This window comes from Canis lupus, chromosome 15, assembly GCF_048164855.1.
Source record: "Canis lupus baileyi chromosome 15, mCanLup2.hap1, whole genome shotgun sequence".
Taxonomy (NCBI): domain Eukaryota; kingdom Metazoa; phylum Chordata; class Mammalia; order Carnivora; family Canidae; genus Canis; species Canis lupus.
The window spans coordinates 8,768,529-8,912,707 of NC_132852.1; the positions used below are offsets into that span (position 1 = coordinate 8,768,529).

Here is a 144,179-nt window from a genome sequence, read left to right on the forward strand (position 1 = left end):
CTTTTGACCTTCTGACCCAAAGTCAGGAGGATCATCTGCTTCCGGACCGTGGTTGGCCGCAGGCAACTGAAAGCATAGGAAGCAGGAGCGTGGACGTGGGGCGGGGGGGGGGGGGGGGTGGGGAGGGACCCTTGTCATCTCTGACCTCCGGTTTGCCTCCTGCTAGGAATTTCTGATGCCTTGCTCTTGACTGAATGATTTGTGAACAAACAGTGGAAGAGGTTTGGGGTTTTTTTTTTGTTGTTGTTGTTGTTGTTTTTTTGAAAACCAGGAGATTGCTCCTGACAGTTCAACCTTTCAGGTTCATGTCTACTCATTTTAACATTCTGGAGGCATCTTTCTGGAATGAGCATTAGCAGGAGAAGTTGGTTTGTAATAGCAGTAAAACAAAGCACACAGAGAGTAATGGGGGTCGCAATCCTTGAGTCCCATGACAATGCCTTTCACTGGCATCTCTGTGCTTTTAATAATATCTATTTGTGTCTATCAAGGCCCTCATTATTTTAACTCTTTTTAAAAAAAAATCTCCCATTTGCTAGTTTTTCTGGAGTTTGAGTGAGAAACATCAAAATCCACACTTACAAGTTGTGTGACCTGGGCAAGCCCCTCAATTTTAAACCTGTTGAGTATCCTTAGATGTGCATGTCTTCACACGAAAACCTCAGCAGACCGTGTGAGGATCCAGTTGGATAATCCATGCAGGCGTTCAACTCGTGCCTGGTGTGCGACGATCGCACCATCCCCGCCCTTACCCCCGTATGGCTCCATCTTAGTTATTACCATGGGCTCCCTTACTCTGCCATTGCCTGAAACAAACCATGGGCATCTAACTTTCTACTCCAAACCAATCCTTTTTAAGCACCCTAAACTCTTTTTTATTCAAACACCAGTGACAGATTAACCAAATCTATGACTACAAATTATCCTCCAGGCTCCACGAGGGGGAAAGTCCATATCTGTTTTATTAACATAGTGCCTCATGCCTGGTGTGGACGTATGCGGTTCACAAAATATTGGTCTTTAGAGCTATTAAATCGTTATGATATTATGTGCAGTTACATAGCTACTTGAGTGAAAATACTTGTGAAGCTGTGAATTTGATTTCTGCTGTGGTTGGTAAGTGAAGAAGACAAACTTGTCCTGATATTATTTTATTTTAACAGCTTTTGCGTGGATCTGTTATTAAAACTAGTTTTGGGACACCCGGGTGGCTCAGTCGGTTAAGAGTCTGCCTTCGGCTTAGGTCATGACCCAGGGTCCTAGGATCGAGTCCCGTGTTGGGCTCACTGCTCAGCAGGGATCCTGCTTCTCCCTCTCCCCCTGTGTGCTCTCTCTCTTTCACAAATAAATACAAAAAAATAAATCTTAAAAAAAAAAAGCCCTAGTATTAACTCACACTTTCAACAAAAGATTTTAAGCTAACACCAGGAGACTTGTTGCTGTCAAGGTGCACTAAACAAGCTGCCGAGACACAGTGAATGGCAGGGAACCAAAAACCTGCAGAAATCCTGAGACAAGGAAGAGCTCAGTATGCCTCTACACCCCCTTGCCATGGCCTGAAAATATTAATTGCATTTAATGCCTCTCATGCACTTGTTCCCACCACTCTTAATTTACCCTTGCAGAATTTCCAGCACTTGAGGAAGCATCTCTTACCCAACTCCATTTATTTATTTTTTTTAAAGATTTTATCTATTCATTCAGATACAGAGAGACACACACACAGAGACAGAAGCAGAGACACAGGCAGAGGAAGAAGCAGGCTCCATGCAGAGAGCCTGATGTGGGACTCGATCCCAGGACTCGATCCCAGGACTCCAGGATCATGCCCTGAGCCAAAGGCAGGCGCCAAACCACGGAGCCACCCAGGGAATCCCCCTCCCACCCCAACTCCATTTAAAAGAATAATTGCATCTGTGCACAGTTAAAAAGAACAGGTAGCCAGCTGATAATATTTCCCACTTATCTTTTGACTATTATGTATTTTGGGGTCACCTTAAAATATGAATGAACAATGTCCTGTGTAATTTGATCAGAGCCCAGGGATAATTTGGCTCCATCAAAAATGTATCAATGGTAAATGAACCAACAAACAGGACAGCCTTTCGCCATAACAAATAGGATCACTAGCACATATCCTAGGCTGTGCTCGTGGGGTGCTTGTCATTTGCATCCTCAAATCTGGCAGGTGGCAGAGGCAATAATACCGCCTTTTATTTATTTTTTATTTATTTTATCTATTTTTTTAATACTGCCTTTTAAAAGCTGGCATGCATGTTTGGTTTGCTTTGTTTTTTTTTTCCCACCATCTAAATATCTTTGCATGGCCCCATAGGGAAGACATTCCAATCTTTGAAGGATTTCCCTGACTTAGGGGGAGGGAATTCCCAGGTGCCACCCTCCTTTACCGATGGGAGCATTCTCAGCGCTTGGAAGCTGCGGGAATCGTTAAGGGAGTCTGCCTCGTGCCATTGCTCTTGCTGTCTAGCCGGTCGCCCCAATAGTCTTTGCAGCTCATCCCCAGGATGATGACCCGGGGGACCTCTGGCTCCTGCGGCCGGAGGGGCTGCTATCTGAGCGCCGGCCTCCAGGGGGCGCTGCCGGACCGCGAGCCCGGCCGGGATGCTCCGCCGGGAGGAGCCGCGGCGCCTGCTCTACCGGGCGTTGCAGGCCCTGGTTTTTACTCCCGAAAAAGGCAACTTGTTTATGTGAATGAGACGCCAGCGCTGAGCAACCCCAAGCTGAGCAACCCCAAGGCTGCTGTGTGCTCTTTCGCGGCGGCGGGGCTTTGCCCAGAGCATGCATCATCGCGGCCACCCTGCTTAGCGGTTCTTCTCCTGCAGGTCAGTGTATTCTTTGTAATGAATGCCACCGAAATGCTGGCATTTTTGCCTTTTCATTCATTATATTTAACGTCTTTTTTATTATTTTTTTTATTCTCGAGAGACACACAGAGAGAGAAAGAGAGAGAGGCAGAGACACAGGCAGAGGGAGAAGCAGGCTCCCTGCATGCAGGGAGCTCGGTGCAGGACTCGATCCCAGGACCCTGGGGTCACGACCTGAGCCCAAGGCAGGTGCTCAACCGCTGGACCGCCCAGGAGGCCCTAAGTCATTATATTTAAAATATGGCTGAGATAGTAGACCTGAACCCTTTTAATTCTGCATCAATAATAATAATAGCTTACATTTTGTCTATCTCCACATCCTGACTCCTTATAGCAGACATTGTCTAAATATCTAAGTATGCTAATGTCATTTAGCATTTAGCCTGCGTATAACCCCCGAGGAGCATTGGATGGCTTTGGAAAAATTACCAAAGAGGACTTTTATCAATGATACAGTGAAGCCGTGAACAGTATCTCTGCCACACGATCTTCTCCTTTATTTACATATAATAACATGTAAAGAGCTCGTAAATTTGCTTTTTATGCCTACTGTATTTATTTATGTCAAAATATGTCTTAATTCCAGGATAGCTGTCAATAGGTTTCTGCGTTCAGAAGCGTTTTCCACGTGGCATCTGTGATACAAGTGAAAACTAGCTGCAATAATGAAGAAAACATCTGTTCAAAGGAATAAATAATCCGGTCAAAAAGTGTGCTATTGATCACCGTGGCTGATTATTGCTGTAAAAGTGTAACAAGCAGAATGCACTGTGATTTGTGTAAACCATGGATGGGACCACGTCACATCATTGCTGGACCCATGGACGTCCTGGTGCAATAAAAGTGGTAGCAAATGTTCGCATAGGCTACAAGACCCAACGGGTTGTGGCATCTCCCTCTCCCACCTCCTACTGGAAGGGCCTACCCTCCTTTTCCCTGCCCTGCTCCCAGCTCCCAAGAGCACACAGCACAATGCCTTTTGTGTTCCCCAACAGCTGTGCCAATTACCGGCTTTGCTGCCTTCATTTTCTCATATGTAAACATGTAGAAGACTCAATAAGATATGTGTGTGCATATATCACTTATCAAAAGCTCATAGTAAGTACCATATTAAGTGTTACATGGTATTTTCTTTGTTAGTGTGTATCCAATGGCTACCGTATATAAGCCCTCAAAAAATACTCACAGTTTGGGTGCCTGGGTGGCTCAGTCGGTTAAGCGTCCATCTCTTGGTTTTGACTCGGGTCATGATCTCAGGGTCATGAGATGGAGCCCAGTGTGGGGCTCTGTGCTCAGCAGGGAGTCTGCTTGAGATTCTCTCTCTCTCCCTCTGCCCCTCCTCCCACTTGTGCCTACACGCACACACACATGCACATTCTCTCTCTCTCAAGTAAATAAATCAATCTTTAAACAAATATTCACTATCTAAATTAGTGAACGAAAATCTTCTCCTTGCCCTCCTAAGGAACTGTTCTAGTTGGGTGGAACATGGGCCTTAATTTTCCTGAATGTTGTGGAATAACAATGAGGATGAGAAGTAACAGGGACAGGGGATGCGTGTGACACACGTTTGATATCCCTTCCCATTCTACTTGGCAATCTCCTCCACACTCCAGAGTTTGGAACAAATCTGTACATAGTAAAGTTAGGATCTGTGGTAGCTATTGAATTCATTTATTCATCGTCTTTTGGGTACCTGCCATGTTCTAGGCATTATGCTAACGCTTGGGGTAAACACGGACAAACCTTCCTGCCTTTATGGAACGTGCTCACAGTCAGAGTGGGAAATCTGAGGACTTATCCTGAATTCTTTATGGATTTCTAGAGTAAATGTGATGAGCTATCTTGAACCTTCCACTTTACCCTGGAAAGTTCCAGACCCATTTGGTCAAGGCTCCCTAAGCAACACTGCAACCTCAGAACCTATGTGGGGTCTGCAGGGACAGCATAGACAGCCTCCCTAAGTCAAATGAATCATTTCCCAAAGTGTACTCCGTAGTAATGGGTGTTACTCATAAGGCACATTCCATGGACAACTGTATATAAAGAACCATGGTTTAAGAACTTTTAAAATTATTGCTGCTAAGGTTTTTCTTGCTTTGTTTCATCTTGCATGGACTCTGGGACCTTCTCATCGATATATCTGTCTAAACACCAGCTCACGTGTCCCCTACTGTGCACAACTGGGAAAATTACGAGGCCTTTCTATGCTTTAGTTTCCACATCTGTAACATGGTGATAATAATAGGTATTGTGCTGTAAAATTGTTAAAGATTAAATGATGTAATTTGTATAATTGAGAGCTTGATGCATGGCGAGTACTCAACTAATTTTAATTTTGTTCTTGTTCTTGTCATATACCTCCTTGTGAACCAAGAAAGTCTTTATTCCAAGAGTTGGTTTCTGTAGAAAACACTTGGGAGATACTGAACTTCGTCAGGACATTAAGCAAGCTGAAAATGCCAATTATGTTCTTTCTGGCAACTTTGAGAAATACCCTGGGTCAACAGGCACAGTCAAATCAGCTTTTGTAAGACAGACAAGTAAATGAGAATCAGCCATCCATGCTGCAGGGAGTGTTGAGGGCCATTGCAGTGACAAGGAAATCTTGTTCCAACCCAGGTGACCTCAGTGACATTACAATGGCATGTAATCACGCATGTTCTCTGTGGCACATGGTGGCGCAGACTAGCTATATTCAAAGTTAAAAACTCTAATATTACCAATAAGATCTCTTAGGTTTTCTAAAAAAAAAAAAAGAAAGAAAGAAAGAAAGAAAGAAAGAAAGAAAGAAAGAAAGAAAAGAAAAGAGGAATAGAAATATCAGTAATGCAGATAGAAACTTGCCACCATGAATGCCATGTGACCAAAAGCTCTTCTCCACGTATGATTGATAGATTTACAATGAATGGCCTACATCTAAATATCATATAAAGCAATTATGCTCTTGCCTCCATCTCAAATAAGTCATTTTATATTCTTTATCCCCAAATTCCCATCTATCAGCTTAAACAATGTATCACCAAACATGTTGATTAAAAAAAAAAAAAAAAAGCTTGCAGACAGAAAAGATGTAGTTTTATGTCTGTAATCTTCTTATTTTCTCTTCCAAATCATTACACTAGGACAAGAGCCAAGAGGAGAAAAGGGTCAGGGGAATAAAGGATTTTGAGAATAAAAGTCAGATGAGGATAAAAGTCAGGAATCCAGAAACACAGATATATTTCAAATCAAGACAACAAAAGTAAACATTCAAAATTAGTAGTGCTGGGGGCTTGGTTATGTGTGTTCGTAGGGTTTGCAAAGCAGGCTCAGGTTGATAGTTGCATCTGGCTGACCCGATTATCCAACCTACCTTGCTGGTATGATGCGGGGCTTTCAACGTCCTCTGGTAAACTGGAGCTTGGACTCCCCGGACACCAAGATACCTCGTATGTATCTAGGTGCTTTGTATCCACAGATGAGGTTCATCTTCTGTGGCTGAGGAAGGACATTGATGGACTGGGCCTGGAGATGTGTGAACTTCATTATGATCCGTGATTGCCTGTGGATTTCTTTCTCCTGCTCTTCCACACCCTTTCTGTCTAGTAAAGCCTTGTGGGAGTGTATCCTCTGGAGACTTGTCCTCCTTTCAAATATGCAACCCCACAGAGTCTTTGCACTCACTTATCAGAAGCATTGCTTTTCACTGCTGATTTCGAGAGTCAAATATCATGTTTCATTCTCTTGATCCTGTAGCTCGATCACAGGAGAAGCACAATGCATAGTTATGTGCTCTGTAGATGCACAGTCCAGTGCAGTGAAAGTCAGATCCCTCTTCTGCTTTGCTACAGTGATAGTTTTGCGTGTGTCCTATTCTGTGTCTCTATAGTTGGGTCATAGTCTGATTGTGGTGACATCACCACAACTACGTATTTTCAATTAGAAAAGTACCATGTGAATTAATGTCTAAAGTTTTGTGCTATGTATCTCTTAAGGTTATCCCTTCCAGAGATTCATCTGCATCACCCAGAGAAACGTGGAGAATGGAGGGAATCTTCTAGATTTACTTGATCAGAAGAGAAGATGTCTGGGTCCCCATGACACCAATGGTACTCACAGCCCCAACACGGCTGACTGCCCCAGAGAGGATTTTGCCTCGGAAAGATGTTCTCAAGTGTCAGCTTCTCCTACACGAAAGGCCAGGTGATAATTGAAAACTTGACTCTAACATGTCACCTTATTACCTTATTTTCTTTATTCCCTGATGGAGAGGATTCTTCTCGTATCAAAGCTCGGAGGATAAATACGCTTTGTCCAGAATTACAAAGGTTAATATATTAACTAATATAAGTTTGCAAGCATAAATTAAAAGGCAAAATACAGCAAAATAATGTACCACAAAATGGAAACCCTCAAACAAGCGCTCAAATAAAAGGAAAGATACTTTTAAAAAAGTTCTTTCCTCTTCTCTTTGTCTCTTTTTCCCCCTCTCACTGAGTATTTTTTTTAAGATTTTATTTATTTATTCATGAGAGACACAGAGAGAGAGGCAGAGACACAGGCGGAGGGAGAAGCAGGCTCCCCATGAGGAGCCTGACGTGGGACTCGATCCCAGGACCCCGGGATCATGCCCTGGGCTGAAGGCAGCTGCTCCACCACTGAGCCACCCAGGCGCCCCTGAGTTCTTTTTTCAAGTCATGAGTAAGTCCTTGCCTAGAAGAGATAAACAAGTATAAATAAAACAAAGACAGTGAAAGTTGGTTTATGTAAATGCACCTCTGAATCTGATTGCGTTGCAAGCCAGTTGAGCTTTCTCCTGTGGTTTCCGTGGTCGATACTTTTCATGCTGTGGATGAGCATTTGCCTTTCAGTGGAATCTTCCACAATAAAATGAATCCCCCAAAGCTTCAAAGCCAATTAGCCTACAGTTACAGTCTTCATTTTTTTTCCCTATGATTTTCTACCTCCGTTAAAAAAATACAGTCCCGGTTAACAACAACAACAACAATGTAAAAGGTATGCTTACAATTTTATCAACAAATACAGTTAATTAGCCATTCCTTTAGTTAGCAGCTGAGACTGTGACATGGGGTCAGCACACGCAGTTTGGCCCAATCACCTCGGTGAGAAGGTAAGACTCTCCCATCCTCTGGGGTGGACTGGATCTGACTTGCCATTTTGTTAAAAAATCAGCTGTTTTTGCGATGCCCAAGCTGCAAATATGTTAATGAGTCATATGCAATTACTGTGTAATTGACTTGACTACATCAAGGCTTTATTAGAAAAGAAAAATGCATCACCATTAAGTATAAGACTAAATATCAAAATCACTTCAGTTGTCAGCTAGGTGCCATTTATTTTCATGATTTAAGAATATTAAACAAAAGGGGGAGATAAGTGTCATAGACTTCAGTCTAAGGAAGTTCGAATCATCCATGTTATGAGTTTTGTATGATTCAGAAGTACGCAGTGTGAGATTGGAGTCAAGTATTTACTGCTTACAACTCTCATTAAAAATAGATAAATGGGTTTGATTGCACCTGAGTCTAAGTGTGGCAGCTCTCACTGGTGAGCCACGCTGAACATCGCGTCGCCTCGTTCCAAGTAGATTTCACCCCAATTCTTATTGAGATTTGGAAAAGCTGAAAGCAGCATTTACCCACTGCAGCTCACGTTCTGGATGCAGAATAGGTTCCTCGGATTAAATGCTCTTGAGTGAGGGACCTCTGGGTGTTTTAGTGGTTGAGCATCTGCCTTTGGCTCAGGTCATGATCCCAGGGTCTTAGGATCGAGTTCCACATCAGGATCCCTGCAGGGAGAGGGAGCCTGCTTCTCCTTCTGCCTGTGTCTGTCTGTCTCTGTGTCTCTTATGAATAAATAAATGAATTATTTAAAAAAAATGATTCTTGAGTGAGATTTATTAAGTGATAACGCTGAAACCATTTTCTTGTTCCTTTTGATGTCTTCCTGGCTAATGAGGTCATGGAAATTTGAAGATTTTCTGCCTTGTTAATTGTCCTTCTTGTTTGTTTTGTTTGGATAGGGAGTCGTATGAGAGGCAGCAGTGATATTCACCCCTTGATACTGGACCTCTGATTCCTGTCTTCATGATCGCACCCTATGGATCTGTTCCTGATCATAGACCTCATTTGTGGTGGTTCGTCTAGACAGTAACCTTCCAGTTTTCCTTAACGTAAGCCTGTGATTCTCTGTGTTTCATCTTTTCCACTTCTAAAAAAATTAGACTAAATCCTGTTTTTATACTGAGTCCCCAGTGACACAGAGTCTAGTACTAGAAGTAGCGAGACCTATCTGGGAATGAAACAGGGATAGTTCCCCAAACCACGAGGAACTAGAAACCGCCTGCCCATAGCACAGTGACTTCTATGATCACAGTTAGCCTCTTGCAATCAAGCGCCTACGAAGGGAGGGTGTGGGCACACCAAGTGATCGCTGTGATGGCTGATGGTGGAGGAAAGCAAGAATACAGACCTCTAGCTATTTCTCATGACACTGGAGAGTGTAAAGAACAGAAAAAAAGAAAAGACCTCTGGGTTTTAAATTCTCAGCTCGAGACATGGTTAGAAAATTAAGGAACATCTATCATGATCTCTTGCAGCCACGACACTGACATGTCAAGCCAGAAATCAGACAGAGTCAGTTCCTTTAATTTTCTAAATCAAACATAAATTGAATGCAAAGCTTCATTGTGCCTCTTAAGTCAAAGCCTGAGCGTTTATTAAGAGTAAAATTCTGACTGAAGACATTTTAGTGAATTCAGATGAACCCGACTACTCTGTATCCCTAAAGACCAGAGAAAATCTCTTTGGCAGCAGAAACAGTTCTTCCTCCCCTCTGATGACACAAACTGGAGTTGCTTGGAGACCCTGTGATACCTTCCCCTTTGAAAGGATGACAATACCCTTCCCCCAACCCTGCCCCTGCTGCCCCTCATAGACACTACCCATATGACAAGAGTTGGCTCTCAGCTTGTCCCAGGGAGAAAAACACAGAAGCTAACATGGAAGGCATTACATTACATATCAAAATAGATCCAGGATTTGGCTAATATGTAGTATCAGAAAGCTAAGGAATATGTATGAGGATGGGTTCTAAGAGACCTAAACAAGGGAAATAGAAATATAACTATAGATTGGGCCAAGTATATCAATACAGGCATACCTTCCAGAGATGCACTCTAATGCCAACTCAAGCTTTCCAGTTTGGCTTGAAATGCTGGCTTGCTTAATTTCTGGACCTGGACTCAGTAGGTGGACTGTACTGAATGAAGGTGAGGTACCTAAAATCACTCTTGCATTATGCAAGAAAGATTTTGAAAACTGAGAAAGACAAGAATGGAATGGATTTATTTGCTGTGCCCCTAAATCACTCTATCTATAAGAACTTCTCCTGAGGAGGCTTAGAAGATCCTCCCTTTATCTAACCATTTAAAATACAAATTGGTAAACAAAATAATTAAAGACAGAAATATGTTATAAACCACTGGGGGAAAAGATGGGAAGCTATGGGGCACCTGGGTGGCACAGCCTGCTAAGTGTCTGACTCTTGAGTTCAGCTCAGGTCATGATCTCAGGGTCTTGAGATTGAGCCTACAAGGGGCTCCACACTGAGTGTGGAACCTGTGTAAGATTCTCTGTCTCCCTCTCCCTCTGCCCCACTTGTGTGTGCTCCCTCTCTCTCTCTCTCTCTCTCTAAAATAAATAAATAAATAAATAAATAAATAAATAAATAAATGTGGAAAACTATGAGCCTATACCAAAATACATAAATATAAATAAGTATTAATATAACATATATAAGTACATGCATATTACACTTCTAAAATATTCCCTATTTTAGTATGGACTCACACAAAATACATATACTTACAACATACATACTTTTATGCACAAAATATATAAATAAAGAAATAAGAAGACAGGGGCTCTTTGCTATAGAAGAATGACACATATGGACTGGTCAACGCAAGGGGAATGCTGCAGTTGGAAAAAATAACTTTTTGCAATTGTACTTACAAATATTGGTACAGGCAAAATCATCAATTGATGCTAAAACTAGAGGAATAGATTCTGATAAGGAGCAAAGTATTAGTATCATCTTTAATTATCCTTCGACCGATCATTTCTTAATTGCAAGGCAAAGAGTAGTAATTCAGTGGAGAAATGAGGTAACACCTTGACCTGGGTGAAAAAGATGTAGACAGACATTGTGTGCCTCTTTATTTGATACCCTGAGAGGGACATCTCAGCCACAATATCCTCTGTGTCATACTCTGGCTGGGAATAAATAACCTAAATCTAATTATGAGGAAACATCAAATGTACTCAAAAAGAGGAATATTGTGTTCATTTTTTTTAAATGGTGGGGGAGGGTTGAATTTTGCCTAAATGCTAATGTAATAAAACGCAAAGAAAAGCCTTAGAAATGTTCCAAATTAAATGAGTCTAAAAGGACACGACCACTGAGTGCAATACCAGATCCTAGAGTATTTATACTGAGGACAGACAAATTGAATAAAGAGTGTTACTGGGTCGGTGTGACAAAACTGGAATAAGGATGAAACTAAAGTATTGAATTACTGTTAGATTTACCAAAGAGAGGAACTGTCCAGTTGTGACATGAGAGTATATCTTTCTTCTTAGGAAATAAGTTATTTAGTGGTAAAGGACCAAGGGGTATGCAAGGTACTCCCAAATATTTAAGAGAAAGCAAATCCAAATGATAAAGCAAAGGGGGGAAACTGTTAACAACAAAGATACCCAAGGAAGGAAATATTGTTGTATATGCTTATTTTTGCACCTTTTTTGGAAGTTGGAAATAATTTCTAAATGAAACATCTTTAAATATGCATTTTTATCAAAGGTATTCCCAGTACCTTGCAAGATGGTATAATGGCTGTTTCTAGTAGGAAGCCAGAGAAGGTAGAGAATCCTGCCATGGAAGTAGGCTCTCTGGTTTCAGTGTGGATGGTTGGGTCCCACAGTGGGAAGACTGCTGGAAACAAAGTGCTCATGATTACAAAACAGGCAGTGGGAACAGAAAGGTCATTAGAACAATCTGCCCCATAGGTATTTTTAGTAGTTGTTAATTAACCATGGTATCTCCTGGTCGACTACTACAGTCCAACTTGATCTGAGCAAACACACACACGCTGGTGTTGCCAGCAAAAGCCTGATTGTGACATCATCAAGCCAGTAGAAGGCCACTCCATCCAACTCTTTGACATACATCACTTCTCAAGACCAAGAGTCCCTCAGATAAAGAGTAAGATTCCCTGAAAGAAGGACTTTGGGATTGCTCAGTCTTTCCCCAAAAGGTATAGGGCCACTTCCCATGGGATTGGAAAAGGACATTCACAGACCTCTCAGGTCTGAGCATGGACCCATTCCTGAGCTTGTATTGATACATGGGGTTGCAAGGTCCCCAGTGCAGTGTACCTCTATCTTCCCTGCCTGCATTGAGAATCATTGGAGATTTAGACAATCACAGGAAATTAAATATGTTTGTAATACTAGTAAACATATTGGAGAATTTTTGTCAGATTTGGTCAAGTAGATCAGGTAATATGTCAATCACCAGATCTCTAACCATGGATGTAGTCAGGTCCCTATTTTGGAGCACGACATAACCTCTGCTCTAACATACACCTTATGACGTCAGGGTGGCCTAATCAACACCCTCTTTGGAGACTCTTACCTTAAAGTTTGAGACTAAACCGAACTATTTTATGGCCTGCCTGATATCTTGACCATTCATCTGTGAGTCCCTGGAAGGATATATTGTCCAGATTTGACAATTTAACCATTTGAATGTTCACTGAATTAAAAAACAAGCTATAGGATCGATATTAAGACAAATACACAATGTTTACCTATGGAAGGTTTCAAATTCTATTTCATTTTCAGACCAGGGAATATGTGAGAAGCTATGAATCATGTCAAAGATATAAAGGGATTACTGATAATGCAAATTTTGTTTCAACCTAACAGCTGTGCAGAAAATTTTTCATAATAATGATTGCATTTAATTACATAAAGAGCAGTAAAGTCTCCTCCATTTTATCTCAATAATGAAGCCGCAATTCTAAGATAATCCTGGCCTTTCTCTGCCAAGGCCAGCATGTGAGTAATAGTGAATTCAGTTCCCGGTCTTAGCTATCCTCAAAGGATAAAAAATAAAAAGAATTTTTCACATATATTATGAAGATGAAAAATATTACCTTAGGGCATATTTTTTAATGCACTCTAAAGCATATATATTTAGAGACCAGTGTACAAAAAGAATTAGCCCCTGAGTCATTTCTAGAGTTAACTGTAACACCTGCAACAAAAATTAAATAATATGGACAAGTCTTTTAAAAAAAAACCCAGTAATTTGTTATATTTCCTAGTCCCCATGCCGGTCTATGAGATTTAGCAACATCTCTAACACTTTATATCTTCTCTCTCCCTTCATTTCTGGGCAGATCACTAGTTTCGTGAAAATAATTAGGGAGCCCAGCTTTGCCACGTAAACTAGAGTCTTGAGGTTAATTAAAATGGAATGAACACTGCACATATGTGGACCACCAGTAAAGCCTGGGGTCAGGTAAACAGAATTCTGACATATGGTGAAAATATAAGCCAACGAAGATAGCAACATAAATTCACTGGGGAACTTCATGTTTAGACTTTCTGTTATAATCTTCAACTGATGTTGGCATTTGACATATTATACCAATAGAATTTGTAGTTGTATGTACTACACTGATTTTATGCACAGTATTCAAACATTTCCAGACTATTTCTGTGCATTTCTAATATGTGGTGAACTACTTTTTCTGTAGGTTTATAAAAAAAGAAATTGATGGACATATTTTTAAATAGGCTCACCGAGTTCAGTGGAAATGTCAGGTGTCAGCCAGCCTAATTAATTGGCAAACTTTGACAAAATTTCTATTTCAAAATTAATTACTTCCAAAAGTCATTCAAAAAGCTGGTGGTGATACCAAAACTGAACAAACAAACAAACAAAAAATGGTTCAAATGGCCCACTTCTGGGAGACAGTAGAATTAGGAGTTCCGCGTGGAGAGTCAGAATGTGTTTCTTTGCAGGACAGTGACTTGAGCAAATCTTTTAAATTTTATGAGCCTCTGTTTTAAAAATATGAAATGGACACAAAAAGCAGTACTTTGTGACTTTATGGAGTTTTTATGAGGATAATGTAAGAAATATGAATGCACTTTATACCATAAAGTACTAGGTACATGTTAGGATTTCATTATGGGAAATGTACCCCTTTCTTCCTTTAGATAAATAAGTGTTCCATTCTTAATTTGTTTTATGAAAGCAGCTTAGTGGGGACCAGGGAGCTGTCTCTTTACAAATTCAGGAACTCTGGACCCCTACCAGGTAGTTAGAATTTTGCAACAATGGACAGAAATAGAAGAATGCATGAAATTTTATAGGTTCTCCAATTAATACTAGGAGGTAATTCAAGTCAGAGATGGGTGGGCATATGGAATGTCCATCCAAAGTGTTATTCATAGATACATAGAGATATATACATAGAAGGATAAGATATGCACAAAACTGAGAAAAATATCATCTCAATGATGAGTTACTTGAAAAGTTTGAAAAAACATGCAAACTAAATGAATGTTAGTTTGTAGCAGGATTGCCATAGTTAACAAAGCTAATGTAGAGTCACTAGAAGTCTGAAAAGTGTTATTCTGTGCTTGTGAGCCCTGCAAAGTTTCCTATGTGGGTGCGAAATACAGTTACCAAGTTGGGATGTCAAAATAAAGAAATAGGGTAAGATAATATCACGGTAATGCTGCATTTTTATCCATTCTGAAACAAGCGTTAGGGGAGAACTTGCGGGTTCTTAATGAAATTCAAGAACATTAAATCTGGAGCGTGGATTTGTAACATCTTTAGTGAGAGGTCAGTGGCTTTTCCCCTCTGAATTCCTAGTCTGTTGTACTCTGACCAACAGCTGATAGAGTTGGTGCGTGCATCCTATGTTCACACAGAACGAGCACATAAACACATAAACACACACGCTTCTTTACACACAGTTACTTCCTTTTTTTAAAAAGAAGATTTTATTTATTTATTTGAGAGACAGAACACATGCAGGGGGAGAAGCAGGCAGAGGGAGAGGGAGGCGCAGGCTCCCCACTGAGCAAAGGGTCCGATGCAGGCCTTGGTCCCAGGACCCTGGGACCATGACCTGAGGCGAAGGCAGATGCTTCACCGACTGAGCCACTCAGGTGCCCCACACCGTTGCTTCTTAATCAGATGGGAAAATTAAATTAATTCTCCATGGTGAAATCCACTCTGCTCTCCAAGTGGCTACCTTTCTCATACAAACCTAAGACCAAGTGGTTACTTCCAAGATTATGCAATACTGGGTATCAGCAGTCCTTGTCTGGATAATATTGAAATTTCATTTGTGACTCCAAATCATTTGAAAAAGCTCCTCATTCCAAACAAACTTAATAATTTAATCTAGTTCATTATTAGACTGAAAACCTGAAGGAATCAGTTAGGATATTTGGCAGCAAGTATCAGAGCACACAGTTAACAAAGGCTAAACCATAAAGCTGTGAAGCGTCACCACGTGGGAAGCCTGGAGGTACGTGGTTTGGAGGTGAGTCCAGCAACCCATCAGTGATCAAATTTTAGGTCAGCAGAACTATCAGTTGTTTGGTTTTTCCTTCATGGTCAGAAGATGACTGTCAAAGATCCAAAACACATCTACACATAACCAGGTTCCCAAGGAACAAAGTGGGAGCAGACATGTATATTCCTTCCTATATGTTTTCTTTTAAAGGAGGAGGAAAATCTCCCCCAGATGTCTCTCTGGACGTTCCCCCCTTCAGTTTCATCTTCTGGGACTCAGTCACATATTTACCCAGACAAATCACTAGTAAAGCGAGATGGAATGGCTGAGACAGGATTTGACCTACCACATTTCATCCCTAGAGGTAGGTACAACATAAGCCAAACAAAATAAGAGTTCTGTTAACAGGAGTGAGGGAGAATGACTTTGAATAGGCAGTTTCCAGGGTCTACCTTCCTGGATAGCCTTGCTCTACAAATTCGTCTGAGTTCTGACTAAAGAATATGCCAAAAAAGAAAAAAAAAAAAAAAAAAAAAAAAGATCTATACTTAAGAGTAGAGATGGGTCTGCAAGCATTTTTCTGTAAAGGGACAGATAGTAAATATTTTAGGCTTTGTGGGTCTTATAGTCTCTGCCACATATGTTCCATCATTATTTTTATAAGCCTTTAAAAATGTAAAAAAAGCATTCTTGGCTTGCAGGGCATATAAGAACAGGCCATGGACCAGATTTGACTTTAGTGTGCTGACCCCGGGATGGACATGTGATGTGTATGGTTTAATTGCCTTTCATTCAGTTATTTGACAAAACTTTACTGAGTGTTTAATATGGTCAGGCATCAATGAAGTTCTGAGGAGACAGCCATGAATGATAGAGAATAGCTATTAATAAAGTTCCTAATCTAGTAAGATGCCCAAAATAAACAAACCTCAAATTTAAACCCATCTTAATTTTCCCAAAGTGAAGATCCTTTAGAATATAAATTTTACATCGATAAACATCATCACAAAGTTAGTTGTGAACTGATTAATTAAACTGGGAAAATCACACTTCCTAAGCAATTACCCATATTTGAAGCATTTATGTCCAACCTACAAGGAATATATGAAAGATGCAAAGTAGGCGATGAGTGGCGTAATACACCACCCCAAAATATGCCACTATGGCATACTGATTATTTTGAACTGAAAGCACTCGAGAAGCAGCAAATGCAGGGAGAGGCTCTCTCTGAACTCCTTTATCTGCCTTAATACAGATCCTCCAAAAGGAACCAATTGTCATAAATCCCCCTCCTCGACGCATCATCAACCAGCAAAGACTTATTCTTGTCACAGGAGAGTGGCCTAGAAGTCACTTTGTCACAAACTATCACACCTCCCATCTGTTCTCCAAGGGCCCGTTTATCTTTCCCAAAAACCACTTCTCCCCCAAGAGACCTGCCTCCCCTTCCCTTTCTCTCTTAGAATGATATTGAAGCCTGAATTCTAGACCATCTCAGAGGGTTCCTCATCATCCCTGGGCACCTCTCATGCATACCTGAGGTATACCTGTTAATCAGGTATTTGTTCTACTCTTGTTAATCTGCCTTTTATCACAGGGCTCTCAGCTAAGAACTCCGAAGGGTAGAGGGAAAATTATTTTTCCTCCCCTCCACAGCCCAAACAGTTTGGACAAATGTCCAAAAATACTCATTCAGTTGCTGGTCCTGGTGCTAAATTCCTATGAATTTCCTCTCTAAAAAAATACACACACACACACACACACACACACACACATTTTCCTCTCTAAAAATACACACACACACACACATATATATAGTGTGTGTATACACACACACACACACTAAGGGCTGATAGCTCAGATTTAGAAAGCATGGAATAGGTAATTTTAATTAATAGGTAATTTTAAGAACAGTGGTCATCAAAAGAAAAAAAATTCATATGCTGAATGTAATAGAACCCAAGATTGGCCACTGTAAGTAAATGTAATCCAATTCTTAATGTAAGATATTAACATCTTATTACTGAGATTTCAGTACTTTCAGAGGGATTTCTTAAAGACACTATGGAAAATAAACATCTTCTAGAAAAAAGAAAAAAAAAGAAAACACTTAATCTGAGTCAGACTGACGGGGTCAGTGTTTGAAGAGCATTTCAGCCTGATTGGAGAAGTCTTTGCCAGTGTCACCCTAGAGTACCTGTTTGTATTTAAGAGACTTCCTCAATCCACTGCCTTGAGGCCATCAGAGGATCATTCCATTGCTTCTTGTTCTTTTCTTTCTTTTTCGTGTTGACTAAAGAGGAAAGAGGCACACTAAGCAGTGCTTCTAAGCAAAACAAAACAAAACAACAACAACAAAAAAATCACCAAGGCATTTCTGAAAAGAATAAAACTGTCCTTTGGAAAACGGCAATTGCATCTGGGAACTGCGTGTTCTATCTTTAAATGCAGTCAACAAAATTGTTGCTCTCTTCGAAATGGTTTGTTTGGGATGAGTGAGCTTGCTTTCTACCAGACAAAGCCCCCAGAGAAAGTTTCCATCACCATTTCCTTTCCTTGGACCTTAGAAATTCGAGCCTGTAGATAACACACTTGCCTAAGCAGCACAGAAATGTTCCTAACTTCATGGAACTTCTGAACAGTTGTGGGAAATCGGATCCTGCCAAAACTCCCTGGTGGTGGTGGGGGGGGTGCCCCAGAATGTTTACAGGCGCCCTAATCCTCTACAGACACACATTAAAAGTTTGTGGCAAGTTTCTCAATTGGCCTTCCTGGTGCTTTTGTGCTGAGGAGGTTCATGGCAGTTTTGTGAGTCTCAACATCATAAAACTGCTAGAGACAGTGTATGAAGTATTCCTAATACAATCTTCTGCAAGTCCCGTGACTTGGTAGGTCAGCTCTAAAACCCTGCCCAGCTTTAATGATTCCCAGGTAGAAGCAGCCTACAGGGATTGAAAAGATCATGGCTCTTCAGCCCAAGGAGAGGATCTCAGTCTCAGCACTGCTACTTTATCATCCCCATGACCTTGTCGAATATTCCTTAATTAACCTGTCTGATCCTTCCTTTCCCCATCTGTCTAATGGGGATAATGCCATGAGCATCAGACGTGATACTGCTTTCATCCATGCTCTCATGTGGTGCATATTTGTTGGAGTCACGCGTTATGTGTCAGGCTCTGAGCTAGGGGCTGGGAACACTGCAGGAAGGAGCCAGGGAGCCATGGTCCTGCCTTGGGAAAGCAGAAACGCCTGGAAACCTAAAGCATGCTCCTTACTGTCGTAAGAAGAAGGATGTGTGCTGTCGCAGGTGTATAGCAATGACCGATTCTGTTTCCAGTAATAAATATCAAAAACCAGTACTCAACATTGAGCTGATGAAGAGAAAAGCGCATATACACACCGGATGAGAGTTTTTCTTTAATATCTGAGGTCCCTCGGATAAAGCACATCTCTAGGAGGTGGGAGAGAAGTTAGCTTGGCTCCTCCCGCCAGGTCTGATGAGTCCTTTTCGGTTTGGGCTGCTGACAGCAGTGGAAAGCCACAGCTAAGACACTGGTCTTATTGGCAGTGATGTTTGAATATGATTTAAAAAGCCAGATGAAGAATTTCAGCTATACATCAAGGGAGACCGCTGTTGGGTATATTAAAAAAAAAAAAAATACCTCAGGGAGATTTAACAAAATGTAATAATCATATACCATATATGTTTTTTTCTAAGTATTTCTACTAAAAATAAAAGGGTGCTATTCAACTCCTAAGGCAGTGTGGAGTCGAGACATTTTTAAGTCCTCATTTAAATCTCAGAAATTTAAAAAAAAAAATAAGTGTATAATACAGAATCTAAAATCAACGCTAAACTTTAGGTTGTAAAAACTGCTATAGAATTTCAGAATTAAATTTGATCTTTTCTTCATTTTAAAGATATTATTTATTTATTCATGAGAGATACAGAGAGAGGCAGAGACACAGGCAGAGGGAGAAGCAGGCTCCACGCAGGGAGCCTGATGTGGGACTCGATCCCAGGCCCCCGAGGATCACGGCCTGAGCTGAAGGCAGGCGCTCAACCCCTGAGGCACCTGAGCATCCCAGAATCAAATTTGACCTTAAAGATAGCTCCTAGATCAGGAAAGAACAGAGAAGTGAAATTTTTGTGTAAGTTCACACAGCTTTTGCATGACGAATTTGGGATCTGAACATGAACACGTGTTAATCTATGTGCTCTTTCTCCAAAGGATTGTCCTTTAGTTTATAAATAAGTATCACAATATAGAAAAGAATATAATGATAGCAAACACAATGAAAGAAATGACTGAAGAGTGTTGTCGTTCATGAGGAATAACAATGAAACACTATTTTGTTTTCATAACAATCTTCCTTCGTTCATTTGCTGAGTGATTCAGCACTTTTTTCCAAAGAACTACTCAGTAGTCATCTCTATATGTACAGAGATAAAGAAGGCACACCTCTACCTTTTTAGGATCATCCAGTGTGGAAGGAGACAGGCCCACAATCAGGCCATATATAAGGACTTTCAATACCGTTAAAGGCAGATTTGAAGTCTGAAAAGAAGCAAAACCCATGAATCATGCTCTGCTTTCTTCTGGAAAAAGGCAGAATGGGATGAGCTGGGGAACCACACAGAACTGGTGAAGCTGGATTTGTTGGGCATGTCTAGGTAGGACAGCAAAGTCCCTCAGCAACTTGAATGCGGATGAAAGGTGGTGAGTGATTGGTACATATCCTCCCCGGGGGGCTGACCCGAGTTCATCTCATTAGCTTTACCAAGACAAGAGCTACTCCATTCCTTGCCCCTCACTCTGTCCCCCTCATTTTACATGGTTGAATTTTTTAAAATCTATTTGCAGCATTATGGTGGGTTTTTATTTTACTATCGAAAACTATTAATTGTGTTTATATTATCCCATGCGCTCCCTTCATTGAATCCTTTCAACTCTATGAAGTGGAGAATTTTTCTCCTCTCCTAGAGGCTTTAGAGACATTAAATAATTAGCCTGAAGTCACGAGGCTCCTTGGTGAGTATGGCCAGATTTCAAACCTAGGGAGTCGGACTCCAGAGGGTCTATCGGTATAATTCAGAGGTTGCGAACCAAGGCCCAGAGACCAAATCCCATCAACTGCCTGTTTCTGTACAGCCCACAAGCTGAGAATGGCTTTTATATTTTCAAGTGGTTGGAAGTACTACCCTTAACTGCTCTCAAACGCTAGTTGGAAATTAGCTTTTAGTGCCGACTTAATAACGTTTCTTAATGAATTCAACACAAAATTACAAGGTAAAAGAGGGCTTATGTGCAAAACTTATACTACGGTAAAGGCATTTCTATGACAACTAATGTTGTTTGAAACACAGTAGTGTAAAGTTCCTTTATACATGTCATGTACTATTTAAAGTTAAAACAAAAAAACAAGATCTCCATTCCCACACAAATTTGCAGTAGCTCTATTTTCCAAGTTCGAACCATGTTATTTCCAGCAGCGCTTTTCAGACCTTAATCAAAATGCAAGGGGCAAAAAAAACTCTTCATATTTCAAAATTCAATTAACTGTGCAGTTGAGGAGCTTCCACCTCATCTTCCCTTGGAAGTTACTAATATGCCATATAATGACATGCTAAAATCAAATATCAAGAGGAAAATATAATAGAATTCTATATGCCTCCCAGCTGATAAATATGCTCAATTAAAATCATATGCTCCTAAATTGACATTGGTGTTTGGCAATACCTATCTGTGTGAAAAGAGAAAAGATAGCTTCGAAGATGAAATACTTCAAGTTTAATTATGGATCAAGTTTAAGGATGAATCTGCAATTGATTTTGATGATAGCAAAAACTAAGTTTGAACCTCAATTAAACAAAATGTTATCTCCCCCAAAAGAGGATTCCATTCTTCTCATTAGTAGACCTATGTTTTTAAAAAAAAACAAACTTAATTATCATTATTACATTTTGAATTTTATCAATACAAGAATTGGTGGACATTTGTTTTCTCTCGTCATATAAATATACCTACGTACTGTCCTCAATTTTGCTTCATGTCCTGCAAAATCTAAAATATTTACTATCTGAACCTTTACAGAGAAAGATCGCTAACACCCATTTGAATGTCAATAAATGTTTATTTCGTACAATTTCTCTTCCAAGGTTGTGTGCTAAATATTTTTACCTTAGATGGTAATTTCCAGTCTCATTTCAATTGTCTCCAAAAGCTTTAGGTAAAAATTGCAGGGTATAAAATTTTTTTTCTTTATGAACTGTCTTTCTAAGACCCTTTTGTTGTTGTTGACCAAGATGTTCGCATCCTCTGCCATGCATCACCTCTAGAGATTCTCGGTACGTTCACATTAGCCACTCATTGTTCATTGTCCTCATCGCCACCAGAGCCTTTCTTGGACTCTCACATTTCCCTTCTCTTTTCCTGACTCCATGACACAACCTACTTTTGGGTGCCTAATCCTCAAGTCTGTACCATTCTGTGTGGGCAGGGTTTGGGATCCCCAGAGAGGTAGAGTCCTGGCTTTCCCTAACTGCTATGCTGTCCAAAGGAAGCTCTCAGGCTGTGTGAGTGAACCCATCAGTGTCCTACCATATTTTCTTCCAGACCTGAGAAATAGCTCTTCATGAGTGGGCGAGCTGTGAACAACTAGCTGGGAGGCTTTATTTTTTTAGGAGATATTAAAAGGAGGCTCAAAGAATCAAAATGTGAAGGGAAAGGGAAATGTAATTGACGTTAAGTGTTTAAAGGTAGTAGAATGAAAGGAAGTAAATGTGTTTATATTGATGGAAAAATAATGCAAAAACAAATAAGCTTAAATCACAAAAGAAATTGATGTAAAATAGAAAAATAAACCTTCCCAATGTCAGTGCAAGAATTTCCAAAATTGTGAAGTAATGGATTGTCTTTACTTGCCTGTTGTTTTTTTTTAAGATTTATTTATTTATTTATTTATTTATTTATTTATTTATTTATGAAAGAGAGTGCACATGCATGAGTGTGCACATGTCACAGTGGGTAGTGGGAAGGGGCAGAGGGAGAAGGAGAGGCTCTCAAGCAGACTCCCCACTGAGTGTGGAGCCTGACACTGGGCTTGATCTCACATTGAGATCACAATCTGAGCCAAAATCAAGAATTGCTGCTTAAATTGACTGAGCCACCCAGGCACCCCGGCTTTTCCTGCCTCTTTTGTTTCATAGACTATCTTCTCTGCACCCCCCCACCAGTATATGAATTACATATGTGTTGAGTGATAATAAAGCATGTGATATAATGTAATTTCCAATGATATGCTTTATTAATTGCATTCCCGCGACCAGAATCCATGGTAAATGGAACAGTCCTGCTTTACCACAAAATATCTTAAAAACCCATGGTCATCAGACATATATATATATACCCAACTTAAGTCCCTTCTTTCTTGTCCTTTTTTGATATCAACAGGTTTCTTCACCCAACCTGGGTCTCCAGCACTGCCTCCTGCATCCAAGTCAGGTGTGCTCTTCTGGATCCTTCTCTGACCTATCATTTTGACATGGGTGAGTTGCAACATCTCAGGCTACCTTGTTCAGGATATACTCAGTTCTTCTTGTGGATAATTCTAATGCTTGCTGGTTTTCTTTCAAATGGGTAAAAATTGTTTCATGATCATATGATTTTAAAATATGCAAAGAACATGAAGTTTAATTTCCATGTATATCACAGACAGCTGTTGCTACTTTACTTTTCCTTTACATTTACTCTTGTTTTCTTTTTTCTTTTTTCTTTTTCTCTCATGCAAGACTCTTTTCCTCCACATGGTCCATTTATTTCAAAAGTACAGTTAGATCTGCTTTTAGATTTTATTTTAGTCTCTGTTCGGTTATATTGCATAGCTGATCATTTTTTTCCTACTAAACGTGTAATTGTAGGAAAGGATGGATGGCAAAATAGTGCACTATTAAATAACTGTCCTTGTCATCAGTGCCTGAATATCAAGACAGTAGGAGACTGTTGGAAAATGCTTTGCAAAACTATGAACATGTTGTGTATCTCAAGTTGCCAGGTGGGAAATGTGGGTTAAAAGCCAGAGTGTGTCAGATAAGAAACTGGAAAGGAGTAATCTTTAGTGTTTAATAGAAGTCCTTTCCATTGCTAAGAACAGTTAGAAGGAAGAGCACCCCTAGAACTAAATTCTGTAAAGGACACATACAGAAAAGATCTTCAAGATGCCTTGAAGTTACAATGAAGTTTAAAATCATTACAGATTATTAGAAGTAAAGAAAGCCATGGCACCTGTGAACCAGAAGGCACAATTAGACTCAGTAGCGGTCACAATCTGCAAACGTTCAGGTTCTTACGGAATCATTATTGAGTCGAGCTGGAGCATCAAGCTTGAACAAGTATAGACTTTGAGAAAAACAAACACGCTACAGAAAAGCCATCTGCAATCATGAAATACCGAGGGGAGATGAAGGATTCTGAAACATACTTGGGAAATAAATGGACAGCCCGTGGTCCTCCAGAAATAATGCCAGACGATGAGGCTGATGTGAAGGAGTATGGAAATCTCAAAAGCCCTTGAACAACAGGAAAAAAAGCACACGTCAAATAGCGCGTCACAGTGGAAATTGCTACTAGAAAAAAAAGAAGCATTATGAGCAAGGATAGACCATTAGAAGATCTATTGTTATGATGGAGAACTTGCTTGTAGAGGAAGCGAGCAGAATACAGATGTAAATATGTATGAGGAAATAAACCACATTAAACCGGAATACAGTGCAATTTTAGTTCCACTAAAGAACATAGTATACGATACACCTGGAAGGAAATAATATACCTTCATCCCGAATCCTGATGCTTTTCTTTTTCTTTTTTTTTTCTTTTTTTCTTTATTTTTTTCTTTTTCTTTTTTTAAGATTTTATTTATCTTTTCATGAGAGACACAGAGAGAGAGGCAAAGACACAAGCAGGCTCCATGCAGGGAGCCCGATGCGGGATTCGATCCTAGGACCCCGGGATCGCGCCCTGAGCCAAGGCAGACGCTCAACCGCTGAGCCACCAAGTGCCCACATCCTGATGCTTTATAAGTAGCTTCTCTGGCCTTGGGAAAGCATCTGTTCTTGCTCGTGCACGGCAGCCACGCATGTCACTGACAGGTGCGGTCCTTTAGGTTAAACTGAAGTCACCAATGCGCGTTGGGTTTTGTGACCTCTCAGTGAAGTGTCATGACACTTCTCAAAGGACAATAGACCGTAGTTGAAAGATAGCTAAGTATGAACCCCCCATCGATGTTCAGTTTTGCTCTTTCACCAGCATATAGGACTTTGGACAACTAAATCTAAACTTTTTCACCATCTCCGCTTCCCATATGACATCTATGCACTCATCATTCCTTCAGCGGGCTGCCCTAGGAAGGCACTAGACCGCCCCTCCTGCCGTCCCCAGAACTGTTAAGTCTTAGCCCTGTCTTTTTCCTGCAAGTCCTGAAGTTTCCGGCAAACCTTGAACTCAGCGATGTCCTCATGGGGTTCCATGATCAAGGAAATGGGACCCCACCAATGAGCATGTGAAGCAAATCGGTTCATGATGCAGCAACGGAGCTCAGGAGTGGTGGGGTCCCTTTACCATCAGGTGCCTTCGGGGAACATGCACAGCTCAGAAAGCTCTAGCTCTGGGGGGCTGATGGCAGTGGCCGCTACCGCTGGTCATCAGACAGAAGCTGAGTGGGAGCGAAGCCCCCAGCACACATTAAGCACTGGCCAGTGCCAGGCCCCCCGGGGACACTCAGAAATACATGATGGTGATCATGACCTTGACAAAGGGGACTGGGCCCCGCAATCCGTGCCCGGAGCCCTTGGCCAAGAGCCGTGGCCCTAGACCCGGGAGCCTGCTGCCCCCAGGGCACGCACCAGGTCACAGGGCACTGATGGCTGAAGGCTGGGGCTTCGGGAGGACAGGAAGGGCCTGCTTTGTGACCCAAATAAAATGCCCACGGTCTGTCACGAGACCTCATTTTCAATTTCTGCCCTCAAAACTTATTTGCATTTTTTTTCTTTCTCGTAAATGTTCTTTCTTAGGGATACTAAGTGTCCCCAAGGAGGGGGGGCATGGTTTTGGGGGTTATTTGCCTCAGGAAGCCCCAGAGTTCAGGAATATAGCTTAGAAGTTGCTTTACCTAACTACCGAGGTAAGGCCAAGAGCCTCTTTAATTTCAAATAAGGTATCGATCAGGAGAAAGAGGGAGGAGGGCTAGGTAAGTCTTGGATGAGCAGAATGGAGAAATGCTTCTCTGTGTCTCGTCAAATTTCTGTACAACAGGCAGAAGCTGCTCAGCATTCGCCACTACCTAGTCTCCCCTTCCCCCAACCAGAAATGGGACTCCAGCTTGGTTGGAGCTGATGATCAAGGTTCTCCGTTTACTTTATAAATATCTTCCCTTCTCCAAGGAATGTGCAGCTGGGGAAAGCTGTGTTACCCAGTTCTGGCCGGTAAGATACTGGAGGCAGATTTACCTGGAGAAAGCACACTCCTTCTCAACAGAGGACAAAGCTTTATGGGAAAGGCTTCTGGATCTTTCCCTTTCTTCTTGTGTGGAGTACAGGTGTGACGCCTGGAGGAGCAGCATCTTGCAAACATGAACGCAAAGGCCACACACTGAAGAAGGCGGAGAAGAAAAAACCGAGTCCTTGATGACCTTGCAGAGCTCCGGCTTTTGCAGCCCTGGGACTACCTGTCTCTGTACCATCGGGTACATCCGGCAAAGGAGCCCTTTCTGTGTGTCAGCCACTCGTTTCCAGGTTTTCAGCAGCTCAGAGCCAAACAAGGTATCATGCAGAGCATGCCCGATTGCTGGAATTGGTTTAAAGTCTAAAACACACAAGGCTTGGAGCCTAATTGTCGTGGATAAGCTCTAATGGGGGCTTTTTGTCGCGACTCTGGTAACAGCAGACTTCCTAGGTGGAAAAAGATGAAGCTCAAGGACTCCAGGAATCAGCCCTTATTCCTCCCACAGGTGACGCTCTCAGAGACCCAAATCTGCCTAAAGCATTAGGGGTTGCTCTCTCGTGCAGTTTGCCTTGGCTTTTAAAGCCGAAAGGAGTTTGCCTGGTGATCTGAGACACCAGGGGTGGCAAATGAAGAGGCATTTGTCTCAGGGGCTGGGCAGTGCTGAGACTCAGTTCCTCCCTAGGGTACTAAGTCCCTAGGGTTACTGAGACCCAAGCCTTCCAAGAGACTACATTTTCTGCAATTCCAACCCTATTTGACCAAGCCTGAATCCTGCCTCATCTACTCATCTTGCCTGGACTTAGTTTCTAGAAGAGTCTGCGTTGACTGCCTGCATTTCCAACTAGTTTCAATTCTGTCAGTTTCGTGCCCCACTTGGCTGCTTGGTCTCCTCACCGTCCTGTGTCATGATGGTTTATCTTTCTGTTCGCTTCCTCATTAAGTAGGTCCACTGTCCTTGTACCCGTATCCTTAATTTCCCTCTGTCTTATTCAGCTGGATGAGAAGCTCAGTTGGGCCAAGGCAACACACATCTCCTAGCTGGAAAATATGATAAAAGGGCAAATTAAGAGCTTTGTGTTTTGTTTTTCTTTTTCTTTCTTTCTTTCTTTCTTTCTTTCTTTCTTTCTTTCTTTCTTTCTTTCTTTCTTTCTTTCTTTCTTCTTTCTTTCTTTCTTTCTTTCTTTCTTTCTTTCCTTCTTCTTCTTCTTCTTCTTCTTCTTCTTCTTCTTCTTCTTCTTCTTCTTAATTAGGCAGACTTTCTGCAAACTATAAAATAATCACAAGGCTTAATGCTGAAGAATCCAAAATAGCATTTCCAAAGTGTGTTTCTTAGAACACTTTTCAGCGGTCAGATCGATTTGGGAATCAGCATTCCATGGCGAGTAATTGAGACTCTTGGAAGTCCTCACAAAAAAAACTACTTTTACCTTTCTTTGTTTAACCTAAGGTTTCCAAAACCTTCGTTTTTCTAGGTATACTTTTTTCAAATAACATCATGTGGGACAGAGTTTGAGAACTGCTAACCTAACAAGTGAAGTTAAACTTTTAAAATAACTAAGGGGGAGAATGTCCATTGATTGCATGCAAGAGTCAAGATGACTTGACAGTACAGTTGACCTTTGCACAACTTGGGGGTTAGGAGCACCCACACCCCCTACGCAGTTGAAAATCTGTGCACATCTTCTGACTCCCCCACAACTTAACTACTGATAGTCTACTGTTGAGCAAAAACCTTACCAATACCATAAATAGTTGATTAACACATATTTTATACATTCTATGTATTATATGCCATATTCCTAAGGTAGGTTAAAGAAACTATTATAAAGAAAATCATAAGGAAGAGAAAATACCTTTCTAGTACTTTTATCAAAAAAAATAATCTGCGTATAAGTAAGACCTGCACGTTCAAACCCGTATTGTTCAAGGGTCAAGAGATATTTTTAAATGGATGTAAAAAGAATATGATGAGCAGCACAGATTTGAAACCTTGAGTAGAAATGTTAGGAAGTTAGAGATCCCTCAGTAATGCAGGAATCATAGCGTGGGGGCATTGATGTTTTCAGGCCAGAAGTGGACGAAAGGAGTTTACTACGGCTTTAAGTTTGTGCTCTTAATTCTATTACAGAAAATATTTTAAGGCTCCATTTTTCAACCTTCCTTAATTCGCGGACACAATCAGTTATAGTTATCGAGTTGGAAGGGTCCTGAGAAATCTCCTCGTCCCAATGCTCTGATTGTGTAGATGGTGAAGCCAGGATCCCAAAGCACGGTGATTTGTCCCGTACTAGGAATACACTGATAGCTGAGCTAAAACCAAAACCATTTTTCCTCATTTTATGTCAAGGCCTGGTCACCAGACAGACAACCAGTCAGTAGATTCTCCAAGCTCAGAATCCCTCCTCTGCAAATGCAGTTCACTGCGTGTCCGGGCTTCCACTTGGGCCCCTCGTGTCACCTCTGGGGGCCTCAAGAAAAGGGACAGACACAGACAGAATGATGCTCATGCTGCTTGCTGTCTGTAATAAAGTCATTTGTCTCTGATCCAGGAGTCTCACATCTTCTGCCAGAGTCTATGAAATAGTAATAGGTTAATTTATTAGCTTGTAAGTAGGGGAAAAATTAAATGCCAGGCCTGCTATCAGCCCTCTAGTCAATGCTGGGAATTATTACCTCCTCTTCTATTCTAAGTGAAACCATCTGTAGGATTTGCATTCTTTCTTCCTTTCTTTCTTAAATGTGTGCTAAAATTCACCATGAGCGCCCTCTGACACCCAAGTTTTAGTTGTGGGGAGATTTTGATGATAAATTCAACTCCATTATTATGAGGCTACTCAGATTTTCTATCATGTCAGTTTTGAAACGTGATTTTCAAGGAATTTGTCCATTTCAGCTAAATTGTCATACACATTGTCATAAAATTGTCCCAAATTTTCCCTTCTTATTCCTCTAATATCTATGGTTAAAAAACAAACAAACAAACACCTCTCGTTTATTCCTGAGAATAGCAGATTTGGTTTTCTTTTAACTTTTTTTTTTTTTTGTCCTTATCAATCTAGCTAGAAGGATGGATTGATGGATTTTATTCATCTTTTCAGATGCTTTTGGTTTTGATAATTTTCTACATTGTTCATTTTTTATTTCTTGATTTATACTCATATTTATTATTTTTGTCCTTTTGCATACTTGGGCTTAAATTGCTTGTCTTTTTTTAGCTTCTTAAAGTGGGAAGTTAGACCTTAAATCTTTTTTTTTTTAATCTTCAAAAACTTGTTCCTTTTCTAATTTAAGAATCTTCTTGTAAGTACTACTTTAGCAGCATCCTACAAATGCTCAGAGGCTATATTTTCATTATAACTTTAGTCAAATTAAGTTTTCATTTCCTTTGTGATTTTTTAAATCTTTGATCTCTTTGACATTTAGGAGGGAGCTCTTTAATTTTCAAATGTTGGGCTTATCGAGATATTTTATGCTATTGATGTCTAATTTAAAGTCTATCATTATCCATTAATACACTTTTAAAATCAAGCCTTTAAATTTATTTAATAAGTTTCATTTCCCAGGGGCAGCTGGGTGGCTCAGTCAAACATCTGTTTTCAGCTCAGGTCATGATCCTGGGGTCCTGAGATTGAGCTCTGAGTCAGGCTCCCTGCTCAGCGGGGAGCCTGCTTCTCCCTCTCCCTCTGCCTATTGCTCCCCCTGCTTTTGCTCTTTTTCTCTCTGTGTCAAATAAATAAATAAAATCTTTTAAAAAATGTTTCATTTCCCAACATATGGTTTATTTTGGCGATTTTACTATCTGCTCTTGATAAGGGATGATAAAATCTCCATTGGGCTTGTCTACTTAATCCTGTTAGTTCTATCAGTGTTTGCTTTGGGTTTTTAGTACCAACATAACTTATCCTTCAGGTTTCAACTCTCAGGGCCACTATATGAAGAATGATGATGGCTTTGCTTTTGACTTTATGTCCAGTATTGCCAACCTAGCACACCTCCCTAGCCTTTCTGCGTGTATGAGTAATTGGGTGGTTGGTGGTGTTGTTTTGGAGTACTGTGGGGGAATGAACTTGAGCAACAAGCTCTCAGGATGTCATTAGTCTTTGAGAACATCAGTTCCATGTACTAAAGCTATATTGAACAAAATCCACTTCTAATCAAGCCAAATAAGGATGGGAAGGCATGGCATACAAAATAACAATCAGAATGTCATAGGCATCACGAAACCAGAATGGATACTGGTAAATATCTTGAAGGAACATGTGCCAGAACATGCTGCTTGCCTACCCAATATCCATCCTCTCCTTCATTTTTACCAAAAGGGCCCTCATTTACTTTTTATTGGCAATATAGCCAAAAAAAAAGAGAAGAGAAGGGAAGGGAAGGGAAGGGAAGGGAAGGGAAGGGAAGGGAAGGGAAGGGAAGGGGAAGAGAGTAAAGTATAAAAAAAAAAAAAAGAAAAGAAAAAGTATCCACAGCATTTTTCAGACTGTATTATGGCAAAGACTGATCATGTGACATGGTTTAGTCAATGAAATAAGCTGAAACCTACCAGGAATTTCTATGTAGTTTTGCTTTCCTGCCATACAAGTCAGCCCTTCCTCCTCATAGCTTTCTTATTCTTCCTGCCTGGAGTACAGAGGGAGATTCTATAGAGAATGCCATCTTGGAACTATGAGGTAACCAGGAGTTTGAAGGAGCAGAAAGACAAAAGCCAGGATGTTAATAATATGATGCCACAACACCAACCTCACCTACCTATGTCCAGACTTAATATATGAGAAAAAGAAACCCCTATTTAATGAAGCTACCATTATTGTGTTTCCCTTTTCTAATACCAAAAGAGAAAGTCTTAAGAAATCCATGCATCTATCAGAGGCCAAATTCACACTTCTGCTGGAGAGTTATACTTTTACATTTTTTACTCTTCTAGAAAAATTTCTATAAAGAAAAATCCTAAAACTTTCTATAGTATCATGCAAGAACTCTGTACAGGCTTTCCCCCATTATGCATCCTTTTCATAATCAGAAATCCTCCAAGTAGTGTTTCTCTCTCTTTGAAATATCACTCTTTTTTTTCTAAAATGAAGCAGTAAGTCCAAGCAACACTGAGGAAGATTATTGAATACCCTTCTATAAAACAATTCAACTTCATACACAGTTTGAAAGAACACTCTAAGGTGAAATTTGTACAAAGGTATTTTCTTATCTGGAATTCTTACAAATATTTCTGTACCTTGCTTGGTCTTTTCTGAGTTGATGTCATGCTTACTCCTTCCCTTCTGGGGACTTTTGAATTCCTGACGTGCAGTGCTAATCCATCCCTTTCACGTTAGCACTCAAACTCTGAAGCAAGTCCTGACATGCGTGTGCTGAGGAATTAATCACACCATTGATAATCAAGCTGTCACATAAATGTCTGCTGAAGCAAACCTCCACATCGAAAGTAGACCATAATTCCAGTCGGCATTTAGGAGATGGCTCTGGATGCCTTAGTTAACGCATGAAGAGAATGCAGAGTTTCTCAACTTGGCTAATCTAAAATAGAATATTTTGTAAAGGTGGATACTTATCCCTAAAAGATTATGAAACATGTACATGTGCATGCACATGCAAATGTGTGAGTGCACGGGCAGGTGTATACACACACACACACACACACACACACACACACACACACCTACCTACCTTAGCATTTTCCAGTTGCTTCATAAGTGAAAACAGAGGGACAGAAAAATCTCAGGTGTCAGTATTTAGCAAGTAAGCAAATTCCAGAATTTTAAATGTCTAATTGCTTTGAGTCTGATAAACCTTTCAAGTCCAAGAGATTAATAATGGAAAATAGAGCCTGTTGTGACTTAATCACTAGCTCAGATTGGGTCTAAGCCAACAATAATTAGATGAGAAATGCCGAAGAATCCTTCTTCAGGCTTAACAGATAAACTCTGAACCCCATCTGCGCAAAGTGAACAATATCAAAATATTGTACTTGGTTTTTCTTAACGGGTTTTGAGACATCTACAAATAAGCCGAGTTTTTCTGTTGACTTTGGTAGCTGATTAAAATTATGTGCTAAAAGTTAGGGCAAGAAGTGGTCCTGTATTTGGCTGCTGAAATGGGCCCCTCTGTTCTGTTAGGAATATGAATCCATTTTACTGTATTCTAACTACTGTGTTCTCATTAAGACACCAAATACAGTGGATTGGACTCAGGCACCTCCTGAGATTTCTACTTGTTTTATCACATAGGTGGAGATGGATATGCACACGGCTGACAAGTTATCTCCCAGGTATAGAAATAAATGTGATTGAGGAGGATAGAGCATACCCAACTGTCTTTAGCAGCGCCCTATATTTATATCTGACCTTTAGCTAATGATATAACCTGCTTCTATATGGTCTGTCAAGCTCAGGATTGCAGGATTGAGAATTTTTGCTCAGACTTTGCACATCTTTGATTGCTTCATGCTAGCGAGGTCCATCTATTGCTGTCATTCTACAGCTCTCAATTTCAGCATTGCCCAAACTTCACATCATGCCTCGACACAACCCAGGCAAGTTTGGGACATCCGCAGAGTAGATGACAAGGCGTAATGGCATAATGGCAGCATTTCTGTTTTAAACTCCAGGTTCATTCTCAGGCTTAAGGCTGTCCCATTTGTCTCTCTGTAGTGGCCAGAAGGATTTAGCTTCATATCTGCTCTTCTTGTCAGCTGCCATCTCCTACTCTGGCCTTTGCTTCCACTTCTCCAAATGTCTTGCTGGCTGTACAAACACGGCCACAGGTCATTAATGTCTTCAGAGTTTCCAGTTCCTCATTATGTAAAACGAGCAACCATTAAAAATAATAATGAATCTGCAAATAAAAAAGATTTCAAGCCTCTTATATAATCTTGGTCCTTGGTCTACAATGACTGAAACCATGCCCAACCCTAAAAGCTAGTAAGATTTGGGGGTACCTGGGGGTGGCTCAGTCAGTCAAGTGTCTGCCTCCAGTTTAAGTCATAATCCTGGAGTCCTGGGATTGAGACCTCTGTCAGTCTCCCTGCTCTGAGGAGAGTCTACTTCTCCCTCTGCCCTTCCCCCTGCTCATGTTCTCTTGCTCTCTCTTTCCCAAATAAATAAATAAATTTAATTGAAAAAAATATTTAAAAGCCAGTAAGATTTCTGTTTGTCAGCTCTTGTTTCTTAAGGGGAGCTCCTCACAAACCTCATCCCCCACATTCTGACCCAGTCAAGGCAGATAATAATCGCCCCTTTACCTTCCCTTTAGTGGGAATCCTGCATGTTTAAAGGATTACCTTGATGCATCTTCTCACTGGAACAAAAATGGTTCCCACCAGAATTCTAATGTTTATAGTAACTGCCTTCTGGGACCTGAACCCTTTTTGTCTTTCAGTTTGACGAATAAAACAGTTTATGTTGACATAGTTATTTCAATTCTTTGCATGAATAATCTGACAGGAATTGTGAGGGAAATGATCTTCAAGGAATGGTTGGTGGCCAAAATGACAATGCCACATGAAACAAATATACATCAGTGTTAATGTTCCTAATTCTTTCCAAAACTGCCAAATACTACGAATTTCAAAATTCTTCTGTGAAGCTTTAAAGCTCACTTATCGTGATGAATTGCAGAAAATATTTAACCAAGTAAATTAGCTTCCTCAGGAAAATGGCCATAACACAGCTTTGGTATCCCTCCTTTCTTTCCTTGCTAACTAAACATCTCAGAGTTATTTGAAATAGGGTCTTTTAAAGATTGGTAAGTAGAAGTTTAAAAGGCAGATGATTTTATCTTATGAAAGCTCTTCCAGAAAAAACAAAGATGGCATGAGTCACATCATAAGCTTAATATCTTGGCATAAAAATTGGTAAGGGTAATAATATAAAGGAGAAAGGGGAGTAAATAGTTTTAGTTCACTTCTGAACCCAGATGAGAAAAATATGAAATAAAACAGTAGCTAAATAAATTCATAATCGGTTAAGAATGACACAGCATGAATTGGTAGGGATTATCTTAGGGATGGTACAATGGTTTACTGATCAAAATTCTATCAATGTAGTTCATCATAATAATGGACTAAATGAGAAAAATGAATGATCTCAGTAGATACAGAAAGCATTTAATAAGTTTCACAGCTATGTACTGATAAAACAGAAGAAAGGCTAAGAAAACTGAGAACAAATATGATGTCTTTAACTTGATAAAAGTATTTACTTAAAAGGCTCAGCTAGATAGTACTTACTGAAGAAATTTGGAACTCACCAAAGCAAAGATATCTCTTATCACTACTAGTATTCAATATAACACTGAAGGCTCCAGCCAACATAATAAGACAAGGAAAATAATTAGGAATGATAAGAATTGGAAAGGAAGAGATAAAACTGTCATTATTTGGAAATGATAAGATTATCTACATAGAAAACCCAACAGAATGGGCAAATTAGGATATCTAATAAGAGAGTTAGGTGAATTGCCACATACAAAACCAACTTCAAAGATTAATAGCATTTTTCTACTTGTCTCAAAATATTGGTTCCCCTGAAAGTTGATGAATAAAACTTAACAAAAAATAATTTAATCTTTAAAAAGCAAGCCAACTCATCCTAATGAGCCTAGCATGACCCCAATATTTATTTATGAATCATGATTATGTAGTTTATATACAAAGTAGTGTATATACCATGAGCAAGATTACCTTGGATTCAAATCTTGGTTCTGTTACTGCTTGTGTGAACTTAGGCAAGTTACATAACCTCTCTGCCTCACTCTTCTTGTCTGTAAAACGAGAATAGTAAAAATAATAGCAATAGCAACACTTACCACTTAGGATGTTATGAGGATTAAGTAAACCCATACTTGGAAAGAATTTATAGTACCTAGCATAAAGTTAGTGCCTCCTAAAAATTAGCTATTCTTTTAATCATAGAACTAATGTATTAATACATTAGATATGATCTGCCTAAACATAAACATGTTAAAGTAAAATTTTAAAAATAAGCATACAGAGAAGTGCTAACATTTTCCAATTGGATATATACATTTCACATTGGAGTCTAGTACCTTACGTAGAAAACCAACAACTAAAACTATAAAATGAAAGAATATGCCGCTTAAAATATCAACCCAAACAATGAAACAACTAGGAATTAAACCGAGGAAGAAAACACAATATCTTTACATAGAAACTTATACAATTTCTGAAGTTAAATAAGACGTTAATAAAAGTAGACGTGTTAACATTGTAAAACTATGAATGGTTTCCCAAGTTTATCTACATATTTAATACATTTGTAATCAATATTTCAGTGGAATTTTGGGGAGAACAGGAAACATTGTCTAAATATAACTCAAAAGCTTAAACATTCATACAAAGCTAGTATAATTATGGGAAAGAAGACTGAAAAGTAGGAGCTCATAAGACATTAAGACAGTATAATATCACAATCATAAAAAATAGTATAGAATTGGTACAGGAACAGATAGATCAATGAAACACAATAGAGAGACCAAATATATTTATATATTAAGGATGACTTTGCATATGACAATGATGGCATCATAGCTAAAAGACTTGAATATACAGAAGTGTTTTAATCAGATTTCCCTAGGTTGTGCTGCATAATGAACCATCCCAAAGTCTCAGTGGATTCCAACAAGAAACATTTTATTTCTCATTCACAAGTTTATGACCAGGTAAGAGAACTCACACTCCATTGAGCAAAGGTAGTTAAATGGCTGGTCCTGACAATGGTGCCACGTCTATTCCTCCATTAGGAACCCAAGGCAAGAGTAGGGTTAATGATGCTGCTTTGAAGAAGTGAGTGGATAATTGGGAACGATAATTAATTGATCACAAGAAAACTATAAATAAAGTTAATAGAAAAAATAGAGATATTTTATGACACTGAGGTGACCTTGGATGGGGGAGGAGCATGAATCATAATGTGAAATACTGACAAATTTAAATATATCAAAAATAAAACTTTCCATTCAAAATAGAAGTTAGCTGGTCTATCATGGAATGGAAAGGGAAATTAGCATTACACAAGGGATTATATTCTGGAGTATAATAAAAACTCACATAAATCACTAATTTATAAACTTCAAGAGAGCAGGAATTTTGTTCATGTCCTGCCTTGATCAGTATTGTATCCTCAGTGCTCAGATAAGTGCCTGGCAATACTGACCTCTCCCTACTGTTTATTTTGCCTCAGGATTTGCTGCCCATCTATCCCGTCCTCCAAAACAGATATATTAAATTTCTATTGCCGCTAAAACAAATTACAAGTTAAGTGGCTTAGCATGACACAAATTTATTCTCTAATTACTCTGGAAGTCACAAGTCCCAAATCAGCCTTACTGGCCTGACATCACGGTGGTAGCTGGGCTGGCTGGCTCCTTTTGGAGGCTTCAGGGAGACCCTGCCCTTGCCCCTTCTGGCTGCTAGAGGCCACCCACGTTCCTCGGCTCCTGGCTCCTTCCTCCACCTTCAAAGGCATCACGTGGTGTCATCACGTCTCCTTCATTGACAAGTTCTGTGCTCACATTACCTTCTCTGTCCTTCACTCTCCTGCTTCCCTCTTCTCAGCGCATGTGATTACACTGAGCCCACCTGGAGAATCCAGGCTAGTCACCTCATCCCACAATCCTTAGTCACATCTGCAGGGGCCCTTTGGCCCTGTGAGGAAACAGAGTCCCAAGTTCCAAGGATTAGCATGTGAACGTGGGGAGCGGGCATGAATTGGCACACCACACCAGGGCTTCTCAATGTTGGCACTATGGACATTTGGGGACTGCTACTTCTTTATTTTGGTGGCATGTCATGTGCCTTGCAGGCTATTTTGCAGCATCCCTGCCCTCTGCCCATGAGATGCCAATAGCACTCCCTTTCCGCTGGGTGTGACCAACTGTCCCCAAGTGGGCAAAATCACCCCGGTTGAGGATCACTGCTTCACACTGTCCTGGTGACCATTAAGTAAAGCTTATGTCGTCATGTCACTCTCCTGCATAGGATTCTTTATTGGCTCCCATTACTCTCAAAATAATATCCATACTTCTCTGCGTATCATCTTAGAACTTCCATAGTCTTGGTTTGTTGACTTCTCTGGACGCCCTCAGCCCTCGCTTCCTGATCTCTTTGTCCTATGGGTATTCTTACAGTTCCCCTAATATGAAGTTCCCTCACATCCCCTGGCTTCAGGCATGGTTTCTTCCCCATCTGCCTGAAAATCCCCTTCTCCGGCTCTTCATGAGATGCACTTCTACCTATTATTCCCCCTCAAAATGTAGCGGAGATGTCTGGAATCCCAGGTCTCCTCACCACATCTGCTTGTGGCACTCAGAGCTCACCTGTCAGAGAACCTGCATTCGCTTCCTCTTCCCTGCACTAGTCTGGGAGCTACCTTGATCTCTGACTTTTCTCTGTGTCCTTGGATCTAGCACCCTTCCTGCGACAACCGAGGTGCCGATGAATGAGTCAATGGTGCATTTCATGCCTCAACCTGATTACCTTCTCGGTGGGCCCAGACTGATGAAGATATTCACAAAGATATTAACAAAACCCAACAAACTCACCATTATTAACAAAGATACTAACAAAAAAGTAACTCACTATTCTATTTCAAAATGGGAAGGGAATCAATCCTCCTATCCTCTCTCATGGAGGGAAACCCTCACAAAAGGATTATTTTTGGCTCTTCTGTGAGTGCCTAATAACGATTTAGAGATTAATTTCCCCCAAATCAAGTTCATGCTCGGAAGCTACCTTTACTTACTTAACATGCTTAAATTACAAAATAAATGAGAAAAATCCCTTCTATGCAGAACTGTGCAAAACAAAGCTGGAATTACAGCACCACCATCCCGGGTTCCTCGGCTCTCTGAAGAGACAGGGATGTCGGGGTGGTTTTGAGCATCACCTAGGAGGCCACGGCTGGTTCTGCAATTTAGATTGTGACTCTGCCGGCGGAAAACTGCCCCCGCGCTTCCAGCTTTCTCAGCAGAACAAAAGCCAGGGCCCTGCAAGGTCTCAACATTCAGTATATGCTTCAAACGATAAAACCGTCCAAATGGTTTCTGTTGCTGTGCGTGTTATTATTCTTCTGGCAGTCTAATGTTAAAAGTTTCTCTTAATGGGCAGAAACTGGAGACTCTTTGGTAAATACCACCAAAAACACCTGCACGTAATGTTCGCTAATGACTCCTTCCTCTAGTCAGAGCTCAAATTAAGAGGATGTTGAGAGAGGATGGATGGGATCCCTCTACTTGTTAAATATATTCAGGTAATTTATGTAAAACACAGAAGTTAAAGAAATTTCCCCCTTGCTACATCTTTATCATTCCGCCGAAAACTCTGCCCACAGACATTGTCAAGAGAGGGCTGAAAACAAAGTTGCATGATCCAAAATATGTCAAAACTTCATACACTGGGGCAAGGTTTTCAAATTGCCTTCACTTCCTCCGTAAGGCTGAGTAAAGGGTTGCCTTGCCTCGACACCACCATCTCTTAAGTCATTGCTAAATATATTTGATTGAAGGTGAGTGTAGTATAATCGATGCTGCTGAAAACATTTGGCTAAGGCCATGGCTTGCCCGGTTGAATCCCAACTTTGTGGCCTTGAGCAAATGAGCTCAGGTCTCTGGGTCAATTCTTTCGTTTGTGAAAATGAAGATAAGAACAGTGCTGACCTCAGAGGATTATTGTGAGGTTCAAGAGTCTGTGTTCGCAGGATACTTCGAACGTCGCCTGGCACCCGGACTGCATGGGTATCTGGGATTCTTTTTTTTTTTTTTTTTTTTTTTTTAGTATCTGGGATTCTTGTTCGTGAAAACCGAGGAATTTTGAACTAAGGCCTCCCTGAAGTGTGATGAGCTCAGCATTATGTAAGCAACTGTGCCCACCTACTATGAGCCATTGGGACCCATGTAGGTCTTTTTCTTTTTAAAAGATTTTTATTTATTCATGAGAGACAGAGAGAGAGAGGCAGAGACACAGGCAAAGGGAGAGGCAGGCTCCATGCAGGGAGCCCGACATGGGACTCGACCCTGGGACTCCAGGATCACGCCCTGGGCTGAAGGTGGCACTAAACCGCTGAGCCTCCCAGGCTGCCCCCATGTAGTTCTTAATGAAGAAATAAAATTTATTTGCTTAAATTTATCTTAAGCAAATAAAAGACCCAAATTGCAGAGCGGGTCTCCCTCCATAGTTTGAATGGAGCTCTGGATTTCACTCTTAGTAAATGGTTCTTGTGATGTTGTGGGCTTGGGGTCCCTACATCTGCTCAAATGCTTCATGACTGTCCCTACCCCCAGGAAAAGGCATTTTGATCTTCCTTATCCTGGGCCCTGCACACAGCTGTCCCTAGGAGTTCTTCCAGTGTTTTCTACCACTACTGCCCTGCCTGACAACTTCTGCTTTAATCACTGTGTCTTGAGTACATCACACACTTGTCTGTATTCCTCTTCGATTTCTCCTAGTTGCCTTTCCACTTGCCTACGGCCCTCCGTCTTAAAGGACTGGCCCTGACTCCATCTCTTCTCTGAGCATCTCCCAGACATATGGTTTCTGAGGGATGTGTCCCTTCAACGAATTCTCTTAGTCTCTCAATCCTGTTTTGTATGTAACATGAGCTCTCTTTTCCTTTTATATCTTCTAATGTCAGCGTCTCTAACTACACTGTAATTGTGTGTGTGTAAAGGCTTCCTTACAGCCCTTCGTACCCTACAGCCTGATTCGGGGCCTCACACGGAGCAAGCATTAAGTACATTTTTATTAATGAAAATCTTTGGAAGTAAAATTCATGTTTATTTTTTAACTCCCATCCAACTCCGTTGAGTGATTTTGTACCCTTTCCAACCTGTTTTCCGCTAGTGCCACGACGTACCTAGGTGCCATATATTAGGGACCTGAGGTCCTGGAGAAAACTATCTTTTCCAATGTTTTAGACATTGTTATTTCATCTACACTTACCTGTGGTGTTAGTGAAAAGAATACTGGTCTCAGAGTTGGAAAATTTGGGTTTCATATCTGTAGCTTTCTTGGTCCCTACATGTGATCGTGGAAAATAACCACTGGTTTGAAACTCAATTTTTCTATCTATAAGCCCCTAATATTATCTATCCTGACTATCACACAGGGTTATTGTGAAGAAAATACATATCCGTGAATGTACACAAATGACTGTACGTGTGGTTGATCTGATTTCCTCAAGGATACATCAAGATTCTTGGCTTGTTGACCTAATAAAGAAAGTATACCATAGGGTAACTTAATGTATTACCTGTTTTTGTTAATGTTTATTTTAGCAAGGACTTCTGAGAACATAAAATCTCAATTCATAAGAATGACACTAAAGATAAAAGAAAAGGTTTTGGGGGTCAGAATGTTCCAGTATTTTCATTTGTAAGTTAGTAATCACAGATGAATTCAACAAATATTCGTTGAATGTTTGTTATGTGCAAAAGAGCATCCTGGGTGCTATGGGAATTATAAACAGGACACTCACTCGAATGTGTTCAAGGAATGAATCTAGTAGGAGACTGGTCTGCACCCAATTAAGTCGAACACAAGGTAGGTTTTGTAAAACCAACTTCAGAAGAAAAGAGATTCCTTCTGACTGTACCTGGGAGGCTTTTTTATTTTATTTTATTTATTTATTTTTATTCGAGGCTATGCATTCAACGAGAATTTAAAGGTGGGAGAATTTCAGTAAGCTCATTTGAAGAGGAATTAAGAAGAAAAAAGGTAAGGATGACAGCCTGAGCCAAGAAACAAATACAGAAGATATTCTAAGTGCAGCAAACAGAATTTAGCTTGATTTCTTGAATTCGTAGGACATTTTATAATTCTCAACGGGCTTTCACATGTGTTATCTGGGAATTAGAATAATCATGTAGAGGTTTGCAGGAAAAATATGTTTTATTTTACATACGAAGAAAGGGAGTTTTAGAGAAAACAAGCGACTTGTCTAAAGTCATCAGTGAATCCATCATGCTTGAGAAGATGACTCTGATGAGTGTGAAAGCCAGAGTGAGGGCCGAAAGCAGTTCAGAGGTTTCCGAAATAGTCTGAGAGAAGAGCTCCAAGAGTCTGCACCCAGGCAGGCTTGCCCACAATGGTGAGGCGACTCTTTAAAGGCACTGCAGACGCTCGGTGCATGCAATTTGACTCTTGATTGGGTGCAAGGAAGGGTAACAACGAGAAGTATCAAGACTCAAAGGCAATCCCATATGGACAAACTCCGGCTTAGCTCTCCCGGGCACGCCAGGGAAGTATCTTAGTATCTTCACGTCACTCCCCACTCACTCGTCCTGAGCTCTGTGGGCAACGCTAAGCCCGATTCTAATTAAAGAGTATATTTGATCCTAATGTGCACACAGGGCAACCTGCAGAGAAAGGAGGAGTCCGTGCTGAATCATTCAGATTCATGAAGATTGTGAAGGCTTTAAAATAGGTTCACACATTATTTCATACTCTAACTTTCAAGAGATAAAGCTTCAATTTCCCACCTCCTAACCCATCCCCCATGGGCTCTACTGATAGACTGGATTCTAACAATGGAAGTAGCGACGGTGTGGATGTGTCACCTCAGAGACTAGGGAATGAAGATCGGTATAGCTCTATCCTTGCTTCGCTTTTAGATCACACCTCTGGAGAACTCAGCTGCCCCGTCAGGGGAGCAGGCAAGTGACCCTGACCCTGCAGAGAGATCCAAAGGATGGGAAACCAAGACCTCCTGTCAACAGCTGTGCAAGTGAGCTGCCTCAGAAGTGGATCTTCCAGCTAAAATCTAGCCTTTGCATCGCTGCAGCTCTGGCCAACATCCTCGCTGCAACTGCTTGAGAAATGCTGACGCACCCAGGCCAGACAGCTGTCAAATTTCTGACCTGCAAAAACTCCGAAATAATAAGTGGGATAACTGACTAGGTGGCAATAAGTAATTAATAACAAAGGTAGAAGCAAATCAGGTGGATAGCACTTCCCTCCATCAAAGGGCCGAGATGGTGACGGAATTTGGGCTGCAACGAACAGGATTCTTCATTGCATAGTTAGTAATTTGGCTGAGAAGGGTGAACAACAATTAAATAAGGCGGTAAAGTACAAAGAACCCTGAACATGATCCAGCTCACCTGATCACTAATCGCTCCCCACAAAGAAAGATTTAATGCTCCTTAAACGTTTGAATCCAAGGCTCTCGCATGTATATTCTTCTGGTTTAACGACAGCACCGTGACAGGCTGATTAAATCACAGAGAAATGAACATTCTGTTTTCATGTGCTATATTTTAATCTTCCAAAAAGATTAGATTTTTTGTATTATCTACACAATTGTATGGAGTCATTAGCTTCATGTATTTATATGTATGCAGCTCTGTGTAAGTTTGAAAAGCTATGCATCGCCTCCCTATTTGTGTGGAGCCCTGTCTTTTACAGAGCAGGTTCAAATAGCCTCCATCTGGGGCATCCCAAGAGAGAAGGCCTGACCAATTCGGGGAGAGCTCACTGAGCTCAGCTATCTGAAAAATGGAAGCGTTTTTAATATAGACACAAGGGTGTCTGGCATATAAAGCCACATTTTCGAAAATATGCTAACTCTGTAGGAGCAAATATATAAGCTGCTCGTTCTGAAAACCCCCTCTGAGCCCCTCTCCTCCTGACCCACACCTGAACGGTGCAGACAGAACCCGAAGCCTGCAAGACAGCTACTGCGACCTTCAATTTTAGGGCCCAGTAAGAGGAAAAGATCGCAAAATGGACGTTTACTGAGTAGTTCAAGGGCAAGAGCGAACCCTCCAAACAGAAAGGTTGGAGTTTCTGAGGTCCCAGTTGCTTGGGCTCTTACGGTTTACCCAAACCCGGGCTGGGTGGGCTCCACGCACTCTGGGTGGGGCGGGCGGGGCGGGCGGGGCGGGGCCTGGGCGGGGCGGGGCCAGGCCGACCGAGTGGGCGGGGCCTGGGCGGGGCCACACGGGACCTGCGATGGGGCGGGGCCAGGCCGACCTCAGTGGGCGGGGTCGGGCCGGGGCCCGACGGACCTCATTGGGCGGGGCCCGACGGGCCTGAACTGGGAAGGGCCAGGCGGACCTCAGTGGGCGGGGCCTGGGCGGGGCGGGGGCGGGGGCGGGGCCTGGGCGGGGCGGGGGCGGGGCCTGGGCGGGGCGGGGGCGGGGCCTGGGCGGGGGCGGGGCGGGGCCAGGCAGCCGAGGCGGGGCCGGATGCGCGGGAGATTTGAACGTCCTCTCGGCGCCCAGTACCTGCGCGGGGATTCGGTTGCGGAGCTGCCTCCTCCTGCGCCTAGCGGCCCGCAGTGGGGGTCGGGAGATGGTGGAAGGACCAGGTTGTGCTCTAAATGGAGAGAAAATTCGGGCGAAGGTGCGCCCGGGCCAGGCGGTGCTGGACGTGCGGGGAAGCGCCCTGCAGAGCCTGGGAGGCCCGGCCTTGCCTCGCGCAGCCTCGCTGGCTGTGGTCTCTTCCCAGGTGAGCGGTTAATATAATTTGCTACGGGGCCGACAGGGGACGATGGACTAAAGACCCCGCGAGGTTTCCAGGGCCCACCCAAAGTGTCATCTCTTTGCTCTGCACCAGGCTCTCTGGGGCTCCGCGTTTCCCTAACTTGGCTCTGCAGCAGGGAGAAGCCGGTGCTCGCGCGCCTGCGGGACTGGCTGAGCCCGGGCTGCAGCGGGAGCTGCCCAGGCGGGGATCCATCCAAGGTGTTTTACTACCAACCACCCTGCTTAACTTCCTGCAACCCAGCCATAGATGGTCTCCTTGCGTGTCTAGGTGCATTTTCTGCTGTTAATGTTATCAGATCTCTCCACGTTTTTTCCTTCACATTTTTAGCATGAAGTTCCAGCCTCTCGCCTGCCTACTATTCTGCAGGAGCACAGCTAACCTGTAATTCCAAAACTGCACATAGAAAAGTTAGCACTGACCTTCCCACTCAACTTAATATTAGCCATCTAATGAAGGGGCTGTGGAACCAGCTCTGGTTCCCTTAAGTCAATTTGTTTCTTCTTAAAATAAATGGTAGCACAGCTTCTGGCCACTCAAGGCATTCACTGCAGATGGTGTGATATTCATTTGTTAAGAATTTAGAACTTGTACTAAAAATATTCTGATTAAGCCATCATGCCTTAAAAGCCCTTTAGATGTGTGGATGATTGTATTTCATGGACGCATGCGATGTTGTGCCGTCCTTCAATTTCTCCTGCAAAGCTCCCTCCTAGCCTTTGGTCCAGGAAGAGAAAGTGGCTTAGGATGAAATTAGCATATGCTTACAACTGGAAAGAAATGAGGCTCTAAGTCTGGGAGAAAATATTTTTCAAACTTGGAAGAAGAATAAATTTTGCATCTTCTTCCAGCTGTCCTCGTTATTTATTTTGACTTTATACGTCATTAAGTGCTCTGCGCCTATTCTTCGAGGGTGGTGTTTCTCCAAATCAGGTCGGGGCACCACAGGGCTGGACCTTGAGCGTTCTCTTGGAATTTTAATGTTTCCAAAAATCACACACGCCACAAAATTTTGAATACTCAAGTCACCTGGGGAGCGAAAACAAAGGCTTCCCCTTGCGGGGCCTACAGTGTAGTTGGGAAGATGCACGGGCAGTCATCAAGCACATAACTATAAATTGATAAATTCTCTGAAGGCTCTCCTGCATGGTTCTGTAAGGACGCAGGAAGGTCAGGAGAGGCTTGGCTGACAATTAAAGTGAGGTACGAAGGGTGAGAGAATAAGCAGCACCGGGGCAGAAGGTTGGCAGACAGAACACGTCAGGCAGAGCGATGGCAAAGGGAGAGAGCTTCCGATATTTGAAGGATTGAAAGAAAAGCAGTGTGACTGGCAGACGGAGAATGAGCTAGAAGGTAGGCCCTTTGAAATAAAACAGCGTTGGGGTTGCTGGGCAGGAGCCAGACCGTGGAGATCTTTGTAGACCTGGTTAGGGACTTTGTGGTTAGGGAGGTCTTCAAGGTATGGTGAGGTCCAGTCATACTTGGGAAGGATCACTCTACCTGGAAAAAGAAAAATAAGACTGGAGAAAAGCCAACCTAGATACTGCACCCTCACTTAGGAGAGGGCTGCAGGAATCCAGGGGAGAGGGCCTGTGGTGGAGATGAAGAGGGGACAGGGTTGCTACTTCCGAAGAAAAGGCAGTAAGGCTCAGAAATGGCTATGACATGAACGTGGTTGTGGGTCCCGTGATCCACGTCATCAGCAGTCGTGTATGTCGTGTTAGGTTTTATGCTGGCTCCGGGGGATGCAAAGATGAGTAAGATAAATTTCCTGCGGTGAGAATCCAACTTAATGTTTTAAATAGATATCACCATACAAGTATTTAGGCCCAAATCGCAGGAACGTTTCCTTTAGGTTTGCTGTGAGTATCTCTAGTGGCAAGGCACAAAGTGCCTTTGAAGGAGGTTTACATTTCATGCAGTCAGGAGAAATAATAACCCTCTGATTCTACAGTTGAGGAATGGGAGGTTCAGAGGGAGTTTAATTAAGCCCCCCAAGATCACATGATTGTATGGGGTTGAAGCAGGAGTGAAGGGAGAGAGGGGGGCTTCCCTCTTTTGGAATCCAAAGTCTATTCTCTTAAACGTAGCTTTTCTCAGTTATAAAAGATTCAGTGGGAAAGTGGCTAATTCAGAGGCCGAAACACCATATTGCTTAATAGGTAGTAGTGATTATTAACTAGGGAAGTGAGACCTTGAGTTTTTGGTTGTATCCACCCATCGTTTTTAGTTTTGTTCAATTATCAATTTCCCTGCACAGGTAATTCTCTTCCAAGGACTTCCAGTCCTATGTTTAGATTGCACAAGAGTGCAACCTGGTAACATGAGGGGAATGCTTGCTAACTGTTGGGCAATTGTTAACATCTCTCAGCAGCGATACTAAATAGCTATACCCCTTAAATAAAAAGGCCTGCCCTGAAAGCTGTTATGTTTAATACCTTGACGTAAAGGAGTATTAAAAACTGGAATACGGGGATCCCTGGGTGGCGCAGCGGTTTGGCGCCTGCCTTTGGCCCAGGGCGCGATCCTGGAGACCCGGGATCAAATCCCACGTCGGGCTCCCGGTGCATGGAGCCTGCTTCTCCCTCTGCCTGTGTCTCTGCCTCATTCTCTCTCTCTCTCTGTGACTATCACAAATAAATAAAAATTAAAAAAAAAAAAACAAAACTGGAATACGTCTGATTGGGATCAGGAATCTGGTTTTATGGAAACTGGATTTGAAAATCAATATGTATTTAATAATAGTCTCTTTGTGGTTATTGGGGAAGTTGTGAATATTTTGCCATGGTTTCACTCACTGGGCCTTTGATCAAATAATAATCATCTTTATAAACAGAAGGGGTCTCTTGCATTTTAGAGGGTTGGTGGATCCATAGCAAATATAATCAAAACGTAGATTGTCACCGATCTCCGGCATGGTGATGACTGTAACAGATGATTCCGCATTTCCCAGACGTATGGCAGGGAGTCAAAGCTGTTTAAATGTTTTTGCTATCGGCTTGAACTCACTAGTTTTCACAGGGTGGAGTTTAAAAATAAGTCAGCAACTGCATACTTGCACTGAACATGAAAAAATACAAAAGAGAGTTAAAGAAATATTATTAACTGGGCGTTTAAAATAACTCAGAGAATCAACATACTGAAAACCGAACCCCAAGCACCCCCGACCTATGTAGCTACTCCCATCATGAACCAGTTAGTGTGCCACAGAGCGTTCCCTCCTTTTGGCCTCAGTTTGGAGTTCATAGAGAACACTCTTCAGTGTGTGTCTCCTTGTGACAACTGATCCTTGTTTTGAAGAAGAGAGCCTAGCCATACCAGATCCCAGCATCTGCTAGTGGTGTATGCATTATATTATTTCTCTGAATTTTGATCCACTGTCCTGTCAGCATAAAATTATGCAACTGTGTAAGCACATTGCATAAAACTCTGCTGGAGCTTGTGGAGCCTTATGGTAAGAAACAATATCGGAATATCAATGAACATCTCTGGTTGATGAGCTGTGAAGAGTCAATCCTCCGATTTTAATTGTTGGGTGGATACAATATTTTAGTGAAATCGGTGTGTAATCTGCATATGTTTTCAATCTCCCTTCACCAAACTAGATATAAAACAGAGTTTATTTATAAGCATTCCTTTCATTGGAAATACAATCCCCTGGCCATTCTGTCACTCCTTAAGATTTGATGCATGTATTCGGTATGATAGCTACTCTTATTCATCTTTTTATGTCCGCCACAGTGTCATGAATGGGTAGGCATTCGATGAACATTTTAAATGGATGGAGAACAAAGGTTTTGAATAGTCCAAAATGATTGAGGATTTAAAACTAAAATCAGTCCGGAATCTTTCGTTGTGAGTATGTGTATTTTATTATGTATGTTCTGTGGAAATTCCTGCCACAAGAAAATAATGAAGCCACAAAGTAAGATTTCCTCCTTCCTTCCTCTTGTTCCTAGTGGGGAAAAAAAAGAAATCATAGCTCATTTCAGTGCCATTGTATGAAGGGATGAGCTAATCCCCAGAGATTCATTTTCTAGCTGGAGGAAGCTTATTCCTTTCAATCCAAAGGGGTTTTAAGTTTTTTCTAGAACATGCAGTATGATACTTACCTGGCAGGAGAGATACGGTGATGAAAAACATGCATTATATAATTCCTTACCTGTTTAGATGGATACTGGTAATGGTTTTACCTTAATGACTGAGGATCATTATTATCAGCATTCAGCATTACATGGAATTCTGGAACAAAGGGTAACGATCTTACAGATGAGGAGACTAAGGGAGGGGATCTTCATGGCCACTGTAGCTTTTAATCTAACAGTGAAGTATTTGGTTTGATACAGGGAAAAGAACATCTGACCATCTTGATTTTGAATTCTAGCTCTTTTGTTACTTCCTCCTGGAGAGATGCCTACACTCACATCTTTGCTTATTTGGTCAGGATTCCATTAGAGGATGCGTGAAACTCTTAGCCTAGTGTCTAGCAAAGTAAACGTCCTGCTAATTGTTTGCTCCTTTTTCTCTCAGATCAGGGCTTTCTTGCCAGACCCATATATTGGAGGAACGTTCTGTTCCCTAATGAAGGGTTTGCGATCATTTGGTGCCCTCAAATTACAGACAAAGCATTTAGCCTCTGGGTAAATGCTTGAAGGCTCTGCTCTTAAAAAAAAAAACTGTAGTATATGTTTTGATGTATGAACCTAAAGACCTCTCTTCTGGTGCTTAAAGACCATTTTAAAATTAGGTTCTTTGATGGTTTAAATTGGTAGGTGAGTGACCTCTGATTAAGAAAAGTGTTGTTGTATTAGGGGAGAAAAAGGCATGTGGTGAGAAAAAAAAAAAAAAGGAGAGACTATGAAAGTAAATATGGTATTTTCTCTTCTCTGTGGGGAAAATAAATAGTTGCACTAGGGCTGAAACATTTATCTATGGAAAAGTCTTGCTCTGTTCTGAAAAGTTCATCTTCCTGTTCAGCCATGGATAGACAGGATAAATGGTAATCAGCTCAATAAATCATGTGCTGTCTCTGAAGATATATGTTGTTTTGACAATTTCATATTATTAAGCCACTTGAAAATGGAAAGGTGAACCCTTCTCAATCATACTTAAAATTGTGGCATGGGAGATTTTCGTCTCTATTTCAGGGGGAAAAAAGGATGAAATGTTCAAATAACACAGTAACAGGATTATAAGGGTCAGTGTGAGAAAGTCAAGCATACGTTGGGCATTTGTGTATAGTTATAGCAGAGCTAATAGGCTTGTGGAAATTAATTCTTGAATTTGTCTGGGCAGCTGGAGCTTACACAAAGAGGTGATAACCCCAGATTCTGCAGAAGGACAAGTGAATATCTTGCAGATCTTAGGTTTATTGCAAAAGCCTTGGCCAGTTCGCACACAATAGCTCTCAAAAAAAGGGGAGCAAATCATCACTAGTATACCAGAATTTCCTCCTAAAATGAAATTAAATAAAAAAACCAAAAAAACCCCCAGCAACTTAAAAATATATGCAGGTGCTTGAGATGGTCAGTCAGTATTGAGATTTTTATTGTGTTCCGAGTGTATTATCCAAAGATGATGATGATGATGATTTTTAAAGATTCTATTTATTTATCCATGAGAGAGACACAGAGAGGGAGAGAGAGAGGCAGAGACACAGGCAGAGGGAGAAGCAGGCCCCATGCAGGGAGCCCGATGTGGGACTCGATCCCAGGTCTCCAGGATCACGCCCTGAGCCGAAGGCAGGCTCTAAACCGCTGAGCCACCCAGGGATCATCCCCAAAGCTGATTATTTTATAAATGATAGTGTGCCGGGAATCAGGTAACTTGGGTCTAGTGCCCACATGATAGACAACTGGATTAAAAGATCTTCGTGTATCATTACCCTCAAAACCCAAATGAAGCGTTTAGAATCGAGGTTTTAAAGCAACCGTTTCAGTGCTGAGTAAACATCTCAAACAGAAACCAGGGCACGCTAGCACTGCTTGCTGGAAACACATCAGTCCCCTCCTAAATCCCTCCCGGTGAAGAATTCATCAACGGAATTCCTAAACTTTCTGACAAAGCTTGCTTTATGGGACATTCTGGTAAATAGAGTATTTTAGTCCCATCTAGCTTTTGGTCCTCATGAGAATATGGTCCTCTAATATGTAAACCTTACCCCACTGCAGATAATTAGAAAACAAGAGACTGGGGGGCACCCAGGTGGCTCCGTCAGTTGAGCATCTTGACTCCTGATTTCAGCTCAGGTCACGGTCTTGAGGGTCATGAGGTCAAACCCCACATCAGGCTCCACGTTGGGCTCCCAGAGTCTGCTTAGGATTCTCTCTCCTTCTGCCCCTCTCCCTGCTATGGGTGTGCACTTGCATTCTCTCTCTCTCAAATAAATAAATCTTAAAAAAAGAGGACAAGAGACTGGAGTGTTAATAATTTTCAAAGGAGATGAAGCAGATGGCGGAGTAGAAGTTTTTGCCTAGAAACCTTGGGAAAGGTTAAGCAAGGACTAAAATGGCAGGTGGGGAGACGGTGAGCCTGGATTTTTTTTTTTTTAATCCTTGAAGTATAGTTGATACACAGGGTCACATTAGTTGTAGGTGTACAACGTGGTGATGGGACACGTCTATACGTTCTGCTGTGAGTGAGCCTGTATTTTAAAGCTGCATATAACCTTCGGAGGGGAAGGAAGAGGGATCTGATTAATCCCACGCATGTTTACTTAACTCCAGGTATTGCGTGAAGCTCTCAAGAATATTAGTTAAACACCATCATCGCCATCCCCGAGGAGCTTCGAGGCAATCAGAGGAGAAACCCAGGTCACAGTTAAATACTTGCTCGGGGTGGTAAGGACCTGAGAGTGGTTGCTGGGTTTGGTAGGTAGAAAGCCTCAGATTATTCTGCCCCCCAGGTGGGGAAACTCTAGTGCCAGAGCGGAAGGCGATCTATATATGTGAGCAAGGAAGAGGTTATGCTAACATTTCATTTTAATTCCCAAACACCTCATCAAGTATTAAAAAACTAATTCTGAAATGTATTCAAGCCAAGGTCACGCAGCATCTGTAGCTGGAGCAGTGTCTGCTGCAAGGAAGTCACTTGACAGTTGCCGAGTCCGTTTCCACAGCGACCGCCTCCCTACCTGCGAGCCTTCCTCCACTTGCCCTTCTGCTGACATCTGGGTTGTAATGTGCACCGTCATCAGGCCATAAACATCTTTTTTTTTTCTTTTTTTTTTTTTTTTTTTCAGTATTTGTAGAACTGTAAGTTTCATGACTTTTTCAACATTTCCTTTTTTTCTTTCTGGATGTCATATTGTGTGTTATTTTTAATCATGGAGAAGAGGGTAAAGCAGTAAAAGAAGACATAGATTACACCTTCCAGGATTTGGTGTGGGGTTCTCTTTGAGGCCCTCTCAGCCAGGACGACGTATTTTACTTTTCATTGACAGCTGTGCAAAGAGATTTAATGGTCTCATGCATTTTAAGTATATCGACCTTTATATTCTGGGATTCATCCTCCAGTGCGCAACAGAATTTATTTACAAGGGCATGTGCTCCCCTTTGTCTTTTAAGTTAAGTGGTCTGGTGCCTATACAGTTTTGGAGGGCCATCCACTGACACTCCCGTTTTGCAAAATAGCCAAATTTCCCATGGCCGGACCTCTTAGACTTCCTAAAATCTCTGAGAGTTGACAATAATTTGGGGAGCATACAGATGTCTGCACCAGGACAGCCTCTGATGCCTTGAGGAATTAATCCTGGATATGAAAACTTTTTTTTTTTTTTAACCTACTGCTTAGCCTTGTTATAAAGGATGCTTCAGCTGTGCTGTCCATCAGCTGCCTGCGGAGCCAGGTTTCCCACAGTGGGGGTCCTGACAGACCCCGTTAGCACATTGTGGGATATTCCCCGAGAGGGAAATCGCAACAAAACCCAATGATGTATTACCGCTGAATTAAATCCCGATGTTTAGATAATGGGGCAGTCTCGTCCCCGAACAGTGAGCAGTAGGCCTTCTGGAGTAGAAAGCTTCTCAGAAAATAATCTGGGTTTTTAGAAGGCACAGAATAAAATAAAATTAAAAAAAAAAATCAGGGAAAATGATGATCCTAAGAAGCCCAAGATTGCGTAGACAAATACAAATGGGTACTTCCTTTTAATAAGATCAACACTGTCAACAGAGCATGAGGTGGATGGGAGTATGAAGGGTCCCCGGTGTGGACCTCAATAGGGGAGTTTAACGGCAGCTTCTCATGGATGTGTGTAGGATGGAACAAGGGACACCATGTGTGTGAAGCCGTTGGCCTCCACCTGTGGATGATGATTCAGAATCGGGTCAGAATCTGGCAAGATTGACTCGTCTTACTAGGGGTCCCCCTCCTGCACGATGGTTTTCCTCTCTTCTGAGCCCTGGCGACTCATCACCTCCGCGTTGCTAAACCCAGCCGTCGGGTGCTGGCCTTCCCCTTACTTGGTGCGTCGGCGGTGCTGGACACGGCCGTGCTTGCAGCCTCCCTTCTTTGGCTGGGGGACAGCAGCCCCCCTTGCTTGGGCTTCCTACCCCCCCGTGGCTGCCTTCTCTCCTGTGCTGCCCCCCCTTCCCCTGACGGATCGCGTGTCCTCCCATCCCCCCACCATGACACAGGAGTGCCCTGGCCCTCCCTTCCTGGGCCTCTTCTCTTCTTGATCCGACCTCAAAGCTTTGGAGGCCTTTTGAATGCCGACGACTAGGTAAATTCTGCAGCCTGGGGGATCCCTGGGTGGCGCAGCGGTTTGGCGCCTGCCTTTGGCCCAGGGCGCGATCCTGGAGACCCGGGATCGAATCCCACATCAGGCTCCCGGTGCATGGAGCCTGCTTCTCCCTCTGCCTGTGTCTCTGCCTCTCTGTCTCTCTCTGTGACTATCATAAATAAAAAAAAAAAAAAAATTCTGCAGCCTGGACCTCTTTGCCGACCCCCAGACTCATACCCAGCTGCCTGTGAGACGTCCCCCCCTTAACTTACCTGGAGCCTCGCCTGACCTTTCTCTACCACCTTGTTCTACCCAGATCTTCATCGCTGCTGCTGGCACTGTCTTTCCAGGGGCTCAGCCCCAAGATCTCCCATATAGATGTGCCAGCGGATCCTCTGGGCTTCACCTCGAAATCCATCCGACAGCCTGGCCCCCTCTCACCCCTCTGCCACTACGAGCTGGCCCAGCTCTCCTCCCCTCTCGCCTGGGTGGTGGTTCTTTGCCTGCTCGTGCCAGGAACCCCGGAGCTGGAATCCTACCCAGGCAGGGAGAGCATTTTAGGAAGTGATGTAGATCAGGGCAGCCCGGGGGGCCCAGCGATCCTGGGATCCAGTCCTGCATCAGGCTCCCTGCGTGGCCTGCTCCTCCCTCTGCCTGTGTCTCTACCTCTCTCTCTGTGTCTCTCATGAATAAATAAATAAAATCTTAAAAAAAAGAAAATAAGAGGAAGTGATGTAGATCATATTAGGCTGCTTCTTCCTCCATGTCAGAGAAGCAGCCAGTCCACAGAGTGGCCCCTGGGGGCCACTTGGTGTGACACCCCCCACCCGTGGCAGGACTGCTATGTCCACACCTGCCCCTGCTCTCTCCCCGGCCGGCGCGGTGTGCCTGCTGTGTCAGCGTGTCGCCTCACCATTCCTCCACCTGGATCATGGCCCACCCGAACCCCCTTAGACACCTGCTCAGGTGCCAGTTTCTTCCTGAGCTAGGGCTGCTTCACGCAGAATTATACCTGCTACCCCCCCCCCCCCCCCGTCTTGATCTGTCTTTCTCATCTTGATGTCTTCTCCAAATGTTTTAAGACCCTGTTGGTATATTTATTGCTTACTCCCCGCTGCCTGGAAGACGATGAGCTCTGTGAAGGCAGGAGGTTTTTGTTTGAAGATTTTTAAACATCTTTTATTTATTCATGAGAGACTCACAGAGAGAGGCAGAGACACAGGCAGAGGGAGAAGCAGGCTCCATGCAGGGAGCCCGATGTGGGACTCGATCCCAGGGCCCCAGGATCACACCCTGGGCTGAAGGCAGATGCTCAACCGCTGAGCCACCCAAGTGTCCCAGGCAGGAGGTTTCTAGTTATTTTTAGTTGTTAATTTTTTGTTCTCACTGACGCATCCCCGGCATTAGAACAAGGCCTGACCCACAGGGGAAAGTGAGTAAACTTTTTTCAAAATGAACCAATCCGAAAAAAAAAAAAAAAAAAAAAAAAAAAAAAAAGAACCAATCCAGTTAATAGTCACAAATGGTGCACTTTGAATGGTGACGGACGGCTTCACAGGTGTCCCTGCCCACGTTTGTCATCAGAGGGTGTCAGGCCACAGACGCAGCCGGGCGAGTGCCTGAACCGTGGGGGCCGCTGGCTGGGACTGTCGCCCCAAGTCCTGTAAGTTCTTGCCAAAGCTGCCAGTTTTGCAGTGTGAGCCGACTCCCCGTGAGGCAGCTGGGGCGCGTTTACTGCTTAGCGGGTGTTGTGCCAACCTGTCTGCTTCAGGGATGCCTGGTCTGCCTCTGCCAGGGGCCGTGATGACACACGGGGAGGTGCGACTTACAGGGGTCAGGAGGCCTGCGTGGGGAGCAGCCCCATGGGGCGCGGGAAGGGAGAGGCGAGGTCCCTGGCCCTGGCCAGCCGGGGGTCACCGGCCCCAGGGGTCAGGCCGTGGACGGCCAGCCTCCCAGGAGTGTGGCCGGGTCTGAGGCCGCTGAGGGCCACCGGGAGAAACTGGAGCCTGGTTCCAGGCTGCGGACAAAGGGCAACGTACCCAGCAGGTGGACGGTCCCCACCAGTGGGCCCTGAACGCAGGCCCGGGCCTCCGGGGGCCTCCCTCTCCCTTCCACGTCCCAGCCTCTCGTGTGCCAAGGTGGAGGGACATGCCCCCCCGCCCCGGGGTGACACCTGAGCACCACTGGCCCCCTGGGGGTGTACAGGGAGCTATGGGAAGTCTGGCGGGGAGTGATCGCCCACCCAGGCCATGGACTGTGACGGCTTTATCTCCAGACAGCAGGTGTTCGGGCCCAACGGCCCCCCCGGGACAGCCACGAGGTGGAGGTGGGCGCGAGTGTGCGTGTGCCTTCCCAACGGGCAGGACAGAGGTCGAGCTCTAGTTATTTGTTTATTTTTTAATATTTGATTTACTCATCATGAGAGACCCAGAGAGAGAGGTGGGCCCGGCCGAAGCCGCCTGCCAGGAGGCCATGTGGGGAGAGGCCAAGGCTGCTGAGCCGGGGGTGCTGGAGAAGACCCTGCACTCAGGAAGGGGGGTCTTTGAAATGTCACTGGGACCTTCAGTCCAAAATCCCAGAGTCTGTGAACCGCCCCCCGCGTGAGGTGGAGGCTGCGCCCAGCGCATCTCCGTGTCTCGGAGGCCAGCTGCTGTCTCAGAACACTTCAGCTACTAATTGGTTGTCCTGGAAACCTGCCGTGTAGTCTACACTGGGCTCCGGGTGGATTTACGTGGCAAGGTTACGTGGCAAGTGTGCCTCTGCGTCCCTGGGCCCTCGGGCCTGCCGGGGCCGCACCTGACGGTGGCTGAGGGGCCCCGGGTTCAACCCACACGGAGGTGGGATCCGGGCCCACCCTTCTGGGCACATGGTGACACGTGTGTGCATTGTGCCTTCTGCTGGGACCTGTCACGGGCTCTTTTGGTGGCATGGGCACACCTGCAAGGCCGCGGGGCCCCAGGCGGCCCTGTTGGAGAAGCTGTGCCTTGGGCTCAGGTCACCATCTCAGGGTGGGGGGCTCCCTTGCTTGCGCGCCCTCTCTCTCTCTCTCCCTCCCTCTCTCTCTCTTACCCCTCTCTCTCAAGTAAATAAATGAAATCTTTCAAAAAAATAAAAAGAACTGGAAGGCAGCCTCTTGTAAGTCCTCCCGTGCCTTGGTTCGTTGGTCACCCTAAGCTCACGACTGACTCCCACTTCCCATTATGGGAGGAAGGGTTGAGAGCCGGTTCCCCTGAACTTCGAGCAGTTGGCAGATTGTCGCAGATTGTCGCAGCGGCTGTGGTCGTGAGGACCATCCGTGGACTTGGGGGAAGAAGGGTCGGCTGGGGCTGCGGTGACAAACGCCGTGGCCTGGAGCATACAGAGATGTCTTTCCCCAGGGTTCTGGAGGCCAGAAGCCCAAGCTCAAGGTCGAGGCCCCTGTGGCTTCCTGGCTTGCAGACCCCACTCCCTGGCCGAGTGAGGCCTGCCCAGAGCTCGCAGGCCGCAGGGCGAGCTCTCCACGGGGTCTGCTCCTGCGGGATCAGGGCCCCTCCCAGGACCTCATTAAGCCTCCTTACCTCATAAAGGCCCTATTTTCAGACACAGTCGCCTTGGAGGTCAGAGCTTCAACGTATGAATGTTGGAGGTGCAAAATCCAGTCCCTCGCGTTTTCAATCTTTTGTTTTTTTTTTGTTTTGTTTTTTTGTTTTTGTTTTTGTTTTTTTTTAGATCTCTTATTTCCCTCTGTTCCTTTGAACTAAATACTATAACGTGTCTTTTTAATCAAGGGCCAATTTAGGAAACGGGAGAATAGAGTGGACATATCACCTTGCGTATTTAGAATGACAGGTGTCTGTAAACCAGAAGTTTTGAGCATCCCTAGCAATGTCATTCCACCATAAGTGTGTGTGGGGGGTTGGGATGTGCTCCCAGACTCTGTCGGAAGCTGTCTTATAATTATCTCCCTGTGACCCCCATCATCACTACCTTACCCCCCTCTGCAGGCGAGATTTTATTCTGGATCTTCTGAGAATGCTTAGGTTGAGTCCAGAATAAGAAAAGAAAGGTTAGAAGTAGGTGAGGATATTAGACTAAGAGTTAATGTGTAAATGTAATTATAGATGCCTATCGTATCTTAGAGACCAGCTAGGCATTAATGGTGGTATTGTGGTTTTTTTTTTTGTTTTGTTTTGTTTTTACTATATTTTGATTGCAAATTTAATAATGTTTGGAAACATTTCTCAAGAATGAAAAATGATGTTACAAAGGTCACTGGTTCACCTGCTGTCCGTGGAGCAAAGGAGCCTTAGCAGGATCTAAACCCACTCTCATTCCTTTCCCCGGCCCACAGAAGGGCCCATCAAGGTCCTTGATCTTTACAGTGCTCAGTGCACATATTGTGATCCTCACAGTGTATTGTTTGGTTTTGCACAGTGAGGGGAGGAAGAAGTCGTGGGTTTCTTCTTCCTTTATTCCTGACATCATGGCTGATGAGGGAGAGAAGAGCAGGTCTTGCATTAGACGCTGGAACGCCGGGGAGCCTGGTCTTCACCACTGATGCCCTTACACCCCCCAAGACCGTGAGCACTGACACTCTTCTTTCCTTTCTGACATAAGCCTGCTTCAGAGACCTGCTTATCTTTGGGGTGCTCTCCCCCGTTTACCTGGATTTCCATCTCGTAGTGTTCCTTCCTGGCTTTTGAGTTCTTCGTTACAGTTATAAACACTTTGTTTTCATGTTCTATCCACTTTTTTTTTTTTTTTTTTTTTTTTTTTTAGCTGTTTCGGTCTGAATGCTCTTTCAGGGACCTTGGCTGTGCTTCTGGAAACAGAAGACCATGCTACTTTTTTTTAATTTTAAAAGCTCCACATCATTTTTCTCTGCTTTCTTTTCATATGTGCACAGCTATATGGTCCTGGAAGAAACTCATTTTGATTGTGAGCCAATTACTTCCTTTTCCACTTAATTTTTTTGGCCTCTCTCTTGAAATGACTACACAGTAATTTGACAAAATGTATGTAAACAGCTGATTACATTACTTGACTTGCTGGGGAGTATTCTTCTCACTGGGATGCACCTGGGCACGAAGAAATAGAAATACATTTAAGAATGAAATTATAATTTTGTTTAGAGTTTGCGTGTTTACGTGTGTATGTGTGTGTTTTCTCCTAGGCTGCTGCACTGAATGATAATAAAGATTCCAGCCAGAATTTCTCGAGACTGTTGAATGGCTGCGTTTACTGCGGTGTACAGACTTTGGGGAAGGAGCTCCTTATGTACTTTGGGCCAAAAGCTTTACGGTAAGATAAACCTGCACAATGCGGCTTATCTCTCTGTGTAAAGATGCGGAGAAGGCTTTTCTTGGGGTTCACTGGGTGTCACATTTAATCATGTAGAAAGTACTCCGTTTTTAAGAGAGCTCTAATACAAGAGGTTGAGATTCTATCGTGGAAAGCAATAAGCAGAAGATGATTGAGTTGTGATGTCATCGTTACTTGGAGGACTAGTCAATTTATTTCTTTTAAGAAAAACCCACCGGCAAGACGGGCTTCCAGGAGATGTTAGAGCAGCACAGCTCAGCTTGGCTCTTCCCCACTTGGCTCTTCCCTTGCGTCTTCCCCCGAGTGTTGACTGTATTCGCGACATTAGTTTCTTTATAACTGCTCCTAGTTTGGTTTCAACGTAGCTCTAGATTTTTGTACTTTTGGGTCTTCCTTCTTTTCCTGAAGCCTTGTACAGGATTGGAAACTTACAGGATTCCAGGACTCTTCACCGGAGGCCCCAATTCTTCATTCTTCCACAGAGCTTATGGAAAGTCATCGCTAATGTGTTGGTGATGAAGGCCAACCAATCTCCTACGTTGGCTGACTTAATGATAAGAGTGTTGAGGTGTGGGTCCTTGCCAGAGCATGGTCACCTATTCGATTTTTTGCAGCAAAATGAATAAATTTTGAAAAAATTAATATGTCTACCAAACCTCTGTCTTCCCTGACTTTAGCCTAAGGTACGGCAAACCGTGGAGCATGGCAGTGCTGCCTTGAATCTCTCCTAATGTTTCTTGAAAGTATTGAACAATTTCACCTTAAAAGAAAAGCCCTGTTAGTGGGCCCTGTGCTTCTCACCGAAGGTGACTAATGGTCACAGAGATAATAGGACTGCTTGATGGTGACTTGCTGCCCCTCATCTACCGCACGTTTAGAGAGCTTCAGAGTTTATTATCATTGCTTTTCCTTTGACATGATCTCTCTTTGTTGTCAGCAGCTGCTGTCTTTGGCCAACAGTGTCACTTGGTGGGTTTTTTTTTGTTTTGTTTTGTTTTGTTTTCTCAGTCAGGAGACGATAACGTCACACACGCTTCCTGGTTCGGGCAGGAATGATCTACTTACTGCAGGTTGCACTGCTGTGGTGGGAGATGGATGTGATTGAGAACTCTCCCCTCTGAACTGAGTCAGACACAACAGGATCCACGTGAAGGCAGTTGAAAACACTGATATGTTATTGATTTTCTGGAGTTGCAGATTTATTCCTGAAGGATGAGAGGGAGGTTTTTATCAAGCGTTCTCCACCAGACGGATAAAGGGGGTGTCATTTCTCAGTGCAGTTCTCGGAGCTGTCAGGAAGTGTTTCCTGAAGTTCTAAACGAGGCCAATCACTTCTTTAAACTAACTAAACTAGTGCCATCCCCGGGGAGTACACCTCTGTGTATGGATGGGGAAAAGTGCGGTGGCTTGCTTCCTTTCTATTTCCTACGGCCTGAACGACTATTTGATATAATAATTCAAGGTCGGCAGCAGATGAGCTGTTTGAATACAAACTGAGCAACCTAAAAATCAACTGCATTCCCTTACACAATTTAATAGAAGTTAAAAAAAAAAAAAAAAAAAAAATATATATATATATATATATATATATTTATATTCCCAACCTACGATTCTTAAGAGAATGGATGACTCTGTCAAAGAAATGTGATCATTGTGTGAGGTTGCAAGTGTGTGAGCAGGAGATAGAAATGTTGTCTTCATTCCTGACCTCTTTTTGCTACCCACCAGGCTGCTCTGCATTTTAGAGAGCACGTACATAGCAGGAACCACACTTAATGCTCGCTTATATCTATCCCTTAATGCCCAGCTTTTTATAGGTAAAATTGCCCCCGGATCGTAATGCATCTTACAGGGCAAGCCATGAATCTTCCTGGGATTCATTTGTAATGGAAATAATACAGACCTAACCCTCTGCAAGAGAATCTGCCATGCAAAAACCCACACTTCAGAGAGGTACAGATTAGAGTAACTATTTCTGTCACTAAAAGATTTATCAGAGTGCTCAAGTGCTCCTAACAGTGCCATTGAATACGAAAAATTATTGGATACGCATTTATTTTTGGAGCACAGTTGCGATGTCACGTGTGATTAATACCTGTACTCCTTCTAAACGCTTTAGAAGAAGCTCGTCATCTGTAATAAAATGGAAATCATCTTTAATTTTTTGGTGGTGTATGGAACAAATACTCATTGGAGACAACTGAGACATAAGGAACAAGCAACAATAAATCTGTCCATTCACAATCTCACTCCCAAACATAACCTCTGTTAACTGCGGAGGTATATATGCCAGGGCTGTGCGGGCACGTGTCTACAAGTCTGTTCACCCAGACACACCCACCCGGTAAGTGGCTGGTTTTCCATCAAAATGAAGCCAGCCGTTATGTCTTGGACTAACATTTAAAAGATATATTTTTTTTAATGAATCTCCCTTTCCAAGACACTTTGCTATGTCCAGTTTGTGATTTATATGACTCCGATGGTTTGCAATGATCCTATTCCGAAAGTGTATCTGCAATATTTTAGAGAAGATTTAGACGTTAACAATTTTGTAATTTATTGACGTTCAAGGGATGCGATCCTCTAAACAGATATGCATGAGACACTGTGATGGTTCTTTGTAGTTTGCTAAACAGTCTGTAAGGAATCTCTCCTCGGCTCCTCAAAAGATGGTTTTACAGCTTAGATGTAGTTTTTCTGATCTGTCACATTAATGTGTTAGAAAAACTGAAGTGTGATAAAGGTTCTATATGAAATCATATACTGTAAGAGTGGCCAGTCCTGCCATCTGTCCGCCCAACGTGATCACTTGTCTTTTAGGGACAGCGTTCCTTCTGGAAGCTGACCATCTGGCCACAATGACCACAGACGTCAAGTTGACTCTAGCACAATCTTGCTGAACCTTGTCTCTCATACGGAGTCGATTGGGTCAGTGTGGATATTTCCATGAGACTGTCTCATCTGGAGCAGAAGAGGGTCAGGCTCTGTCACATAGAGAAGCTAGGGAGTAAGGCCTTCACACTTGTAGGTGGCCGCGTCACTCAGCTTGGAAGGTGGTGGAAGATAAAACCAGCTGCACAAAGCAGAGACTCCAAAAGGCCTTTTAGCGCTTCCTTCTGTCCTTTCCTGAGATCCAGCTCTCTCCTACCTGTCCTGCAGCTTGATTCTTCAACCTTCCTTCAGATTCTGTGAGCTCCTAGGTATTCCTTAGAGCCTAAACCTTTTTGGGTTGGGTTTTTATCACCTGCAGTTAAAGAAAACTGACCATTATCAAAAGGCACACACTTCCAGTTAGGAAATAAATGAGTCCTGTGGATGTAACGTATAGCACGGGGACCACGGTCTTTCACAGTGCTCTACCGCAGGGTTGCCAGTTGCAAAGAGAGTAGGTCTTAAAAGTTCTCACCACAAGAAAAAAACTAAAAAACAAACAACAACAACAAAAAAAAAAACTTAAAAAAAAAAAAACTAAAAATAATAAAAAAAAGAAAAACAAGAAAAAAATTTTGGTAAGTATATTTGGTGACACATGTAAACTAGAGTTACTGTGGTGATCATTTCTCAATATATACAAATATTGAATCGTTATGTTGTACAGGTGACACTGATTTAATGTTATGTGTCAATGATACCTCGATTTGAGTGAAAGAAGGAAAGAAGGAAGGAGGAGAGAAAGAGAAAAGACTAACTACTAAAAGTAATCTATGGGCAGAAAAGTAAACATGTTTCGTTTTTGAAATGGTAGAGTTTGAAATTTTTATTTTCCATTTCAGTAACCATGATGCTTTCACATGTAACTGGATAAATTTGGGAAATCTTTATGTCTTGCATTGGCTTTCCCTTCTGCACCTGAGGGCTTACATGATTTGGTTTGGTTTTATAGTTTGGTTTTCCTTTTCTTCTTTTATTTAATAATACACATCATTTAGTTGCAATTTTTTCCTTATTTTATTTTTTAAAGATTTTATTTATTTATTCATGAGAGACAGAGAGAGAGAGAGAGAGGCAGAGGGAGAATCAGGCTCCTTGTGGGGAGCCTTGCGGGACTCGATCCCGAGGCCCAGTATCACGCCCTGAGCTGAAGGCAGGTGCTCGACCGCTGAGCTACCTGACATCCCTTTTTCCCTTGTTTTAAAAGTAAAATATAATTCAACTATAAAACATTAAGATAGTTCCAAAAAGTCTAATGGCAAAAGTAAATACCACTTATAGTTACTACCACCAGAAGAAGGCACACTTAACAGTTTTTATAAATATCATAGATGGAAAATATCAATTGGGTATATAACATATATTCATACACAATTTATATTGTATATGCATGAATCATAAACTGACATTGTATATTATAATTTTTATATAAATGGGAATTTTAATTATGTTAGACTTTTTTTACATAGTATGCATATTGTATCGGTCAGTGTCAAAACATGTACATTATTATTTTGAATAGTATTCCACTATATCCTCATTTTTTAATCAATACTGTTTAGTATTTTCTGCCACTTTTCGCTCTAAAAAATAACTCTGAAGTTAAACATTCTTGAGCATGTATCCTTTACCATTTCTATATTTTCTTAGGATAAATTCCTAGATGTGTATTTGCCGGATCTTAGTTGGTGCTTTTTTATATCCTTTTTGAAGGTGTATAGAAATCGATCATGAGTGGAAAGCCCAGGAGTCTGCACCTGGTCGCCTAGTAGAGCGTGGTCTGTGCGTGGCCTGCCTTGGCTCTGATTGTGTGGCATTTATCCACACCTCTGAGCAAGGTTATAAAAGCCTGGAAACATGTTAGCATAAAATCCATGTGCAGCACTATTGTAGTTGTGGAAGGTTAGAGACCTTATCATAGCAGATTGACCTGGTGTGGTGTTCTCAGCTGATAACTGTGATTTTAATTGTTAAATTGATTTTAAATTATCTTCCTCATAGTTCCAACATCCGGCACATCTCTGGGCCTGGCTCTGTTGTCTGCTTTATCTCTTGAGTCCCTTTGTTGTTGTTGTTTTGAATTTTATTATTTTTTTATGTCATAATTTTTTGAACCCCAGATAGTCATGTTTAAAGGAACAGTAGAGGCTGAATTAAATAGTGTTTAACCTCAAAAACAGTAATGCCTCTATCAGGTCATTAGTGGGGGGATTTAGTCGAGCTTGGTTCGGATTTTGTTTTGCTGTAGTTGACTTCAGGGCACCCGTGACATCAAAAACTTCAGCCGGTCCTCCTGCCTTATGCCTCAGGTGTGGCCTGGTGTGGCTGGGCTGGTCCTCTCAGCTGTTATTCAGGGAGCAGGTTGACAATGGGGAAATGGTTCTTCTAGGCCAGCCTTCCTCTTAGGCCCTGTGCACATGGGCCTGAGGGCTGCGCTTTTCTCAGAGCTACTGACCCTCTCTTTCTCAAGACAGTCAAACTTCCTTCCATGGTTGGGTGGTCTCCCCTTTTTAGGGGGAGCATTCCCTTCCCCTTCCTCAGGGGGACAGCTGTCTCCATGTGTCACTGCACGATTCTGTGACAAAGCTGATTCGCTGCTTCCCCGCTAACTACAGATGGACCTTGCTCTGCTCAACCTCAGCAGCAGCGCATCTGGCCTGAGCCAGGGGCAAAGACTTCCTGCCCTCCCCGGTGGCAGCCTGTGCCTGTCGCTGCACGGTGCAAGACTTCCTGTGTGTGCAGGAGGTTTCCTCTTATTCCTTCGGGCACAGAGGGCTTTTTGTTTGTACCTCTCCCTCGGCTACAGACAGGTGCCATGCCACCAAGGGTGGCTCTTTCGGTCCCCTACCAGGACGCAGCTGATGTACACTCATGGAAAAGAGCTTTTACCCGTGGGCCCATGCTCTACTCGAGTCTGGGACTCTGGGAAGTGTAGACCATTACACCAACCACGCTTGGTATTTAGAAGTTTGTGGAAAATTGTAGCTGCTTCCTTCCTACCTGTTTCCCTGGTAGCCATCTCTTCTGCCTTTATTGTGCCACAGGCCAAATAATTTGTGTGTCTGTCTGTCTGTCCACACGGAGGGGCTGGTTACTCTTTGGAATTTAGCTCACCCAGCTTCCTGCAACCTCAGGTCTCTCATGGGCTCGAGAGAATTTATGATTTTTGTAAATAATAAGACTTTTCTCTCCATGTTAGGACAGGAGCTCTAGCTTTTGCTTTTAGCTTTTGTACCCTAAGTAGATGCAGAACTCACTGTTTCTTTTTTAACATGATTAAGTCCGTATTGTTTTATAACTTTTTTCTTTGAATTCCTAGTATAAGCTTTACAATAATTCCTTCCATTCAGCTATTTTACACTCATTATTAACCTTAGGTCACTTTGGTCCACTTGATAATTCTCATAAGCAATTGCCTTGTTAGCAGTGTATAGGTAGTTGTCACTAAGTTGAACCTGTGACCACACCGTGGTTTTATGCCATTGATGTTTGCTTACGACGTTCCAATCATTGTGATAGTGATGACCCGGAAGCATGTGGCTGATGTTTAGTATCAGGTCTTATTTATTGTTTGTTTTAGGAAGTTCTTTCTAACTAGGGGAATTTTCTTAATATCACTTCAATTGTTAGTTTGAACATCATTTTTATATTAGAATTTTGGTTGCAAGTGACAGAAGCCCAACTCAAGTGAGATCGAGTAATTATTTCTTAGAAAAATATGAGTATCTTACCTGAAGATAATGTAGCTGGTGTCCAGCAGAATTGGAAGCAAAGACTAAATGCTTTGAGGACTCTGCATTCTTTCTCTCCCTGAAATCCGCTGCACTCTTCCCTTCTGCAGACAGGCCTCCCTTGGCTTCTCTGCTGCCCATGCTGGCTGACATTCCCATGGACAGTTCCCATGTTAGATCTCCTAGTACCATTGGGAAAGTGATTTCTCTGCATCCCAGATCCATAAACTCATCAGGACTCATCAGGAGAATGCTGATGAATCCAGGTACTGGATACTGATGGATCTGGCTTGACTCAGGTGTCCATTTCTGACTCAACCATGTCAAGGCATGGCCTAAGGCCCTCTGTTGGCAGGCTGTCATGGTCTACAGAGTAAATGATCTTAGGTAACCAGTTGGGTTGGGGGCTGAAGGGGCCTGTGAGGGTCAAGAGTTAGAAATAAGGATCTAATAAAATTTTCTTAAACTAGGTTGATTATAATGAGGACTCTTGGAAAGTAAATCTAACTCTAGAATGTAAATGTGATATGAGCCTGTGTCCTGAGCTGTAAAGATCCGGATGGCAGTTGTTATAACGGTACAGTTGTTATGGTGCCTAAAAGTGTTCATGACACTGGTGGGCACTTAATATTTTCTTAGCTTAATATAAAGGGTACTTAACAATAAACACAACATTTCTTGGGGCTCAGTGATCACCACATTTTGCTACTTAATAAAAATAAATAAGAATAAACTAAAAATGGTTATTTTTATGCATATTGTTTTCTAAATTGAATAGATTTAATAAGACCCCCCCAAAAAGCATACTTAATTTGATTCAGGGTTCTCATTGGGGCTACTCCTGCATTTCGTTTGGGTCTTAACCTTTGAGATTTTTTATGTGGTTGCAGTTTCATTATAGAAAGTGATTTAGAATCCACTTTATGAGCCATGCAGCTGAAAAGATTTTAGATATGATGGCTTCTGGGCATGACAGTTGTACACCTTTCACTGGGGTTGAACCTCCCTAAGCTAAATTATGGAGTACTTACAGGCACACATTTTTCCTGTCAAGAACTATGGGGCATGGAAAATGCATTTATGATTGATAGTAGGGCATACAGAGTTTAAAACCCACATTTTTAAAGTTAGACTGGTTAACCTTGTACAATACTATAACATGGTGCTTTGGAATTAGAAGCACAGTGCAGTAACATTTGCTGCCAAAAGAGCCATATTTATTAACTCAACAAAGCTAGAAGGAGATGGATTTGAAAAGCGGAACACAGTATTTCATCTTGAGAATCATTTTTGATCTTCATCATCAGAGGTCTCACAAAATCACTTTCTCTCTCTCTCTTTTTTTTTTTTTTTTGTTTTTACTGGACATGCTAATCAATCCTATAAAAACTGAAAGGTTATAAATTTTTCATCACTGCTTTGTGGCTTTCAAGCTAACCGTAAATATTTATAAATCCCCTCTTCCCAATACATATAAAGGTAAAAAAAAAAAAAAAAAAAAACTAAACTAAAAGAATTGAAAACAATAGCATTTTGACTTTTTCTCTTCTCTTTTGATACATGAGATTTTGAAAAAAAAATTGTTTCATTGTGTATCGCAGAGCAAAGGGGAAGAAGAGACTGTCTTAAACTGTAGAGATCATTTTGGAGTAGGTAAACACTTCCCATCCATTGTGGCTAGAGATACAGAATTTGAATGTTAGTGGCTTTGTAGAATTTATATATATAAAAAAAGAACAAAAAACAAAACTGTAGGCAATTTAAATTTAGACTCATCCCATCCAAAGCCTTTGAATCTGAGAGAAAGCTGAAACACTAGACTGTTCCATGAATAAAAGTACTTCATCTGACAAGAAAAGAAGAACAGGGTATGTTCTTGAGCTTATTGTCGGGCCCTATTATTTCTCTGGGAATTTATTTTATTTGTGGTTTGAAAAACTTATTGTCACATCTTCTAGTTTTATAAGGATACAAAACCATAACAGAAAAAGATACCATGTTGGCTACATTTTCTGCCCTCTGAAAGTGCCTATCTTGACTAACATTTGCTTGCTTATAATCCAAAAAGTGAAATGAAGGAACGAAAATTAGATGCACTATATACTTTCTGCCACTCAAAACTGGGTTTGATGTTGTTTCAGGATTCATTTTGGGATGAAAGGCTCCATCATGATTAATCCACTTGAAAACAAAAATAAAAATGGAGTTTCTCCTGTTTTGGAAATACAGCTCACCAAAGATCTGATTTGTTTCTTTGACTCATCGGTAGAATTCAGGTAAAAAATAAGATGATAAGATAAGATAAGATAAGATAAGATAAGATAAGATAATAAAATAAAAAAATAAAATAAAATAAAATAAAATAAAATAAAATAAAATAAAATAAAATAAAATAAAATAAAATAGTTCTGCAGCTGAAAAGCTATAGAGGTGGATCTGCAGTTTGGTTTGAAATGTGGAGAGAGAGAGAGAGATGTTTTAAAAATGATTTCTAACTGATAAAACCTCATTTGGAGGGAGCCTTCAGATAATCTAGTTTGTTAGGGTCTTCATTGTTAAGCTATATAATTCATACCCTGATTAACAGAAAGTGTTTCTATCAAATCTCATTTTAAATGACACTTTGTGAAATTATAACTAGACTGATGATTAATGTGTTTTATATTCCTTGCTACAGAAACTCAGCAGAAAGCCAACAGAGAGTAAGAATGATGGAAGAATTAGATGTATGTTCACCTAAATTTAGTTTCTCCAGAGCCGAAAGTGAAGTGAAAAAGCAGAAAGGACGGATGTTGTGTGATGTGTTAATGGACCAGAGGGTGTTGCCTGGGGTAGGGAACATCATCAAAAACGAAGCTCTCTTCGACAGTGGTCTCCACCCAGCTGTTAAAGTAGGTTATAAGTGTTTTTTTTTTAAATGACCTATTTTTAGATACCTTTGAGGGACCAACGGGGAAAACTTAGGTCTGTGTTGGAAACATTCTCCCCAAATGGAGATTTCCAGGGTCTTTGTGTTAACTTCTCAACGGGGCCAACACTGACCTCTGCATTTAAAATCTCCTCCTCTCACGTCATGTCCTCCATCTCCCATGACTGGCTTTGCTGTATATTTTCCCTATACCGAGGATCACCTTCCAACATGACCTAATCTTTACTGGTTATATTCATTATTTAAAATCTATCTCCTCCTGCTCCAATGCAGTCTCTTAGGAGCACGGTGTTTGTTTTGTTCACCGAAGTTTCCAAGCATCCAGAGTGTGGTATTAACCCATGGAAGGCATAAAAGAAATATTTTTTTGATGTACAGATGGAAGTAAGCTCAGAAATTGCTTTTTGTACCTGGCATATTAACTTCACACTCAATACACACTCACGTATTCCTATTTATAGCTCCTTGGACAGCAAATGCTGTTTTGGGGGAATAAGCATGGAAGTTGGATGGCAGGGACTGGGAAATAAGTGACTAGTAGGGAACTGGAAACAATGTGGAATACTTGTAAAACAGCTTTACTGGAATAAAGGGAAAACAGAGGCTATTGGGGGGTGTCAGGATAAGGACTCAGTATTGTTTTTTCCCTTGTCCCTCAACTGGAGAGACATAAACTTACTTATATAAGAAAAAAAATAATAGAGAGAGAGGTTAAAATTGTAGGAAAGAGGATGGTGATTAATAGGGCAAAGTTGTAAGAATGTCTGAGAGGTTAGGACCCAAAGCCAGGTAGAAGGCCACGTGTATTTCAGTTCCTAAGGAAGGAATCTACTGTAAGGCTTTTAGCTATATCCTACTAGTCTCTTTAAACTAAATCATTTTTTACATGAGTCCAAAGATACCTTTTGATTTTGTGTAATTATTTCCTAGATAGTTTTTGTTAATCCCAATCAGTAAGAAATAAGTTTTAAAAGAGACCCATTCATGATTTTCCTGGATGAGGTTCTGCTTTTTTGACCCTTGGAACAAGATGGTTACATTTCTGTAACGGAGTGATGACACAGAATTTTAATAAGAACAAACTTTTTAAAACCACCTAGACCTCTATGGGAAATGTGTTGGGGAATAAAGAACCCAGAGTATTGTTACTCTCTGTGATAAACTGCGAATTTATTTTCTATCTGTATATCCAGCAGGCCTTTCATCTAGAAGATCATTTGCCCTAATGTCTGGGAGTTTAGAAATTAAGGACAGTTCTCAAGTTTAGCTATTAGCTCCTTAGAAGTCCATGCACAATTATTGAAAAAGTATAGTTTAACATCTCAGGGTATGACTGAATAGAGTATATAAGATATGGTAAGTAACTCCATTTCAAAAGTGCTTATGTTTTAAATTTTAAATAAAAATATGTGTAATCTTTTCATAATGATTATGGTGATTAGATGACTTCAGGTTTCATAGTCCCTCATAACTTAGTTTCTGCTGTATGTAGATGCCTGTGTACATTCATGTACATAAATAAGGCTAAGTCATCAGACAGGAGTTTTTCTGGCATCACCATTGGAACCACTTGCCAAATGATAATTAATTCTACAAGGGTGACACTGAGATTTATGCCAGGCTCTGCCACAAAAAAAATTCTTCAGTAAGGGCTATGTCTGAGTTCTTCCAGGTGTTAACAAGTACTCTGATATTAATGTGTGTATATAAATTTATATCTTTTTAAAGCTCGATGGTGACCTTGAAAGTCATCCATTCTGTGCCGATTTTTCCCTCTCTTCCTTTTTTTTTTTTTTTTTGCTTTTTCCTTTTTTCTTTTTTTTCTTTTTTTTTTTTTTCTCAAATCCAGCAAGACTTTTCAAGGTGGTCGATCCCACAATGCTGGAACTTTGAAGATGTCTGATACAGAAGAGATACTCATTTAGAATTACTCGTATTTAGAATTAAAATTTATAAACAAGAATGGTATATATATATATATTTTTATCTGTAGTGATGTCACTTAAAACCACTGCTAATGACATTAAATAGATGTGTGAGAAATTGAGTTCTAGAAGATATGCATATATTTTCAATCAGTGTAGTTTTAGAGCGGGCAACTGGCATTTTCTTTTTGCAGTAACAAATTATGAAACTGTCCTCGTTTTTCTGTTTTCAGGTTTGTCAGTTGACAGATGAACAGACTCATTACCTTGTGAAGATGATACGTGACTTCAGCATTCTTTTTTACAGGGTAAGAGCAAAAATGTTTCTACTATGTCATATGTCAACTGTCTCCCTTTGGATGGGGCCAACAATGTCAAGGCTCTTTGTACCATCTAGTGGTCAGTGTGTAGAGATGCAGTAAGGGAGGAGGACATGTGGGTGTAATTCACGGCTAGAGATTTAGTCACCGGTCCGTCCAAACTTATGACAGTAATTATATTAAATTATCCTTATACTAAGTTGGGTATAACAGTTGCATTAGCATGGTATTTAGATTCTTGTTCTATTTTTGGGCATAGGAAAGTAAAATGTAGGAACTCCATAGAGAGACTCAACCCTTTGGAAAAAACGGGCCTCAACTCAGATTTTGCTGCTTGTTATCTGTGTGGTTTAGATTATTTAGATAATTCAGGCTCAGTTTCTTCATCTGTAAAATGAGATAATGAGATTTATCTACCACAAAGACTTTTGAGAATGAAGTGTAAGTACTTACCTACCTGTAAATTTTGCAAGTTGTATATATGCATAGACATCAGCATACAGAGTTCCAAAAATACGTTTTCTCTTTTAAACAAAGTATCATAAATAATGCCTGTTTTTTTTCTACACAGTCTGTTTTCTGTATTCAACATTTTTATTTTTACTGTGTTCAGAAAGGCAGGTATGATAGGAGTCTTCATTTATTGGCCTAGAGTGTTAACGAACCTCTTGCTTTACGTGTCTGCCTTGAATATTATGGCTATTTTAATATTCTATATGTTTACTCACTCTTCTAGGGAAAGGTGATTATAAACCACTACTCATTTTTGGCCCAGATTAAGTGTTGGGTATTTTAATACTTTGCTTAAATCAATAGAAGTTGTTTGTGTAATTTTCAACTTATATATGGCAAGTCATATTTCTGGGCCTTGAGATTTTTACAGTACTGACATAAACCCAAAACATTGTCCTTTTAGAAGCTTTAAATATATATGAGTAGAATAAAACTGTGACAGAGAATATCAAAATGTCCTTTGAATTAGAATGTATACCAAATAGAGTATGTTCTTTGCTAGGAAGCCATTTGAATTTTTATTTTCTTTGTTAGCAAATTTGTGAGATTAAAAATGGAAAAAGCATCTTTTGTCAGGTCAACAAAAAAGAGGATCTCAAGTTTTTCACTCTAGAAATAATTTTTTTGGTTTTGGCTGTTGAAAGAAAGTGAGCAGCTTTCATGTTCTAAAAATAACCAGATTTCAAGCTAATCTAGTCTTTTTCTTATAACCACATAATTATATTTAATTTTAAAAAAACCTTAAAAGCATGAAGGACATTTTATATTGTAGAACATCTCATTTAGATAAAAAAATAATGCTATGCAAAGAACAAGTTTGAATACTAGTAAGTTATAAAATAATGACTTAATTGTTCCACATAAATCTTGTGTGACACATATTGCTGAATCTAGTCAATACCTTTTTCTCAGATGAAAAGATTATATGGACATATGTCATATGTCCAAACATGTAAATTTCAACAAATTATTTTCAGAAATGACTTTCAGGAATGTATCTTTGGCTCCAAAGCAACACTGTCTGATAGATAATATTATAATGTTTGTTTATTTTTAGTGCCGTAAAACGGGATCTGTTATCTCGAAACACTATAAGGTTTATAAGCGTCCTAACTGTTGTCAGTGCTGTTGCAAAATAACTGTGTGTCGCCTAGGAGAGAATAACAGGATGACATATTTCTGTCCTCAATGTCAAAAAGAAAATCCTCAACAAGTTGACATTTGGTGAGTTATCTAATTTAAATGGAAACGATTTGCCCTAGTTCGCTAACTCAAAGGCTATTAATAAAAACATAATTCAAAGGTAGTTAAGCCCTTGGAAGGAAATAGTAAATAACCTCATCCAAAAACCAGGATAAACTGAAGATGACAGATGGACCACTTCTGGATTCAGTAGAAAATCTCCAGCTCAGATGTTAATATCCAGCATTTCATTTTAATCTCATTTGTAAAGTGATTCGTGAGAGGTGCACGTACGTCAGTAGTTGGAAAATGCAATTATCTTCAGAAGTTTTTGCTTCATTTAGAAATAATCTTATAAAACATAAGCAAGATCTCTTTACAGAATTCATGTCTTTTGGGGGGAAATAGTTGACTGCTTACTACACATGTCTATGGTGATTCTTCCAGCTGCTGAGTAAGTCTGTTCCAATTACATCTTCCAGAACTAGGGAAATAACCACAGGAAAGGTCCAGGGACCTCCTAAGATGGATCTGAGCTGTAACTCCATTGATCACCTGACCTCCATAAGGCCCTGCTCTGAATGGTGGAACACTGATGTTTTGAGTTTCTTGGAATTAGTATCTGTTTAGAGCCAGTGTCTAACAGGTCTTATTACTTCCTTTTCCCCGACGCAGTTACCCTGATAAAAGGCCTTACATCCCTTTGGGAAAGGCCAGGACAAATATGAATAATATAAAGGAATATGTGATTATAAGGCAAAATAACCAGTGCAGACAGTGAAGCCTATTAATCCCTGCTACAGGAGTTCAGGGATGTTAGAAGATTATATATACATACAAAGCTGGAAAGATCTAGAAAAAGTGTGATTTGAAGTTTACTTTAAAAAAGATAGTTAGAGGGATCCCTGGGTGGCGCAGCGGTTTGGCGCCTGCCTTTGGCCCAGGGCGCGATCCTGGAGATCCGGGATCGAATCCCACATCAGGCTCCCAGTGCATGGAGCCTGCTTCTCCCTCTGCCTGTGTCTCTGCCTCTCTCTCTCTCACTGTGTGCCTATCATGAATAAATAAAAAAAAAATTAAAAAAAAAAAAAAAAAAAAAAAAAAAAAAAAAAAGATAGTTAGAATTTTGGCTAAATAAATGAGAAAACAAATATTATTGAATTGGAAAGACAGAGCATGGCCACAAACCCTAACCATTCATAAGCATGGCATGTTGGAGAGATGTTGGTAACACCGGCCAAGCCACAGAAAGGCTTCGAGTTGTTGGATCGTAAAAGCTAGTTTTATAGGTAGAATGGAATCAAATAGTAAGAATCATTAGTCATTCTGGGAATGGTTGATGTCCTGCCGAAATCAGTAGGACTTTTCAGTGGGTGGGACATGGTGAGATTAAACCTCCTAGTGAGGTTTACTGGGCGTGAGGTCAAGACCCTGGAAATGGAAAACAAAATAGGGACTTCAGTTAAAAACTTTAAAAAGTCAACAACAATTGTGACAGATGTGGTATGTAGAATAATGCAGAAAGTTTCAGACTAAATAATAGAAATTTTCACCATATGGGTCTGGGAAAGTTGAGGTCGAGTGGAACGGATGAACTTCATATATGTGAAGCAACAGTGGACTGCCTGAAGAGATGCCACATTACAGGTGGCAGGTGAAGGCTTGATGGTTGTTGAAGTGACATATTGAAAAGAGGTCAGTTCACAGGGAAAGTGGAGACGGAGGAACCAAGGTCTGAGCTTCGGGGAATACCCGGAGTAGGAGGGAAAGAGTGAGCCAAGAAAACACAGTGATGTGGTTGGGAACAGGTGGCCAAGCAGGGCAGGATGGTGCCATGGATCCTGGGGTAGAGGCTGGGGGTGATGGATTGGAGGTGGTCTGCGGAGAGGCCCCCACCCCACCTTCCCCAATGTGTCTGTGGCTTTCTTTCTGTGCTCCTGGCCCTTGTGATTTCCTTTTCATCTCTCCTCTTGCTCTTAGCTCCTTTTCTCTGAATCTCTTTCAGCCTCTTCTTTACCTCACTGTACTGCCATGGGGATCTGAGATATATTTACATAATATATTTATGGCACAGATTTGTGGCTTTCTGATTTTTAAGATTATAAGTGTACATTTCTCTGACCAAATGGGTATAACACGTTACCTGGCAGACAGAGGACATTCGATAAATCTTTGTCTAGTGAATAAATTATTAATATCCTATACTTTTTTCTATGAATTGATAGCTTTTGAGGTTTAAAAAAAAAGTATTTTTCCAAGTCATCAAAGAAATATGTTATTTACCATATAATTAAGGTAATTGTCAATTCCAAAGGTTTTTTGAAACTAGGCTTTAAAAGCTCAGGGGTTCCCTGCAAGCGGTGTGGGACACCTGTGAGCTAGAGGAGTCCTTACTGCACTGGGAATATTCTGAGCCCTTCAATCCCTCCTCCCTCCTGAGCTACTCCTGATTTATTTATTTATTTATTTATTTATTTATTTATTTATTTATTTATTAATTTATTTATTTATTTGTTTGTTTATTTATTTTATTTATTTATTTTTTATTTTTTTTATTTTTTTTTTAAAGATTTTATTTATTGATTCATGAGAGACACAGAAGGAGAAGAGGCAGAGACACAGGCAGAGGGAGAAGCAGGCTCCATCCATGCAGGGAGCCCGACGTGGGACTCGATCCCAGGTCTCCAGGATCACACCCTGGCTGAAGGTGGCACTAAGCCACTGAGCCACCAGGGCTCCCCTTTATTTATTTTTTAAAGATTTATTTATTTATTCATGATAGACACATAGAGAGAGAGGTGGAGACACAGGCAGAGGGAGAAGCAGGCTCCATGCAGGGAGCCCAATGTGGGATTCGATCCCGGGACTCCAGGATCGCGCCCTGGGCCAAAGGCAGGCGCTAAACTGCTGAGCCACCCGGGGATCCCCTACTCCTGATTTATATATTGGAATTCGGTTCAGCCTACGATGCCATTTGGAAAAGCAACTATACGTTGGAAAATAAACGTGTACAGAAAATATTTGAATACCGATAGTATTTACCCTATTCTTAGAGATTTCCACAATGAAGTAGATTCCGTTCACTTTCTCTGTGAGTTTTTGAACATTTTTTATATTGACTACATTTTCTTATTGGAAGTTACAGTCTTTTCAAATTAAATCGAAGCAGTACGAAAAGCCCAGCAGCATTGATTGATCTAAATCCCCATGTTCCTTCAATTGTGCAAAGTTTACTGAGCTTCTTCATGAAGTCCTCCCCAAATTTTGCAGTCTTTACTGATCACACCACACTTCCGATAATGTACCCTCGTTGGCTCTATATACGAACCAGCATAATTTATACAGGTGCGTATTTTTCCCTCGAGGGGAAGCTGTGCTATCATTTCTTTTTCTGTACCAGTCCATATATTATACATTCCTAAAAATTCCTTTGTTACTGTTTTGTTGTTGTTAGTGTCTGCTCTGTGTCAGCTACTGGGAATACAAAGACAAAATGAAATCCCTTCAGAGGTGGGGAGGAAATGAGGAGATGGATCATTAAAACCCCACTAGGTTTGGCAGCGGGCACCGTTGTTCTAGCAGCAATGGAAGTTGAGAGGAGGAAACCCTTAGATCTGCGTGGGAAGAACTAGGAAGGCTTTCTGAGGAAGGTGGCCTTTGAGATCAGTGTGGAAGGACATAGAGATTGATCGAAGATGAGGCAGGAACGTGCATTAGGAGAGCCCCACCAAGGGGAGGGCATCTTGTTCCTGTAAGACGACGTGTTCAGGTCTCTGAGAACCGTCTAGTTTGGGAAATTATTAAGGATTGGTTGCGAGTGGATGGGAAGTCACTGGTGTTGGCAGGCCCATTCTTCAGGCAGGTCTGAGCTAGTGGAGTGTGTCGAGGGGGATGGAGTGACTGTAGAGCACTTGGGAGCTCTTGGGAGACAGGAATGAGGAAACCCTTGACAGGACAGCCTTGTTCTGGCAAGAGACTTGGATTACACCGATGTCATGTTGAAAAATGTAATTTAAAAGGGTTTCCTTGGAGTACAGTGAAAGACACCCAGCTCCCATGATCTCAAGCCAAAGTGGGAATGTGCGGGTCATGCAGCCCAAAGGAGTATTGGTGTAATTCACAGGATTATTATGAAAAAGCTGCCAGACCTTGAGTCTCAAGACCTGGAGCCCAGGAAGGTGACCTTGCCTGGGTTCTCCGCAGCTGGAACACGTAGGCAGATCTGAGCTGCTTCCCGCCCAAGCCCCATGACAGTGAATTCCTTCTGGTTTCAGCAGAAGAAACACATTCTGGAGGCTTCCGGAATGTCATGGTGCTCCGGGGGTCAGGGCTCAGATGAGACTGAAATAGCCCAAGTAGCAGCTGGGCAGCAGCCAGGTCGTTTGTTTTACTCAAACCTTCTTTAAATGCTTTCTTTGGTGCCCCTTTCTTTTTGTTTTATTAACAGTTATGTTGCTGCCTGTAAACAATTCTTTCTGTTTTGTGTAGACAGAGAGAAATCCACCGCTTCCCATGGTGGCAACTGGTCTCCACTGAGAAGTGGTTCCTTAGAGACACTGTCATCGTCCACCTGTGTTTTAGGCCCTTGGCTGCTGAGAGCAGAGCCGCACCCCCTTGCCCACCGTGGGATCATCTGAGGCGATGGTCCACCGTGGTGGTGGTAGCCGCGTCAAGAGAGGCGAGGAAAGTCCAGGAGACAGCCTTGAGGTTCCCTTTTTTTTTTTTTTTAAAGATTTTATTTATTTATTCATGAGAGACAGAGAAAGAGAGAGGCAGAGACGCAGGCAGAGGGAGAAGCAGGCTCCATGCGGGGAGCCCGACGTGGGACTCGATCCTGGGTCTCCAGAATCAGGCCCTGGGCCCAAGGTGGCACCCAACCGCCAAGCCACCCGGGCTGCCCGCCTTGGGGTTCCCTTGACTTGGCTGAGCGGAAGATGGAAGTGAGCCCGTGGAAGAGCAGTGGGAAGCATGTGACAGAGCGACATCCAGGGAGTTAGAGCAGGCGGGCTCGAGGGGTGCCTGCCCCGGCCGGCGCACAGCTCACTCACTCAACTTGTGTTTGTGATGTATTCATGGAAGTCTACGTTCTGGTGGGAGGAGGTCTTGACAACATAGCTGTGTGTGTGTCCCCGTGCGGATGAGGTGCCCGGTGACGATGTGTCTGTCACGCTCTGAGGACGCATCCCCCTCTGTGACGGGACACACAGGGCCGAGGCAGTTCATCTTCGATGGTTTGCGTGGATAAAGCCTCTGAGACTTGAAAAGGTGGAGGTGGAGGTGCCTGGAGAAGCATGAAGAAGTCTGTTTTATGGGGAGCAAGAGGGCAAGTGTGGTGGTGAGCGGAGGGCCTGCTTGGTGGGGCAGGGCCTGCTCGGCCCTGATGGGAGGTTCTGGGGTTTATTCCAAGTGTGAAGGGGTTGCCTCTGGGGGTTTGGCGGGGAGAGAAGAAACGGAGACCTATATTGAAAGGTCGCTCTGGGTAGTGGGGTGGTGTTGCCTTTAAGGTAGCTGGAAGGTGCTGGAAGGTGGTGAGCAGAGGGGTGCCACACACTGACTTGGGTTTTAGGAGGATCCTGAGGCGGCGGGTGGGGAGGTGGCTGTAGTGTGAGCAGGGTGAGGGGGTGACCTCGGGGCGCCCTCAACAGTACTGCCTGTGGCCATGGTGGCAACTTGTCGGGGGAGGAGAGGGGAAATGACTGAATATAGGATACCTCCAGGAGTTGAGGTAGGGTTGAGCGCTGGAACCTATACAATGTAGGGAACCTTCTTAAAAAAATAAATAAATAAATAAATAAAGCATGAATGCTGCATTTGGCCCTCCAGGACTATTCAGAACAAGCAACGACAAATGGTCATTTATAAGCAGGGAGACGTGGGGCGGGGAGGGACCCCTCGGGCCCTGTCGCGTCCTCACAGCGCAGGCCCGGCTCCTGACCCGCCCGGGTCGCCCGCCAGCCTCCCAGGTGGCCGTCGCTGGTGGCCCAGGCTCGCTTCCCGGGAGCTTTGCTCCAGCACCGCCTCCTGCCCGGGAGGAGGCCCCGCGAGCGGGCTCTGGGGGGTTGTTTTGTGTATTTGTTCCCGAGACACCGAGAGACAGAGGCACAGGCGGAGGGAGAGCAGGCGCCCTGCGGGCCTCGGTCCCGGGACCCCGGGGTCAGCCCTGAGCCCAGGCCGCGCTCCCCGGCGGGGCCCCGGGCCCAGAGCAGTGCCTCGCGGGAGGTCGGTGGGGCGCAGCCTCGGGGGGCCCAGCTCCGTGGGGGGCGGGCGGGACGGCCAGGCGGGCGCGTGTCCCCGTGTCCCCCCGATGCTCCTGCGGGGCCTGGCGACGGCGCTGCGGGAACCCGCGCCTGGAAGCAGCAGCCCGCCCTCGGCCCCCGCGCCCCGCTGCCGACCCTCTGCGCCCGGCTGTCGTGCCCCCTGCGACCCGCTGCCGTCCCCCCTGCGCCCGGCTGTCGTGCCCCCTGCGTCCCACTGCCGTCCCCCCTGCCCCGCTGCCGTCCCCCTGTGCCCCGCTCCTGTTCCCCCTGCACCCGCTGCCGTCCCCCCTCCGCCCGCTCCTGTTCCCCCTTCGCCCGCTGCCGTCCCCCCCTGCGTCCGCTGCCGTCTCCCCTGCGCCCGTTGCCGTCCCCCCTGCGCCCGCTGCCGTCTCCCCTGCGCCCCGCTCCTGTTTCCCCTGCGCCCGCTGCCGTCCCCCCTCCGCCCGCTGCCGTCTCCCCTGCGCCCGCTGCCGTCCCCCCTGCACCCGCTGCCGTCCCCCCTGCGCCTGCTGCCGTCTCCCCTGCGCCCGCTGCCGTCTCCCCTGCGCCCCACTCCTGTTTCCCCTGCGCCCGCTGCCGTCCCCCCTCCGCCCCGCTCCTGTTCCCCCTGCGCCCCACTCCTGTTCCCCCTCCGCCCGCTGCCGTCCCCCCTCCGCCCAGTCCCGTCGCCCCTCCGCCCACTGTCCCCAGCATGGTGCGCGGGTGACGCGGGTGCCCAGCAGCCTGGGGCAGGGGCAGAGCGCGGCGGACCTGCTCGGGCCCCTCCCCCAGGGCACCCGGCCTGCGCGCAGCAGGTGCAGCGGAGGAGCCCCGGGCCGCCTGGGCTGGCAGGGCCTGGGCCCCGCCCCGGGCACCCTGCAGGTGCAGCTCCCGCTCCGCGCGCTCGGGCCGCAGGGGACACGCGGGGCCCCTGGCTTCAGGGTGCGCTCACCCCCGGGCGGAGCCTGCGCCTTTCGGGCCTGGACGCGCGGCGACGGGCGCGAAGCGCTGTGAAGGGCGACTCGTAGGTGTGGGGCGTGCGGGGCGCGGGGGGGGGCGCGAACCTTCCGGGCAGCGGGCGCGGCCCCTCCTGGACGCCAGGACTCCGCGCTCCCTCCCGGGCCCAGGGGCACCCGCGGCCTTCGTGGCTTCTGTGGCTGCAGCCTCTGCCTCTGCGGTCTCAGCGCCTTCTCTTGCGTGGGTGTCGTCTCCCTCCGCCTCTGTCCTACCAGGACACCGGCCTTTGGGTTCAGGGACCACCCAGAGGATCCAGGATAATCTCCCCACGTCGAGGTTTTTAATTACGGCTGCAAAGGTCCTCTTTCTTTATAAAACAATGTTTACGGGTCCCCGGCATTATGACTCGCTAGATTTGGAAGACGCTTAGTCTGCTACAAACATATTAAATTTCAAATTCCTGTTGCACATCCAAGTGGAGACTGGAAAGAATTTCTCAGTAGGTGATTAAGAAGTGGGACAGTGAGGGGCGGAAATGCTTCCAGAGCTTCTGCTGGAAACCATCAACATACATGCTTGTGGTCACTGAAATCCGCAGAAGGTGAAAATGGTGAAAAATCGAAGCGTGTAGAAAGTCTGAAGATTCTTTAAATTGTGTTTATTTAATTATGAGTAAATGCATCTTGCTGCCTTTCAGAGCAAGTTGGTCGGAGGGCAGGAGTTAGGTCAAGGACGCAGATTCTATGGAAGGTCTGGGGTTCCATAGGGATGAGAAGCACTGAAGAGCGTTAAAAGTCAGTAAAGATAGAAGAACCATAATGAGATGCGTCAGCCTTCCAGATTGTCTTGTGCTATTTGTTATCTCACCAGACAAGCCTGAATTTAACAACTGGCGTGACTCTACCTGAGGAGCAAATTGTCAGGGGAGACCGGGTACCTCTGTAGGTCAGAGAACTCGTGCTCTCAAATAGGAGGGCCCATCGCCTTTACCCAAAGAGCTTTTCTCAGTACGAGTGTTCGGAATCCTGAAAGGAATCCGTGTCATGGCCAGGTTGCTTGCCCATGTGACCGGCTTTGTAGAACTCTGTATTTAAGACTAGGACTTTAGGGGATCCCTGGGTGGCTCAGCAGTTTAGTGCCTACCTTCTGCCCAGGGTGTGATGCTGGAGACCCGGGATCGAGTCCCGCGTCAGGCTTCCTGCATGGAGCCTGCTTCTCCCTCTGCCTGTGCCTCTGCCTCTCTCTCTCTCTCTCTCTCTGTGTTTGTCTCTCATGAATAAATAAAATCTTAAAAAAAAAAAAAGAGTAGGACTTTATCAGAGCTCTTAAAGGCATTTTGTATAACAATAAATAGTCAATTAAGAATTCCAGGTGGGAAATCATGATTTACGGTTGTGTCCAAAAATCAGGGTTGGTTTTATTGTGTTCTTACTAAATATTAATTAGATATCTCATGGGAAGCAGTTTTTACCTGTAGGGAAGTAATACAAAGCTAGGTTTCTTTTTCTTCATGATAGATTAGCTGATCGATACGGTGTTTTAGTAGAGAGCGTTGAGAAATTCTAGAGGGATACGCATGTGAGGTAAATGTAAAATTTTTCTCATTGTCCTTTCCGTGTTCTACTTGCTGCCTAAGTCTTTTCTCCTACCAACCCCCCACCCCCTGTTTGGTTGAATAAAAATATCTGAGTCCGGCTTTGGGACGAGTACCACTTAGCCACTTCCTTAAAACATTCTTTGAGAAATGCTTCCTAGCAGTTATGCCAACCATTTTTAGTGAGTTGAAACAACAACGACAACAGCAAGAACACAACTCTGATTCTAAATACAAACGTTTATTTGTTATTTCTGTCTTTAATAGCAATCAGCAGGGCACAGTTGGAAATGTCGTATTCTAGAGAGTTAGGTCTGGTACACATTTGGGTGTTAATGGTTATAAGAATTTCTAAAATACGCAGAACGCGTAAGAACAAGACGACAGTCAACTGTGTTAATGAGGAACTTTGAACGCTCTTTTGTAGCAGTTTGCCCAGGAGAGACACTACAATCAGGTGGCCGTCTAGCAGGGGGGACCATGTGGCTAGGAAGTCTGAAGAGCAGTGGGCGTGCGTGGTCTGTACGCTGCTCAATAGGCCGTCTTCGAAGACGTGTGATGCTTGCCTGACTTCCAGGCCTACCGGTAAGCCTGAAATTCTGATTCTGAGTGCATTCCGCTTCAAAGAGGGCTAATTATACAAAGGTATATATCTTGTTCCATCTTGATATTTCATAAGTAAGTAAAATGCTCTCTTTCTGAAAGGTTTAAAGGAATTGCCAGCCTTTGCATGTAAACCACGCTAATATTCTGTTGAGCCCTTTTTTTTTTCAATAGGGAAGGAAGACATGCTTGTGCTAAAAGAGTATGTGCCTTTGTATCTCAAAAAACCGAGATGATCACATCTGTTCTCTTCTATTTCTAATGAATTATTCAATAAAGCTTTTGTTTTATGCAGATTTCAGCAACTTTTAAGTTTGTTATTCAGTCCAAGTGCTTCGTAAACTGAAAGGGAGAATTTCTATAAGAATATCGTTGCAGGTGGAATAGAAAAATGCTGAATTTTTTCTCTTCTTTATCCTTCCTACCCCTTGTTATTAAAATCTTTACCCAGACAATTGTACTGATTTCATTGAAATCCTTCAAAATAACTCTTTACAGCTCCCAATTTCATGTGTTCAGAGAAAGTAAAACCTCCGAGAGAGCCCGTGATTAAGAACCAGCTCATTGACGCAGCTTCTATTGTGTTCCCAAAGTGTTCTTTCTTCCTTCAATTAGAGATGAGAAAGTTCATTCTTGACTTGCGGACCCCACATTGTGCTAGCTGTCACACTGGGTTTTGTTCTCTGGGCCAGAAAGGCGGGCCTGGCCCCACTCACAGCTTTGCTGGAAGGGATGGCGCCTCCTGTTTCGGGATCTTTCGGCAGAAAGCCCTCAGAAAAACCACAGTCTTAGGTCTCCACCTTCATTTCAACTGAAATGCCTTTTTGCATCTCATTAACTATTTTCTTGCTGTTTTTCTAAGTACAAAAGACTACAATTTAGAACATATTACAGTACGGATTCCAAACTCCTGGGATGCTTTGTTAAAACTTTTTTTTTTTTTTTGGAAGATTCTATTTATTTATTTGACAGCGAGCGAGCACAAGCAGGGGAAGTGGCTGACAGAGGGAGAGGGAGAAGCGGGCTGGGCAGGGGGCCTGACGCGGGCTCCATCCCAGGACTCAGAGATCATGACCTGAGCTGAAGGCAGATGCGTAGCTGATGGAGCCACCCAGGGGCTCCTATTGAAACGTTTTTAATTGATCTTAAGTCTTTGTAATTCAACTTTGCTTAATTTTACTAAGCCTTTCTCTTTACTGTGTCATTCACAGAAACATTCCTGATAATCTAGAGTTGGGTCTCTAACCGCTGATCTAAAGCTTCATGGCATAGCACGTCTTAATATGCTTTAATGTTTAAAGCCATGCTTTAATATGCTGCCTCATAGTAACAAAACTGATAGCTGAATGACCTTTAAATGGTTAAACCCCCCAGGAGGAAGCAAATACAAATCTTTGTTAAACCCACCTCGGAGCCTCTCTGAGTTGTTGAAATTTTGCTCTTTATGTAATACTTCGTTTCCTAGCAAGAAGTTGGCTAACCCTAAATTGTCCAAACTGTGTATTATTCCTTCTAGGTATTCACTATCATGGGTGAGTAAGTTTTAATTATATCAAAAGATGTTTCAGGACGCCTGGGTGGCTCAGTGGTTGAGCCTCCACCTTTGGCTCAGGTCATGATCCCGGGGTCTTGAGATCGAGTCACACATCGGGCTCCCTGCATGGAGCCTGCTTCTCCCTCTGCCTCTCTCTGCCTCTCTCTCTGAGTCTCTCATGAATAAATTCTTTAAAAAATAAAAAATAATAAGATGTTTCAGGTAGTCAATATATTACAAATACATATTACAAATGTGTATTTCAGATAGCCAATATATTATTGGAACACTGCTCAATTACGTCTCTCTCCTCCCAGACTTAGCCATCAAGAATGAAGACAATTCTATTGGCTTTACCAACTTAGTGAAATATCCTTGTAATAGCTTTGGAAAACCGAGTACAGAAGTGAAGATCAACAGGAAAACAGCCTTTGGAACTACAACCCTCGTCATGGTCGATTTCAGCAATAAATCCAGTGGTCTGGAAAGAAAAACAAGCCAAAACCAGATACTGGATGGAGAATTTCAAAACCCTCCTCGGACTAACGTTTGTTCTAGTGATGATCCACTTCACCCTTCCAAGGAGAGAACAAACCGTACCCCTCAACCATCTGACAAAGTAAATGTATCGCCTGCGGTCTGCGCTCAGTCTAAATTATTTAGTCCAGCATATAAAAAATTGAAAACAACCCACCCCTCATCACTAGACCTCAAAAGTGCTCACCCTGGGTTTTCTAACAGGTATGATAACTTCTAACCTTGATCCTGAAAAGTATGTGCTTTCAGTTTTAAGAAGACAGGAAGTCATCCGCTGCTAAAGAAATGACATAGATTTTGAAAGGTAAACCAGACCTGCAAAGGTGATTATGATAGCTTATTTCCCTCACTTCCTCTAGCTTAGAATGTTCGAAAGGGGAAGAGAATGAAAACAGAACCTTCCACCGCTGTTTGTAAAAAGTGATTTTATTCTGACTGCACCTGTCTACAGTTCAATACGGAATATTCGGAAAATATTGGAAAGTGTAAAGAAAAATGTTTAAATCCCCCATAATCCCACCTGATATCAATCACCACTGTTAGCATTCTTTTTTTTTTTTTTTTTTTAATATTTCCTTCCAAAGAAAGATCATTCTTCTAAAAGGGAGACTTAACTCATGGCAGTTTAGCAAGTGTCTTCTCTTCTCAAGGGAGGGATCGGAGATACCTTTAGTGACAACGCTGCTCAAGAATGTGGCTTTATCTCAGTAGCCCTGTTGGGGGTGAGGCTGGTGTTGGTTTCAGCCCACAAGGCCCAGAGAACACGTGTGCTGCTTTTGTATCTGAACTTGAAAGGTTGTCCTTTTGATGAGTAAATACTAGCAGACCGGATGTGTTTCCTGTTTCGAGACTATGAGCTTCACATCTAGGAGAAGCCCCTCTTCCCCCCAGTTGCTGTCACCACAGATACAGCAGTGTTAATAAACAGCATCACCCCTTCTCTTAGGACTCTTGGCAGCGCCTGAAACTACCTGTCCATGCTGCCTTGCTTAGACCCTCTCTCTGGGCGTCCTGACCCTCACAACCTGATATTAGGCTTCCTTCAGACAGAGACATCATTCCACAGTTTTCTTTTCCTGGCTTTTTTTGTTTCTTTTCCTTCGGAAAGCAGGTGCCTTCTACATTTCTACAGGAAGTGGAGGTGGAGGGTCTTCTTCTCGTGGGTCTTTCCTCACCAGTGGGAGACAGGCAGAAAAGAGTTGGTGTGAGTGGGATATACAGTGATCGTGGGGTACGGGGCAGCGGGTTGCATTATTTACTATCTTCTCCCCAGATGGGCTGTGTCTTTGTTGAGGGGAAGGTTCTTCCCTCAGGCAACAAGATGGGCGACCAGCTGGGGCACCATCCCAGCCCAGCCTCTAGGAACCTTTAGAGCTTGTTTCGTAATTCTGAGTCAGTGTGTGGTCAATAGATGCCTTTGTCTTGAGTCTCCTACCCCAACTCTAAGTTTGCTGGCACTTAGTCTTGATGATTTATCTACTTGGCTGATTTCTCAAAAAAATCTTGTTCCCAATCATTTATGATAACTGCTTTAGCTTTTGTCCATAATACTCAGAAATGCTAGACATTTGAATTAAGCCTTGGAGGTCCAAGCGTTTACCTGACCAGATAGGGACACTACCTCTACACTTTAATCCTAACTAACATCTAATGAACCCCAATCCAAGGTCACGAGGAGCTAGGGTCGGGAGCGTCTGAGCTGGGAGGCTCTGTTAGAAAACTCACTGTTGAAGTCTTTTCTGTTCCATAGCGTCGGTGGAAAGAAGTAGACATGAGCATTTTAAAAGTGTTGTGGCATTCGTTGGACCTAGATGAAGTATCTTGGCATATTTTTATTTCCTCAAGTGCTTTGTAGGAAAATCTCAGACAATTTAACTAATGAATTAGGGATTTAAAAAAACATTAATGTAACCTTAAATTTAAATGATTTCTTCATAAGCCATTAGTAATAGGGTCATATGATTAATCACGGCGCACAGCATTACTTAGAAACACTGCAGCCTGGGTATGTGTTGAATATAAGAACCCCAGGACTGAGACTCTAAAATCAATCAAGATCAACTAGCAGAATAAATGTCAAGTGATGAAATACATTCACCCAGCAGCCCTTCTGCACCCAGCTACTTTACAAGGAATAAATTGCAAATTACTGTCATTTATTTCATTTTTCTCCTTGTCTGGCAGCTACAGTGTTCATCTTGCGGACAAGATGCCGAGCAGAAGCTCACAACATAATACGAGTAAAGCAGGTGGTCCACTCAGAGGATTTATAGCCAGTTTATTTCTTTTCCCTTAATAATTATATGGTAATTAATTCGCCTTTTATTCTCTTAATTACTGATCTCATCACCACATGATACGTGCTGTGGTGATGAGGCCTATTTTCAGATTGGTCTTTGGATACACTTGAATTTTATCCAGCTACTGGATTATAAATGAGATCATTGAACCGGTTCTTAAGCAGTTCAGAATGACTGCTAGAAACAGTTTTAGGTCTTTGATCCAATTACTGTAAATACAGAGCAAAACACAGTGGTATGTATTCAAGGAATATACATGGGTTTTACCTTAAGGCTTCTCCAGAGCTGAGCAGATGAGGAAATAAAACTGACAGAGGCATGACGTTGTCTCACGTCTGCTGCGTCGGGGTTGGCCGACTCTCCCTCCAACACCCGGGAAGCACCGACCCCCTCGTTATGGGCCTTCCTGTCACCTGTGGGGTCTTCAGCCCCTAAAGACTCTAGAACTACTGGGGACCATCTAGGAGGTCACTGAACCTCTGTTTCATTTCTTGAAATACCACTGAGCTCCGAAATCTACATTCAGTGAGACGGATTCGTTCAAAAAATTTTAGGCAGTGTTTTTAATGTAATGAATCACCCTATCTGTAAAATAAGTTAAACCATGATAAATTGATCATTGGAAACCGTCCATATAAAAGTTACAGACTTGTGCATGGTCATGTCCCCTTTCCTGATAATAGTTTTTATCTGATCTCTGTTCAATGATCTTTATTTATTAGTTAATGAGTATTTCTTTAGAACCTATTAGGCATCAAGCATTGCTCACTTCTCTTTTACTTTATCATTGGCAGGGCCAAATCCAGCCCACCACCTGTTTGTTTGTTTGTTTTTAAAGATTTTATGTATTTATTCATGAAAGAAAGAGAGAGGCAGAGTCACAGGCAGAGGGAGAAGTAGGCTCCTTGAGGGGAGCCTGATGTGGGACTCGATCCTGAGACCATGGGATCATGCCCTGAGCCAGGGGCAGGTGCTCAACCACTGAGCCACCCAGTCCCAGGCCACCACCTGTTTTTATAAATAAAGTTTTTTTTGGAACACGTTCCAATCCCATTGGCTTATGTATGTTCTATGGCTGCTTTTCATGTTACAACGGCAGAGCTGAGTTCTTGCAGCAGAGACTGTGAAGACCCATGAGCTAAAAATATGTGCCATCTGAATAGATTTGTCAACCCCTGACCTATTGTATTTATTAATAGGCCATTTATAATCCACTGTTAATATTCAAAGTGATGGTCCTAGTTATCCAAGTCAAACTATTTTGCGTGCTAAGTTTACCTAAGAAAATGCTCTGCTACGTTTTAGAAAGTTTTTAAATAATGATGGAAACAAAGAGGAACCAAGATGTCCCCAATTAATCAGAACATTTAATTATCCTGGATAATGTTTTCTATCATAAAATTAAGATTAGCCATGCATATTTAGAGTTGATGTGATCACAGGTGGCATCAATATCCTGGTTACATTAACTTAGTGCCTCACAAGTTAATGTGCATATGAATCACCCGGGAATCTTGTTAACATCCAGGTTCTAATGCTGCAGAGGATCTGAGGCAGGGTGGGTAATCCTTGTGTTTCCAAGGCTCAACCAGGTAATGCCATGCTTTTGGTCAGCGGACCACACTCTGAGTACCAGGGAGGTGGACATTTTTGTCTTTACCTTATACCAAGTAAGAAATGGAATGAAAGAAACGAGGAACCCAAGGGGGACACTGTGGTTTCCCCCACACACACCTTAATCCTACCTGCCCAGCACTGCTCTCCAGGAAAGCTTTACTAGTAAGGGAATTTAAACCTCTCTTGGGTATTCAGAGCCCTGGGGATTTCTAGGTTGAAGCAAATGGGTTAGAAAACCTTCAGCTAATTGTTATCGAAGGCAGCCACCTTCAAAATAATATAAAAAACTGTGTTTGCAGGCATGCATTTTTTTCTGTAAGAAAGCATCATTTCACTCCTTTCTGTTAATATTCTTTAGACCTTTTTTTCTTTCTCTTAACCGTTTTGTTTTTTTGTTTTTGACATGTCTTGCCTTTTCTATACCGTCTACATATTTAGCTTCTCTTGAAGGTTTTAGTATGGCCTGTCTCGGTAGAGCATTGGTGAAAAGGAGGGGATGTGAGAAAGACAAGCCTGTGCTTTCTGCTTTGCTATTTCTGGATGGTATCGCCTGATTCTAAAATACCAGCTACCGTCCCCCCCTCTGAAAAAGGTAGCCACAGAAGAGTTGCTGGCAAAATATTTAACTGTAAGGATTTCCTTGGCAATGTCTACTGCATCAACAGCTTCAGAAACTACCCTCAGAATATTCGAGTTAATGTAAAGCAATGTATTTGAGCGTCTGTTTTATAAGTGATTTTAAAGCAATCTCAGCACAAACAAGACCTCATATGTCAATTATACCTGAATACACCTGGAAAGAAAAAATACCTCAAACTCTGAACATTTCAATTAGATAAGATACCTTGAGGCATCATTGTAGGAACAGGTATATGAAGAATGTCGTGGAGGGAGCAAGAGAAAGGGGAAATATTTATGATTTTTTTTTATTTATGATTTTTAAGTATTTTTCAAGATTATTTAAGAACAATATTTTATTCCATCCTAGAAATTTTTTAATAATGATATTCTAACCAAAAAAAAAAAAAAAGTGAGAAAGGATGAATCTTTTTATCGTGAAAAAGTTTTAAAATAGGGATATTAAGGGGAAGGGCTTTTGGTTTTAATTAATGCGAGCTCTTTTTCTCTTCAACTGGTTTATTAAAAAGACTAATTCTTATAAAGGCATTATTAAAAATATGCAAAATATGAAAAAAATTTTAAATAATCATGAAGCTCCTCTACCAAGAGAAAATTCTGCTTCTCCAGCTACCATAGAAGCTCGGTTTCTGACCTTTGACCACTGTTTGGAAGAATAACTTGCAGATACTCTTGATCCTAATTGTGGGGGAGAAGAAAGCTTCCCCAGTAGCTTTCCCAAATACACACTTCCACACTTTGCCAGGCAGCCTGTGCCTTGCTGAAATATGATTGCAACCATTAGATGTAGCCTTGATCAAATAGAAAATTGCCTTTAAAACGGACGATAGAAAGGGTGATCTTTGGCCTTGTCAGAGCCATCGATGAGAGTTTGCCAGCGATGAGAAAATAATTAGAGAAGACTGTCATTCTAGTTACTTCAGGGGGCAGAGAGCAGTTGGACTTGAGAATATTTTAGTGGAGATAAAAGATGCCACCGCGTAATACTGAATAAGGGAGGAACCACATGTCACCAATGAGAAGTCAGTAAGTGGATGGACATGGACATTACAGCCATTTTTGTTCTTTAGAAATTTTAATTGTGTGCTCTGGATGCACAGGTAACTTTGGAAGTAAATTGGGATTGCCTGGGAAAACCACAAATTAAAAAGATGTCGCAGAGTGTGCAATGAGGTACAGCTGACCATGGTCCACTGTTCAGTACCATGTCTTCATACAAGCGGAATTCTGGTGGGGGGTGGGGGCGGCTAGGAATGATCCCTTTAGCATGGTTACCCCGTAGTAACTTTGTAACCTGTCATTACAGTGAACCTGGAATTAATATGACAGATGGAGCTTGTGTGTTAAATGCTGACAGTCCTCGCTGCAGTAAACACAACCGCCTCTGCGCTCTCCGAATTGTGCGGAAGGATGGCGACAACAAGGGCAGGCGGTTTTATGCTTGTTCTCTACCTAGAGAAGCACAGTGTGGGTTTTTCCAGGTATGCATGCGATTTTTCCAGCTTACTCTTGTGCAATTGAAGACTACCGTTATTAAAATGTAATAAATAGTTGGGGGCCACTTGGGTGGCTCAGGGGGTTAAGGGTCTGACTCTTGATTTTGGCTCAGGGTCCTGAGCTCAGTCCTCAAGTTGGGGCTTAAGATTCTCTTTCTCCCTCTGCCCCTCCTCCCTGCTTCTCTAGAGGAAAAAAAAAGGAATAAATAGTGGTCTTTTTTTCCAGTTTCACCTTTAAATTTTATTTTCCTTTTCACCTTTATTTATTGTTTTATTTTATTTTAAATACTTTATTTATTCATGAGAATACACAGAGAGAGAGAGAGAGAGAGAGGCAGAGACGTAAGCAGAGGGAGAAGCAGGCTCCCTGTGGGGAGCCCGATGCAGGACACAACCCCAGGACCCTAGGATCACAACCTGAGCTGAAGGCAGATGCTCAACCACTGAGCCACCCAGGTGTCCCTCTTTTTCATCTTGAAATTTCAAATAGCCATTTGACACTTCAGTCCAAAGCCTGAGCGTTGAAGGACTTAAAATTCAAAGAGCTTTGTCCAAAAAAGAAAAACTAATCAAATAATAGCTGTTAGATGATTCTAGTGTGTCACATGCATAACCACAAGTGCAGGTTTGTCACCCTTGGTTTATAAAGATAGAAAGATAGGGAGTGATTTACCCAGGTGGCAACTAAACCATGATACAAACACTCTTCCTAACTTCTGCTACAAAAGTTTGGTTTATGCACTGGATAGAAGGACACAGGAGAAATAGTTTGCAGACCTTGGGTTTACGGTAAACTCTGTGAATCCGATTGCACAAGCTTGCACGCTGACAGTGTAAGTATAGGACGGCTCTGCCCTCCTCGCAGATCTGTGAGTGTGTCCCTGGAAGTGAAGATGGGACGGGACACTAGAATCTAGAGTCCTTCCTCCTCTGGCTCACCATCTGTGTTTCTCAGGGTGTGAGCCTCTCATTATGCAATTATGTAATTCTGATGTTTAAAGATACATTTTTGTCTAACTGTTGCATCTGGTACATAACTGAGAAAAAAAAAGAAAGAAAATACTGATCTGTTTTAGTGCTGGAGCAAAATTTTGGGGGTTGAGCTTGCTGAGAGAGAAAATCTCTGTCTCCAGGGGGCTGTCTTCCTAAGAAAGTTTCCAGGGAGAACGGGATGATGACTTTGGGTCTTACCCCCTGCGAACATGTGACTCCATCCTGCTGAACTGACGCATTTCCTCCTCAAGGAGCTTTTGGGGGTGTAATGAAGAAAGGATTAGGTGGCAAATTAATAATATCACAGCCTGCTCTAAAAGCTCCCGGAGGCCAAAATTTATAAGAATAATACAGTGGAATCTGCTTAAATTTATCCATGCAATTCTGCATCGGATTCTTTCCTAAGAGATGAAGGAAGTTTAGTATTAAAATCATAGCAGATCTTTGATCTTCATCATTTTCACTAAAACAGATTGATAGCAGAAATATTGGTGATTGCTTTACAGCAAGATTCTGATCATTTCCAGATACTTGCCATAAAGAGGAAAGAATAAGCATGCCTTGAGACCAAGAGAAACTCGGAATTATGGCAGTTTTCTGTTTGACTCAAGCCCATTTGTAGGAGAGATGCGTCTTATAGGATCTAGGCTTTTCTAAGGGCAAGAACTGATGGCTTGTGTCGATTTTACAACGTCAGATTAGCAGTAGCAGGGAACATGGGGTGTGCTGACCACATGCCCCCAGGCTCGGCCTGTGCCTATTCCTAACCTGCACCTAAACTCTGCAATCCTTCTGTTTTCACCCTATAGTGGGCAGATCTGTCCTTCCCACTCTGCGACCATGGCAAACGCTCCGTCATGAGAACGGTGTTGAAGATTGGACCTAATAACGGAAAGAATTTTTTTGTCTGTCCTCTTGAGAAGGCAAAGCAGTGCAATTTTTTCCAGTGGGCAGAAAACGGACCAGGAATAAAAATTATTCCAGGATGCTAATATTTTCTCCTTCAGTGGGATATCTGACATTTAATTTCTTCACACTGTATATAATGTTTTGTCCCCGTTTTGTTCAATGGAAAGGTTGTAGACTATCTGTGGCACATTTTATAGTTATTGCAATATTTGAGAGCTGTTCATTTTTTCTTAATGCGTGCCATCTTTCCATTCTATGGCTATTTTTTTGCCTTGATGAAGGCTCTGTGTGTTTCATCAGATGTACAGTGTATTCTGTTTATCGTGTATAATGCATTTAGTAATGACAATAAAGTATTTTTAGTGCGCTATTGGTCTCTCGTAACTTCTTTGGGGAAGCAATGATTTATTTTTATTTTATTTTTTATTTTTTTAAGGGGAGGGGGATCCCTGGGTGGCGCAGCGGTTTGGCGCCTGCCTTTGGCCCAGGGCGCGATCCCGGAGACCCGGGATCGAATCCCACGTCGGGCTCCCGGTGCATGGAGCCTGCTTCTCCCTCTGCCTGTGTCTCTGCCTCTCTCTCTCTCTCTCTGTGACTATCATAAATAAATAAAAATTAAAAAAAAAATTTTTAAGGGGAGGACTGCATAGTCCAGTGAAATAGCCAAGTCTTCTATCTACAATGAGTAACCTTCTCAGGTATCACTCCTCTTCATAGCATATGATTAAAGTACTTATTTTCTTAAGTGAAATTTAAGGAAATGAGATCTCCTTCATGGGAAAGGACATTTGCTTTTTTTTTTTTTTAATTCTATTCAACATCCAGTTCCCATTACATGCTAGAGATAAGCCAAACACTTCGAGAATTCAACTGCATTTTCAGAGAAACCTATGGGGATCCAGAATATGAAAGTAACATTTAGGAGCAGAGGTCGTCTGTATGTCTTTAAAAGGGAAGTTGATTTCAATTTTTCTGATCTTGATTTTAATATTTAAAACTAATTTTTAAAAACAAGTCCATTTAAAATGCTTGATAATGTGGTATTTTAAAAAAATTTATCATTTTAAAGTCCTTTTTTTGGTACCCTCCTCCAAAATTTAGCAGGGGTAACTATATAATCATTCACCCAAAGGAAAGGAAAACCTCACTCTTACGTCATTTCTACACGTTTGTGGTAAATTCCACTCAGAGGTGGTTCAGTCTATTAAAAAGATATTTAGAAAAGGACAGCAGAGAAGATGGCTTGACCCCCCCCCACCCCCATTCTGAGTTGTCCATGCAGAGGTCTCAGAGTTATCCGCATATGACATTCTCAGCAAGGCCAGAGCATATGTGATCATCTATCTGCATTTGAACTCTACCTTGAAGAGACCAAATTGGAACCAACCCAAGATCTGTAACCCCAACCCCAAGAGCTCAACAGGACAATGACTACAAGGCAGGCCCGGAACTGGGCTGGGCCACTGGTGAGCTTGGCTGACCTGGTGTGAATTTACACAGGGTGCACGTGCAGAACGAGACTGCAGACTCCTGGTGCCACAAGGAGGGGAAGGCCCATCTCAAGTGAGGCCTCCATCAGAGAGCAAATTAATGCCAAGGAAATATAGGCAAATGAAATGCAATCAATTTCAGTATGATACTTTTAGATACTTACCAGATAGGAAATATGCAGGATCTGTATGAAGAAAATTCTATTGAGAAGCATCAAAGAACGGGATGGATAGATAAAACAGGATCTTGCTTGGAAAGAGTGGATGTTTGAAACATGTCATTGGTTCGACCCTCATTCTGCGTTTTGACTGTATTTCCCTTCCAGACCTCAAGGAGGCTTCTGTGTCCATTGTGGGTCAAGCTCTAAGTGAACCCTGCTCTAGACTCTGGGCAACCGGATGACTGGGTTCTGCACACACTCAAAGACGACACTGGAGAGCCAACCACAGCAGGCAGATTCTGGAGAGGTGAGAGGTTTGGGAGGACAGACCAGCTGAGGTAACCTCCCATGTTTTACAGTTTATAGTCTCACCCTGAGGGCAGAACAACGTGAGAACCAAGCAGGCTGGCCAGAGTCTGACAGAAAAGGAGCCCAAAGAGGCCTCGGTCAGCCTGAGCAACCACAGCCACTGGGGATGGGGAGGGGAAAGAGGAGACCTAAGAGGGGGAGCCCCGGGGTCCAGTGCTTAAACTCTTTCCTGGCCCTCGCCTGACCCCTGAACACAGAGCAGCAAAAGACAGAAGAACCCAACCAAGATCTGACCCACTGCCTGAGAGGATTCGCAGTTTGAATCCAACCAAACTAATTGCTGGTAGAGACAAAACCATCAACACGCTCTAAAGGAAAACACCAAACCCAGACCCTCCTCCATGTGATATTCAGGGTTCCACCCAAATTATGCAACATAAGAGGAACCAGAATAACGTGACCCGATTTCAGAGAAAAGACCAACAACGGAGACCAACTCCAAGATGACCGAGAAATGGGAATTAGCCAACACGGATTTTAAAGCAGCTATTAGGACTCTGCCCGTTGAAGGCTGCCAACGGCCCGCGATGCCAGGCAGGAAAGCACACAGGGAAGAAGCAATACAGAAAACCCGTAAAGGCAAATATCCAAAGCATTATGAGATATGTTCTATTTCCCCTGGTTTCTTTGCAATACATGGGGCTGTCGAAAGCAAGATAGCGCAACATTGACTTGTGAGGTGCGTAACGTGTGTAGCTCCGATGCTACAGTGCAGGGATGGGAGGTGGAAGGGGCTCTAAGATTGCAGCTTGTCTACATTTTATGAGAAATGGATCCATCTTATCTCGGTTGCCAGATGTCAGGTATGTAGATGTAATACCTACTACTTTCCAACCACTATTTATTCCAGTATTTTCTCAGCCCCACCCCCGGGCCCCTCTCCCTCTGAGAACCCAGGACACATATGGCTTACTTTGATTACTACAGTCCCAGACTCTGTCCCCTGCTGTCTTCACAGGCGAGACCACCCAGCGAACTGGATTATTTCAGTCGTGGAGCTATTCAGTCCTGTAATTTCCACCTGGTTCTTTTGTATAACTTCTGTTTGTTGAGATTTTCCAGTTTTTTAAATTGCTGTCAAGAGAACTTATCATTGATTCTGGAAGCATTTGGAAAATCCTGGTTGGATAATCCAAACATCTGATTCGCCTCGTTATTGACACCAGCACAGTGTCTTTTCTTCTTTCGATCGTGGCTTCCCTGGTTTGGGGCATGACAGGTGATCTTTTATTATATCCTGGATATTTGGTTATTGTGTTAGGAAACTCTAGAGACTATTTAAGTCTTTTCTTTTAGCACATTGTTGTTCCACTCAGATCGAATGTGTAGTTTCTGGTGTGTAGGGGCTTGGGTCCCAGGGATAGTGTAGGTCACGGAGCCCTTGCCATGTGGTTCTGGTCTGCATCCCCCCTGCTCTTGCCGTGGCTTCTGCTTAGTGCTCCTGGTGCCGTCCCAGGCAGAGAGGAGACTCCCTGGGCTGCCTGGGGCTTCAAAGCCACCCTCTGCGGGGGGGGGGGGGGGCACGGGTGAAGCCTGATGGTTCCAGGTGGAAGGAAGCAGGTGCCATGCCTTGCCCCATGGCAACAACATGCATGTCCCCAGCAGCAGGACCAGGACAGGGTGTCCCGGCCTTTGGGAGCCTGCTGGTTATCACTGTGCTGACCTTCGGGATGTGATTCGTTGTCTCCTGCTCTTCGTCTCTGTGGGGTTTATTTGTCTGTTTCTTGGTATTTCAGACCAAAATCGTGTGAACACGAAGGCTTCCAAGGCTGGGGGTTGGGGGGGGCACTGAAAATGAGGGTAGGAGGTAAAGTGAGGAAGATGGTTTTAGGAGCCACTGTTTCTTGGGCCCTTCTTTTGTGACAGCTTCTGTCATTTCCCTGGAGCATTTCGTTTAATCCTCTTGACCACCCATGAAATAGGCTTTATTATCATTATTGTTACTTCTAATTTTCCAGTTTAGGAGACCTTCGTGTAGGTGAAGTCAGAGAGGTGTCTGTCTGCATCACGCAGGCTGTGGTTTGAATGAGGTTTGCATAGCACTAAAGCCCCTGCTCTGAAATAAGCTGTTCTCCTTTCTGTGTATTAAAGGAAAGTGCTGTTCTCAGAACCGCAGGTCTTAAATCTGTATGAATATGAAAATAATCATTATGTTAATTTTTTCCCCGAAAAATTTATCCCATGAAATGGGCAATGTTAAAATGTCTATAAATTTGTTTGAAATTTCTGTTGCCTTCTATTGCTTTTAGTTAATTTGCATTAATTTTTTAATCCATTATTTTCACGTACTTTCTAAAGGCACCTGTCATTGCATGCTCCAAGGCCCCGTGATTAGCAAGTTGATGTGTGAAATGAAAGAATAAATGTTCGGATGAGTTTCCCAAAAGATGGATAACCTCTGTCTCTTTGTCTGTCTTTGCAGGACTTGCTGCCTCTTCTGGAGCTTATTCCACAGAGTGTCTCATGTTATGTTACTTGTCCTATCTGCATTTCCTAATGTTCCCCTCTTTGAGGGATGTCACATAACCCTTCTTTGTTTTTCACAGAATCATACCAAGCTTTGGGCCTTGCACACAGTAGAAACTCGGTAAGTATCTGTTGAATTTAATAGATAAAAGTTTAATATAATGTCAGTCTCCTGATTATATTTAACCTTGTTACCACTACTCAAATATGAATGCACTTAAATGTCATTGAACAGAGTGCTGCTCGTTTATTATGAAAGAGAAAGAAATTCCTCAGTGTCTAAAAGCTGTTAAATCTTTCTAGTAATTTACATGAAAATTTCTCTCTCTCTCACCCTCTCTGTGGCATTCTGTAGATATCTGTTTGCAAATGGACAGGCCCATACTAATCAGATCAAAGGGTATGTATTCCTAGAAAAGGAAAGAAAAAAGATAAAAAATAATGCTGCCTTCCTGCAACACTGTATTTAATAACATAGAGATGAAAAAATGTGACCACAACTCCCAATGCCCATGAGTTCGAACCTTGTCATTTTATAGGAAACCCCACCAACTGGTTTAAATGACTTCTTCCCTTTGAATCCATCTAGTCTCTATCCAGCACCTACTATGTGAAAAAAAAAAATCAGTAGGATGTTAGGTTTAAAGAAGAGCTTGCCAGTCTGTGAGATAGAAAAATTATGAGGGATAATAGCCCTAGAAGCAAGGGGCAGAAAGTGCAGTGAGGGAGAGCTCGCACACGTCTGACGCGTGAGCTAGAAGAGTTTCGGCAGAGACAGCGATGGGTGTTCCACCTCGGTGAAGATGCGCACACGCAGAAGGGCATTTCAGGCAGTCGGCTCAGCATATACAAAGATATCTAAGCAACAGAACAGGGAATGTGTGGGGAATAGCAAATAGTCCTGTTTGGCGTGAAAAGTGTCTGTGAAGGAAAAGTATGTACAAGATGAAAAATCTCTAAAGGAAGCCTTACTTCCACTTCAGTGCTACACATGGATTTTCTAAGATGGGCCACTTCTTTGTTGCAAGGATGTAAAAATAAGTAAGTCCCTGCCTCCCCTGCAGGAGCCGGTGGGCAGAGAGCTGGCCGGTGCACGCTGGGACCTGTGCTAGATGACCGATGCACGCTTTTGAACAAATGAAGAGGAAGCTATTCTTCAGGCATCATGGGCAACTGTAGGTATAGTGTCAAATTACTATATTCTGGAATAAGATGGAGTTCTTAAGACCGCTAGTTCAAAGACCTGCCCTTTCCTTTCCCTTGACCTTGACCATGTGACCCTGAACATGATATTTTATTAAGCTTTGGCCACTGAGTGCTAAGTCCCAGTTAACTCGTCAGTGAAATCATGGAAACCACAAGACCACCCCGCAGCACCGTTTTGAGGGTAACGTGCTGTAAGCATCTAAAGGTCTTGTTAGCCCAGCACTTGGTTAAAAAAACTCAAGTTGGTTTCATTATCTTTATGGTCTACAGTAGGTACTCTGCATACTACTACAACCACAACTATTCTGGGAAGTTTCAGAGAGGAAAGAGCAGTGCCAGTGGTCTTACAGAGGGATTTGCATTTCACATGTGTGAGGGCCAGAGGAAGTACATGCTGTGTCTGGGGAACAGGGAGCCCAGAGCTTCAAAAAAGGGCAAATGTTAGGAAGGAGATGCTGGGGTGAGTTTTATGCTTCCCGTGATAGCTCAAGAAGAATGTTAATTCACGAAGGAAATCCAAGGTTTCAGAGAAATCCAGGCATGTATTACATTCTAGATGGAAATCCTATAAACCCAATAAGGAATGTAAATCACTGTCAATACAATTTTAGGCCTGTTTCTTTGACGGCAGAAGAGACTCAGCTTTAAGGGTGCCTCCGTGGGTCTCTGTTAAGTGTCTGCCTTCTGCTCAGGTCATGATCTCAGGTTCTGGGTGGAGCCCTGCGTCCTGTCCCCCTTGATCAGCAAGGAGACTGCTTCTCCTCTGCCCCTCCCCCTGCTCATGCTCTCTCTCTCTCTCTGAAGTAAATAGAAAAAAAAAAAAAAAAGGACATGACTTTAAGGTCATGGAAGCACTACGCACATAGTGTTTGTGGAAAGCAGGCCATAGGATTGTACTGTGTCACCCAGAGCCATGGACCCAAACAGCCCACCGGGTCCCGTTCATTGAAATCTACTTTGAAAGGGGTCAGCCGAGTGCTAAGCAAGGCACGGAGCAGACAGGATGGAAAGATCCTGTTCTTGGAAGTTGCAGAAGGAAAGCCCAGAGTTTGGGGGTTGGAACACTTTCTACTTATTATTTGGATCCTGTGGGCTCCTCTCCGGGAAGAGCAGCAAGAGAGGAAGAAGACAGGACATTTGAAGGAGTCGAAGAAATGCAAACGTGATGATAGAAAGAAAAAAAAAATAGGGCTTGTGAAACAGCAAGGGAAAGAGGAAGAGCCGCCAAAAACATCAGTATGGACATGTTGCATCCGTGTTGGCAGTCGAGATGCAAATAGATGGAGAGTCAACCAAAGAACAGCCTTCTAAATTTTTAAAAGTAGCTTTTTGGACTAAACACAATCATAAAATGCAGAACTGCAGAGCAAATTAGCTGTGTCGTCGCAACAGCTCCTCGTCCACCTTGTGTGTTAAAGCCTCCGCGTCGCTCCGGCCTCCAGCATCGGCCCCTTGCTTCACACGTTAATAAATACTTGTCTGCTTTTAATACGCATATATCTTTCTCATTACTGTGTTACTACATTCAGCGTGTTGGGCCGCATTTCGAAAGAATCTATTTTGCTACCAGTGGCAGAAAACAATTTAGGGAGCGGAACCGAGCCAGAAGAATGTGAAATCTCAGTTATTTGAGTCGGTTATTGACTCATTAGTTTAATAACGTGTGTTCTCCAAACTTGAATAATTTAAATGCATTAGAAATGATACAGCATTAAAAAGTGCATTCTTGACATGGTAAACACTGGATCTAGGATCTGAGTTTGTAGTTATTACTTATTTAAAATAAACAAGCAAATTCCATTGAGATATGGTCTCATTTTCAGGAATGGTCTATTAGCAGGCAGCAGTGAGCACAACAATTAACCATATCAGCGCATTAAAGCCTAATGTCTAAACTCAACATAGCAGCAAACACACATCCTACCATGGCCTATTAAGTAATCAGAAATGATTGCAGATAATTAGCTCATGAACAGCTGCATAAACTCAAGTATTCCATTTTTTATCAGACATGGAGACTTCAAGGGGAAGGGAGGTTTATCAGCTCTGTCCTGAACTGGGTGGGAGTGACACCATGAAACAAAATTAGCGACAGGATGCTAACGTTTGATGGCATATGGCCATTTTAAATTTTCTTTTGATAGGACTCCTTATGTTCACATGAGTAAAGTTCCATAAGTGCAAAACATGGAAGCAAAGAATATTTCCAGTGACCAAAAAGCACTTATGAAATAAAAGTAATAGGGAAATCCATTAGTAAAATTCTCATTAATGAGTATTTTTTTTGTATTGTTAGTTCAACTTCGATTTGCATATTCACATATATCCCTTCTGAATGAGAGGATATTCAAATATATATATGACTATTATGTATCTCATAAATATATATCATAAGTAGTTGCATTTGAATTAATAAATATAACTGAATAAGTATATCTTTCTTAAAAAATGAGTATTCTTTCTTGTCTTCTTTTTTTTTTTTACTAAAGAAAACATGCTGAAGCCAGAACATGATAACTATCTTTAGAAATCTGAGCGATCGATATGACAAAGAGAGAATTATGTTTTTTCATACCAGTCCAGAAAAACAGAACTCAGAGATGTGGGAATATGGGTTTAATAGAAAGGACGAAATCCCCAACATTAGACTTCTTAAAACTGAACTGGGTACAGAGTGAGATGTTTAGGTCCTGTCCGGATGTCATCAAATAAAGCCAGTGACCGACCTCCACCAAGGGCAGATGTGCTGGAAAGGGCCTCAGGTGCCATCAGGGCTCCTTCCCGTTGTAAAATCCTAGGAATTAAACCTCTAAAGGAAATGGTTTGGCAATAAAGGAGTCATTGATGGTGCTACACTTTTGGGTGCCACTTTCTGAATATTTGCATTGAGGTTCTGTATGTTGTCTCGTTGTTTCTTGACAGAAGTTAGTTTTCATATAATTTATAAGGCTACCAAGGATAAGACAGATGACCCATAGATAGCTAGAGGGCAAAACACAGAATTTAAAACCATGAATTTCACTCGTAGAGAATTCCCTCCATTATATGTATTTTATATTTGTTTGCTCTGGGTATCCTCATTTCTGTAATATTTTAACAAATATTTAGGGGGCTATTGCTGTGCTAGACCAAATTGTTTAAAGTCTTGAGGGGAAGGAAGCATTCAAAGCAACAGTGGCATTGAGTCCAGTGTGACAAGAGCTGTCGTGGAGAGACAGAGAGGATAAGGAGAAATGAGGAAAATGAGCTCCCATGGCAACCTGAGGGATGCCAGGAAGGCTTCCCGTAGGAGGAAACACTGGAGGGATAGGTGTTTGCCTGCTACAAACAGAAGAGTCTATACAAGGTGTTAGGCATGGAGGGGGCTATTTATTGTACTTGACCTATGGAAGATACCTAGAGCCCAAGTCAGCCACCTTGGGTTGTGGTCACTATTTTCATGTCATTCGTTCATTGCAAATTGTTGGTCACTCTCACCCAAATTTCCCAGAGTGGGTCCGCTATCAATACCGGCCATTTCCAGGAGCCCTGCTAGGAAAACTAATAAAAATGTGGGCCAACCACATAGCATCACCCTAAGGCTTGGAAGACTTCCCAGCATGAAGGTCAGAGAGTTTGCTGGGAGAAGCCCTCAGGTAAGTCTTGTGCGAGTTCCAGTCTATGAACCACTGTTCTGGAATGGAATATTCACGTAGGTTTTAAAAAACATTTTAATCTACTATAGTAAACTCAATATGTAAGGGGCACCCGGGTGGCTCAGCGGTTGAGCGTCTGCCTTCGGCTCAGGCCGTAATCCCGGGGGTCCCAGGATCGAGTCCCGCATCGGGCTCCCTACAGGGAGCCTGCTTCTCCCTCTGCCTCTGCCTCTCTGTCTCTGCGTAGAGAGAATAGATTAATAAATAAAATCTTTTAAAAAATAAAATAAAATCAACATGTAATGCTTCTTTTTTTTTTTTTTAATGTGCTGTAATAATAACTTGTTTGGAAATGGAACGGGAATGAGAGGTTGAGGAAGGAGCGATGGATGGTCCGGCGACCTGGCTCCTGCAGCTGGTCCTGCACCACGTGAAAATAATAATTGCTGCTGAATAATGTGCGACCCTGCCAAGAGATGGAGCTTCTCTTGGACCTCAGAGTCTTGGGACATAAAACAAGGAGGTTGTGTCGGAAGGACCCTGAAACCCCCTTCCAAGTCTCCAACGCTGTGGCTCTGGATGGGTTCCAAGTCAAGTGTGTGCATAATTAAGTAACGTGAGCCCACCGGCCTCTTTGCCGATGGCCCGGCCCTGTTTGTTTTTGCTTCTCGTGTCTTGTTCAAGCCCCCGGGCCCTGCCCTCCGCTGTCCCCCCATCGCCCTAGACATGCTCTTCCTTCTGCCTTCCCTCCTCGGTGGGCGGGCGCTTCACTTACATCAGGTACTCCTACTTTCATGCCTGGTAACCCCGCCAAGGCTCCTTGATTCAAACGCCCGGGAGACTTTTAGATGAAAACGAAACAAATAGCACTCGTCTCGGTGTGGAATCTCCTGGAATGACAACTGGACATTTCACAGGTGACGGGAATGAAGAAGAAAAGGAACATTCTCATGGAAGTTATTAGATCACAGAAGCTAGAGACCCGGGGAAAAGAATTGAACTGTTCTGTTGGTGCACAGGGCCTAAGAAGTTCCCTTCTGCCCGCCCTCCCTCCCTCCCTCCCTCCCTCCCTTCCTTCCTTCCTTCCTTCCTTCCTTCCTTCCTTCCTTCCTTCCTTCCTTCTTCCCTCCCTTCCTTCCTCCCTTCCATCCATCCTCCCTCCCTCCCTTCCTTCCTTCCTCCCTTCCATCCATCCTTCCTTCCTTCCTCTTTCCCTTCCTTTCTTCTTCCCTTGCTTCTTCTCTCCCTTCCTTCCTTCTTCCCTCCCTTCCTTCCTCCCTTCCTTCCTTCCTCCCTTCCTTCCTTCCTTCCTTCCTTCCTTCCTTCCTTCTTCCCTCTCTTCCTTCCTCCCTCCCTTCCTCGCCCCTCCCACTCTCCCACCTTCTCACTTTTAAAAATATTTTTCTGCAGAGTTTTCTCTTTTTTCTTGCATATATTAAACCATAAACCTCCCAAAAGCAAGATTTGGTTAAAAAAAAAAAAAAAAAACCACCTTCCCTGACATTTAGTGTTAACACCTTAAACAAGTGATCGCTCAATAAAACCTTAGGGAATACAACAAAGAATCAGCCCCTGCTGCCCTATGCTCTTGGCCACGGTCTGTAAGTTGGTTTTCTTTACAATCAGGGAGCTTCTTTCCAGAATATTTTACCTGCATTTTTGCAAGAAGGTACAGTGTTTGGTTGGCCCGCCTGCTGCTTCATCTGCCCCCCCACCCACCCCGGGACTGGGGAGCTAACACAGGCCCGCACCTCCCTCTGTCTTACACACACAGGGCAGCGTGTCAGCACCCACGTTTCAGTCGGGCGCCCGCTCCGCACACCTCCCGGTGCCGCAGCCTCTGTGGGGTCTCCTTGAGGTCCCCTCACAGCCTGTGCGTGGTCGCTCTGAAACCACTAACCCTTCCCCGCCTCCGATAGGAAATGCCAGGGGACCTCATTTCAGCCTCTCCTTGCGATCGATCACTGCTCTTCGGGCCTTGGGACCTCGCACCCCCAAACGTCACCCTTAGTGCGGTGCTTCGCCGTCTGCGGCCACCCTAACACCCTAACACCCTGCCAGCGGTCTCATCTTGTCTCGGAGCCAAGATAGATCACTTGGATCCGCGGTCAGCGCCAGGGGTGTAACATCTTCCCAGCTCTCCCAACCTCTCCCAACGTCCAGGTAGCTCCTTCCCAGAGCAGAGCTGCTCTCTGGGAACGTGGGCTCCCAGGTAGGGCTCCGGGTGCTGCGCTCAAGGGAACATGAGCACCCGTCGCCCTGGTCCCTGCCTGGGTGATTGATCTGTCGCAGATCATTTCTGAGCTACTTACTGTCACCCGATTGAGTCACAGGGTTAGTCGAATTTGACTCCCGGGCTTGGATTTATTCTGGGCTTTTCATCGCTTTCCCCTTTAGAAAACGGGCCTACCTCGACCAGAGGGATGCTCCCGCAGCTCTCTCTACCCCTCCCCTGAGTTCTGGGGCCTCTGGAACTCTTTTCCGTTCTAGTAAATTCTGTAGGGTTTTTTTTTTTCCTTCCTAGATAGTCACAATTATAACCAAAATAATTTATCGAATAATTAGGTGTTTAATAGTCTTTCTTCCTTCTTACGATGAATGTTCCTTGCGGGCAGCGAGGTCCTTAACACCAGCTCCCCAGCTCGAGGCCAGTGGCTTGAGGCCAGCAGCCGTTCCATAAAGGGTTGTTGAGCTAAGAGTATCCAATTACCTTATCAATTTTACGGACTGTTCTTCGGCTATTACTGTAAATTCCGAAAATGCACTCCTTTGGCCTCGAACCTGGTAAGGTCTGCCACTGTGCTGACAGGTGCCCGCCTCCTTGGAGGCTGATGGGTGGTGACTAAGCCTTGGAATCCAAATTACCATGGAAACAGCCTCTGGTCCTACCTGTTTGCTTGGGTGGCTGAGGCCACCCTTCCCACGCTGGAGGGAGCTGGAGGCCCAGACAGATTTGGGCTCCCCGTGCTCCCCACTTCCAGCTGCCCTTCCTTCAGGTGGGCTACAATACAATTGATTGTGATTAGAGTACTTAATCTATTCACTCTAACTGATTAAGTTACTGCTTGATTGTGTTACAGCTTCATCCATTTACTGTGATTAGATTGTTGCTGGAAATATAGGGCTACAATCAAGCTTCTGCTATTGTCAGATTCCTCAGGGTGGTTCTGAATGTCTCCACATAATCTTTTTGGCTGTTCCTTGGGGCCTGTCATTTCTGCAGATAACTAATCTCATCCATTATGTGCCGAATCTTCCTGATTTTACTCTTGGAGGGCACCTTTATCGCAAACTCCCGGGGTGACTTTCCCTGTCCTGTCGCGGGGACTAACCACGTGCCTGGCTGATAACACCCCGGGTTTGTGGAGGCGACACCCCGGGGCCCCGCTGCGTTTTCCTTTCCTACTGTCTGTCTCGTGTCTCCGAGGAGGGGGGACAGACACTTGCTCCTCTGCAAGGCCTCACACAGAGTTGGGGAGCTTTGCGTGAGTGTCTCATTGGGAGCCTGGGGTGGAAGTCTATCTCATTGTCTTCCAGACACTAGGGGAGCGGACCAGGCAGGAGCAGTTTGTCAAAAATAATAATAATAAAAAGTTTCTGATTGCTCCGTGTTGCATGTCCTTGAAACACACAGCCTGGTTTATGTCCCACCACTGACACGCAGAGACGTTTTTGCAAGGTGCGGTGGGGTCAGGTGAATGCCCAGCCACAGGGCCCTGCAGCTTTCCTGGCGGGGAGCCGGGGGGGGGGGGGGGGGGGCAGGTGCGAGACACCAGCGCCCAGCAGCACCACAGGTGGGAGCTGTTTGGCTCTTTGTTCTCATAGAAGGGCGACAGAAAAATGGAATAGGCTGCACTCATTTATATATTTGTACAGAAATTTCTCCTCTGGAGGAGCATTGCAAAGACTTCTTGGTTTTCGTGGAAACCAAATATCAGAGGCTTCCCAATGGCTCCTCCAGAAACATTAGAGTGTAGCCAGCCATTGTCTAAGCAATTTTTCCCCCAAATGATTCAATAGAGTGTGAAGGATCCCATGGTAAAAATCAGTGACTGTGAATAATGAGTGCATTGGCTCCATAGTCCTTGTATACTGTCGAATTACTTTGATACTTGGAAGTCCTAGTTTTCCAGGATTTCTGGTGCCTTCCATTTGTGCAGTCAGGGTCCCCCACCCACACACCCACCATGTTCTGTCTTCAGGCCTACTTCTGATTGCTTTCAAGAAGATGAGAGGTGCGGGTTTACAAAGTCAAATGTACACAAAACGCATTTTTGTTTTATTTCTTTGAATATCCCTAACCTACAGAAAATGTGATCTCTTGACACAGCCCAAAGTACTCGAAAGGGAAAAACGAAAAGTACAGATAACTCTATTTTTTGGAATTTCAAAAATGACTTTTTTGGTTATAGAGGATCGTCATTCCTCAAAGGCTTCAAGTTCTTCTCTTGATCAGAATCGGTGGCCGTGCATCTCAGAGGTTGAATAAAGTTTCAGCATACCTCCCCATACCTCGCTGACAGATTTAGTAACCTCTGCATTCTGAACCCATGTGTCTAACAGTCGATGGAACACTGGGGGCACAAAACGTGCTTTTGAGGAGGTAAAACACAGGTCCCCCAGTCCAGTAAGCTTCTACAAGGTACTTTTGGGATGAACTCCTACCACCCTAAAGATGAGGATCAGATTCTGAGCCAGTTTACTTTTGTACATTATTTTCATAAGATTGGTTGCCTGGTATTCCAGACCTCAGGAGACAAAAGCAGAAATGAGAGGTAGGAAAGGAGGTTGCTTGTTGGTATCCACACTTATTGATAAAAGCAAGAAAACACATACAAATGCCAGAAACTACAAAAAGCAGAGATCAAGAATTCAAAATGTAGGGACACCAAGGTGGCTCAGTTAGTTAAGCACCCACCTTGGGGCTCAGGTCATGATCCCAGGGTCCTACGATCCAGCTCCACAACCGGGCTCCCTGCTCAGTGGGGAGCCTGCTTCTCCCTCTCCCTCTGCTGCCCACCCCCACTTGTGCTCTCTTGCTCTCTCTCAAATAAATAAATAAATAAATAAATAAATAAATAAATAAATAAATTCTTAAAAAAAAGAATTCAAAATGTAAGGGGGTTTCCAACCTCCTTTGGTGTTAAAATCAGGCCTTTGTTACAGCATAGAATAGTAATTTCTGTTCATAAGGTTAGCCTTGAGTTGTCAACTCAGTAAACATTTAATGGCAGATGCCCTTTACACAGTATACCGTGTTTATATGCAGTTTCCAATATATTTTCTGGCACAGACTCAGGAGTTCAGTTGCTTTACGTTGGGTGATGCGGTGAGATAAACTTCACAGAAACACAATGAAATTAGGTACATTGTAGTGTGACTTTTTTTTATGGGACTATTTCAACAGAAGGGTATGAGAAAGTTAAAAAGATATCAAGAATAAAGCAAGTGAGCTGGTGACAGAGTTTAAAAAAAATGGATGAAGAAGCCATTGAAGATTATAGGAAAAGGTCAAGAATATAGAGCTTTGAAAAATGCAGAGGTAACGCAGTGTAGCAGCAGAATCCTGGATCTTCTGAAACTCACAGATTAAAGATTTAAGAAGGCTATCAATGAGGGAGAGGTAGTATTTGATAGAGAAAATGATTAAAATATAAATAAGAGTCCCAACGTAGGCATGTGTCTGGTGAGGGCGTATTTTGGAAATGCTTCGGAGTGGATGACAGATAGGAAGGCAGAGGAGAAAATGGAGAGTTCACGTCAAGGATGACTTAACTATTTGGGGTCTTGGGAACAATACAAAATGAGAAAATTTGGAGGAGAAAAGAACAAATTCAAATTACTGTCTAGCATAACTAGAAGGTAGACTGACTGCATTCTTTCAAGAATGAAGAATGGATGGACATAAAAACTCCAGAAGGGAACAGAGTCAAACTAAAGAAAACAAGAGGTAGATGGACTAGGTTTGGGACCAGGACACTTGTTAAATACTGCCACCAGGATTACACGGGGAGATTCAAATTCAGGCTTCATTGCCCACCCCCAGGAAGGAAGTATGTTGTAGGTTAGGAATGAGAACTATTTAAAAAATTCTGGAAAAATGCACCAACACAAATGGTTGTGTGTCAACAAGAAGGACACGCATCATGGGACCCAAGCTCACCCCCCATTGCAGTGTCTGGGACTCAGCTTCTAATAATTATCCTTCCTCTGATCTTCTAATTAAAATATCTTCATGAAAGGGAATGATACGCACAGACTTTGACAAGATTCTGAGACGACATCGCTATCACTCTTGCCTTAGCAATTAGAATTATTTTTCCAGATCTTAATTATAAAAATGGAAATCATTGTACTTGGTGCTTTACGATAAATCTTCAAGCAACGAAAGCTGTAAAATAGAACCTGGCAATTTAAGTGATTTACTGCAGCAGCATAATCCTTGAGACATTCCTATTAACTGAGAACTTGAAATATTTTTAAGTAAAATATTCAAAGAAAAGATGTCTTTAGACAAAATAAAATCAAGACACAATTGAAAAGGGTAGCTCCTTCTCCTTCTCTTTCTCACACAAATAGCATCAAAATAACCCTTGATTCTATTTCATTATATAAGTAACACAACTTGGTATAATGCTGTGTATGGCGTGAGGAGGAAAAATAAGCACTTAAATGCTCACTCACTGGATTATTTCTCGTCATTACAAGCAACATAGATGTAGTATATTCTATCATCATAACTCTGATATTTTATGATGCCTAAGTTTGTAATTAGATGATGATGCATTTGTGTGGAATATTGTTCTAAGAAACAAAAATGAGCAAATTACAGTAGTAAGATGAACATCTTAAAAATATGACTTCCTGGGTGCCTGGCTGGCCCAGTTGGTAAAGCACGTGACTCTTGACCTCGGGGTGTAAGTTCGAGCCCCATGTGGGGTGTAGAGATTAATTAAAAATAAAATCTTAAGATAAAATATGACTTTTTTTCCTCCAAAAAGATCATAAATTATAAGTATCTTCCAATACATTAATATCTTTACGGTGTCCATTTAACTGCATTGGAAGTTACAGAAAAGGATTGTGGCACAAGGAAGCACAGACCATTTCAAAATTCATCTATATTTTGTCTTTATTGTCGACGGGAGATGGGGCTGATCCGGTAATTCTCCTCAGTTACAAGAAAATGACGAAGCCAAACACAATTTTGTGGGGAGCTATCATCTGAGTATTCTGGAATGTAGAGATGTCATTTTGGCCAACCTAACAAAATACCAGGCACAGTTCTGGACTCCGGGGGAAAGGTAAAACCCTGCCTCTCCCCATGGGCCAGAAGGAAGCCCTTTAGGGACATGATACAAAGTGCGTTTTGCGGATGTTGTGATATTGATTTAAATAGCATGGTTTTGACGAAAGAGGAGACAGGTCAGAGAACCCCGTGGAGTCCCACCAAGCCTATTCAGGACTATAAGCCTCTGCGGATCGCTCACCTTTCCCTGAGGTGAGCAGTGCAAATCTGGGCCTGCAAGCAGGTGCTTTGTGGCCTGCCCGGTTTGGGGCGGCTCCGTATTGTACAGGGTTTGCCAACACTGAAAATTGGAAGCTGTGACCTCAAAGTCCAGACTCCTGGTTTCTCTTTTAAGACTGTATCTCATAAGGATGGATCCACATTCCCACATGGACGGCCTCTCCCCGTCAGGTGCTTGCTTGCATTTGTCCCGGCCTCACCCCTACCGCCTGGGACACTGAGAGCACAGATTATCCTTACACATCCTACTAACTCACCTGCAGGGCCACACATGTGGGTGTGAGGTCCCCCCGGAATGCCTGGAGGGCTAATCCCTTCATCCATTATCTCCCCAGACACCATCCCTAGTGCTTGGCTGGCCTCAGACTCTTCTCTGCCCTCCACGGTCTGTCCTTCCTCTGCGGTGTCTCGGGGGTGGACCTCTTGGCGTCAGCTGCTTCTCAGTGAGTGTGTTCCCTATATTTAATATCTCTATGTTCTGCATGAGCGATGGGCTCCTCTTGGATCTTGATCTTGTTCACTCCGTCTTTAATTTGGCTCATGCAGGGTTACCACATATATTTAGATTTTGTTCCAAAGTCTACGCTTTTCTTCCCCAAAACATGAAGCGTTGCTTTTCCCTAACCATTTGTCATGGAATGTCCGTGTGCACCATTTCATGATTTCTTGTTCTTTCTTAGCCTTCATCGAGTGTCCTAAACATACTCATTTTAGTGTAATGTTCAAAGTGTTCTGTTATTTTCATTTCTTTCTTTCTTTCTTTCTTTCTTTCTTTCTTTCTTTCTTTCTTTCTTCTTTCTTTCTTTTTTTTTTTGTGTGTGAATTAATCTCCTGATTTGTTTTCTTAGCTTACTAGTTGCCTTTCCAAGCTTTATTTTTGTCCTCACCTTTGCAATTTTGGCTTGCACGCTCAACCTGAATGTTGGTTGGTTCTTTTGTGCCTTTTTTCTCTCTCCTTCCTCTTCCTTCTTCTTTAACTTCTCTCTGTGTCTCTCCTCCTTCGCTTCCTCTCTCCCGCTCACGGACAATTGCTCTCCAACTAACTGTTCTATCACTTACTTCTCTCCCGCCACACACACACTGACTCTTAAGTCCAGAACAAACTCTCACTAGCATGGCTCACGGCTCCTGCACAAGTGCCCTTGGAGTCACCACAGCCCCAGTCCTTGGAACAAATGGCCCACGGTCTGGCCACACAGCTGCTTCCCTGCCTCCCTCTAGAAGTGTATGAAAGCAGCAGTCACATCGCCTGTGGGAGTTTTCCCTAATATTTATTTTACAAGCAGGACCACTCCAAACAAGCACATAGCTGGGAGCAGTGTGCTGGGTCGGCCCCTGCTTTGATGAGACAGGCGTTTCTTCTTGCACGTCGCTCTGGAGAGGGACCAAATCTCAGTAGGATCTGCCGGTGGCTGCTGCTGGCCTCAGCTCCCATTGCCACTTGGTGTCTGCATTCCCTGTCTGGTCCATGGCAAGGATGACCTCCTGTGGAGCTTGGTGACACCTTGCGTTTTTCGTTCGGAAATGTACCATCACTGTGCCTGAAACAGAGGAGTTGTCTCTAAGAGGGCAAGGCAGGCACCCTCCTACCTGGAGATTCCCTCCCCACTCTCGTTCCCTAAGCTGCCTCCATCACTTGTCTGTCTTGTCCCCTGCTCCCTCCCTCCCGCCCCAGAACATTTGGACTCTCACAACCCTGCTCTATCTCCAGCTTCTGCTCTAAATATTTCATTTCCCTTTCATCGTAGCCACAGCTTCAATGAAACATGAAACACTGTTTTTTTGAAGCCCTTTTAAATGAAGACCTTTTTTTTTTAAGATTTTATTCATTCATTCATGAGAGGCACAGAGAGAGAGAGAGAGAGAGAGAGAGAGAGGCAGAGACACCTTCGCTCCCCCTAAGTCATGGAGATCTCCTTTCTGGTTTAATTGCCAAAACTTGCAGATGAGATGCTCGAAATAGCCTAGATGGGCAGCCCGGGTGGCTCAACAGTTTAGCACAGCCTTCAGCCCAGGGCATGATCCTGGAGACGCAGGATCGAGTCCCACGTTGGGCTCCCTGCATGGAGCCTGCTTTTCCCTCTGCCTGTGTCTCTACCTCAATCTCTCTCTCTCTCTCTCTCTGTGTCTCATGAATAAATAAATTAAATCTTTTTTAAAAATTATTAAAAAAAAAAGAAACAGCCTAGAAATGCTGGATATACCCCTGGAACCGAGAATGCTGGATAATGTAAGATACGTCTTTTTAGAAGTTTGCTGTGTTCACAAAAACCCAGGGAGATTTCACACCAAACTCAGAATGAGTAGAGAAGGCAAAGAGATTAAGCAGATCCCAAAACCTTGAGAAATCTTTGAGAATTTTTATAACCTGGATAATTAGACTCAAAGCCTGAGCAAGAGAGAGAATTTGTAGAAGTGAAGATATGAGAAAATGTAAAATGTGATGTATAAACTCAACAGCATGACAGATAGGGCTGGAGGGAGGCTGATAAACTGGAAAACGCATCAAAAGAAATCACTCAGAGTGCAGCACAGACATACATTATCCCACACATATCCCACACAAATAGAGTTTGAGACATTTAAGGTAGGTGAAACATGAAAGACATTGCCATATAAACTACTGCATGTTGATGATAATTTGCAATCCCATTTAGAAATATTTAGATAGAAAACAGTTAAACTCAGTATTTTGTCAGTTGGCAAAATAAAGCAATTATATGAGAGAGAGAATGGCAGAGAAGAAATATTGTGAAAAATGATGAGAATTTCAAATATAGGTTGAAAGATATGGGCCATTAGATTTAGAAGCACAGGGAATTCCAAGCAGAATAAATGAATAAAAATAAACCCATATATACACATGTTATTTGGATAATTAATGACATCAAAGATAAAGAGATGTGGAAAGTATTCAGACAAAACAGACTCTCAACAAAACCTGGAACCTTATTTGCAGGGCTGACCCTCGACAGCACCCACTGAAGCCAGAAGGCAGTGTAAATAACTCCTCTAAGTTCTGACAGAAAGTAACTGTCAATTAGCAATTGGGTGCCTGATAAAATTAACTTTCAAGAATGAGGGCAGAATTCGAGACATTTTCAGATAAAATCTGAGAGAGGTATTCAACACACATCTTCATCAAAGGGATTTCTTCTCTTATCTCCTCCTCTGATTTTATTTGTATTTTTATTGAGAGAGAGAGAGAGAGAGAGAGAGCCAGGAGTGGGAGGGAGGGACAAAAGGAGAGGGAGAGAGAGAATCTCTAGCAGACTCTGCACTGAGCACAGAGCCCAATGTGGGGCTTGACCTCACAACCCTAAGATCATGACCTGAGCCAAAATCAAGAGTCAGATGCTTAACCGACTCCTATGACCAGTCGCCCCAAATATATTACATATTTTTAAAAATAGAGGGAGGGGTGCTTGGGTGGCTCAGTGGGTTAAGCATCTTTCTTGACATTGGCTCAGGTCATGTTCTCATGAGTCATGGGATCAAGCCCCGTGTAGAGCTCTGTGCTCAGCAGGTAGTCTGAGATTCTCTCTCTGCCCCCCCCCACTCATGTGCTCTATCTCAATAAATAAATAAATCCTTAAAAATAAGGAAATAAATAATATATTCATACCGTTCAAAATTCCAGAATACAAAAGAATGTAGAGTTCAAAGTCTTCACTTGTTGGTTTCCAGAAAATCATTTTCTCTTCAAGACAATTAGTGTATACTGGGCACGTGTATGTCTTATGTGTATATCCTTTAAAGGTTTGTGGTAAATATTTAGGTAAACGTACATATATTATTCTGCTCCCTCACTTTTATGCAACTATATGATATTCCATGATATGGATTTATATAGTCCATTTCTTATTAATATATATGAAGACAGCAGTTAATCACCTTTTACATCAGCAAGAGGGATAATAAATGTAAGATAAATTTCTAGTTAGTGGTGCTATTATAGGTTTGGAAAAAACTTGTCCAATTTTTAAAGTGTCTTTTGTCATTGTATATAATACTTTTGCACATGCAGGAATTTTCAGCTTTAATATATTTAAATGTAACACTTTTTAATTTTATGGCCTTTGTTTTTATGTCATATTTTAAAAAGCTTTGACCTTTTAGATTATTTATACCAATTTTTTTATTACTTATATCACTAGCTTATCAATTTGGAATCAATTCATATGTAGCTCAATTGGTATGATGATCTTTAATGGTTATCATTTATTCATTATTCTTCTTTTCCCTAATGGAAATGCCACTGTTACCACATAATACATTTCTATATATTCTGGCCTATTCTAGAGTTTTTATCTTATTCCTATGATGTCAATGTTTATCCAATGCTTTGATATAAAAATGTTAATTATTTTAACATTGACACATTTTTATTCTTCCAATAAAACTTTGGATTCAATTTCTTAGTTCTAAAAAATATCTTGTTTTTATAGAAAGTCTATTAAATATTTCCTGTTGAAAAATCTAAATCTCTTAACGTTATTACATTTTGGTTCTTCCAGAAATTAATGGAATTATTTTATTAGTTTTTTTTTTCTTCAAAAAGCCTTTAGAATTTTGACTATATCACATTGACATCCTAGGTTCATTTAGAAATAATTAACACTTTTACAATGTGGAGATTTCCAAAGAACCTGGTATTTGTTATGTCTCTCTGATCAAATGTATGGGTTTTTTCTTCAGTTGCATTTTACAGTTTTATTCATAAGCACTCTGTTATAAAATTTGCCACATTAACTTTGGATGCTTTTGACCATATAATAAAAGGTCCAGGCACTTTCCTCCTTTTCTCAAAATATATGCCATTCTATTCTCATGTAAAAGCAGGATGTCTTTGAATGGAAAAAGAGAGAGAGAGCTAGAGAACTAGAGGAGGAATTATTCACTTGGATAAAAACACTGAACCCCTTTTTTACTCCTCAAGCCAAATCAAATTCCAGACGGAGCAAAGATTTCCAATATAGAGAAATAAAGATCTTTGTAATCATCATAAATAATTAAGACAAAGAAAAAGAAGGATTCAATTCACATAGCACGTATCTAGTCTTTATCCAAGTCTATCTTAAGTCAGCGAAGACCAATGGCACATTGAGAAAAATTCTAAGACTGTGTGTCTGTCCAGATGGGTCCTTTTAGTTCCTTGATCCCAACAATATTTCTAGCCAAGCAAGACCTAAAATGAAATGAACCTACTATCTCAGCACTCTCGATCACCACCTGTCCCCATACTGTTCTTCTTTGCCAATTGAAGTGCATGGTCAACCCTAAAAACCCATCTGGTGGCTTTGCTAAACTGGTAACTCTGGTTACATCAGTCTCACGTGTCAGAGTCTCTGAATCCTCACGTGATGGAATTTCAATCCCACTGCCGGCCTCACGTAAAATAGACATTGGCTGGTATGCAGTGGGCTCTGAATGCCTCCCAGCAGCCACCATCCAGTCTCTTTGACGTTATTTCATATCTCTTCCCCTGACATCAAATACACACCTCCTTCCACATGCTCATTCTCATCTAATTCCCTTCCTCTCTCTGTCACTTGAGAAACAGAAAGAAATAAGAGAACTTCCAGAAGCTTCCTTTGCCACATCAGACCACCTCCCTGCATTATTTACATCTCTCCAGAGGACTTCTTCAGCGCCAGTGAATTAACAGTACTCTTCAACTGCGCAGAGGACGCTCCCCTGACAACCAGAGAAACCCTTCAATCAGTAATTTGGAAAAGAAACATTTATTTTGATCATTTCATAAAGTTTTATTGTCCCATTATTTGAAATGGGACATATTTGAAACCACTGGCTAAATTAAATAACTTAGCATCATACTGTGTCCCAAAGTTAAAGCATCAGTAGCTTTCTGGGTCCGTGATATCACTTCAGCCTTGACTTTCTCAGAAAAGTATATCATGGACTCGTATCGACCTCGTCGGTCTTGATACATTTCCAGAGTGATTTCGGGGTGCATCTGTCTGAGGCCGATTGGGAATTACTTTCCCCAAATGGGATCGCAGCACGAATGCGATATTAAAAGTTCCCCGTCACTTAGTAAAATTCTTGAAACCCGAATTTCCTACGTAGCCCTGGGGAGACGGCGTGCACGTCCCTTCCCTGGCACTCACAAATGTGCACTTCGGAGGACACGGGACTGTTGCCCAAGCCTTCTGGGTGTGCATCTGATGACCGCGCAGAGGTCAGAAGCGAGGCTGTAAACCAGTGGTCGGGGACGTGTCGCCTCGGTTCTCAGACCAGCTGTACCTGGACAGCCAATGCAGCTTTATTACTGCGTAAAGCGGTAATTTGTCTAGGAGAGAGGTCTGGGGGTTTTGCAGGTTTTCTCATACTCTGCTTGGTCTGAACAGACTCTCTTATTTTATGACGATGACTTGCTTTGGCATTCTGTCCACGAAGCAGAACTCGGGCGGCAATATCAAGCTGGGTGCTTATGGCTCTTCTGTGACTAGCATCCCCTGACCAATCTATTTCAAAGGACAATACTCCAGGCGTAACATGGAATGCAAATGTAACGTGGCAATTTGATTTTCAAGTAGCTCTTGGTGGGAAGCCTGGTTGAGCGCGAAGCAGCATGCCGGTCGTCTCTGCAAAATGTATTCTATCAAACCCCCTCAAGTATCTTGGAATAGAGTAACCACCCCGACTTTCTGAAAAGCAGATCATATCTCGGAGATGGAACCCGTCTCGCCGTTAGCCTGTGAGCTCGGGCCTGTGAGCCTGGTTTGGTGTCCTCGACTGTCCTCTGCGAGCGGGGCCAGGCCTTCCTTTCTGGCCTCTCGTTCCCCTTGAGACATCCCTGCGGGATCTCTCTCTCTCTCTCTCTCTCTTCCTAGTGTCAAACCTGGAAGCGTGCATCTTATGACACATTCATGATAGAGATGATAAACAGAACTCAATGGATGTGTTCAGAGATCCTTGCACAGTGTGCAAAATAATAAATATAGGATCATCGGCTAAGTCATCACAAAGAATTTAGGGGCAAGAAACAGCCTTACCAGAGCAAAGCAGAGTTGTTTTGTTTTGTGTTGTTTTTTAATTAAATTTATTTATTTATTTATTTATTTATTTATTTATTTATTTGAGACACAGAGAGAGAGAGGCAGAGACACAGGCGGAGAGAGAAGCAGGCTCCATGCAGGGAGCCCAATGTGGGACTTGATCCAGGTCTCCAGGATCACACCCTGGGCTGAAGGTGGCGTCAAACCGCTGAGCCACTCAGGGATTCCCAAAGCAGAGTTTTAATTCCTTTTCTTTTTTAAAGTATTTTTTTAAAAGATATTTATTTACTTGAGAGAATGAGAGGAGAGAGAGAGAAGCAGACCCTCCACCCCCAATCTCGAGGAGCAAGGAGCCAGAGGTAGAACTCGATCCCGGCACCCCGGGATCATGACCTGAGCTGAAGGCAGAAGTTGCACCGACTGAGCCCCCCAGACGCTCCAGAGTTTAATGCACCTCCTCATGGCCTACTCCTTGCCACCCCTTGGACGCCCTGGGCATATGTGTCCAGAGCAGTCACCCAAAGACAACCTCTTAGAGTAAATGCTCACTCCCTGCTCTAGAAATCAGAATCATTTCTCCTCCAGGGCCATCAGAATATTTGCATCTTCCTTTCTGCACATCAGAATCCACTCTCTGTGTCAGGGCTCAGCCTTCTGATGCCGGTACCCCATCATTTCTCCACGTGACAGTCATCTCTGTGTGTCTGTGCCCCTGGGCCTTGTCGACATGGTCCCGCAAACCTTTCCTGGCCACCCCCCAACCGGGCTCTGGGATCACATTCCATCCCTGCTCCCTCAGCTTCCTTCTGGTTAGCTGGAGCTGCCTGGCTGCATGCACCCGACCAGCTTCTGGGACCTGCATCTCTGACTTGGGGCAGCAGTTCTCAGACGCTTTGGTCCCGGGACCCTTACACACTCTTAAGTATGACAGAGAACCACTCTGTTGATGTGTGTTGCCATCTGTCTAGGTTTACCACCTTTTTTTTTTTAAGATTTTATTTATTTTATTCACGAGACACACAGAGATTGGCAGGCTCCATGCAGGCAGCCCAACGTGGGACTCGATCCTGGAACTCCAGGATCACCCCCTGGGCTGAAGGCGGGTGCTCAACCGCTGAGCCACCCAGGCGTCCCAGATCTTTACCATCTTAAACACGAGGATGGAGCCATTTGGAAAATCAATTTCTTAATTTGAAAACAGCAAACTCATTATATGTCCACACGAAATATTTTTGTGAAAAATAACTGTATTTTTCCAAGCAAAACACTGAAATGAGGGCTATTGCTTTTGCAGTTTTGCAAATCTCATTAATGCCTGGCTTTTAAGGAAGAAGGCTGGAGCCTCATTTTGCTTTCCCCCAGTCAGTGTTACAATATGTTCTTTTAATTGAAGTCCTCAAAGAAAAGTTGGCCTCACACAGCCATGCAGTTGGAAAAGGGAAGAGTATTTTAATTGCCTTTTCAGAAAACGTTGGATTATCTTCTTTGATATGACCCCAAATCTTGACAAGTGGTAATTTCTTTAAGGCTGCATGTAACATAGAAACTGAACTTCTTTTTTTTTTTTTAATTGAACTTCTTTTGATAGTTCATGATACGGGATGCAACATCCTAGCAATGAACTTCCTTTATTATGTTACATTGAAATCCATTGTTGTTGGTGTTGTTGTTTACTGTGTTTGCATGAGTCTTTTTCCCCACTCCTAAGATTGTAACATCATGCACTGGTCCTTTGGAAAATATTGTGTAACCGATTTATGCAGGTCTTGCAAATGTTGGAGATTTCATTATACCGTATCAAGAAATCCATTTGTTATTATAAATACCGATCTCCTAACAGGAGTCTTTAAGTAGTGGGAAGCTGTGAAGTCTCACAGTTGTGGATGTAAATATTCCAAAATTTGATTTTCACATGAAAACTCAAATTTCATCATGGATAATACATACTGACAGTTGTTTTCCTTTGAAGCATTGGGCTTACTTCTTTTGTTTCCAGTAAAATGCCTATCAAATACCGAAATCCTTATAACCACAGTATGCCTGTTAGCCACTCTTTCAAATAAAATTGATCTTTTGCAAAAACATTGGCTAATTTTAGCTCACAACTCAATCACATAAGTGTTTTTCCTCAAGACAACATTGTATTTTAGTACACAGCAGACAGACCTTATACGTGATGCCCATTTTGTCATACAGAGTATTAAAAAGGCATATAGTCAAGGTTGTGACATTTCGTAATATTAAGACTATTTTCTGTTTCATCAAGGTCATTCTTAAGAGAAACTGGTCTGTTTTTTTTCTTTTTTAAGCATGAGGTCTGACGGTAAAAAATATGATGAGGATTACTATGGTTCAGTGCCACTGTCTTGATTCATGCCAACACTCTAGCTCTTTACCCATCATTGCTTTTACACCGCCACTGCGAATGTCAACACAGTGAAAAAGGCAAATGATGCCTTAGTATTATTATGACAAGTGTTATGACTTCATGGACCATGTGAAAATGTCTCGAGAGCCCCCAGGGCCCAGGCTCCACACATGAAGTGCTGGCACTCCCAGCCCTGGTTACATACTGAAAGAATGTGGAGCGCTTTTTATAAATGCCTGTGCTCGAGTGCCAGGCCTAACCAATTAAGTCAGAGCCACTGACACCAGGGCGAAGGCATCATCATTATCCTTTAAAAGCCTTCCCAGGGGTTGCTGCTATCAGCAGGTTGAGAAACTTGAAGCTGGACAGTGAGCCGCTTTCAGACCTAGGTCCTTCCCCTATGTCCCTTCTTCTTTGTTTCATTATTCTGACTCTTCCCAAATTATTTGTTGTGCTAAGAACACGTACCTGTCACTCTTCTAACTCATTTAAATCTTCTGTGAGAAAACTTTTCAGACTTCAGATGAAGGTGATAAAAATAAAGCATCAACAATGGGGGGCCTGGGTGGCTCGGTGGGTTCAGCATCTGCCTTTGGCTCAGGTCGTGATCCCAGGGTCCTGGGATCAAGCCCTGAATTGCAGGCTCAGCAGGGTGGGGGGTCTGCTTCTCCCTCTCTCTCTGCCCCTCCCCCTACTTGTTCTCTCTCTCTCTGTCTCTCTCTCTCTCAAATGAATAAATAAAAGCTAAAAAATAAAAAATAAAACCATATCCGACATTGGATAAATGTGTTCTTAATTCTTCACAATAATTTACCTTGAGCCATTTGATTTATTGAAGGTTATTCTCTTCTTCCCTTTGGTTTTTTATTCTCTTCTTCTCTTTGGTTTTTTGATTACTATGTGATCTTGTTCTTGGGAAAGAATCACCATATTTTTTTTATTTGCTAATAAGCAAATAATGAAAATCATTACAATCTATTAAATTCCTTCTTATTGGGCACCTGGGTGGTCAGTGGTTGAACATCTACCTTCAGCTCAGGTCATGATCCCGGGGGTCCTGCAGGGAGCCTGCTTCTCCCTCTGCCTCTCTCTCTCTCTCTCTTTCATGAATAAATAAATAAAATTAAAAATAAATTCCTTCTTATTCCTAACACTGTGCTGGATTTTGAGTTTCAGCGGATGTGATACTCCGGCATCATGGGCCTAAAGTGTTAAGCTCATTGATACAAATTTTACATAGTAAGTTTCTGTAAGTGATGGAACTTCTTAATGAAGTTAGGTCATAAAGCAAAGCTTGACAGTTTTCTAAAAATAAAACTGTTAATATTTCTGTTTATGCCATCCTTTCCTATGAAAAATGTTGAACACTTTCAAAGATAACCTTTTTTTTTTTTTATTCTAACCCTCTCATATCAGAGCACACGCTTTCATTCCTTCCTTAAAAACTCATAAAAGGCCAACAGTCTCAGATGACTAATGGCTCTAAGGGAGCCGATGTCAAAAATCCATGTTTCCAGCTTCTGGGCCCAACGCCCCAGCCCCGTAGCGTCGCTGATTAAACTATTCACACGATAGCATTTGAAGACTTTACTACGTGGAACTTAAGATGGGAATTGGGGAGGGGGAAGTATTTTCCTCCTTTCATACAGATTGTGGTTCTGAGCTGTTATCAAGTCATCTGATGTAACACCAAAGTCTGGCTGCTGCTCCGAGTCAGAAAGAGAAGGAGACAATCCCTCCAGGTCAAAAGAAGAGGATAATGATTTTTTAAGAGTATATCAAGAGATTGATGACATGAAGGGGAATTTCAGGCAGGCAAAGGAAATGGCTGGAAATAAATGTCTCCGGCTTAACTGGTTCTCCACAGCTGTCTTTCAGAGCTGCCACAGGGAAACAACTTCACAGCCTTATTGACCACGAAGCAGTTAAAGCTTCCACTGGAATTTGCTAAATTAACTCTCTGGGAGCTTTCGGACAACTCGTCAAAGGTCGGGCCTGGGGTTTAACGGACTTCGTAATATCTGCTTTTCTCAAATTTATTATTGTTATTTTCACTCTTCAAAGTGAGGTTTCGAATAAATTATTTATTTTTTAAAGGTTTTTATTTATTTATTTGAGAGAGAGTGGGAGCGAGAGAGAGAGAGAGAGAGAGAGAGAGAGAGCACACGCAGAGGCAGAGGGTGAGGGAGACGCAGGGTCCCCGCTGAACAGGGAGCCTGACCTGGGGCTCGATGCTGGGGCTCCATCCTGGGGCTCTATCCCGGGCTTCTACCCGGGGCTCTATCCAGCATCACGACCTGAGCTGAAGTCAGATGCTTAACCACCTGAGACACCCAGGTGCCCCCAAAACATTATTTAACAATCAGTCTATCAAAGTTTTATGAGCTGGGGAAGTCCTGCGACACCAGTCCAGTCGTGTGTCCCTCTGGGACCACCTGTAGGTTTAACTGCGGGCCCAGGCTCCCTTGCTGTGCTGGGCTGCGGCCCAGCCGAGCGGCCTGTGAACCTGAGCTGTCGCTCTGCGTCTGGGACACCGCCGAGTGCCACCTGGGGAGTGTCCCTGGGAAAAAGCTAGACCGGCACATACTTTTGCACTTCGTTGTCTTTCCATCCTTGCTGATGGTTACCGACTGATTCATTAACTTGTTGGGTAATTTGGTTACCGTCTGTTTCACTCATTTCTACTAACTTAATTTCACACAGGCACTGGTGGCGTTAACCGAGCAATTTTGACATTCCGCATGTTCGACGTTGTTAGAGTCATTTGAAGCATCCTGGTTTATTTTTTTTTTTTAAGATTTATTTATTTATTTATTTATTTATTTATTTATTTATTTATTGAGAGACACAGAAAGAGAGAGGCAGAGACACAGGCAGAGGGAGAAACACGTTCCATGCAGGGAGCCCAATGGGTAACTCAATCCTGGGTCTCCAGGATCAGGCCCTGGGCCAAAGGTAGGCGCTAAACCACTGAGCCACCAGGGCTGCCCACATCCTGGTTCATTTCTATATTAAAAAATCCCTTTTTTCCTTCCATGTTGCTTCTTCCTCCCTCTCTCCCTTCTTCTTTCCTGCTCTCTTGTTTTCTCCCTTATTTAGAAATTATAGGGAAGAGGCAGAGATTTCTAACCATTATTCAGACTTAGCATGTTCAAGGCGCGGTGCCTAATGTATAGATACCGATTTGGTTTCCATGATCGTGCTCTGAGGTAGGAAATATCATTTCCCCATCTTGCAGAGATTGACCTTCAAGGTTAGGAAAACAGGTGAATGGGCCGAGTCCGTGAGCGGCACAGTCGGACTCGAGCTCCACGGCCTCTCGCTGCACAGGGAGACGCTGAACCGTCCCATCTGTGACTCTGTCTCTAACCATCGCCACACAGTAGCCTTTGAAAAAAAGGATGAAATAAAGGGAAGAAAAATGTTCATCCATGATATTAACCTCAAAAGAGTGAAAGTGTATTCCAGACACCGGAAGCTTCCTTCCGTGGTTCTTCACAGGCTGTGGTCTGTAGGTTTATCCAAAGCCATCTTAAAGTCATCTACGTGTTGTGTCCTTAGCATCTCACAGGGTAGAGATTTCCAGAAGTCTATTATTCATCTGTTAAACTGCTCTTCCTTTTAGACCTTTCAGAGTTCTCCCACTCAACGCTTCTTTCAACTTCGTGGACTTTTCTGACTTGCTGCCTTTAACTGGGTTAAAACTCCCTTCGCCTTCTTACATCGTTGGCATCTGGCGTAGATCGTCTCGGCTTCCCGCAGTCCTTATTCAGTTAGTTATTACACGGTTGTTCCTCCTTTATCTTGATTTCCTTAATTGCCCTCCTTTGGACCCTCTTCCCATCCATCTGGAAATACAGATAAAACAGATTTCACAACAGATTTCTGATACAAAATTTTGCTTGGGAAAAGGATTTTGGAACCACCTGTGAAAGACGGGTTGAAAGGGGATGAGTCCGAAAGTCTTGAAGCTCCAGAACATGAGTATGCAATGGTGAGGAGGCCGTCCTGGGGGGAAACGGGTTATAATGAGAGAAAACGGGTTAACGCGACTCGTAGCACATCTAGCTATGTGGCCTTGGGTGGATCCCCAAGGGTCTTTCAACCTCAGTAATGAGGGCTGTCTACCGTACTTGATGTTTGCAGCATTAGAGAAAATATATTCATCATGATGCTCCAGAAGTTGTGGTTTTGATTTGGGGCAATTAGGTTGAAAAAGGAGATCTGGGGGCTAGAAGAGAAAAAACTATGAAAGAACTCCAATATGTTCCACCTGAGAGCTTGGGGTAATATTAACATGCCATGAATTATTCTTGGCCTTCTAGATTTCTAGTTTGTCACAAACCATTGCCGCAAGATATGGGTTTGAGGTTCTCATTTAGAAAAAAAATACCATCTCTGAAAATGTGTATTTCTGACATCCTAGCCTATTATTGGCCAGATGTCTGTGTGGTCTGTGAGTTTCTACAAGTCGAAGGTTGGGCAAGAGGGGCAGGTGATTGACGGGAGAGAAAGGAGACCCAGTGAGGCCGAGGGAGGCAGGTGGAAGGTGGGAGAGGCAAGGAAACACACGGTCTTTCTTTTTGCTTCCTGCCATACACTTTTCCTGGGTTTGCTCGAAGGTGTTCACAAACAGTATATGGATTTCCTGCTGATTATTGACCCTGCTTTACAATACCTGTATTTTATCATCGTTTGTTTCCTAATGTTGAGTAACCAAGTGATAGATTTTTAAAAAGCATTCACTCTCCAAGGGGACATTGATTCCTATTGTGCCATGGCCTAATCCACAGATACTTCCAGCAAGGATTTCTGTTCGATGCCCAGGTACAAGTCCACCACCCTTTATCTTTCCCTAAATTATTCTGACCCAAAGGAGAGATTTCACCAATATGATACGGATAAAGCCTTTTATTACAAATAATTACTGTGTTTTTAAGTTTGCAGTGCTCCCTCTCTCTGCTCATGCTTTTAGCTTAGAATAACTTATCCTTGTCAGATTTCTGTAATACATTCTGCTGCCAATTTGTTAGAGTATTACATGGACCAACCAGCAAGGTTTCGGTACCAGGATGGCTTCTGCTTTGCCATGCGGTGCTATTCCTCCTTCCATCTTTTTGGGTCTTTTCTGTAGAGTTGTCATCTACATGCTGTGCATCCCCTTTCATCTTACAAACATCCAACTTTCAAATTATATGCAGGTTTTTCCCTGCTGCCATGCATTCTATATATCCTTCAGTGTATGTTTATTAAGATTTTTAAAAAGATTTTATCTATTTATTCATGAGAGACACAGAGACATAGGCAGAGGAAGAAGCGGGCTCCCTGTGGGGAGAACCTTGGGATCCTGGGATCACGACCTGAGCCAAAGGCAGATGCTCAACCACTGAGCCACCCAGGTGCCTGTTAGTAAGATTGTTAATGTTTGGGACACCTGGGTGGCTTAGTAGTTGGGTGTCTGCCTTTGGCTCAGGGCATGATCCTAGAGTCCCAGGATTGAGTCCCACATTGGGCTCCTCTCAGGGAGCCAGCTTCTCCTTCTCCTATGTCTCTCCCTCTCTCTCTGTGTCTCAAATAAATAAATAAATAAATAAATAAATAAATAAATAAAATCTTTTAAAAAAAGATTGTTAATGTTTGTTTTGAAGAATTTATGTGATGTGACTTGACTTTTCTGTTTCCTCCTGTGATTCAGTTGACCAACATACTAAACACTTGAGTCCTTCCGATTCTCCTTAAATATTCCATAAAATATCATTAGTCTTAGTTGAGCCTCGGAATCTAAATCTTACCTTTTCTTAAAAGTTGGCTTTCCAATTCAAAAATTATTGCCTGATATTTCACTGGTTTTATAGGAAGCTAAATTTAATCTTGTATAGGGTGAACTTCATCTCTCCTTAGTTACTAGAGCAAGCATGTGGATTCTCTGACTACTCTTGCCATACATGGGTTAAAATTTCAGGTGGCATTAAATGTCATCTTGAAATAGCATCAGAAGATTTGGGTTTAATACTTCCATCTGCTGACCAAACAACCCATCAGCATCTCCGGTGGCATAGGTCCTTTCTCTGTGCCACTCATATCCTTTGTCAAGTGACAGCCATTTTCGCTGTCTCCTCTGTGGTTTCCTAATATATTTGCATCCGGAAGGGAAATCACATTCTCCAGATTTCATAATTATGATAGTTCTAGTCATTTGTAACTTTATAGTTCCTTCCCTTGGATATATAACTTTGTATTTCAGAATTCCTTTCCTTAATTAATACTGAAGCAATAGCTACAAGGTAAGTTATATCAAAACTATTTATGTACTTCTTTGCCCTCCGGAGCTCACTCTTACTATCCTTCGTCCCCTGAAGCCCTGGGAGATTACTGCATGTGCTTCTATCTGATTCCCTCAATTATCAATCTCAGATTAAAAAAAAAGAAGCCTGGCACATCATCCTGAGATAAATATTAAAAATTCTCTTATCAAAAACTATTCAGGTATTCCTAAGTTTGAGACCAATAGACCAAAGCAAACAAAACTTGATTTTTATCACTGAACCATTTGGATTATTATCAGGGTAAAAATACCTTGAAAAGTATGGGTGGGTGGTGGTTGAAAATGGGAAAAGGACAGAAGGAGTGTCAGCAGAAGAACTATGAGAGACAAATTTATTCCAGAATGTCACCTGCAAGGAGCTACCCTGCAGAGATTTGGTTAAGTACAGGCAGGGGTGCCCCTAGACATGAGGGAGTGCTTTGGTTTGGCTTCTCCTTTATCCTCAAGCCGCTCCTCTGATCTACCTGGATGATTTGTTTTGAAAGGTCTGGGCTGGCCGTGGAGACATATTTACATTCCTTGGATATTCAAACTAATCACCTGTTTGCTTTCACTATACAGATACAACCTGAGAGAAATTATTCATATTTCACAATATAAGAATATTTCATTTTAATGAGCCCAAAGAAACCTATGTAGAGTATTATTCAACATTAATATAATCTGTTACCAGAACTGTAGGAATTCAGAAAAAGAAGAGTTTATAGGGGACGAGAATTTTCCAAATAATCTTCCCCAACAGTTAGGATACGTAGAAACCTAAAGACAGGTACGTTCTGACTCGGGAAAGTAGCTGTTGTAGGCAAGGAGACCACTCAAGCAACAGCCCAGAGATGGGGCTTTCATTGGCACATGGGCAGAGGGCTTGATTAGATGGAGGCCATCATCTGAGGACAATGAGAAATTGTATCCCAAAGGGCCAATTGAGTAGGATCTTGAATGGGAACCTGAGGTTTCGGGATGAGATCCAGTCGTTTAATCGAGTCGCTCTAACCCTATGGAGAACTACTGAAGAGTTTTAATGCACATGAAGGTGTGTCTGTGAGCAGAGTACTCTACAGATTGAATAGGAACAAGATGGGAGCATTTGCAGTAATTCGATCAGGAGGTTGACGATAGGGGTCTAGACTAGCATGGCTACTGGTATTAAACAGAGAAGCGCAAGGCCCACTGCAAGGACCTGTCAGCTACCCTTGGTGCCTGCTAGGGAGCCACTCTGTGTCTGAGTCGCTGCTAAGGAAGTAAGAAACAGTTCCCCAAGATCTTGCATCCAGCATTTTTTTCTCCTTTATTCTCATTGCAAATTTTGTTGTTAGGATCAGAATGAAATGACGAATATTATAGTAAATCCCCCTAGAGAACTGAAGGTGATTGAAGAATCAATGGGTTAAGACGTGGATCCTGTCTCCAGTCTATAACTCAAGATCCACTTGTAAAACTTGATTGACGAGACTACACAGATGCTGCTTGTACTTGTATATTGGGGAGCCTTTTTATGATTTGTATATTAATGACAAAACCCCATAAACCTTGATAAGTAGGACTTCAAAATACCATAAGTGTTTGTTCATTAGTTTCATTAAATGTGTTTTATTTTGACAAAAAAAAACAATATGCTTTGCTGTATCAATCAGAACAAAGTCCTTGTTTTCCCATTTTTTCTCCTAATGTTAAAACACAGGATCCGATTCCCTTTCCCACAGTCTTTGCTGTGATTGCCTTTCTAACAAGGACCTCTGGGACTCTCTTGCTCCTGGGATGAGAAGTGGTTTTAGATATAGCTTTGTCTTAGGAGAAATGATCTTGTAGGCTGTTTGTTGCCTGAGAGACTGGGTATCCTCAGGGGAAAAAAAAAAAAAAAAGTATCCAAAATACTTTCCTGCCACTCATTACCTTGCTTGGCAAGAAGGGTTCGTCACTACCTGTTTGCTGTCTTATTATTTCGTGTCAACTTACACGTAGGCAGGTGACATAATTCTATCCCGAGATCCCTTGCTACCATCTTGAACAACAGTGATGAGGACATTACAAATAACTCGACTCTCCTGATCCACCCAAAGTCATGCATGAGTCTGGAACTGCTTTGAAAACTTCTATAAAAAAAAATAATAAAAAAAAATAAAAAAATAAAAAAAAACTATATCTTTCCGTTTGTTCTTCCAAGCTAATTGACAAAGTGACAAAGTATACATTTAGTTATTGAAAATATTACATGTGAACACATGCTCTGTATAGGGATTTCAACGTTGACGCATCCGCTTCACTACCTTCGAATATTGAAAGTGATCTTATTTGAATGATGATAATAGTGAACATTCACCAGCACCTACTATGTACCCGGGACTGTTCTGCATGTTCTCAGAATGTTAAATCCTTTAATTATCACAGGAACCCTAGGAAGTGGAGATTTTATTATCCCCATTTTCCAGAGGAGGAAATCGAAGGCTATCGAGGCCCAATAACTTTTCCAAGCTAAGTGGCAGAAGCAAGATGTTAAAGCAGCTAATCTGGTTCAAGAGTCCGCACTCACAACTCACATCAAATAGCTCAGAGCTCATGGTAACTCATATCAAAATTCCAGCTTTGGTTGTTCAACGACTCTATTGTACTTCTACTGTACTAATTTTATGTCACCTCAATGGCTTAAAAATGTGACTTTTAGAAATGGACTTCAGAGTTCACTACTTGGTTCATTCTCTGCCATAAGTAGTGAGCATCAGCCGTCTGCTGTGCTTTGTGCTGAAGATGCTGTGGGTGGTAACGAGGACATGCTCCACAGCCACCGGGGAAGAGGTGGCCGCCGACCAGGACTCCCAAGGCGGGGTAATAAGTGCTATGGTGGAGGAGCAACTGGGACATCCTGGGGCCTTGGAGCTCACGTAATGCGGGGAAGACTTCACTGTATGGGCAGGGAGATGCCTACGTATGTCGGGGAGGGAAATGACCTGATTAAATCCACCTCCACCGCGGAAGATGTGCTGGAAGGAAATGGGATCTAGGGGAAGGAGGGAAGCCACAACAGTCCCCAGACAAGGGGAATAAGGAAGGAGGTCTCCACTAACCTGAGAGCTGTGAAGATGGAGACAAGGGGATGAACCCAAGAGAAGGGGAACAAGGACAGTTTAGATGTGGTCAGTGAAGAAGGAATGAGTGGGTGTGTCACTTCCAGAGTTAGGGACCATGCACCAGGATTGAGCTGGTGGGTAAGGATGTAGTGCAATGTGTTGTACACTGTTGCAGTGAGTCCTAAAGAAAATAAGCTGAGGAACCAAACAGAAATATTCCCTAGGGCATTAAAATCTTCCTATCGAAATCATACTACGTGTGCTCAGACATTACATCTTACCCACCCTGGCCGAAATACTGAATCAAGGAGACGTTTATCTCCCCTCTGTCCACACCAGGATGCCAGCACACTGATGAGAGTCACAAGTTTAAAGATCAGGGGAACGTGGAAATCGTGCAGGCCTCCCTCTTACTGGGGAGATGTGGCCAGGACAGTCTGGACTAAGAGAAAATCTCTGAACAGTGTCTCTATTCCAGTAATTAGGATGGGCGTTCATCCATCTGCTTAGAATAATTTGCAAGTGGGAGGTAGACTCTGGCTTAATCCTTTTGGAAAAAAATAAATACTTTCCATCTTAAAGCCATAAAAACTACAAAACGGGTGTTGGGCAAGAAACGGTCAGATCTTGCTCTCTGGGAGGCCTTGTACCTGCTTTTCCAAGCAGGTGGCCAGACGCCGTGTGCTCTGGCATCAGGGGAGAGAGAGAACAGGCCATGCTCCCATCTGGCCTTTGAGAGTCAGGAACCCTGAGCTTCTGGAGGGACCTGTACCAGGGCAGGGAGACCAGGGCTGAGCATTGTGCCCTGGGAGGAAACAGCCACAAGGTGAACATGGAGAGACTAGATTCGAGTCACATTGGGCTGGATCCTTTTCAGACACCATGGGTGGCCCACAGTGACCCTTAGCGGTCATGTGGGTCTGGAACATGAGCACGTGTGAGGCATCTGGGGGGCTGGTGACAAGGGGCATCCCCATCTGCTCAGCTCTAGGTGAGTCTCCATATACCCCAGGCACCCTGAGGACCTTGGAACACAAGGATCCCAATAGAGATTGAAATGAGATTCAGCTCCAGGCTGTCAGAATGGGGCTCGGACTCATTTAATTTGTCTTCAAGTAAATAATATTTCTTAGCACACAGGGGTTTTTGGACTCAAACTTACACTCACTCGAATGGAGTCAACTTTAGAGCCACATATAATCCACTTTTCCAGCACCTGCTTGTAAAAGATCATCAAAAATACAAAGTAGACAAAACTCACAAAGAGTCACTGTTTCCTAACAGTGCAAGTGTAAATACCTTCATGCTCCCTAGGTTCTCTGCATTACCATTTTCTCAATGCTTGATTTTGAGGAATCAGTCAGGTTCACTATTATTATTACTTTTTTAATCATCTTTTTTAAAGTAGGCTCCAAAAATAATAAATAAATAAATAAATAAATAAATAAATAAATAAATAAATAAATAAATAAATAAAGTAGGCTCCACACTCAGTGCAGAGCCCAACATGGAGTTCAAACTCATGACCGCGAGATCAAGACCTGAGCTAAGATCAAGAGTAAGTTGCTTAACCAGTGGAGTCACCCAGGCACCCCAATCACGTTTATTTTTGAATTGAAAATACAATATGTTAAACAACATTCAAAACAACAGTGTATCTCCCAAGGCCCTAACTACCCCAGCAAGGTCTGTTTTTATGTATTATCTTTGCAATTGTACCTTGTAGACTGTTCCATTTCTTCCTCAAAGCCCGTGTCAATGTAGGAAATAATCTTCTAAACTCAAGAAAAACTGAGTCACTAATTAGATGCAGAGAACTCTAGAGGAAAAATGGAAAAATAGTAATAGTGGCTCAGTTGTCATATGCAGCTCAGTGGAGAAGGCTTGATGGAGACGCTAAGGTGTATCACCAATTATATGGATGCCCTTCGGTTCCTGGACTGAAGTTTACTTTCTTTTGTTCTCCCCTTTTTCACACATGTGCTTTCGGTCCTGAAACGCCTCTGGTTCTCCAAATAACCTGGGCTTTCGAAACAGCTCAGACCTACGCTGACCAAATAACCAAACCTGCAAAATCTCCCTTTTGCATCGCCTGGTTTGCATCACCTCCTCTTCTGGGAGTAGTTTGATGGCAAGAGTACTGGATGAGTACTCACGCCCCAGTCTTGAGCTCCCCTCACCTGCCTTTGGGGGTGTTGTGGGCAAGTCACTTGGCCTTTACGAATCTCACATAGTTCTCATGAAGATGTGAACCGAAACGCTCATCCTGTCTACCTTACAAGGATGTTGCGAGGATCAAAAGTGTCAAAATCTAGGCAACCATTTCAAAAACTGTGACAAGGAGCCCAACTGTAAACTGGTGCCCAGGACCAAACTGAAAATCTTAAATTTAATGGCATTGGCTTCTCCCATCTACCATTTCTAAGCAGCGTGGCCCATGTTAAGAACTAGTTGATCCAAAAAAAAAAAAAAAAAAAGAACTAGTTGATCCACAGAGGGCTGCTGTGTGCGCCTGCCACCGTCCAGGAGACGGCGAGTCCGCGGCAGAGCACCAACTGCTGCGATCTCCTAGCTCCCTGCACAGTACCCTTGGTTAAGGGAGCGCTTTAAATGCAGCCAGGTGAGCTACTTTCTTTCTATTCAGTTTTAGAAAAAAGTACTGACCTGTTACGAATTTAAAGATGAACTGTTTTGTAAACCACAGAAAAGCATTGAGCTGATTTACTGAGCCACAGGTTGCTAAGAGCCAGCTTTGTGACCCTGTTTTCTCTCTTTTTGGAATCACCACTTTCTTCTATTGTTACTCCGTATGGGCTGGGATGATTTTAGCACAGCATTTTTGCTCATCAAAATTGTTTTATTTGGAACATAAAAGCAAATTAAGCAAGTCTCTTATCTTAAAATTACTTGGTGGAACCACCTGGAACTTATCTTACCTACAAAAAAATGGATTGGTTTAGTAGCTTTTTTTTTTTTTTTTAAGATTTATTTATTTATTTATTTGTGATAGACCTAGAGAGAGAGAGGCAGAGACACAGGAGGAGGGAGAAGCAGGCTCATGCCGGGAGCCCGACGTGGGACTGGATCCCAGGACTCCAGGATCGGGCCCTGGGCCAAAGGCAGGCACCAAACTGCTGAGCCACCCAGGGATCCCTAGTGGCTTATTTTTATTTGTATTTTTTTAGTTTTAATAGAAAATTTATCAGAAACATAGGTGAGATCTATTTGGCTCAAATGAAATCAGAGGGGAAGAATGACCTTGGAGACTCTGCTGGTTTAAAATAAAAGGCTAAAGAAATAAAATAAAATAAAAATAAAAATAATAAAACAAAACAAAACAAAACACAACAAAATAAAATAAAATACTGCAAGTTATTTGATCCCCCGGACACGGGAGAGAGCTTGGGACCGCTTAAACAAATGTACTGGAAGAGGTGCCATGTGATTTCCCAAGTTAGATCTCAAAAGCTTATGCCTTCTGCCCCATTCCTTTGAGATGCTCTCTTTGAGGGAAGTTGGACTTCATGCGAGTGGTCCTGCTACCCTGACACACCACAGTGAAGAGGCACCTTTTGGGGGATCCAGAGAGAGAAGCCCGGGGGAACTCCCAGTCCACAGGCTGGGTCGCACACAGCCACAGAGTGACCCCCTGGACACCTCACCCCACGGAGACTCCAGATGACCGCAGCCCCAGCGGACATCCAGACCACAAGTGCCCGAGGGGTCTCCAGTGAGACCTGCCCAGCCCAGCCCAGCCCTTCCCATGTTCTTGATGCACAAAATCATGAGCAGAAGAAAGCACCTCTAAATCTGGGGTTCATTTTCTACACAGCAATGTGACCTAGAACAGCAGCCCCCAAATTAATTTCGGGTGCATCTTGGGTAGTTAGTTGGGCTAACGCACAATCTCCGAAGAGCCAAATTCCTACTCCTGGTTTTATGGTCACGTTAATGCCTTGGTTCCTTTGTCTGTAAAATGGGAATATCAATTCTTTGGGATTATTATAAGGTTTAAGCAAGAATACACCCTTTTAGATGAACATGTCTAAATGGATTATCAGCTTTTCCCTAAAAGCATTTAGGGAACATGTCTTAAAGCATTATCATACCAGACTTAATAAGTATAAATTAAAATGTAAATATCTTATAATAGCTATGTTATATTGGTTTTTTGGGGGGGAGAGGGGTCCAAATCAAATTTTCAAAGAGAGATTTAAGATATTTTCTTATTTTCCATAATAACATTTATTGTTGGACTTGAGCGAGTGGGTGGAACAAATACAAATCCAATCACAGTCCATAAACGCGAATGCCTATTTCGAGTTTCATTTTCTTTCCCCTCTCATTGTGATATTACTCAGCTTGATGTATTATGGGTTTTAGGGGTGATTTGTATTCATCATAAAATTTTCCCTCAGTATTATTAGAGCCCATTGTGGGATGTTTAGGGCTTCCCGAAAGTCATTTATCACCGGAATTTATGATAACACCACTGTTGGGCAGCTTCTAGACACTCAGTCATATTTACACATCTGGAGAGCAACACGCCATTCGGAGAGTGACCTTGACGCTTTCGTAATCGTGCAATTGTGATGAATACCGTCGGTGCTAGAACTTTGCAGCATCCATCCTATCAAGAGTCAACGGGTATGAGGTCTTTAAAGCTACATTCCCGCTTTTTATCTGGGACCCTTTCCCTCGGATTGTAAATGAGCTGTTTCCAGCAAGCACGGCCCTGGAGGTGGCATCGGAGGGCACTCTGTAAATCGCTGACACGTGCCAAGGTCTTTCAAGAGCCGAAGGCTGCGTTCTTCAGCCTGGGTTTCTGGGAATTATGAAGCTTTTTATTTTTTTTTTTAATTTTAAATTTTTAAAAAAGATGTATTTATTTATTTATCCACGAGAGACACAGGGAGAGAGAGAGGCAGAGACCCAGGCAGAGGGAGGAGCAGGCTCCACGCAGGGAGCCCGTCGAGGGACTCGATCCCGGGACTCCAGGATCAGGCCCTGGGCTGAAGGTGGCACTAAACGACTGAGCCACTTGGGCTGCCCAGTTATAAAGCTTTTTAGCTAAATTTCCTTTTCTGTGCAGCGAGGGGCCTCGCTGGGCCGAGCCGCGGGGCTGCCCCCCTTGACCAGGCCTCACCGGGCTGGAAGGCTGCTTGCAGAGGGACGGGGCGCTTCTCTGGCCCGGCGGGCAGGTCGTCACCGTGTTCCAGACTCACCCGCCACCTGGGACCAGGGAGAGATGCCCCGATGTCTCATCGGCCCAGGGAAACCGCGGCTGTGACCCTCACGTTGGTGCTGGCAGGTGCCGGGAACCCATGGTCGGCGTCCACTTGCCTCCTCTCTCCTGGGGCACGAAGGAAAACCCCCAGTCGACGTTGCGGAGCGTAGAGAGCTGTTTCTGGCCACCCTGGGATGCTTGCGGCCTGCTCTTGGGGCCCTGCAGCCCCCACCCCTCCAGCCTGCACGTGCCCTTTGCTCACAACCACATGGCACCACGTGGGACACCTTGTGCCTATTTTGGTCTGGAAAAAATACATGACAAATAATGGCAGAAGCGTGGGGCCGGGGACTACCGACTCTTCCTTTCTAAAATTGAGCCTTAGTTTTAGAAGGACAATTTCAGAAAATAAGCCAAACCCTTCGGTTCCGGGCGTGGGCTGGGTCCCATGACATCTGGGTTAGACCGCATGTGTCAGATGACTTAGGGCACACCAGGTTTGGGGGTGGCCAACCTTCCTGAGCCTGGGCAGATTTCCAGGACACGTTCCGGGGGGAAAAATACAGGGGTCCCTCCACCCATCAGCTCCCAGGGAATACAGGTGTTTTTTTCCAGCAGCATTTCTAATAAATGCGTGGTCCCATTTGCTCTTCTCCCTCAACTGTTCCTAAGTCCCTGCTCATTTCGCATCTTCTCCAGGAGCAGATTTCCCGAAGGAAGAATCAGGGAGCACGCGAGTCCCCTTTGCGCGGCAGCTGACCTAGAAAGAAGTCACACGTTTGCAAGTCGGAGGCCTAATCCATCTCGCGTAGGTAACCAGCTATTTCCCTCTGCGTCCCGAGGGTCTTCTTAATTCATCTTGTGGATCAAACCTGGTTACTCGGAGCCTGAGGTGTGTGGGGAAGGACGGACAAGGGTGTTTTTAGGGAAAAATGCCACCAAATGCATGTAGAAAAAGTTACTTAGTGTTGGCAAGTGTTTCTCGGTGTTCTGCAAACTTACCTTCTTTTCCCCATCTCTTTCCTTTCCTTTTTTTCAGGCCTCTTTCTGATGTTAGAAGAAGTCCCTGCTCTGTTTCCCTCTTCCCACCCAACCCGCACCATCTCCCATTTCTGTTCACTTCACCCGAGTGATGAAATTGCTCTCGAGTCTCTGCACGACTCCAGCAGAGGCCCTGTGGATCGCTGGCTTGGGGGAGGAGGCTGGGTTGAAAATCGGGAGGCCGCTTGGCGATGGTCAGGGGAGCTGGCTTTCTTCGATGATGCTCAAGGCCTGAGCTGAAGCACACTGAGGACCCGACGTCGTTGTTCCAGACCAAACACCAGGAGGAAGGCAAGTTGAGAGCCTCCACTGAGGATGTGCTTTTATTGAAATGTCAGTGATCAACTAAATGAGTCAGGGCCTACGATTATTTATATTTGCAGAAATGCTCTGTCTAGAAAAGGGGGGAAAATGTTCAATATGGTGCTGAAAAGGGTTCAGAAGTTTTTGTTTTTTTAAAAGATTTATTTATTTATTCATGAGAGACACAGAGAAAGGCAGAGACACAGGCAGAGGGAGGAGCAGGCTCCCTGCGGGGAGCCTGACACAGGACTTGATCCCAGGACCCTGGGATCATGCCCTGAGCCCAAGGCAGACACTCACCCTCAGAGCCCCCTGGTGCTCCTGGATTCAGAAGGTTTTGGATGGAAACAGATGAACTAATCAAGCCATCTCCAGTCGTGTCTGGTGGAAGTCATGACCCTCGCGGCAGAAACATTTGTCGTCTTTACTTTTCGTTCGGCGTAGAATCAACAGAGCCTGAAGTTGGCCTGACGGATTTTTTTTTTAAAGATTTTTATTTTATTATTTATTCATGAGAGACAGAGACAGAGAGAGAGGCAGAGACACAGGCAGAGGGAGGAGCAGGCTCCATGCAGGGAGCCCGACGTGGGACTCGATCCCGGGTCTCCAGGATCAGGCCCTGGACTGAAGGCGGCGCTAAACTGCTGAGCCCCCCAGGGATCCCGGCCCATCGGCTTTCCAGCACACCAGGCACAAGGACACGGCGATAAAGTCCGTGAGGCAGAGATCGCAAACCGGCCCACGGGGTCACGACCGGTGTCCTCGTTGGTGGGATCCTTGGGAGCAGCGTCTGCCACCTAACGAAGCTTCCAGGCCCGTGGCCTTGGCCCAGAGACGCGGTTAGCCCTCTATCTTTTACCTGTGATTCAAACTCTCTCAATGTGGTAAAAAGGATAAAAGGGGACTCATCAGGGAAAACAAGAAAAGTGGCACATAGGAAAGCTGTTAGGACACGAATAGGGGAACACCACCCAACCGAGCTTCGCCAGATGGCCAGAAGCTGCGGGCAGTTCTCCTGGCGAAGGCCTTGAACGAGCACAAGGCGCTGAAGCCTTCGCTCTCGACCTCGGGGCGCAGAGACACGTTGTTACCAGGTATTAGCCAGCCTCTGTCTCAGATCCCGCCGTGAGGCAGTGAGAACTGGTCTCACTGAGGTATGACCTACAGTGTGACAATATGGAAAGAAAAAAAAAAACCAACCACCACCAGAGAAGATTGACTGCCATGAAGAGCACCTTCCAATCTCACGCTCCGATGTAGAATGAAGTCAAGTAGAACAGCACACGGACTATCTCAATTTATGTCTTTTCTAAAAACAAAAGTTGACTTTTGCGTGGCGATCATTCAGCAAATTTTGGCGGTGGGGTGGGGGTGCGGAGAAAAACCCAAATTCAACTATTTCCAACGATTTCCATCTTTTACAAAGTTCTTGGACACCCAGCGATGACAAGAAGTACCTTTCAAGGCCTCCCTCAAACACTGTCACGTTTACTGGGTGACATTTTCTTCTACTTCACATACGTTATCTGACACAGCGGCGTATCAGCGATATACTACAGGGAAGATAATTGGAATCAAGAAAGCTAATCCACCTTTCTGCTTCAGCTGTCAGAGGGGGGAAAATATGAAGTTATAGCAAATACTTTTAAAAGCACAACAGTGGAATGTCAACTTCCTGACTCAGCAACCCAAACGAAAAATGGCAAATCTACTCACAAAGCCGTAAGAACCTGCCACATCCGGCATTCAGTGGCATAATGTGCTTTCATAGCAGACTTGAATGGAAGGTGTAGGAAAGAAAAACATGACAAACTCCTTGCCCCGACCTCCCAGGAAGGATATGATACACCCCAGGAGGGTATACTCCCCTGTACATTCAGCTGAGCTACAGTATAGACCTAGGACTTCGGTTGAGCAGAGGCAAAGTTTCAGGAAAGTGATTTCAAGTGCAAGAAAGGCCAAGGATGTCCAAGTGAGTCTTCCAGAAGGCAACGTGCCTTGGCCACAGCATTGTAATCGGGGAGCAAAACAGATCCCGATAGAACCTTAACGCAGCGATAGGCACACAGCCCCATCTTCCTTAGGCCCCGAAGCAGAGATTCCTGAACATTAGACAGAAACAATCATAGTGATTGCAGAAATCTCCCGGACTGGAAGACTGAAAAAGGAGAAAAAAAAAATCTGACTTGATGAATGTATTATTTCTATTTTATGTCATGTCAGGAAGTGAGTCTTTGAAGGTATGATTATTTTTGCTGAAGATAATCCCCACAAGATATTTCTTCTTCTTCTTTTTCTCTCTCTCTCTCTCTCTGGACAGGCAATCTCTGACTTGGGAACATGCCTTACCATATGTTGGACATGTTGTTCCAAAGTTTTTGTCTCTCCCTGGAGACGAACTATCTAAATACCCACTGGGCTTGCGGGCACTGTGAGAAGAAATGCCCTTCTAGAAAGGTGGTCGGACACGGCCGGGGTGATGAGATGGGGCAGCAGGGGTTACCCCCCAAGGTTCGTGTCACCATTGCTACTTCCTACCTGGCTGACCACGGGGGCGATGGAGTTAGATTCTGAAGGTGAGTCATAAAAGTCCAGAGTTAAATATAAAAGGAAGGTTCAAATCCTTATTTTATTTTATTTTCTACTTTGCTGTTCAAGTACTTAAAGGGAAAAAATGCAGGAAAACATTTTTTACAAGGAAACTTGAAATTTAATATTTCACAGGCGGGGGGCAGGCTCCTGCTTACTGTTAAGACAGCACTGTGTCATCTGTCACACTTGCGCAAAACACCTGAACGGTGAATTATCACAGACTGGTTCTCAGCCTGTCACGTCTTACTACTTAATTGTCATATACCGATGCAAACAGAGACCATTTTTTTCAATCACTAATGAATGTGTTTTTATTGTAAAGCTTTAATGGGATTAACTCTACCTATAACTTCAAGCTCAAGAAAGCAAGATCTATCTGCCTACAGGTACCAAGAGTAGTCAGTAAGCCTGCCCTCCCCTGCCCTCCCTTACCCTCCCCTGCCCTCCCCAGCCCTCCACTGCCCCTTCAAACTTTAAACTGCCCTCATCATCAGTGTCAGCTACTGCACCATCCTCTACTTTTGTAAAATTCCCTGATGACCAGTTCCAACACTGCTCCACATAAGGGTTTTATTGTTTCCTTTCTTCTTCCGTTATATGAAAATACCTATTGATTCCCTCCTAAGGTGGAAGCATTACATCAGAACTGGGATGATGATAGTTAATGATGAAATAGGGCCCCTTTCCATAGCACATTTCCAAATGTATTAAATAAAGATTAGCGCTCTATCCTAACACCAAGGTCATTATGAAATAATGATATTTGTTATCACATTTGAGTTATAGTAATTCACTCTGGCTGAACTTTTCGAGAATAGATCTGAAAAGAGCCATAAGTAGAAGTTAGAAGATTGGGTAGGTAGCTGCTGGAATAATCTGCATGAGAGAAAACGTTAGCCAATCTAAGGAAATCCTGGTCAGTCTCGATCAGAAGAGACATGTATGGATGTGAACTATTTAGGAGGTCAGTTGGACTCTGTGGTTGATTTTATGTTTGGTGACAGACAAGAGGATGTCAAGGTCTTGAACTGGGTGAATGATGGTGCCATCTCCTGAGACAGGAAACATGGAGGCAAGAACATATTGGATAAGAATAATGAGTTCCATTCGTACCTGAGTTTAGGATGATTGTTGAATAACCCGTGGTGTTTTCCAGTAGGTATGTTGATCTAGGACTCCAAGTGTCAGAGAGAGAGAGACAGAGAGAGAGAGAGAGAGAGAGAGAGATGGGCGGCAGGAGAAACAGATCAACAGTCATCAGTTTGTAGCTAAGACTTGGAGTCCTGTGAGTGGATGAGATCACTGAGGAAAAGTGTGGAAGAGGGTGATAGGGTCAAGACAGAGCTTGGAAGAAGACAGATATTCAAGGTAGAGGCTCAAGAAGAGAAAACTGAGAAACATCCAGAAGAGCAAGAGCAAAACCAGGAGGGCGTTGCCACTGAAGCATTTATGGTCTTTGGCACATACTTCCTTTGCTGTGCTTGGTGTGTTCATTTGTTGTTGTTTTTAAACTCTTTTTTCTAGCTTTATTGAGGTATAATTGACAAATAAAGAATTGCGTATATTGATGTGATAGACGTATGTATACATTATGGAATGATTATCACAATCAAGTTAATGAACATACCCATCACCTCATTTAGTTACCATCTAAAAAAAAAGAAAAACAACTTTCCTTTGGGGGCACCTAGACATAGGACTCTTGATTTCAGCTCAGGTCATGATCTCAGGGTTGTGGGACGGAGCCAACCAGGGCTCCCCATTGGAGGTGGAGTCTGCTTGAGATTTGAGATTCTCTCTCTCCCTCTACCTGTCAATCTAAAAAAAAAAAAAAAGGCCCTAAATACCCCAAAACTTTACTTTGTAAGATGAGTAAGCTCTGGGGATCTAGGATCTAATGTGCAACATGGTGACTCTAGTTTCCCCCATGGAGAAAGGCTGCTGGGTCTGGTTCCAGTGCAAATCTTGTAGGGTAAAAAACTCTCCCTTCCGACACGTGGGAGGAGTCCCCCAGTGGCCTGGGGGTGGCCTCTGACAGAGGCCATCCTACCACACATCTCAACTCCTCCCAGCCCACAGACACCCAATAACATGGGATCCCTGAACAACCTAGGGTGGGTTCCCTCCTCCTGAACCTCCTGGCTCTCCCACCTGGAGGGCGCACTTCTGCTTTAATAAACTGCTCTGAGCTTGCTGCCTCCCTCTGGCTGTTTTTATCCCAACTCGGATCCCCAGCTAAGTCTTCTCCTGGGGAATCCAAGGCCCGAGACCTCCATTCACACGATGCAGGCTTGCCCACCGGGAACAGAATTACAAGCGATTTCTTCCTGGGATCAGGACTCTTAAAGCCTCCAGATTAAAACCCAACAAAACTCATGTCTCTTGAAAGAGTTGTTCATCGGAATTGTCCAGATTCCCTACGATACAGGGTGGTCCACATGCTCAATTGCAAGGAGTCCTTCCACCTGAGCTTTGAATGCCCTCCTGCCTTCCTTCCACACGAGTCTCCCATCATCAACGACTGCTTCTCTGCCCAGACTTTTCCACTTTTCCTTTTTTGCTGGACCCTCCTCATTAGCTTTCACCAGACTCAGGTTCCTCCCATCTTCGGGAAGGGCAGCCAAGCTCTGTGGGGCCCCGGATCCATCTCTCCTCCAGGTGACCAAGGGGAGGCTTACTTACTCCTGACACTCAGGGGCCTCAGTCCCTCTCGGCTCACCTCTGGCCCCTGCCCTAAGTACATCCTCCTCACAGGCTCCATTAAAGTCATCAGTGATTTCTGGGATCCTAAACTCGATGGATATGAGTCTTCCTCAATGCTCCATCCTTTTAGAGACGTGTTCTGTTTTCCTCTGGGCAGGCAGAAGGAGAAAAACAAAGTACAAACAAGAGGCTCCATTCTCCCCTCCCCTCGGAAGAGATTTCTCCCTGCCTCTTCTCAGCATTTACTTGGGAAACCTTGTAAGTACTTTCTCTTCTCTTTGAAATGCATAGAAGTCTTTTGAAAACTGGACCTCTTGTCAGTTTTATGACCCAGAAATGTCTTTCTGAAGGAACCTGGGAGCCAGGTCTTTGAAATGTGAACATCTAGTGAGATAGCACCCCCATCTCCAGGTCTGTGTGGGAAGGAGGAGCAGAAATTCAGGGGGTCCCTCGTCCAGAGCTGCAAATCTACTTCCTGTCAAAAAGCTACGAGAAGTTTGTTTTTTCTTTGGATGAAGCTGCTTAGCTAGCACAGTTGGTCATGCCAACTACCTGGCAAAGTTAGGGTCAACTCTGTGTAGCCAGCGGTGCCAGCCAGCCCTCTCACTTGGGGACTAGTTATTCATCCTGAGATCATGTCTGTCCTGGGTTGTATGGTCTGTTGGAAGGCAGGCTTAAGCACACACCTTCAGGCAGCAGGAGAATGGGTCGGGGCTGGAACCCTACCTACCAAGGGGTGAGGAGCCCACTTATCATCTTGTGTGGGAACATATGTCCTTATTTTAGGCTCGGTGAGTGTTCTTTCATCTTAAAGTGTGTACATCATACAGCATGCGGCCAACCCCACAGCTCCAGCTCTCCTCTGTAAGGAGGGGATGGGGTCCTTCCACTGCAGAAGAGGGGTTCATGGGGCGCCTGAGTGGCTCAGTCCATCAAACATCTGACTCTTGATTTTGGCTCAGGTCATGATCTCAGGGTCATGAGATTGAGCCCCCCTTCTGGCTCCATGCTCAGAGGGGAGTCTGCTTGAGATTCTCTCTCTCCCTCTCTCTCTCTCTCCCCTTGTACCCCCTGCCACCCCTGTGCTCACTCCTGCTCTTTCTCTCTCTAAAATAAATAAATCTTAAAAAAAAAAAGGCTGCATGTAGGCATATTGCCCCCATGGTGGCCCCTGTCAAGGTACAGTGGGCAGAAGTGTTTGGACTTTCATTCCTGCTGGCTAACATTATGATGATTTTCTCTGTGCTCCACGCAATTAGAATCTTCTCCTGAGATTGGGGAACCATGCAGCAGGTCCTGTTGTCTCAGGATCGATGGCTGGTGCATGGGAACCTGCTCAATGGCTGTACCCAAGAGGAAGATCCCTTTGCCTCTTCAACCACTTAGCAGATTGCCTGTGACATGCATCCCATTCTAGTTTAATTTTATTCCACAATAAAAGGATTATGTTTCTCTGCTACCTTTACAGAGAGGATTTCTGTGTTGGGAGAAGGTTTTGTTTTCACTGCCCCACCGTTGGTTATCACCAACCTTTCTTCTTCTCTGTTCTGCGTAATGCCACCCTGCTTTCCACCAATTGTTTGTTCTACAAATGCAGAATGAGTTTTTCAGATGTGAATCGGAGAACCTTAAAGCCAAGGTCTTTCTTTTTCTGCAGGCCTCTTGCTTCAAATACTTCAGTGACTCTTAAGATAAAATGAAAGCAGGCAGCCCCGGTGGCTCAGTGGTTTAGCTCCGCCTTCAGTCCAGGGTGTGATCCTGGAGTCCCGGGATCAAGTCCCATGTCAGGCTCCCTGCATGGAGCCTGCTTCTCCCTCTGCCTGTCTCTGCCTCTCTCTCTCTCTCTCTCTCTCTCTCTCTGTGTGTGTTTCTCATGAATAAATAAATACAAAAATCTTAAAAAATAAAAAAATATAAAATGAAAGCTAGTAGGACCATTTGCAAAGACCCAGTGTCTGCCTCACTACACCATCTTCCAGTTTCTCAAGTGTACCCTATTCCCAAACCCTGGGACACTCTTCTCTCCTCAGCACCCCTACTCCATTTTGTCTGATTAACATGACTCACCATTACGATACCGACCTGTGTATCACATCTTTGGGGAAACTTAGCTGCCATTCAGGCGAAGTCAGATTTGCCCGGTACGGTGATCGGAGCACAGAATGCAGTTCTTTTATAAACCTACTGCAGAGTGTGTTGCGGGATTATTTGATTACTGTCTCTTTCTTCCCCATTTGACTGTAAGCTCCAAGAGGGCAAGATCTTTCTGTGTTGTACTTACCATTGCATCCGTATGGCCTAGGCCCGGGCCTGGCACGTGGTAGGGGTTTAAGAAATGTTACATTCATCCCGTTTCCCACTGGAGTAAGATGTTTCCATTTGTTTGCCACAAATGGGAAAAATATTCGGGAAGTTCAGTGTCATTTCTCTTGAGTTTTAACTATGTAGGCAGACGGCTGAGAGATGGACTCTACATTAAAATGCTTTTGTTAGGTATTCTGTTCGCAAAATCCATGTTGGCTTTTGCCTTATCTGTTGCTGTGTAGCAAAGTAACACAAAACTTAGTGGTTTCGTTTCTAAAGATTGATTGATTGATTGATTGATTGGGGCAGGGAGAGAAGGGGCAGAGGGAAAGGAGAGAGAGAGAATCACAAGCAGACTCTGCACTCACTGTGGAGCCCAGCCCAGGGCTCGATCTTGCAACTCATGAGATCATGACCTGAGCCGAAACCAAGAGCCAGATGCTTCACCGACTGAGCCACCCAGGGGTCCCTAAAACTTAATGGTTTACAATGGAAGGTAAACTTTCTCTGTGAAGGGTCACGCAGTAAATGCTTCAGAGCGCTCTTTTGGAATTGCTCAACTGTGCCACAGAGGCACCAAGGGAGCCATGGACAATACATAAACAGATGCCCGAGGCCGCGTTCCGGGGCAGCTTTACTGTATCAGACGACTAGACTTCCTAGGATTTCCTTGGGTCACAAAAGACTATTCTTATTTTCCTTTTATGCCACCACTTAATAACGTAAGAGCCACCCTTAGCGCGCAGGCCATAGCGAAACAGGCAGTGGGCTGACCCTGGCCCGTGGGCTGCGGGGTACAATTACTTTTTGCTACCTTTAACTGTTTGGGGGCTGAGGAATCGAGACAGAGCCTGGTGGGGCCATTCTCCTGCTCCTCTCGATGTCGGCGGGGGTCACTTGCTAGCACTCGGCCTCCCACTCGGAGGGTCTGAGACAGCCTGATGCCGACATCTGGCCCCTTGGGAATGGCTGCAAGTCTGGGCCCCGCTGGCACCGTGGCTGCGAGCGCTCCACTGGCCGGCCAGAGGGGCTGCAGGTTACCCCCTCACGGTCTGACCAGGGCAAGATGTTTTCCATACCTAGAACGAGCCAGCTTTTGAGAGGAAGGAATGATGCTAATCAGCATTCACCGAGCACAATGGTGCGAGTTTCCTGGTTTCCTCCTAAGAAAGTGCTTATGCTAATGTACACTGTCAGGCTCTGTACCGCGGTTCACTTTTCATCAGATCACCTCCTTTTTTCTTCATCCTTCAATTGCCTTTCCTTTTCAGTTCAAAACAAGCCTGCAGAGTAAATGCGGAAGCATAATCCTGTATTAATTTATGGGCCGTGGTGTGTCTTACTAGAAATGAAACGCTGTGGTCCCATGAAATCCTAATCACTTTCACAGCCAGCAGGTGCCAGAGTTAAAGCATTTCCAGTGAAGTGAACAAGAACATTAAATAAAACCAGTGCTGGGGACTGGATGCATTTAAGTCGGGAAGAGGAAAGTACCGTGCTACTGATCAAAGCCCGGCCAGGCAGGCAACTCTATTTGGCTTTAACTCAGTGGGAAAGGCAGTAACTTCAAATCCATGGTCAGATCAATTCAATTTATGAGAGACTTACCCCGGTATTTCTGTATTGCATACCAAGCAGAGAGGTTCTGAGCAGGCTTATGAAAAATCTCCTCGGTGAAAAGAGGTTTATAAAAATCATCCCCCGTGCACATTCTTTCAACTATCCCTGACCCTGCGAGCCGTTCTCCCAAAGCGGATCAGAATCTCAAAGAGAAAGGAAAGGGACTCCCGGGAAGGCATCTGTGTTCAGAGTGGACAGCGCCGGCAGACCTGTCTCTGATGAGGCCGGGGGCGGGAAGGCCCTCCTCGTTAGCCACTGGCTAGCAGTCGCCCGGCTGAAGGCGGGTTTGGGCAAAACACACACGTACATGTGCTGGGGTTATTGTACTTCCCGACTGCAAGGACGCCTGCGAACCGTTTTTTTCTGAAATCTTTTTTTTTTTTTTTAATTTATTTATGATAGTCACACAGAGAGAGAGAGAGAGAGAGAGGCAGAGACACAGGCAGAGGGAGAAGCAGGCTCCATGCAGGGAACCCGACGTGGGACTCGATCCCGGGACTCCAGGATCGCGCCCTGGGCCAAAGGCAGGCACCAAACCGCTGCGCCACCCAGGGATCCCTTTTTTCTGAAATCTAAGGGCCCTGCATGAACCATCTGTAAGTGCACTGTGAATCCAAAATAACCGTGATCGACACATCGGTAAAAGTAATGCAGTTAAGTAATGTGATTCTGATGATCAGTTAATGCCAATCCAAGGGAACCTCTCAGAGCTGGCAAAGAATCAAAAAAGAAAAAAAAAATCCCCAATGGGAGAGGGATGGTCTATCCAACAGAATAATAGAATGGTGATGAGGAGTAGAACCAAACGTAAGAGCGACTCCAGAAATCGCTGGCGCAGTGCTAGGTTGGGCAGGAAACGTGTCTTCCGGGTGATCCCGGTAGGATCCCCTCGATTTCCCTGAATTTACCTGAGGGAGTCATGCAGAGTGTTGCCCATGTTTTTTTGCTTTTGGTTTCATCTTGACCCTGAATGCCAGTTTTTCTTAAAAATGATTCAATTTTCTATTTTTATTTTTTTTTAAGATTTTATTTATTTCTTCATGAGAGACACACACACAGAGAGAGAGAGAGAGAGAGAGAGAGGCAGAGACCTAGGCAGAGGGAGAAGCAGGCTCCATGCAAGAGGGAGCCCGATGTGGGCCTTGATCCCAGGACCCTGGGGTCACACTCTGAGCCAAAGGCAGAACCTCAACCCCTGAGCCACCCAGGGAACCCCTTAAAAATGATTTTAAAAGCAATGTGAAATTAGCTCTATTTCTGCAGCATAGAGATTTTAGAATTAAAGCATACGTGCCAGGTGCCAGCATCGACTATAGTGCCACCTGTAAGTTTTGTGTGTGTGGTTTTTTTTTTTTAGATTTTTTATTTATTTATTCATGAGAGAGACACAGAGAGAGAGAGAGGCAGAGACCCAGGCAGAGGGAGAAGCAGGCTCCATGCAGGGAGCCCGACGTGGGACTCGATCTCGGGTCTCCAGGCTCAGGCCCTGGGCCGAGGGCGGCGCTAAACCGCTGAGCCACCCGGGCTGCCCCACCTCCAAGTTTAACACAGGACGGAGAACACCTTCGATCACAGGGGGACAGTCGTACAGCCAGTGGGGCCATGCCCGAGTGTGCACAGCGAGACCTGGGGGCTGTCTGTGTGTGGTGCTGAGTCGAGGAAGGACTGGGAATCCGGTCACACACTTGGGGGAGGAAGGCCAGGAAGGGGGCAGGGGAAGATTCTGAAGGAGGCTGCTGTAGGCTCAAGCAGGAATTCTCTGGAATGGTCGCTAGCCCAGGGGACGGGGCCGGAACTGGCGCCCGAGCGACAGGTGGGGGTGCCTGTGTATGTTTAGGGTCACTCCTTCACGCTGGGTAATGAAGTGGTGTCTAGATTTGCAAGGCGACAGAAGGAGACGCTTCGAGGCTGTTGTATTTGATGCCTGCTGTCCGTCTCTCACCAAGGAGTCGCTGCAGGAATATTTTATTAGCAAAGATCTCCGATCGCCCTCCGTCTTTCAAGCACTTTTGTCAGAAGCATCACACAAATAGGTCCCCTTTGAGAAAGAAAGCCATCCTAGACTCTGGCGGCGAAGGGAGGCCTTGAAAGCCCTTCTCGGGTTGACAAGCCAGGCCCAGGTGGTCGGATTCGTGGGCCCGGGAGCCTGGTGGGTTTTGATTGCACCCGCATAAGTCTCATCCCAGGACGTCTGGGGCGCTGACTTTTGACAAGGATAGAGCTAGAGCTTTGGCAGCGCTGCCTGCCCATCACCCTTAGCCGATTACCGAGGACCCGCC

The 144,179-nt window shown here is 43.3% G+C and overlaps 1 protein-coding gene across 20 annotated transcripts; it reads left to right on the forward strand.

Annotated features, from left to right (window-relative positions):
- Positions 1 to 6,897: 6,897 nt before the first annotated feature.
- Positions 6,898 to 96,136, forward strand: NEIL3 (nei like DNA glycosylase 3). 20 transcript variants are annotated; one of them, XM_072775876.1, is made up of 13 exons: positions 6,898 to 7,070; positions 8,911 to 9,060; positions 22,950 to 23,044; positions 40,665 to 40,740; positions 57,381 to 57,508; positions 66,333 to 66,467; positions 66,869 to 67,082; positions 69,279 to 69,353; positions 70,936 to 71,102; positions 80,275 to 80,432; positions 82,302 to 82,725; positions 88,384 to 88,558; positions 90,376 to 90,845. In XM_072775876.1, the coding sequence occupies exons 5-13, from the start codon at positions 57,483 to 57,485 to the stop codon at positions 90,556 to 90,558; spliced, it is 1,557 nt and encodes a 518-aa protein (XP_072631977.1). In that variant the 5' UTR covers positions 6,898 to 7,070; positions 8,911 to 9,060; positions 22,950 to 23,044; positions 40,665 to 40,740; positions 57,381 to 57,482; the 3' UTR covers positions 90,559 to 90,845. The 20 variants fall into 20 exon arrangements, 18 of the variants coding, with proteins under 18 accessions (XP_072631977.1, XP_072631974.1, XP_072631966.1 ...); XM_072775877.1 differs by lacking the exons at positions 6,898 to 7,070; positions 8,911 to 9,060 and adding exons at positions 12,086 to 12,152; positions 15,706 to 15,859; XM_072775864.1 differs by lacking the exons at positions 6,898 to 7,070; positions 8,911 to 9,060; positions 40,665 to 40,740 and adding exons at positions 12,086 to 12,152; positions 15,706 to 15,859; positions 56,642 to 56,787.
- Positions 96,137 to 144,179: the final 48,043 nt, after the last annotated feature.

What these genes read in the sequence shown, in the direction of transcription:
- NEIL3 (XM_072775860.1), top strand. Translation starts at nt 43,318, where the DNA reads ATGGTGGAAGGACCAGGTTGTGCTCTAAATGGAGAGAAAATTCGGGCG. An exon ending in TGGCTGTGGTCTCTTCCCAG is followed by an intron (nt 43,474 to 57,380) that starts GTGAGCGGTTAA and finishes GTTTTCTCCTAG; the next exon opens with GCTGCTGCACTGAATGATAA. An exon ending in CCTGACTTCCAGGCCTACCG is followed by an intron (nt 80,433 to 82,301) that starts GTAAGCCTGAAA and finishes CTCTCCTCCCAG; the next exon opens with ACTTAGCCATCAAGAATGAA.